Source organism: Mercurialis annua, linkage group LG1-X, assembly GCF_937616625.2.
Source record: "Mercurialis annua linkage group LG1-X, ddMerAnnu1.2, whole genome shotgun sequence".
Lineage (NCBI taxonomy): Eukaryota > Viridiplantae > Streptophyta > Magnoliopsida > Malpighiales > Euphorbiaceae > Mercurialis > Mercurialis annua.
In genome coordinates, this window is record NC_065570.1 from 1,603,808 (window position 1) to 1,732,871 (window position 129,064).

At 30.7% G+C, this 129,064-nt stretch overlaps 18 protein-coding genes and 1 long non-coding RNA gene across 22 annotated transcripts; 11 read left to right on the forward strand and 8 right to left on the reverse strand.

Annotated features, from left to right (window-relative positions):
- Positions 1-2,174: 2,174 nt before the first annotated feature.
- Positions 2,175-3,468, forward strand: LOC126665302 (uncharacterized). The gene is made up of 4 exons (XM_050358061.2): positions 2,175-2,236; positions 2,421-2,457; positions 2,547-2,681; positions 2,936-3,468. The coding sequence occupies exons 3-4, from the start codon at positions 2,573-2,575 to the stop codon at positions 3,466-3,468; spliced, it is 642 nt and encodes a 213-aa protein (XP_050214018.1). The 5' UTR covers positions 2,175-2,236; positions 2,421-2,457; positions 2,547-2,572.
- A 630-nt stretch (positions 3,469-4,098) lies between these two features.
- LOC126665051 (uncharacterized) lies at positions 4,099-6,345 on the forward strand. Its single transcript, XM_050357732.2, has 2 exons — positions 4,099-5,315; positions 5,449-6,345. Exons 1-2 carry the CDS (start codon positions 4,431-4,433, stop codon positions 6,343-6,345), a joined length of 1,782 nt encoding a protein of 593 aa, XP_050213689.1. The 5' UTR covers positions 4,099-4,430.
- Positions 6,346-8,216: 1,871 nt separating this feature from the next.
- Positions 8,217-9,319, reverse strand: LOC126665597 (cysteine-rich repeat secretory protein 38-like). The gene is made up of 2 exons (XM_050358431.1): positions 8,496-9,319; positions 8,217-8,403 (listed from the first exon to the last, which is right to left on the reverse strand). The coding sequence occupies exons 1-2, from the start codon at positions 9,235-9,237 to the stop codon at positions 8,321-8,323; spliced, it is 825 nt and encodes a 274-aa protein (XP_050214388.1). The 5' UTR covers positions 9,238-9,319; the 3' UTR covers positions 8,217-8,320.
- Positions 9,320-12,704: 3,385 nt separating this feature from the next.
- LOC126664798 (cysteine-rich repeat secretory protein 38-like) lies at positions 12,705-13,972 on the reverse strand. Of its 2 annotated transcripts, none has more exons than XM_050357353.2 (2): positions 13,146-13,972; positions 12,705-13,051 (listed from the first exon to the last, which is right to left on the reverse strand). In XM_050357353.2, the coding sequence occupies exons 1-2, from the start codon at positions 13,891-13,893 to the stop codon at positions 12,969-12,971; spliced, it is 831 nt and encodes a 276-aa protein (XP_050213310.1). In that variant the 5' UTR covers positions 13,894-13,972; the 3' UTR covers positions 12,705-12,968. The 2 variants fall into 2 exon arrangements, with proteins under 2 accessions (XP_050213310.1, XP_050213308.1); XM_050357351.2 differs by having other exon boundaries at positions 12,705-13,063; positions 13,146-13,971.
- A 15,387-nt stretch (positions 13,973-29,359) lies between these two features.
- Positions 29,360-33,122, forward strand: LOC126664439 (sulfite exporter TauE/SafE family protein 2-like). The gene is made up of 3 exons (XM_050356830.2): positions 29,360-30,143; positions 31,783-32,055; positions 32,499-33,122. The coding sequence occupies exons 1-3, from the start codon at positions 29,409-29,411 to the stop codon at positions 32,805-32,807; spliced, it is 1,317 nt and encodes a 438-aa protein (XP_050212787.1). The 5' UTR covers positions 29,360-29,408; the 3' UTR covers positions 32,808-33,122.
- LOC126664440 (transcription factor ILR3-like) lies at positions 31,506-35,395 on the reverse strand. Its single transcript, XM_050356832.2, has 5 exons — positions 35,129-35,395; positions 34,564-34,626; positions 34,035-34,275; positions 33,627-33,901; positions 31,506-32,050 (listed from the first exon to the last, which is right to left on the reverse strand). Exons 1-4 carry the CDS (start codon positions 35,212-35,214, stop codon positions 33,635-33,637), a joined length of 657 nt encoding a protein of 218 aa, XP_050212789.1. The 5' UTR covers positions 35,215-35,395; the 3' UTR covers positions 31,506-32,050; positions 33,627-33,634.
- A 571-nt stretch (positions 35,396-35,966) lies between these two features.
- Positions 35,967-37,108, forward strand: LOC126665273 (uncharacterized). The gene is made up of 2 exons (XM_050358018.2): positions 35,967-36,467; positions 36,620-37,108. The coding sequence occupies exons 1-2, from the start codon at positions 36,423-36,425 to the stop codon at positions 36,878-36,880; spliced, it is 306 nt and encodes a 101-aa protein (XP_050213975.1). The 5' UTR covers positions 35,967-36,422; the 3' UTR covers positions 36,881-37,108.
- Positions 37,109-43,109: 6,001 nt separating this feature from the next.
- On the reverse strand, positions 43,110-44,830 carry LOC126665113 (uncharacterized; the record flags this gene model as incomplete). The annotated part of the gene is made up of 4 exons (XM_050357816.1): positions 43,110-43,476; positions 43,577-43,645; positions 44,305-44,383; positions 44,682-44,830. Coding segments are annotated over 4 exons (315 nt in total), but the record flags the coding sequence as incomplete, so codon positions are not given.
- A 703-nt stretch (positions 44,831-45,533) lies between these two features.
- Positions 45,534-47,095, reverse strand: LOC126661489 (thioredoxin-like protein CXXS1). Its single transcript, XM_050355346.2, has 3 exons — positions 46,950-47,095; positions 46,606-46,728; positions 45,534-45,892 (listed from the first exon to the last, which is right to left on the reverse strand). Exons 1-3 carry the CDS (start codon positions 47,049-47,051, stop codon positions 45,740-45,742), a joined length of 378 nt encoding a protein of 125 aa, XP_050211303.1. The 5' UTR covers positions 47,052-47,095; the 3' UTR covers positions 45,534-45,739.
- Positions 47,096-48,052: 957 nt separating this feature from the next.
- Positions 48,053-53,004, reverse strand: LOC126661481 (kinesin-like protein KIN-14C). The gene is made up of 17 exons (XM_050355339.2): positions 52,805-53,004; positions 52,442-52,696; positions 52,208-52,352; positions 51,932-52,041; positions 51,724-51,843; positions 51,397-51,600; positions 51,079-51,288; positions 50,925-50,999; positions 50,656-50,802; positions 50,392-50,530; positions 50,151-50,260; positions 49,636-49,797; positions 49,357-49,556; positions 49,043-49,124; positions 48,854-48,958; positions 48,665-48,769; positions 48,053-48,542 (listed from the first exon to the last, which is right to left on the reverse strand). The coding sequence occupies exons 1-17, from the start codon at positions 52,847-52,849 to the stop codon at positions 48,357-48,359; spliced, it is 2,400 nt and encodes a 799-aa protein (XP_050211296.1). The 5' UTR covers positions 52,850-53,004; the 3' UTR covers positions 48,053-48,356.
- A 1,528-nt stretch (positions 53,005-54,532) lies between these two features.
- On the forward strand, positions 54,533-56,209 carry LOC126664988 (oxygen-evolving enhancer protein 3, chloroplastic). Its single transcript, XM_050357633.2, has 3 exons — positions 54,533-54,901; positions 55,596-55,891; positions 56,021-56,209. Exons 1-3 carry the CDS (start codon positions 54,595-54,597, stop codon positions 56,117-56,119), a joined length of 702 nt encoding a protein of 233 aa, XP_050213590.1. The 5' UTR covers positions 54,533-54,594; the 3' UTR covers positions 56,120-56,209.
- Positions 56,210-56,678: 469 nt separating this feature from the next.
- On the reverse strand, positions 56,679-57,417 carry LOC126676709 (probable histone H2A.3). Its single transcript, XM_050370977.1, has 2 exons — positions 57,142-57,417; positions 56,679-57,046 (listed from the first exon to the last, which is right to left on the reverse strand). The coding sequence occupies exons 1-2, from the start codon at positions 57,328-57,330 to the stop codon at positions 56,831-56,833; spliced, it is 405 nt and encodes a 134-aa protein (XP_050226934.1). The 5' UTR covers positions 57,331-57,417; the 3' UTR covers positions 56,679-56,830.
- Positions 57,418-58,343: 926 nt separating this feature from the next.
- Positions 58,344-60,689, reverse strand: LOC126664814 (protein DESIGUAL 2-like). The gene is made up of 3 exons (XM_050357374.2): positions 60,440-60,689; positions 59,584-59,789; positions 58,344-58,694 (listed from the first exon to the last, which is right to left on the reverse strand). Exons 1-3 carry the CDS (start codon positions 60,536-60,538, stop codon positions 58,481-58,483), a joined length of 519 nt encoding a protein of 172 aa, XP_050213331.1. The 5' UTR covers positions 60,539-60,689; the 3' UTR covers positions 58,344-58,480.
- A 1,389-nt stretch (positions 60,690-62,078) lies between these two features.
- On the forward strand, positions 62,079-65,123 carry LOC126664487 (protein HEAT-STRESS-ASSOCIATED 32). The gene is made up of 5 exons (XM_050356890.2): positions 62,079-62,346; positions 63,285-63,476; positions 63,594-63,804; positions 64,610-64,833; positions 64,909-65,123. Exons 1-5 carry the CDS (start codon positions 62,221-62,223, stop codon positions 64,996-64,998), a joined length of 843 nt encoding a protein of 280 aa, XP_050212847.1. The 5' UTR covers positions 62,079-62,220; the 3' UTR covers positions 64,999-65,123.
- Positions 65,124-66,333: 1,210 nt separating this feature from the next.
- On the forward strand, positions 66,334-68,390 carry LOC126677183 (uncharacterized). The gene is made up of 2 exons (XM_050371674.2): positions 66,334-67,081; positions 67,768-68,390. The coding sequence occupies exons 1-2, from the start codon at positions 66,460-66,462 to the stop codon at positions 68,352-68,354; spliced, it is 1,209 nt and encodes a 402-aa protein (XP_050227631.1). The 5' UTR covers positions 66,334-66,459; the 3' UTR covers positions 68,355-68,390.
- Positions 68,391-79,210: 10,820 nt separating this feature from the next.
- LOC126679453 (alpha-farnesene synthase-like) lies at positions 79,211-88,891 on the forward strand. The gene is made up of 7 exons (XM_050374491.2): positions 79,211-79,442; positions 79,930-80,197; positions 80,937-81,309; positions 86,216-86,434; positions 86,536-86,683; positions 88,094-88,345; positions 88,452-88,891. The coding sequence occupies exons 1-7, from the start codon at positions 79,305-79,307 to the stop codon at positions 88,749-88,751; spliced, it is 1,698 nt and encodes a 565-aa protein (XP_050230448.1). The 5' UTR covers positions 79,211-79,304; the 3' UTR covers positions 88,752-88,891.
- Positions 88,892-89,354: 463 nt separating this feature from the next.
- LOC126680596 (uncharacterized) lies at positions 89,355-92,673 on the forward strand. Of its 3 annotated transcripts, XR_007641243.2 has the most exons (5): positions 89,355-89,807; positions 90,918-91,026; positions 91,103-92,010; positions 92,087-92,179; positions 92,243-92,673. It is a non-coding gene; the product is annotated as an uncharacterized LOC126680596 (long non-coding RNA). The 3 variants fall into 3 exon arrangements; XR_007641245.2 differs by lacking the exon at positions 90,918-91,026 and having other exon boundaries at positions 89,356-89,807; XR_007641244.2 differs by lacking the exons at positions 90,918-91,026; positions 91,103-92,010 and having other exon boundaries at positions 89,367-89,807.
- A 19,322-nt stretch (positions 92,674-111,995) lies between these two features.
- On the forward strand, positions 111,996-115,825 carry LOC126656606 (uncharacterized). Its single transcript, XM_050351211.2, has 6 exons — positions 111,996-112,292; positions 112,475-113,450; positions 113,536-113,723; positions 114,743-114,779; positions 114,899-114,963; positions 115,069-115,825. Exons 1-6 carry the CDS (start codon positions 112,192-112,194, stop codon positions 115,568-115,570), a joined length of 1,869 nt encoding a protein of 622 aa, XP_050207168.1. The 5' UTR covers positions 111,996-112,191; the 3' UTR covers positions 115,571-115,825.
- A 797-nt stretch (positions 115,826-116,622) lies between these two features.
- Positions 116,623-118,799, forward strand: LOC126658451 (BTB/POZ domain-containing protein At3g22104-like). The gene is made up of 2 exons (XM_050352660.2): positions 116,623-117,022; positions 117,310-118,799. The coding sequence occupies exons 1-2, from the start codon at positions 116,960-116,962 to the stop codon at positions 118,651-118,653; spliced, it is 1,407 nt and encodes a 468-aa protein (XP_050208617.1). The 5' UTR covers positions 116,623-116,959; the 3' UTR covers positions 118,654-118,799.
- Positions 118,800-129,064: the final 10,265 nt, after the last annotated feature.

Genomic DNA, 129,064 nt, shown 5'->3' on the forward strand with positions numbered 1-129,064 from the left:
GTGGAACTCCTCTATTATCAGGTAATATCTATATCACTTTAGTCGTTACCAATAGTAAGTAATTTCTATTTTAAGTTTTATAGTTATATGTTGCTACCGTTCGTTTAGCAAATTACTCACGTATTAGTATTTAATTTGTTAAACGAATGTGTATGTGGGATGGCTCAATTAATAGCCGCGAAGTTCACTTTTATTTTTTCTGCTTAAGAATGATTCATCATTTTCAGAAGGTGGCCTTTCTTTTTATATATTTATATATTGTTATTTCTAGCAAAAAAAATTGAAAAAGAAAGCACAAAAACCTATGGGTTTGGGCTTGTTCTAAATGGAATAGAAGCCCATAATAGTATAAAATGGACTGTGTAGCGCAAAAGAACCTTCTGGACCTATAAAACTAGTACTCGGCCTATGCCCCACACCTTACTCCCTCATGGTTTACTTAAAACAATTTTGAAAAACGGTTTCTGAAAAACTATTGTCCGATCGTCCTAAAATATTTTCAAAAAAAAATTAAATTATTTTCAAAGGCTTCTAAAAATATTTTCCCGCAGTTTTGAGAAATAACTTTTAAAATAGTTTTTAATAACTCTGAAAGAAACAAATTACAAAAAAAATGTTGAATACGTTTAATATGTTTCAGCGACTGCATAATTAAAGATTTAACAAAACAAAGATGGAGGAAACACAAAGAAAAAAGAGAGAATAAATATTTAAAATAAATTTTTTAAAAAATGAGAAAAAATGATATGTCCGTCAAAAAAGAGTATATTTATTTTGAGAAATTCGGAAGAGAATCGTAGATAAAAAGGAAAAACAATAATTTGGAGACCAAAAAAAAAGAGAGAGAAATTAGAATCAGCATATAACATAGACTAAAAATATAAATTTTAGAAAACTAAAATAGAGTATTTAACAAAATAATAAATAAAAAATATGAAATTTTAAAATTATAGTATATTTTACAAATTAAATTATTAAGAAAGTGTTATTTTAAAATATTTCATATTTTTTCTTCTCTTTTTTTTATCATTTACATTAGAATCATTATATTATTTTTGCTGTGTGATTTTCTAAAAAAATATAAAAAATTCATTAAGTCATAATATAAATAGTTAACAATTAAATGCAATTCTGCTGATTTAAAATAGCACATTATTAGTAGGCTAGTAGCAGACTGTCTAATAAATTATTATTATTTTTGAACGTAAGACTGTAATAAATTTAAAATTAAGTAACATACTTGTTTTGTTATAATATTTTAATTGATCTCTTTTGAATTTTCAAAAAAAAAAAACAAATGAATTTCCATAAAGAAAAATAAAATTACTCTTTCAAATATTAAATAGGTCCATCTTTGTTGGTTTAATGTCATCTTTGTTTTTTAAAGATCTGTCTTTATTATTGAAATGTTAGATTTATTCTTTCAACTTATTGTTGTAGTTTGTCATTTTAAATTCATATATAAAACTATATTATCTGTATGTAATTTTATTTAAATAGATATGAAATTTATTTTGTCATTTTAGCATTTCATGACCCAAAAATGGTAGAAAATGTTTGTTTAATATACTTTTTAAAAGTTATAATATTATAAAAAGATCTACTTGCTAAAATAGTGGATTCAAATAAGTAAGTTTGCAATTATTGTAATTTTTCTATAAATATATGACACACATTTCAATTGTTTCTTAATTGCTAGAATATATGAAACACTTACTCTAAATCAGGAACCCATACATATGCATCCAATTTCAGTTATCCATCAACTTTTCAGTTATAAACATTTGATCTAAAATTTCTCTGTTTGTGAAAAATAAAATTTATAGATGAAAAGTATTGTTATTTCTAATTCAAGAGTGGAAAATATATTTTTTTTTCTTATTATTTTGTTTAATAGTCATTAATGATAAGTTTCCTTTAGAAAGCAAAGGTTTCCCTCTAAAGCAGGCTAATAATCATGGATGGTCCTCGACCTTTGCACTAAGCTTCCCGAAACCCCCTCACCTTTCAAAAGCTTCACTAAACCCCCTGACCTTTATGGCGGCGCCATTCACGGCCCTTCTGAAAAAAAAAAACACAAAATCGCGGCGCCGCCAACGATTTAATCGTTTGCATGCGTTTTCCTCGCCACCTGTCGACCCACGTGACCTGTCCTCTGTCAGTTGCAACAGTCTCTCTCTCTGACATGCCGGTTGACTTTTCAAATTTTAAAATCAAAAAAAAAATTAACCGCTCGGTAACTTTTATCTCTCTTTCATCTTCTTTCTGACATACTCTTTCATCCTTCTCTTCTCTTCCCTTTTTTCTTCTGAAACTCATTCTCTTCCCTTTTTTCTTCTGAAACTCTCATTTTCACACCGTCATTGTCTCTTCGATTGCCTGTTCATCTTCCGTGCTTTCTGTGTTTTTGCATTGTGAAGAAGAAAAAATAACGAAGGAACAAAACATAAATTTAGAGTGAGAAAGATTGATTTTTACTCTTGTTATCTGGTTCATGTGGTCTAGGGTTTGATTAACGTGGTGTATTTACGCTCTCTGTGTCACAGGTTTTTATAGTGAAAGAATTACAAAAATGAGAAAGAAAGGAAAAGGAAAATCAAAGGAAAGAGAACGAACGGGACCACCTGGAACTGCTGGATGGGGTTTAATGGATGAGAGCGATAGTGACGAAGTGGTGGAAGGTATGTAGGACCACATAGTACTTTGGTTTCTGTAAATGTTTGTTATTCTATGCTTTGATTTATTAGCCGCTTTTGGACATAGGACTACAAGTTGCTTTATGTTTGTTTACTGCTGTAGGACCACTAGTTGGTTTGATTTGTTTAATCTTTGTACGAGTTGTTTATTGTTTTCACGTTTCTGTTGGTTGGCATTTACTATTATTTTTGTGTTGCTTGATGGTTGTTGGTGTGTTTAAATATTTGTCTGTTTGCAGTGTCACCAGGTTTTGAATTTTTTCAAATCAACCTTCACATTAATGGGGCATTGGGGGAATGGGGTTACCATGATGGGGAAGTGTCCACCGGCGTTTATTCTGTGTCTGGTATGACTATGAAGAAATTAGATAGATGGGTGAAAAGAGAAAAAGTTGAGGGCTTAGTTGATTATTACTGGAAAGAAAAAGACAAGGAATTTCATGATTGGATTAGACCGATAAATCACGACGATGATGTTATGGAAATGGCAAGTGCTGGGAAGAGGGATGGAGAAGTGGATGTCTATGTTAGGAAACTGACCGTTAAAGACATTGAGGCTTTAGTCCCTCCGCCCCCCTCGCCCCCACATGTTGTAATTGAGGAGATACCAAATCCCAAAGATTTAGCTTATGTGTATCCCACTCCCGTGAAAAAAGTAAGGGGTAAACCATTGGCTACCAAGGCTGGTGGGAGTAAACCACTGGGTACCAAGGCTGTTGGTGAAGGTCCTTCAGAAAGTGGGGGGGTCATGGATGAGTCCATATGTAAGTGAATATGTAAGTGAAGGGGCTTCTATGGTCCAGGGAAATACGCAGGCTCAGGGGAATGAAGGGGCAGATTTTTTGGGACAAACTGACACTGGGAATGATGAGGTTGCTGGTGAGCGGGCAAATGAAGAGGCAAGCGTTCAGATGGCTGATGAAGATTGCCATGATAAGGGGGATGGGGCTGCTGAAGATTGCCAACTTAATGGGGCTGAGGCTGGGGCTGTGGATGGGGCTGAAGCTGAGGCTGGGGCTATGGATGGGGCTGAGGCTGAGGCTATGGATGGGGCTGAGGCTGAGGCTATGGATGTGGCTATGGATTTGGCTGAGGCTGAGGCTGGGGCTGTTGAAGATTGGCAAGTGAATGGGGTTGAGGCTGGGGCTAGTGAACAGCATGGGCCACAAGAGGAAGAAGTTCCAATTCAGGGGCCACATGAGGAAGCTCAGGATTTGGGGGCTGACGATGGGCCGCACATGGATGAGGTAGAGGGGCTGCATGATAAGGGTCCTACTCAACAAACTCAAGATGTGGACTTCGACAATTTCTTCCAGACCCAACATCAGCCCCCTTTTGAGGGTTTATTTGAGGACCAGAACAGGGAACTACCGCAAAGGCAAAGTGAAGACCAACCACCGATGCCCACTGAAGAAGAGCTTCATCATTCACATGAATGGGTTGAAGTTGAAGATTGGGATGATGATCTAGATGAGTACATTGTGGATCCTGATTATGACATCTTGGATGGTGATGAAGATTTGACTACCGAGTTGAGGTCAAACGGTCAGTTGCCTGAAGAGAATGAAGAGAATGAAGAGAATGAACAGGATGAAGAGAACGAAGAGAATATTGGTGCTTCGCAGAACAGGGCTGGTGGGAGACCCAAAGGTAAAGCCCAATTTGAGTCTGGTGGTGTTGACAGAACAATTCACCAGGACACTGTGGGTGGTGATTCAGAGTACGTAGAGTCTGATGGTAATAGATCTATTTCAGATTCAGAAGAAGAGGGGGGGGGAGGATTTTAATGTGTTTGATGAAGACCACGACCATGAGGGTCCAACTTTCTCTATTGGGATGTTGTTCACTGACAGGGAGCAGTTTAAGAAGGCCTGCCGTGAGTGGGGGATACACCACAGGTACCAACTGCACTTCCCTGTAAATGAGATAACAAGGGTGAGGGCAAAGTGCTACTCAAAGAGCAAATGTAAGTTCTACGTGTTTGCCTCAAAGCTGCACCTCAAAGATCCCAATGACAACACATTCCGAGTGAAGACCCTTGATCTGCGCCATACATGTCCTAAAGTGAGCAAAAACTTCCACCTGACTAGTGCAGTCCTCGCCGACAAGTACTTAGAAGAATTTAGAAACGATCCTGAATATAAGTCTGAAGTGTTTGTGAAGAAGATTCAGACGGACCTAAAACAATCAATAAGCATTCAGCAGGCAAGAAGAGCAAGAAGGGCAGCATTGGACAAATTGGAGGGTGATGAAGACCGGCAATATGAGAAGCTGTATGACTATAAGAGGGAGGTTTTGAGAACCAACCCAGGCAGCACGGTGGAGTTTAAAGAAGCAAGGGGGAAGTTCCAGGGAATGTATGTATGTTTTGATGGGTTGAAGCAGGCTTTCGTGAATGGGATGAGACAGATTGTCTGTCTGGATGGGTGCTGGTTGAAGGGTAAATACGGGGGTCAACTTCTTTCTGCAACAGGGATTGATCCAAACGACTGTATGTACCCCTTAGCATATGCCTGGGTTAAAACGGAGAACACGGAGACCTGGATGTGGTTTATTGGGCTACTATCAGTTGATCTGCACCTTACGAATGCCGCTGTTTTCATGTCCGATAAACAAAAGGTACAATCCTATCTTGATTAATGTGCTGTATTAGATTTTTTACATTAAGATCAGGGTCCTTTGGTGAATAATGTACAAACTATAGGGTGTGTTATTGATTGCATGGGTGATTATATTTCGTGCGCTTGTGCAGGGTTTGTTGAATGCTGTGAAGGAGTTGTTCCCATATTCAGAGCATCGATTTTGCTGGAGGCATTTGTGGGCCAATTTCAGGAGCACATTTCACACGCAACACATGAAGCCCTTCATCTGGAACATTGGAACAGCAACATACAAAGCAGCCATGGATAGAGCAATGAAAGCTCTGGAAGACAAACATGACGCTGGCTACAAATGGATCAAAGAGAGGGACAGGAAACACTGGTGTAGAGCGCTGTTCAAAGAGGAAGTTAAGTGTGATATCCTCCTAAACAACCTGGCTGAAGCATTCAACAAGTACATACTTGCTGCAAGAGAGAAGCCAGTGTTGACAATGTTCGAAATGATAAGGACGCAGCTTATGAAGAGGATTAATGACAAGCAGAAGTTTGGGGGAAACATGGAGGGTGAGCTGTGCCCAAAGATCAGAAAGAAGCTTGCTAAAATCATTGATTATGGTTGGAAGTTCACCGCAGATCCTGGTGGTAGCCCTCAGTGGCAGGTAGAGGGCCCAGGGGGCCAGTTCGTGGTTGATTTGGCTAACAGAACATGCACATGTCGAAGGTGGCAGCTTAGTGGAATCCCATGTTCGCACGCTACACCATGCATATATGGAAATAATCAACGGCCTGAAGAGTTTGTGGATGATTGCTACAGTGTAGCTACGTATCAGAGGGTATACAGCTATGTAATCAACCCTATGAATGGGCCAGACATGTGGGAAACAGACCCTGAGCCGGCTAATATCATACTCCCACCATCCCCAGTACATAAGAAGAAGAGGGGCAGAATACCAACGGCCAGGAAAAAAGAGGCGGAGGAACTAGAGAAACAAAGGGTTGAAAAAGCCAAGGAAGCCGCTGCAGGTAGGGAAAAGTTGCCAAGGAAATGAAATATGAGAATGACGTGCAGTTTATGTGGTCAATATGGACACAATAAGAGGGGTTGCCTAAAGAGGAGTGGGGGTCAGTCAACTCATGAGGTTGGTGGTCCGTCAGCTGAAAGAGTGCCTGGTGGTCAGTCTGCTGAAAGAGAGCCTGGTGGTCAGTCTGCTGAACGAGAACCTGTACGTCAATTAATTCACATTTAGTTATATTGTCTAATTAAAAAATATTCTTCAGTCTTAGGCTAATTGTTTTGATGAAAACACATCTTATTGGAATAAGGGAAAGTCCATGTGGTTAAATATGATGATGTAAATGTATTTATATCCAAGCAGAAAATCTTTATATATACTTTATAAAAAAAATATACAGTCGATCCTCTAATAATTAATACACATGGTGGATCAAAAATTTATTAATTATTAGAATTATTAATTTATTGAATTTATATAAAAAAAATTATAAAAAATATTTTAAAGCATCTACATTAATATACCTAATATTAATATTATATTATAAAAAACTAACTAAATACACTTTACAATCACTCAATTTAAAAGAAATAATTTTATATTCAATTTAAAAAATATCAATTGATATCAAACTAAAAAATAATTATTAAGAAGTTGTATTCATAAATTAAAATAATTTTTTATATTTTTTATATTAGAGATACTTTACTTATTTTAATTTGTTTATCTAATAAATTCTTTTAAAATTTCTCAAAAGAATAAGAAAGTCATAATTTGATGGTATTTTAACTTCCACTTTATGAATTAAGGTTAGTATTGCCTCAAATAAATCATCAATTGTTATATATTTTTTTTAAAAAAACTCTCTAATAATTAATATTCATGTAGAATATATTTAAAATTTTATTAATTATTAAATAATAGAATTATTAATTATCCGACGTGGAACGAAGTTGGTTCTCTCAATTTTCTATTAATTATTAGAATTATTAATTTATGAAATATTAACTATTAGAGGGTTGACTGTATTACCAGGCCAAACAGAAAATACTCATTTACTCAGATAGAAAATACCTACACCTAAATAGAGAATATCAACACCCGAAAATAAAATACATATATATATTCGAACAAGGAATATATATACTCGAAGAAGAAATATAATATTCGAATAATATGTAACCAAACAATTCGAGTTATAGACCGAATATTTTTATGTTGTACTTATGAAAAATGTGCTTGCATACGTACGTGCAAGCACATTTTGCAATCACATTTTCTTAAATATAACATAAAACTATATTACATTTTTGTAAACATAATAAAATATTACACATCAAAATCAAATTAATGTAAAATATCTTATTGATGACATGACTTTATATATAAATATATGGGTTAATTCTTAAAAAATTCATGAATTTTATACGAAGTTTCATTTTAATCACAACCTTTAAAAGTTGTCATTTAAAGGCACAAACTTTCATTTTATTTCAAATCTATCACAAAAGTAAAATTCGGTGTATTTTATCTGAGTAAAAATTCCTAATCCTAGATACTCTAACCGAAAGATAATAAGATTTGATGTTGATTAATAATTTGGGTCTTTCATTAATGATTTAGTGAAGAATTTAATTAAAATACACTAAAATTATGAATTTGAAACAATATGAAAGTTCGTGCCTTTAAATTGTAACTTTTAAAGATTATGATTAAAATAAAACTTCGTGTAAAGTTCGTGATTTTTTTAGAAATTAACTTTAAATATATTTGTGGATAACCCCCTTAAACACCAACATGGTGCTCGATGATTTATCAATATTATTATAATATTCATTAGAAAATGATAAAATGAAGTACAAAAATCACCTGATTCGCACAATTCAAAAATAGCAGAATTATAGAAATGTCACTATCCAAATTTCCGATTCATTTTTTTCATAATTCCAGATCCGCAAACTCTGTTTTTTTTCAAAAATTCTAAATTCACATCCACGCCCGCATCAAATGACTAGAAAACTAACACGAACATTAGCACCGAAACAATCATGCCGATTGAAAACCGTTCATGTGACAAATTGACAGCTGCGCCACCTGTATTTTCCCCAATGAAAACTTCAGTTAGCATAAAAAGAAAAACTCGAAACAAACCGAAACAAAATAGCTGAAACAATTCAACAACTCACCGTTATGCGTAGGCAATATTGTGTAGTTGAAATAGAATTGAGAATCACCATACCACACAATACAACCATATCCAAAAGCCTGCCATTCTTTAAGATTATCAATCGCTTCTACAGAACTCACCAACTCCAACTTATTATCAAAGCATTTTCCACAGTCTTTTTTGCTTAAATCTCGAGTGCACTGAGCCAATCCGTACCTCTTTCCGTACTTTCCGACATCCAAAACCTGAGTCTGAAACATAAATTGCTGCTCCGGAGCTGTCGAAACAATATCATTCATAAATTTCAGAGGACTAGAATGTGAGCGATAATCTTCGAGATTTGTGCGGTTGGCTATCACCTGTGCAGATGGAATATATTTCCCGAAAAATCTTTCGTTTGAGTATCGAAGATGGCACCATTTGTACCATTTCGATACACTCTTCCTATCTGTATAGTAGCCGCGGTCTACGGTAGCGTTCTTGATGCAAGCCGCGCAGTTTGCTGAAGAAAGATCGGCTCTACATTGTGTAAGACCGTAAATTTTGTCGGAATTTTTTCTGAATTCGGCTTTGTAGAATCCATTGTTGGAAGGGGCATTTGTTGCTAGTGAATCCATTAGATTCTTGAAATTGATTTTGTAATCATTCGTCAGGTTAGCTTTAATATCGTCTGAAGATTCTCCAAGAATCTCGTTAGTGTCGGAACACGAAGAAGAGCTGAATAGCAACAAAAAAGTTGATAAAAGAATTAAAATCTCCATTTTTTTGGTTCAGACAGAGATAGAGATTATGAATTGAGCTAAAAACTATCAAATCTGGGCATATTTTAAAAGGCCGAGTCAACTCTTTATTGCTTGGATTGTAAATATTCATCAAAAAAAAAATTAGTCTAGTGCACATGGAATGTTTCAATTTTAAATTTTAAACAACTGGTATGTATTGAACTTAAGCATCCCTAATGGTATTCTTTAAAATAAAGAGCATCTTTTGTAAAATAAAAAACATCTTAAAAATAAAGAGTGATATTTAAAATTTTACTCCAATTGACTCTTTCATATCAGTTTTTATTGTATATAATTTTAATAATTAATAATAAAATAAAAATATTAAATAATAATAATATTAAATTAATTGCCTCTCTAATATTTAATTTTTTTTATTTTTTTTCCTAAAAAATATTAATAAAATATTAAATATTAATAAAATAATTTTTTTTATTTAATTTTTTATTCATTTATTTATTCAGTTTTTTACTAAAAGTAAAAATATAATATTTAAAAGTAAAAATAACCACCTTATTTTTTAAAATTTAAAATTTTACTATTTGAAAAATGAAGTAGAGAGTGAAAATGGCTCTCTACATGTGGAGAGCCATTTTCACTCTCTACTCTAAATATAAAGAATAGAGAGTCCATTGGACTCCTAATTTATTGTCAAACTCTTTAATTTAAAGAGTTTGACAATTTTAGAGAGTTCATTGGGGATGCTCTTACGAACCAATGAGCTTTAGCTCAAATGGTATAAGCGATTAAGCGCTGAGCAGCAAACTGTTAGATCGTGGGTTCGATTTCTCTCACAAGCGCTCTTCCCTCCCCAAATTATCAAAAAAAAAAAACTTCCGACCTCATTTAAATTAAGATAATGTCTTGCAGACTCACATGGGGTTATTTCTCAGATTGTGTTTTATTGGAGAAATATTTCCCATTTTGTACCGTATTTTTCGATAATTCCCATTTTGTGCTGTATTTGGACCTGCTCGCCAAGTCACTTGGCGAGCAGGTACAAAATTTTAATCTTTGGCGAGCAACACTTAATCAGCCTTAAACGCTGATTAAGTGCAATTAGATGGCGAGCAGCTTTAATTATGTTGACCAGCTTTAATGCTGGTTGCTGAACCAGCATTAAAGCTGGTCAAGATTCCCTGCCAAAAGTGGCAGGGAATCTATGCTATAAATGGGGTGAGAATTTGAATTCTCACCCATCTGAATTCACCCCATCAGCATAAAAAAATATTGTCTCTCCCTCTTTACAATTTCTTTCTAAATTATATATATAAAGGTAAATTTTATTAATATTTATAATATTATTTAATAATTGTTAATTTAATTTTTTACTAATTTTTTTTATTAGGGCCTTACATATTGGTGTAGCGGAAACAAGTCGAAATATTATTTTAACGGTGGAAGTTGCTGAAGCGTTTGAAATTTTTATTATTAATATTTATCGGAAAGCACGTAATTTTCAAGAGGTAAGTTATAATTTTTAATTTAATTTTACAGTTTTTTATTAGTGCATTTAGATGAGTAAATATCTATAGATTAGTGTATTTAGATGAGTAAATATCGATACAATTTAGTCGGAATATTTTTGCATGTTATATTTTTAGTGTAAATTTATTTTTATTTTGGATTAAATGTTAGATTTTGGTGTTTATAATTTTATTATCTATATAATGAGAATGAGGATGTCGACCCTACTACTGGTGCTCAGGTGGGACATGATCCGGCATTTCATACCATTAACACTGCACGGCGCCAACAACGGCATGAATTTGGAGGGCGCGTGCATATTAGCAGGCCTTCACGTTATACTCCAGGATCTTGAAAAATTTTATATTTTTTACAAGACATATCTTTTTAATTAATATTTGTGACTGAACTAAAATTTAGAAGTTACAAATTAATGGTTAAATTTTTAAGTTAAATTTTTTAAATGTTAGAATTTTTAGAGGTTAAAATTAAGGGTTAAAATTTTAGGGGTTAGAGTTTTAGGTGTTATAATATATTATATAAATAATACTCCCTCCGTCCCGTTTAAGAAGTCCCATATTCTATTTTGGGATGTCCATTTAAAAAGTCCCATTACTATTTTTAAAATATTTTTGCATTGAATACCCTATTTTACCCTTATTTTAGTTATCTTAAAAGAACTCTATGGAAAATTCCACTATCATTAATAGGGGCAAAACATGAAAAAACATAAAAAAGACAAAAATAATTAATGTTTTCTTAATCTGTGTGTAAAGTCAAATGGGACTTCTAAAGTGAGACGGAGGGAGTAAAATATTTATGATTGGTTTGATGATTTCCAATCATTAGCTAATGATTTATTCTCAAATCATTAGCTAATGATTGGAAATCAAACCAATCATTGGCTTTTTTCTTTAATTAAGGCTGCTAGCCAAAAGCATTTGGCTAGCAGCCTTAATTATCTATTAATCAGCACAATTGTGCTGATTAACTATTGCTCGCCAACTCAGTTGGCGAGCAGAATTAAATTTTGCACCTGCTCGCCAAGTTATTTGGCGAGCAGGTCAAAATTAGGCACAAAATGGGAATTATCAAAAAATACGGTATAAAATGGGAAATACACTCTCAATAAAGCATAATCTGAGAAATAACCCGACTCACATGTATTGAAAATAATTGTAATTATCTTTTGATGGAGTATTATTTGCACTGCGATTAAAATCAACTAAATTATATCTAAATTTGTACTTTGTATATATCTTACTAAATAAAATATTCATAAAAATTTATTTTGCATCTTAAATATTTACTCTTCAATATTTATTTTATTAATATAAAATGTATGTTAGGATTTTGTTTTTACTAATAGAATTGTTATATTAATGATTTATTTGATAAAAAAATTAATTACCAATGCAATGAAATAAAAAAAAGTTAGTATTGTATGAAAAATCTCAACTCCTAATTTTAAAAATATTATTTTAATGATTGGTGGATAGAAAATGTAAACTTCTATCTTATTTTATCATGTATGTAAAAATTCAACTTTTTATGTATTTGAGTAAAATGTTATTTAAATCTAATATGTTTGTAAATTTCCCGTAATATTTTGAGAATTTTTATAAAAATACCAAAAATTGTAATATTTTGAGAATTTTTATAAAAATACCAAAAAATGTAATATTTTTATCTTATATCCTCCATCCTTTTACTTGTTGGTATCTACTCTAGTGTGTCTGATTTTAAGATTTTAAAATAAGCTAAATTCATTAAAACAAATTGTAATGTTACTTTAAAATATGGACCTAAAATGTGAAAAAAAAAGTTCCTCTCAAAATTTTCGAGCTAATTACAAGTTGACCTTAGCTGAATAACAGAGCTATATTACATTCTCTACAATAAATAGCAGACAGATACTTATATTCTTACATATTGTTCAGTAGATGCCCAATTACATACAATGATGGTGTAGCAGAAACTTAAATAATTCTATCGAAATAGTTCATATATAATATAGGAATTACAAATATATTGATTCGAGGAATATTAGGTAATTAGATGTTCAATGATTCGTTGATTCGAAGAATTTCGGAGTTTGAAAAGGAACGAAAAAAACATTCAAATCCAACTTAATTAAGTAAAAGACGTACAGAAATCACCTAATTCGCACACTTCATAAATTTCAAATCCGCAAATTCTATTTTCAAAAATTCTAAATTCACATCCACACCCGCATCAAATGACTAGAGAACTAACAGGAACATTAGCACCGGAACAATCATGCCAATCGAAAACCGTTCAGGTGACGAATTTACGGTGCCACCGCCTGTATTTTCCCCTATGAAAACTTAAGTTAGCATCAAAAGAAAAAGAATCGGTACAAATAAAAAAAAACTTGCTGAAACAATTCAACAACTTACCTTTATTTGTTGGTAAATCTTTAGGGAATGTGTAGTTGAAATAAAATTGAGAATCACCATACCACATGCTACAACCATGCCCATGAGCCTCCCATTCTTTTTTATTCCCAATTCTTGATCTAAAAATCACCAATTGATCATCAAAGCATTTTCCACAATCTTGTCTGCTTATATCTCGAGTGCACTGAGCCAATGCGTACCTCTTTTCGTATTTTCCGACATCCAAAACCTTAGTTTGAAACATCAATGGCTGGTCCGGAGCTGTAGAAACAAGATCATTCATAAAGTTTAGAGTCTTAGAAACCACGTTTGGATCTTCGAGATTAGTGTCGTTAGCTATCGCCATTGCAGATCGATCCCACACCCCGAAAAATCTTTGGTTAGAGTATCGAAGAAAACACCATCTATACCATTTAGTTACGCTCTTACTATCTGTATAGCATCCGCGGTTTAATGTAGCGTTCTTGATGCAAGCCGCGCAGTTTGCTGAAGAAAGATCGGCTCTACATTGTGTAAGACCGTAAATTTTGTCGGAATTTTTTCCTGATTCGGCTTTGTAGAATCCGTTGTTGGAAGGGGCGTTTGTTGCGAGTGAATCCATTAGATTCTTGAAATTTATTTGGTAATCATTCGTTAGGTTCGCTTTAATATCGGCTGAACATTCCGCTCCAAGAATCTGGTTAGTGTCGGAACAAGAAGAATAGCTGAGTAGAGCCAGTAAAGTTGTTAAAAGAATTAAAATCTCCATTATTTTTGGGTTCAGACAGCGATAGAGATTATGAATTGAGCTAGAAACTATCAAATCTGGGCATATTTTGAAAGGTCAAGTCAACTGTTTATTGCTTGGATTGCAAGTATCGTTTGATTGAATATGGTTAGCACCAAAGATTAAAGTCAACTAAATTATATCTTACTAGTACATTCACCCTCGCTTTGCTTCGGGAGTATTGTAGTTAGACAATATTGATTGGACAATAAAATCCTAAATGAAAAGATTGATATATACATTTATGTGAATGAGTTTTAGAAAGGTAAAAATAATTCAAGATAAAAAAATTCAATTACAGACGAAAAAAATTGAAGTATAATAAAATAATCTTTTTTAACGCCCTTATCAGAAATAAATAAAACATGCTTGGACATAATTGTATTTAAAATTAATTTTAAGATTATTTATCTGTTCATGTATGTAAAAAATATTAATTCTAATACTGTAAATCCGTCTAATATCAAATACGTGTTTTTAATTTTATTAAAAACACATTGTTGAAACTTAAAAACACTATATTAATTATTTACCATGTAAAACCATTACCGTGACTCATACGAAGCAACTAATACCCGCTAATAACTATTAAAATTAAATATAACCGGTTCTTTTATTCACATCTTTTTAAGAATATTTTTAAATACTACAAAACTCAAAAAATGATAAGCGACTAAAATGCATGTCTATTTATTAATAGCAATAATAAAAAGTATTTTTTTCTCTATTTAAATATCATTTAGTTAAATTGAAAAAAAAATTACATGCTAAATTTATTCTAAAACAATTGTACTGTGCAAAATTAAACTTAGAAAAATGGTGTTTTTTTATAGACTCCAGTTATTTCCATGATTATAGCCCTCTACCAACTCTTAAGAAATTAAATTAATGGGCCAATTAATGGTTGGAGTGTTTTGTCCAATACTAATTTTTAATTATACTTGATGATTAATAATTTTAAAATTAGGCCACCTCCTCTCCGATATTTGGAATCCAGTCAATTAAGGGCAGAATGGATTCAAGGTCATCAGCTCAACGTGCTGTCAAAGGCTGCGTTTACGGGTTAAACGTAGCATTATTTAGTTAATTAGCACCACTTAAATTGTAGCGTTCATTTTATCGGCTATTCACATTCGTTTGATTTGACAGCCGTGTCTCTAACCCTAAACGAACATCACATTAAACAAAGTTCATTTTCATCATCTTCAGCCGTCTAATGTTGTCTCAAATTCAAAAAGAAACTTTAAAAGTCATTGCAATAGCCACTATCAAGAGAAAACGGTGAGAGTCATCTGGATACACACGGAACAGAGAAAAGAAGCAGACTTCCGATAAGGAAAAAGATCCATCGCATAGAGTAACATTGAAACTGCATACACTGCTTTTACGTTTTCAATTCTAAATTTATGTATATGCGAGGTGAAACGCAACAATCAAGGACACATGCAAGACCGATAGAAAGACCAACAGTGAATTACTGATAAGTTGAATTGAATAACCTGGATCTCCTGCTTTCTGTCTCTAATACCAAGAGATGAACAGAGTTAGTAGTAAAATCGACAGTAAAGAGCTCACTTGTAGGTAATATAAGCAATACAAATTATCTAATTCATTATTTGTGCATGAATAGCTTGTGTAACTGGACTTGTAATTCTGAAACAAATTAAAGAAGCTCAATTAGCAAACAATTAATCGGTACTGCAACTAATTGCTAACCTAATGAAGAAGATGGAAAATGAAAGTTGGTAGTCTTCTTCAAACACTGAGTTATATATTGGTTTAATATTGAGGTAAAGATTGAAGGATATAAACAGAAAGTGTGGACAGGAAGCTGCCACATGAGACAACTTAACAGCTGTAACCATTTGGATAAGCTCACAAAGAAATATAACTTCTCCAAGAAGGTGCTTCTTCAAGAAGTTGCGCACTATTTACCGTAAAGGACATCCATTTTCAATTTAATAACAGCATGTGGCTTGTTGTAATAAGTAAAAGGCGTAAATACCCTGTTATTAATGTGTGATTGTGTTCTATTCCAAGGACTGAATAGTAAAAAAGGAATGAAATTACATAATTAGACAGCTAATAAGGCACTATTTCAACAAAACCAGTTTTCATATCTATTGAAGTAAAGGCGGTGCGAAGGTTAAAAAAGAGAGAAGCATAACACTGTTCAATGAACAGTGATTTTTGCTTCTCTTTTATAAGTTAGTATATTGATTTGAATCCCACTTGCTTAAGTTATGCTTAAGATGAGGTTACCGACATAAACATCCACAGAGTTGAATTAGGATTGAAAATTCCACACCATTTTGACATTTTAAAACTTAACTAAAAATTTAGTTTTTTTAATTTTAGTCCTATTTTTAATTTTGATAGTAATTGTAACCCAGTTTAAAAAATATCTTAATTACTATGTGATATGTTATACATTAAAAATTTGATTTTTAAAAGTTATGTGTATAAAATAAAAATAAAGTGAAACTTAAAAGACTATTTAAAAATGTTTCATTTAAAAAGAAAGCACAAAAATCTATGGATTTGGGCTTGTTTTAAATGGACAGAAGCCCATAAAAGTAAAACAAATGGGCTGTATAGCGCACAAGAACAATCTAGGCCTATAAAACAAGTACACAGGCCTATGCTTCAAACTTAAATTTCTTAATTATTTTTTTGAGTTTTACCAAAAGAATAATATTTTGATGCAAACAAGGTTGCAGGAACTCCAACAAAGAGGTGCCATGGTGGTCCAAGAGACTGCCACATCAAATAGTATTTTCTCTCTATAAAATGGCTAATTAACTATTCAATTTTTGGTTAGTTAACCAATTCTGTCCAAATACTGAACTACTTAATTAACCATATTTTTATGCAAACTTAAAATGACACAGGAACATCTAATAGAAAGATCTTAAAAAAATTAAAACTGACCCAAATATATGTATGTGTGTGTATTTAATAAATTTATAGTTTATAATTTATTTAAAAAAAATCAAGCGAAAGACGTTATTTGAATAGTTTATTACTTCTTGAAAGATAATGAAAAATTTAGCGCATACTGATTGTTATAATCAAAATTAATTTTCATATATTAGACTTTTCAAGATTAAATTATTTTGTTATTTTGTTTTTTATTCATACTGTATTTTTTTGTAGATGCGATTATAGATTTCAAATAGAATAAGATTGAATGAATGAATGCAATGACAGTATGTGCGAGAAATGGACAAATTCAAATTATTATGTGTTGTTGTATGATTTTTGAGTTTGTATAAAAATCTGGTTAACTAATAATTTTCAGTATTTGTACTGAAATGATCAATTAACAAAAACTGACAGGTTAATTAACTATTTTTTTGAAGAAAAAAAAACATAAAGTTTGATATGGCAGTCTCCTAGACAGCCACCGCACCTATTTGTAAGAGTTCCGGCAACTTTATTTGAGAAAAATTTAAAATTTGAAAGATAATATGTTTAAATTTTGTTATACAATTTTTATCACCTTATAATTTTTTCGCTACCTATCTAATTTCCAGTTTGGAAAAAAAACTTGAAATAAAATGTGAATATAAACAACATTATTCGCAGACGACCCAACAAATTTTAAAATTAAATTCATAAATAACTCCGATATTAAATAACTCCATTTTTGTTGGTTAAACATAAACCTTTAATGTTTAGATATTCATCTTTATTGTTAAAATGTTCGATCGAATTTTTAAATTTGTTGGTATTGATCTATTTAGCACGGAAACGGAAACGGGAAACGGAAACGATACGAAACGGACACGGGGAAACGAAAGTTTTTCAAAATGAAGGACACGAAACGTGGGGGAAACGTGCAAATAACAAAAATATAGGGATATATTTATAAAAATATTATCTAAATATTTATGATAATTAACAAAATAATTCATTTTAATATACTAATATTTAAAATTTTATAAATATATAAAAAAATATAATATAATTCAACACAAATAAGTATATTGATGTATTGTGGGCAATGCAAATGTAACATTTATGGGTAACTAGTTAGATTTTTTTATTTGTGGGTAATAATTTTAATTTTTTTACAAATTTTTAATTTTTATTATTTACGGAAACGGCCCTAAAACGTTTCGTACGGGTGTCCAAAAGTTTCCGGTTTCCGAAACGGGAAACGTAACTTTATCGAAGTTTCCGTGCTTCTTAGGTATTGATTTGTCATGTTAATTCTCTCTCCAAATATATCTATATATATAATTTGTATATACTATTATTACTATTTTTTGTCAGTACGACAATAAAATTTAAATAAATATGAAATTTATTTTGTCTTTTTAGCATTTTGTGACCAAATAGTCGTAGAAAATATTTATTTAATATATTTTAAAAAATAAAAATCAACATAATAAAATAGTAGATTCAGATAAGTTCGTTTGCAATTTTTGTAATTTTTCTATAAATATATGACACTGACATTTTACTTGTTTATTAATTGCTACAAGGATATGAAACACTCTACATGCATCCAATTTCAGTTATCCGTCAATTTTTCAGTCATGAAGATTTAATATGAAATTTCTCTCTTGGTGAAAAATAAAATTTCCAGATGAAAAGTATTGTTGTTTCTAATTCAAGAGTGGAAATGATTTTCTTTTCCTAATTACTTTGTTTAATAGTCTTTAATTATAAGTTTCTTTCTGAAAGGAAGAGTTTCCCCCTCAAGCAAAAAGTTTCTTTTGATGGAAGAGAGCTCAAAAAAAATGTTTGATTTGCATTACTTGAAATTTACAACAACAAAAAAAATCTTTGATGAATGATGATCATAGTCTTTGAACTTGTACGTTAATTACGATTAGTTAAAATAATACTTTTTACCGACCATGATAACTCGATTTGAGAGTTAATTTTTTTTAAGTATAAAGTTGAAGTCGAGAAATTAAATTTCTCGCTACCAAATATTATTAATAACAAAACGTTTGAATACAAAATTAAACTAAACAATTCAACAATTGATTTAAGATGTATTACTAAAATGTGGGTTAATTTAATTTGGCGTATAAGTTCAGAAACTGACAGATTCTTTAGTTTACATTAGTTGTGGTATTAAACATCAACTCAAAATCTAATAAAAATATCTCGAATGGTGCTCTTTATTTTAGAGAGTATAATTGTTAAAATAAAGAGTGTTTTTAATATAAAGAGTAATATATTTAAATTTACTCCAATAAACTCTCTAATATTTACCTTTTATTTTATTTTTATAAAATATATTAAAAAATAAAAAATATTAATAATATTGATTTATTTATTCAGTTTTTAAATTTAAAAATTCAAAATAATATATTTAAAATGAAAAATAACCACTTATTTTAAAATTTGAAATTTTGTGTTTTTAAAAATGAAGTAGAGAGTGAAAATGACTCTCACTCTAAAATTAAATGTTAGAGAGTCCATTATACTTTAATTTATTAACAAAACTCTTTAAATTAGAGAGTTTGTCAGTTTTAAAGAGGCCATTGAAGATGCTCTAACTTGGTTTCACAATCAACAATCATCAAAGTTAAAATAGAAGCTAATTATATATAATGAATAACAAAACTAATCGATAATCACAAGAATGGCGGAAAGCATTTGATGAAAGGGTAATTAATATTGCCTTCATGAGTTTTGGTCCAAAATACTATTTTTCCATGAGTTTTAAAAATCAACTATTTTCCTTTGAATTTTATGTTTCATTTAACTAACACCCTCTTATAGAGGGGGGGTATTTGTTAAGAAGATACAAATATCAAGGAATAAACAGTTGGCTTTTTAAAACTCACAATGAAAGTAGTATTTTGGATCAAAACTCATGGGGATAATAATATTTAACCCTTGATAAAATTCGAGGGTGGAATAAAATATTTGAAATCAATGTGTCTCCAAAACAAAGTTGAGATCAGATCGAAAGAAGATGAAAAATGCTGTAAAACTTATCCCATCGAGACATAAATTTGATTTAGTATTTGTTTGAATATTTATGTTTATTTTATAAAATTAGTTAATATTTGATTTGTTAATTATTTTAGGATTATGATTTGATGAAAAAACACGTCTTAGAAATAAGGGTGCAATCTCTTAAAGCCTATGCGATTAAATATGACGCCGTGCGTGTGTTCATATCCAAGCAAAAAAATCTATACTCAACCAAAAAAAATATATTACCCAACCCAAACATAAAATACTTACATATATTACCCAAATAGAAAATACCTACACCTAAATAGAAAATATATAATACCCAAAAAGAAAATACATATATTTGAACAAAGGACATTTATAGTCGAGTAAGGGATGTTTATATAATGCGTGAATATATCCAAATAAAGGGATCTCCAATAGTAGAGACAAAATGATGTGAATTTTACAATATAACTATACTTGTTTCATCTAATAGTTGATTCTATTTTTTAGACATTAAAAGAATATTTTCAATATATTTTTATCTAATAAATTATTTAAACATTTTACACTTACACCCATAAATTATTTAACACTTACAAAGTACATTCATATATATATTTATAATAAAATTTATTATTAATTTTAATAATAAATTTTCTAACTATGTTCATACAATTTTAAATATATAAAATAATTATATTTATTAAAAAAATTCATTAAATAATAAAATATACTCTATTTATAGATTTTGAACTAATTAATGCAAATCCATTTTATTTAATGTTATCTATACTATATATAAAAGCACGGATGGGGGGGCAGGCAAATTTACTGAATAATCCTTTTCAGTTTACTACTAAATAAAGGTTTTATAGTCATTAACTAATTAGTTATTTATTTAATCACTATTGTAATTAAAGTCCTAAATAGAATAGGTAGCTAAATTATCTCCAATTTAATTTTTAGTATGTAAAAAATAGCTAAATTGTCTCCAAATTAGTAGGAATACATATCTTTTAGTTTGATAAAACTAAAAAATTAAAATATTATATTTGGTCAATATATTATTATTTAAATTCTATCTTATTATTTTTAAAGATATTATTAATAAAATTAAGTTAATTATTGAACTATGGTTATTATAAAACCAAAAGAAAAAAATTTAATAACCGAATATATTATAAATTTTTTTTAATTGTTAAATTACAATTAGAATTTGATTTGAATAAGGGATTCATGTCTTAATTCGTAATCCGAATTCTAATTGTAGAAGATTATACAATTGAAATCAGGAAACAATGAGTTTGGTTTGAATAAGATATCAAAAAATTTAATCTATTAAACTAATTTTACATCTACGACTATAGAGCTATATATAAATACTTACCAACATACTTACCAACATATTACATATATGCATAGCCTATTAATTACCTATATAACTTGTGTAAGTTAGTTTCTTGCGAACACCTTTTTCATGCTTAATGTCTTTTAGTGGTACTTTAAAATTATTACTTGATACTATAAATTTAATAAATTACTATTATATCTATACTAATATATATAATTACGGATGAAACAATATACACATTTATAATAATATCTATAATAATAAATAAATAATTATTTTAGTGTTTTTTATTATTTATTGGTATATGGTTAAAATAGTATATGCTTTCATAAGATATTTTTTATTGCAATAAAAACTCTAACTAATTTAATTTAACATTGATAATAATTTTTATATATTTCAGTTTAATTATAATGAATTCAATTATATAACATACAATTACTACTATTTAAAATATTAGTATAATTAACAGTTTTAATCAAACTCATAAAGATATTTTACAATTGAATAAAACTCTAACTAATTTAATATTAATAATATAAAAAATATAATAATTAAATTAAAATTAATTATCAACAAATTGAAGTATTATAATTATTTATAATAAAATTTCTAACTGATTTAATATTAATTTTAAATAAAATATATTGGTATAATTATGATGAAATTATTTAATATTTAAATTGAAGAGTCACATTACGAGTCACGTGCGTAGCACGTAATGCGAAACTAGTATATTAAAATTTCCGATTAAATTGGACATGCATATTTGGACTATACTATAGTAAAAACTAATAAATATTTATAATAAAATTTATAATAAAATAAAAAATAAAAATAAAATAGGGTTACTCTATTTATATCTCCAATAGTATTCTATTTTAATACACACTATTATAGAGTGACTCTATATATAGAGTAAAAAGATAATACATTATAATATAGTTGAATTTGGAGTACTATTGGAGAGGATTTATATTCTAAAATGGTAAAATAAGGAACTATTAGAGACGACCTAATATGTGAATATACACCCATAATGTGTCAATATACACCCGAGTAATTCGAGTTATAGACGGAACAATATTCTTATGTTGTACTTAAGAAAAATGTGATTGCACACGTACGTGCAAGCACATTTTGCAGGCACATATTTCTTAAGTACAACACAAAAAATATATCTATAATTTTTGTAAACATAATAAAAAAATAGCACTTCAAAATCAAATTATTAAATAAAATCTTATCGATGACATGATTTTATATATAAATATATTTGTGGACAATCACCTTAAACAACATGGTGCTCGATGATTTGTCAAGATTATTATGATATTCATTAGAGAATGATAAGATCTAATTGATTCATTATCTATCATAGACTCATAGTGGCAGAGCCACTTGAACAATAACAGGGACAGCTCTCTTTTAATTTAAATAAAATAATTATAATAATTTATAAATTTTAAATTTTAGTTGTTATATAGAAATATAATATAAATTTTCTATAAATTTTAATTTTTTATAATATATAGAAAAACATCATAATTTATTAGAATAGTATATTTTTGCCTCTTTTAATTTTTAATTCATCGCTACGTTAATGCTCTTTTCTCCAATATTATCCTGCTGCCTGCACCTAGACAACTTTGTGCTATAGGTAACAACATCATTTTTGTAACAGAAAAAGTTTAATAATCAGATTGTGACTTACGAGTTGATCTTTTGTTCTATTGCTTATTCAAGAGGATAATTGTAAAATAATTTAATAGTCAAATAAATTAAAGGAAGTTGTTGATTTTCTATTAAATAGTTTGGCAAATGGCTACTAAAACCAACCATTTCGTCTTTCATCTTCACTAGTAAATTCTGATTATTAAATAGGATCAATTGTATCCTTAAAAAAAATAGGCTTAACTGTAAAAAAATCATAAATATTTGCATGTTTTGCGATCATAACACAAATTTTAAGATTTGATAGAATTATTCGTCAATTTGTATTTATGGCAAATTGAAATACCTACTTATTTTCATTAAAAAAATACTAATGTGTCTGTTGAACAACGTATATTTTAATGTCCACATCGGTAATTTTTTCATTAGAAAATAGTTCGGTGTTTCGATTTGTCAAAATATAAAAGTTGGTGATTGATTTTATTAAGTTTAAAGTTCATATATAATTTACAAATTATGTAAGTCGTAATTTAATTTACATTTAATCATATTAAAAAGGAAAAAAGGTCATTCATACCCCAATGATTTGAAATTAGGATCAAGTGAGCTTTTAACGTTCGGAAAGATTCAACTGTGCCCCCAACTTTGAACAAGTAGGCCTCCAGATTAATACCGTCACTGACTCTGTTACCTCAATTCTACGTGTCTATTTTTGTACTGTTGCCATTAATGACATCCATTAAGGGAAAGGGAAAAGGTCATCCATGTCATAAAGTTTGGGGCCAGTACTAAGTGAGCACTCAACCAAAAAAGTTCAACTGAGCCTCTAACGTGTGAAATTTTGAAAAAGCAAACCTTCCAGTTTGGCGCCGTACTAATAGAATACTAATAGAATAGAAAATACTAATAGAATAGAAAAGAACTGTTTGTAATTCCTTTACATCAATTCTACGTGGCTATTTTTGCAACCAAAAATTAATTAAGAAAAATATCTTATCTTATAATTTTGGTAGCTATAGGACCTCAATCCATAGTTTCTTTCGGTCGAAGCTGTATACCTTGGGGCAATACGATTTTCAGAGCATTTACACCACCTGCTGCAACCTTCATAAGTGTATTAGACATTGTTATTTCTTTATGCTGGAATATACGGGAATTAAATAGAATCGTTTTAGACATACCTTTTATCGATTTTACAAATTTAATTGATTATTGCACCAAATCTCAAGTATTTTTATAATAAAAAATACTTATAATTCACAATGTATTCCTTAATTATATATATTTCGATTGAGAATTGAGTAATCATTAATTTAGTTAATTATGTATCTCCAAAGTAAATAAAGTGTTCCATGAACAAGTATAACTCTTTATGAAGTTATTAATTTTCATGGAGTTGTAACCTTTTATGAAAGGTATTGCACCCTTTCTATTCCATATACATAGTCAAGTGGATTCGGGTCAAACCGTTATGGACGACTTGATCCAAATACCAACACTTAGTGTACTCCTTGCTAAAGAAAATGATGATGAGGGCGAATTACGACTCAATTTTCTTTTTAGAGTTTGTGCAGTTTGAGATTTAGGAATTGGCTGGGAATTTGGGCTTGGATTAGAAGAAGATGGCTTTTATAAAAGTCATGTCACTAATTAAAAATCATGCCATTAATAACAACGGAAAACAAATAGCCACATAGGATTGAAGTATCGACATCGGAGACTGTTACTTGGAGGGGGGGTTCAAAACATTAAACGTTAGGGGCACAATTGAATATTAGGTCTCACTTAATCCTGATCCCAAACCACGGGGCATGGTCCTTTTCAGTTAAGGGAAAGTCATGTCATTAATGGCAACGGTAAAAAAAATAGCCACGTATAACTGAAGTAGCGGAGTCAGAGACGGTGTCAGACTGAGGGGTCTACTTGTTCAAAATTTCAAATATTGGTTGCACAGTTAAACTCTTTCTGACATTAAGAGTTCACTTGATCTGCCCAAACTATATAAGTATAGATGACTCTTTTTCTTATTAAATACAGTAACCTCCACATAAGAAAAAATGTATATGCTGCCCGCATGAGTTTGTTCTAATGGTCTAAATCTCAGATATCTGGGCGCCAAGGGTCGCGAGTTCGAACCTCAGCTACGCCCTTTTTTAATATGGAGTGGTTGACGTTGAGTTACTGGCCATTATAATCCGAAATTACCAGATATGTGAACTTGCAAGCGGTTCACATTCCGGAATTTGACAATAATATTGAGTTTCGGTTAAGTAGAGTGAGTTCTCGTCACAGACAAAAATGCATATGAATTCATTGGTTCAAGAAAATGAAAAATAAGATATGAACAATGGTTAATTCGCTCTCAATATATACATTCAATTCAAGTTTATTTTTTTGCAATCCGTCTCATTACTTCGTGTTTAAGAAAGAATATAGGTTGCACATACTTTCATTAGTTAGTTGAAAATAAATTGAAATGAGTTAATTTCATGATTAAATCAGCACTTATGGCATTCTAGGTTGGAAAGTAGAAAACAAAAACAAAATTAAATTAGTAATATTTGAACTTATTTAATCTATTGTTTAAGTATATATATATAACAAGTGTTTTTTAGCTGTTTTTTTTATTAAGGGATTATTATATTTTTAGTGTTTCAACTTTTTACAAAATAACGATATGGTGTTTGAACTTTATTTTATATCAAACTGGTGTTACAACTTGTTGAATAATTACGAAGCAGTGTATTTGCCAGTTTCTGACTTTAACCAGTTTTCAAATTTTTTAGCTATTTCAGTTTTAGTCCTTCATCTTTAAAAACGTTCAAATAAACTTTAAAGAAAAAGTTAATTTAATAAAAAATTAATGAATCATTTTTTAAATTTTTTAATCCTTTTTAAATAAAAAATTAAAATACAGAGTCAAGATTTCGGACCCTCGAAGACCCGCCGAAAAAGGAGCAGCAACTCCTTCTCCGGTGAGAAAGAGAAGTTTGCTCCTTCTTTGAGAAGAAGCAAGAGCGTCGCTTCTTCTCATGTTGAGAAGGAGCAGCTCTCGCTCCTACTCATTTGAGAAGGGGCAGCTGCTCCTTCTCAAAATGGGAAGGTGCTCCTTCTCAAAATGAGAAGGAGTTGCTCCTTCTCACCACCGGAGAAGGACCTCTCATGAGAGCTCCTTCTCCGGTGGGTCTAGCGGTTCCAAATTTCGGATCCATCCGTAATTCGGATGGTCGGAGGGTCCGTAATTCAGCTTTTAATATTTTTATTATAAATTGATAAAAATAATTTTTATTTATTTTTCGCGGTGTATCTGTAAATCGGATAATGATGGATCCGTGAAACGGTAGACGATGTTGGGTCGTATTGAATATTTTTAATTCTAGTAATTAATATAAATTAAATAAAAAAATATTTAATTGTTTAATTTTGTGATGAAAATGGTGTTTTTATACAATTAATAGCATAAATATCTAATTTGTATATGGGATAAAAATAAATGATTATTTTGAACTATTTTTCAAATGGAAAAAATGTCAATTTAATACATTAGGGTAACATGTAACTTGTTGGTGACCTGCTAAAAACACCAATTTGTAATTTTCTAACAAGTTCACACACCGATTAATTCGTGATAAAGTTTTATTCAAAAATTAATTTGTTTATTTTTTAAAAAGTTTACACACCAAAAATATAGTAATCCCTTTTATTAATATTGTGCTAAAAAGATAAAAACACATTTTTATATTTAGTCATTTTTCTCTATCATATTAACAGAAATAATGATAATTTGTACAAATAATATACCAGCATATTTAAAATTAAAATGGCAAATTTCAAATAAACTAATTTAAGATTATTTTTTTCATTTGTTTTTTTTTTTTGGATAATTTGTTTTATTTGTTAATGTTTTGAAATTGGAAAAATGGCTAAAAGAACATAATGATACCAAAGTCCGTTTCTCGTTGTCTAGTAATGTCATCTTCCTCGTCCTTTTCTCTTCCATTTTCTTGATTTCTGTTTGAACTCGTAACCTGTTTTTTTTAGAACTATTAGAACCTGTTGAAAAATGAAACTTCCTCAAGAATTTTCATTTTTAGAATTATCAACATTCCAATTTGTTATAAATGATAGCTTATTAATCAAAATGTAAGAATTTGCGGGTAATTGATCTTGTGGGTATTCAGACTATCGATTTTTTTTTTTGTTATCAAATTTTGAATCTTTCATTTAACTACTAAACATTGTTCTTATTTCAAATGAGATTTTTTTTGTTCAAAATGCATATGTCGCAAACGGATTTTGGCACGTGATGGCCGGATTTTGCATATTTCAGTACAGTTTTACCTACTTTATAGAATATTTTATGAGTTCGCCATGTCAGTGATCCCATATGCACAAGGTCAAAATAAAATTTTGTTAATTAAAATTATAATTTATTAACTAAATAAAAAAAGATTGAAATTTACTCACTAAAATCAAAGAACTAATAATTTGGATACTCCACATGATTAATTCTCTATAAATTCACTAGTAAGACGGAACTTTCTTTGATTTTTTTCAGTTTTGATTTCGGTTTCTTCAGCACATAAGAACCCTACATAAGAAATTTTATTCAATTTGAAGAGTTATTTAGAAATGAAATATACTTAAGCTTTTCGTATTCGATGATAGACAGTTTGTTCAGTATATTAACTGAAGAACAAAAAAAGATATAAACAAAACTTTCGTTAATTCTTTAGTATTTTGATTTAATATCTTGTGCACATGTGAACCATATATACTTTATAATAAATTTTATTTAGTTTGAAGAGTCATTTAAAAATGACATATAGATAAGCTTTTCGTATTCGATAATAGACAATTTGATCAATACTTTAACAACTAGAGAACAAAGAAATGGATAAAGGTGAGTAATTAAAATATTATTGCATCTCTATGGATCAATTATTTACAAAAGATTATTCAAGAGTAAATCCGTTGATAATCTTAAACTTTAGGCCAAATGTTGTAAAAAGGCCAAACCTTTCACAAAAATTTCACAAAAGTCCTGACCTTTCAATTTTGTCGATTTTGGCCAAAAACTGATTATTTGGTTTCACAAAAGTCCCGACTTTTCAATTTTGTCGATTTTGGCCAAAAATGGATTATTTGGTTTCACAAAAGTTTCAATATTTGGCATGCCACATAGGCGTCACATAGGCAAATTGAAATCAAATTGAGAGTTGGCCACAATTGAAACCAAATAATTTATTTTTGGCCAAAATCGACAAAATTGAAAGGTCAAGAGTTTTGTGAAACTTTTATGAAAGGTTTGGCCTTTTTAAAACATTTGGCCTAAACTTTATAGAAACATACTTAAAAATTTAACTGACAATTAAAAATAAGAAAAATAAACTTATTTATCCAATTTTAATACTTTTACCAAGCATTATCACAATCTTTAAATTTTATCGGTTTGATCCTTCATCTTTTAAATCTTGTCAATATATCTACGACTCATTTAGAGCTGACATTCCGCGAGATTATATACGTCACGTTGGATAAATTGTGTACATGTAGAAGAACAACATTGTATCATATCAGTTTAAAATGAGTCATGGGGATACTTGATAAAGATCGAAAAGATAATGGACTAAACTGGCAATATTTAAAAATTATGGTATATTTGCCAAAAACACTAAATTTATAGATAGATAAACCCATTTAGTCTTAAAAGTAAGTGTAACCATCTAAGAATATATCACCTTTTGACTTTTTCCGTTTATGGCTTCACCTTTAAAAAAATCTCAATTTTAACTCATTTTTCAATTTACAATTTCAATTACGGTAATTTATTTCAACTGGAGTGAGAATAGATCATATTGCTTCATGTTTGACAAATTTTATTATAAAAATACAAATTGGAACAATATAAACGACATATTTGATTTTTTTTACCCCACCTTGAACAATTGGTAATTACTGAAACTGAAAATTGAATAATATTTAAAATTAAAAATTTTAAAAAGTTTAGTTATAAAATATTATTTTCGAATGATACCAGTAAAAACTAGATAGAGTTCATTCAATGATATTAAGGATTCTAGCTTTTAGCTCAAAAATCATTTAAATATACAAATCTAATTACTTATTCACTATTCTCTCCGGTTCATAATATTTGTCACATTTGACTTTAACACAAGAATTAAAAAAACAATCAACATGTCTTAATTTATAATCACTTTTACTAAGTTAACCCTATATTAAATTTTATTTATATTTATGACCACTATTTTTATTTATTTATTATATTCTTTCAATAAATTAATGGAGGATAAACATAAAAAATAATAATTAGTGCTCTCTTAATATAAAGTGACAAATATTATGAACTAAAAAAAAATTCCAAATGCACAAATATTACGAACGGAAAAGAGTAATTATTTATTTCTTGTCTTTTTGTTCTTTACAACCATGCAAGGCCAAATCATTCTTCTGCCTATAAAAACACTTGTATATTCCATTTTCGACACACTACACCACCATCACCAAAACCTTCAACCAAATGGCAGCTCTAAATTTCATAAAAATATCTCTCATCCTCACCATTTTAATCTCATTTCATCACTCCAATGCAAAACAAACCCTACCTTTTTCATCAAGCAACCTCAAAAACTATCTAACTCAATCCCAAGAGCCACTACTCAAACTAACCTCCCCCATGTTTCTCGCCGGAGTTCTCTGCTTTGCCGCCGCATCCATATCCAGCGCCGGCGGTGGCGGTTTATTCATTCCGATATTAACTATATTAGCCGGTCTAGACTTAAAAACAGCTTCAAGTTTTTCTGCTTTTATGGTCACCGGTGGATCTTTAGCTAATGTGATGTGCCATTCATTTAGTTATAAATTTGGTGGGAAAGGCTTGATTGATTACGATATTGCCCTTTTATCAGAGCCTTGTATGTTGTTAGGAGTTAGTATTGGGGTGATTTGTAATTTAGTTTTTCCTGAGTGGCTTATTACAATTTTGTTTGTGGTGTTCTTGGTTTGGTCTACTTTTAAGACTTGTAAGAATGGGGTTGTGCATTGGAATTTAGAGTCTGAGGTGAAGAGAATTGGTTATGAAAATGTTGAATTTGGTAAGGGAATTAGTGAGGAGATTAAGGTTATAAATGAGCCACTTTTGAAGAGGGAATTGGAGAATAAATTGAGTTTTAGTTGGGAGAAATTGGTGATTTTGGTTTTGATTTGGCTTTCTTTTTCTTTTGTGTATCTTCTTAGAGGCAATCGTTATGGAGAGGTATGTCTAAATTCTTTAATTTACAGTTTTTTAAATTAAGTTTAAATTATTTCAAAAAAATAAGTTTAAATTAGAGATGAATAAATTGAGATTAGTGAGTCATATTCTTATGTTTCTTGGGATTTAAGTTGAATATTTATGTTGATTAGCTTAAAAGTTTAAGTAGGTGAGACTTGGACTAGGAATGTTCAAATTTGTGTTATATGATATTATAATTATACTATTGATAATTTGAAGGCTTAATCATTGAAAAATAATTCTCCTTTTTGAGTTTTCTGTTTATGGCTCAAAATGTCAAAATAGTCAATTTTAATTTATTTCTCAATTTTTGATATCATATATTGTTTTGTTTGTTCAAATTGGAATGGAAAAAAGTTCAAATATATCCTTTATATATTGCTTCGTATTATTTCAATTTACCATTTTATCATCACAAATTTCAAATATGAAGGATATGCTGAAATCTTTCTCCTCTCAAATTTAAATAATTAACTACATTTGAAACAGAAAATTGACAAATGGACTAAAATTGACGATTTTGAAAGTTCGGCTCATAAATGAAAAAATAAAAAAAATCAATGATTAAGCCTAATTTGAAATATTGACCTTTTAACAGTTCATAATTCAAGTAAATCAAATTTGAACATTCCTAGCTGCGATTATGATTTTATTATAATAGAGATTTTGATATTAAGTTGAATAATCAATTCATCTAAAATATCAAGTTGTTAGATGAGACTTTTTCAAAAAAAAAGAAAAATAGACGGGACTACAACTCTGATTTTATCACTATTCCTAACAAGTTAGTGCCTAATTCCTGCAATTAATGAAATTAAAACTGTTCACAGTATTCATGAAATAAAAAAGCTGAAAATAACTTTAAAATTCCCATTGTATTCAGTGTTTTAAAAACCGAACCGGTGGCCGAACCGGTGAGGCCTCCGGTTTCCGGTTCAACCGGTTGAACCCGTTTAATGACCGGTTCAACCGGTTTGATAAATTTAAAAAAATTTAAAAAATTCTGATTCACCGGTTTTTTACCGGTTCAATCCGGTCCGATCCGATTCAATATCCGGTTTTTTACCGGTTCAACCGGTCCAACCCGGTCCAACCAAAAAGATCCGATTTTTCGCAGTTTCAGACCGGACCACTGGCCGGTTTGCGGTTCAACCGGTCCGGTTTTTAAAACACTGATTGTATTATTAGAATGGTTTCAGAGTTGCTTTTGTATTGGAATTGGGTAGGGGCGGAACCAGCCTTGAGGAAGCGACCGCCCCTGTAAAAAAAATTTTAATAAAAACACCCTTGAACTTTTTTTTTTAAAAAAAATATAGTAATTTTTATGTATTTCGCCCCTCAAAATAAAATTTGTATGATTTCGTCCCCCCATTTCACAAAAGCTAGTTCCGCCCCCTGAATTGGACCACATGAAAGAATTTAGGGTTTACAAAAGTAGAAATGGTCCTTCACATATTCTGCAGTACCACTTCCTAAATATTCTAGCATTTAAAAAGCTGAGATGCCTCCCACATGAACAAAGCCAAGAAAAAAATACAATATTTAGATATGTTACTGCATAAAAAAACAAATTATTCACATGCAAAATTGACAATCATTGCAAAATTATGGAAAACTGCAGGGCATTGTAGCATTAAAGCCATGTGGAGTAGGCTATTGGGTGGTCTCATCACTTCAAATTCCTCTTGCAATAATCTTCACAGCATGGATCCTATTCAAGAAAAGCAACTACCAGAATCAAACTGCAAATCTGCAGGGCATGGATGAGTCTGCACAAAGCAAGCTCATGTTCCCAATGATGGCACTTTTAGCAGGAATGTTAGGTGGGGTTTTTGGGATTGGAGGTGGCATGCTTATCAGCCCACTTCTTCTTCATGTAGGAATACACCCTGAGGTGAAATCTCTTGTCGAGTTAAAAAAGTTTACGATTATCAAATTATAGTGTTTTTACAAAACGGTTCTCGACTTTCACATTCTTATATTTTAGTAACCAAGCATTGATTTCACCACCAACGGCAGGTAACTAGATGAATTCTGGCAAAAAAAAATTAATGTGGGCGACGAAACAGTGCACAGCTTTGTGATGTTTTTTGAAGTCAATTCCATTTTGAAATAAAGTAAATAAAATATAACCAACATTCTATCTTTGTTGCCCACATAAGCAGAAATTCACCGAAAATCATTTAGTGACTTGCCGTTAGTAAACTTAATGTATGGTTACTAAAATGTAAAAATTTGAAAGCCGGTAACAATATTTAACCCTAATTTTTCTCACATTGTACCATCTTGGTGATCTAAAAAATTTTTGAAGGCAAATGGTTTATCTTATTGCTTCAGGTAACTGCAGCAACATGTTCTTTCATGGTTCTGTTTTCATCAACCATGTCAGCATTTCAGTATTTACTAGCAGGAATGGAGCACATAGACACAGCTCTTATTTTTGCAGTCATATGTTTTGTTGCATCACTTGTTGGATTACTGGTAGTGCAGAAAAGTATACAAAAAAATGGCAGGGCATCTATAATTGTGTTCTCTGTTAGTGTTGTGATGGGTTTAAGCACAATTCTAATTACTAGCTTTGGAGCTATTGATGTTTGGAGAGATTTTGAATCTGGGACTAATATGAGCTTTAAACTCCCATGTTGAACCAAAAACGAGACGGTATCGGTTAAAGAATGAAGCATAACAGCAAGTTTCCGACTTCGCTCTGAGTTCCTCAGTCGGACGATTGGTTAAAAGAAGATTATCAAAATGCCTAGGAGATTCGTTATTCAAAGAATTGTATGTGTGACCTTTTTGTATTTGAGCGTGTCAGAGGTTATACCTCGATTTTGGTAATTTTGGATGATAATCAAGCAACTGTGACGATTTTAAAAGAATCTAAAAATGCTATTAGGTTCTTAAAGACAGTTTTTGTAATTGATATTGAAATAATGGAATTTGCATCTAAAAATTATGAAATTGCTAGTTCTCTTCAAGCTATGTTTTGTGTTTTTGGTTGAATTATTCGGGGTTGGCAATCGTCGTCGTTTTCTGCTTTAACTTAGATTTTCCAACTTCCAACTTCTTTTTTCTCTACGCATTCAAGAATTGTCACTTCAATACAAAGTGCTACATGAACAATTATTGAGTTTCTACGCTTTTTAGATCTATTGGACTCCTAAACTTCTAGAGTTTTAATTTCAATGTAAAAAATATTATTAACTAAATTTTCAATTTACGTTTTTCTGATATCTGCATTTTCATCAAAAATTGAAATCGTAAACACAAATCAAGAGCGAAATAGTATATATTTCATCTCAAGCCGGTAAGCAGACATAAACAGTCAAATATAAACCTCAATCACAACAAACTTAAGGCAAAAACCCTAGAATATTAGAAAAACGCCGAGAAAATATATAAACTAAGGTCAAAACGACTTTTGCTGCTGAGAGAAGGCAGATACAAAATTCAGACATTACTCACCGACTTAATTAAGCAGCTGGAGAGCGTAGAAGAGGATCCTGTGTAGTATCAACAGTAGCAGGAGGCATAAACTGCCACATGGGACCTCCAGGATAGCCAACAAAAGGTACCAACTTGCTACCGGCAACTTGGTTCGGAAAAGAAAATGAGGCTGGGATAGTCGGAGGAATGGGCAAGAAGCCGACAGGAGCACTCGATGCTTTTAATTGGCATTCAATACTCTCTTTCTCCGTCTTTAACCTCTGCTTCTCCTCACGAAGCTCATTTTTCTCAGCCTACACATTAAAAAGATCAGGCAGCATTTACAAATTAATCTAACATGACATATAACATAAATGCAATTCGCTTCAGACAACAACCTTTTACGCATTGTTAATAACAATCCCGTGCATAAAATTTCAAGGATACCTTTAATTCAATGACCTTCTCCTGCAAACTCTCATTAGACTCCTTCAGCTTCTGAGCATCATCCCTTAACTGATTAACCATTTTAACAGCATCAGCCAGAATAACAGATTTATCCATTTTCGGAGGTCTCCCAGGATCCAGAAAGGCAGCCAATTCCATAAACCTGTCATTTAGCCTATCCCTCCGCATTTTCTCTTTACATGCTTTCGAACCAACTGCATTGCATAATTCAGGCCTCGCCCTGTGATGTAATATCAGTCCGATACAAAAGTGATGAGATAAACGAAGAACAACTTTTTATTTCGTTTAGTTCTACTCTAGCATCCATTTCATTTGCAAAGAAAATCATTTATTACTTATCGATTCTACAAAATTATTACTAAATGAATCTCTAAGCAAACCAAATACAGCTATTTTCATTTATAAATGAATTTCGTGAAACTTTGTGAAATTTTTTTGCGTTCAATAACTTTGTGGAATTCATTTGAACGAAATGCACAATTAGTAGATTCAAGAAACCAAAGATTACCGTTTTCGAGATCCACTTTCTTTAAGAGCATCAGAATTCCCAAGTGAACCATCAAATTCCAAGCTAAAAAAATTAAACAGGACAAACATGTCAAACAAACAATATAGTTGATTCATTTACATCAAATGACATTAAAAAAACAAAAACTTGACCTTTAAAACAATGACGGACTTAGGAAGAACTTATGATGGGCAGTTGCCCATCTTATTATTTCGAAGCTTAGAAAAAAATTGAACATAGAGTTTAATAGCATAATTTTTCCGCCTTAAAATTTATAGCATTGTCCACCTTAAAATTTCTAGTTTGTAAATTTTGCCTATCTTTTAAACTTTCAGTACAGTTTTGCCCACCATATAAAAAAATATTTTGGTTCCGCCGCTGCCTATAAACATCACAAACTAGAGCTATCAAATTCTGATTACATTGAGCTAAAATTGAGCTATCAAATTTTGATTACATGCTAAAATTGAGCTATCAAATTCTGATTACATAGTTGAATTAAAAGGGTAAAACAAACAATGCAACTCAATAAAGGAATTAAAAAGGAGCTGAAAGCTGAGCAAACCAGAATGGGTCAAGAACAGGGACAGAGATGTCTTCAATAAATCCATAATCAAATACCCAATCGGCGGTATCATTTGGTGACGTCATCACCGGAGTTTAATAGCCGGAATTTTGCTCCGTGGCTATGGAAGAAAATGTAGGTGAATCGGGTTCGGTGGGTTAAGATATGAAAATAAAAAGGAAAAAGAATTGAAGGGAGGAAGAGAATCATCGTAATGAGAGCAGCACCACAAGAAATTGAAAAAGGGGACATCGGAACGGAAAGCAACACCCACGAAATTAAATTTTTAAAAAAAAAAAAAAAAAAACTTGTGAACTAATTGGGTTTTTAGCCTTCTATTTGCTTGGGCCACTTATCCAAAACTGAAACTAATTTTTTAAAAATATTGTAACAAACATATATACAAATTAAACTATAAGAAAGCGAAAATAACTATTTAATTCAGTCGATTATTTCAATTGACTAAATTTCATGAGAAAATCACATTTTTACCACATTAATTAATCAGTATTTCACAAATTACCACCTAACTCTCCTATTTTACAGTACTACCAAAAACAATCAAAACTTTTCACCACCACCATCCCTATCATATGATGCCACATGTAATAGATATCTCATTACTGTTAGTGAGAATCTACCACGGGATCCGCGCCTTATTTGTTGTTGCATTCTCTTAAAACACGGGTTTCTTTCCTAACTGATTCAAATAACACTTGATTTTTTCCTTTTTAAAAGATATCAAATCAAAAACAGATCACAAATACACAAAATATACCATCGTCTTCTTTCTCAAAAATAGCATCGTCTTCTTCCTCAAATTTTTTCTCTCAAATATTGTATCATCATGGAATCTATTCCAGTGATGATACAACACAAAGGGAAATCGATTTTACTGTGTATCCTCTCTGCATAGTAGTTATCAGTGATACTAACCAGATACAAACAATTCTTCCAGATGCATCATCAAGTGTTTCAACAGCTATTTCACAATCAAAGATAGATCAAGATACCGTATCGATACATGATTGATACATGTCTGATACAATCGTCGAAATAGGTCAGTATACAAAACTTCTTGCAATTGATACAATAGACTGTAACAATGATCAAATCAAGAATCAGTATCAGATCCACTACAAGATATAGATCTGACAGTTGGACAATCTTTCAAAGATAAAGCAACTCTTCAAGCATGCTTACGACTTCATGCAATTAATAATCACTACCAGCAAAAGACAGTTAAATCATGTCAAAAGAACATTTTTGTAAAATGTATCGATGATACATGTAAATGGTATCTGAAAGCGTCAATTACATTAATTCACTGAAACTACAGGTATGTAAATCTCATATTATAAAGTACAAACACTATTTTGTGTTGTATGTATATTTTATATATCTGACTTGCTGTGAACTTCATAAAATTGTCTCTTCTATGTATCAAATATGTATATAAACGGTATCTTGATATTGTTTTTATTATACTAGGTGAAACCATCTTCAGATGATATCATAACAGTTCTCGAAAATGGTAAAGAATACACAGTCAATATGGTCAAGAGAACATGTACATGCAAAAAGTTTGATATCGATGAAATTCCTTGTAAACATGACGTAGCATTTCTAGCCGACAAGAAGATTGAACCTTATGCGTACTGTTCAAGATACTATACAAATGCAGCTATGTTAGCGACATATTCTGAAACCGTATATCCATTGGAGAAGGAAGAAGAATGGATTATTCCATAACATATCAAGAACATGATTGTCTTACCACCCCAACATAGAACAAGAACTGGAAGGCCTAAAAAGAGTAGGTACACATCAAAGTGGGAAAATCCGAAAAAAGGGAAATGTGGAAAATGCGGGCAAGCTGGACATAATAGGAAAACATGCCGAAACATGCCTAAAGCTACCTAGATTATCATTTCTTTCAGTATTTTTTATTCTATTATAAATTTCCAAGTATTATATACAATTCTGATACATTAAAGAGTGTTGTATGTCAATTTCTAATTGCACAGAACATACATATCTGATATAATATTAATTGCAGATACATATATTATACAAGTCTGATACATAAATGATACACAAGTATTACATTCAGTATCACAAGAACATTTATATATGCATATCCGGTAACATGTTAAGTTTAGATACATTTATTATATATGTAAGATACATACATTATACAACATAATAACTTTCAATATCAGAATAACATACATTATACATACATTATACAACATAATAAATTACAGCCAATTTAACCGCGTCTTCATCCAACTTGAAAACTTTGTTCAAAAATATGACACCCAATCCATCTCGAGTAACTTCACTATTTGGGAAATAGGTATCAATCAACCGATTCTGTAATGGAGCAAAAGAAACAGGATTGAAATCACCAACACAGTATATAATATTTAAAAAAAAAACAGATCTTAGAACCTACAAATGTAAACTTAAAATGAAAACAACTGTAAGATACATATAATATACATAAATGATACATGTATTAAAAAAGCTTATTTCATAAACTAATTTTAAAACCGAACATGACCTAAGATATCAAAAATGTAAACTTAAAATGAAAACAACTGTAAGATACATATAATATACATAAATAATACATGTATGAAAAAAGCTTATTTAATAAACTAATTTTAAAACAAAACATGACCTAACATATCAAAATACATCTGTTATACATGAAAAATACACATATAAAAAAAATACCTGAACGAAACGAGTTGGTTCTTCAATATGCAAGGATTTCTCAACTTTCTTAGGATCAAGTACAGCATCAAAAGCCAAACGCCTTCTTTTCAAACCAGTGTCATCCACCTTCTTTCCCTTTGCTTTAACATTCTCAGAGGCAGAAGCAACAACACTTCCTTCAACATCTTTTTGCGCTTTTTTTACTAATTTCCGCTTCATTTTGACAGGAGCAACAGAATCAATTTTTTCTTTTGAATGATTTGATCTTGTAGACATAACCATGGTGATATTTATAGAGGTAATAGTTAATAACAAATGTGGAGCCCTAAAAATTAAATTCACGTTAGACACTACACTGATAATGGCTAAAAAGTAGGAAGGAACAAGAAAACTGTAAATGGAGAAGCAGAAACGATTGAAATTAGAGAGATCGTGTGAGAGAGGGAAGAAGAAATGAGAGAAATCAGGGAAAATTTGAAAAAACGGTAAAAAAAAATCAATAAAGAAGGAAAGAACATGAAAATTAGAAGGGCGACACATGTGAGAATTGTATACACGTGTTGGCTAGGGAAGAAGGTGGTGTTGGTTGAAAACTAAGAATGGGAGCTGGTATTTGATGAAAGAATAATTGCAAGGAAGTAAACAAATAAATTGAAATGGTAAATTGTGAAAAAGTGGGTGATTATTCTGGCTTTTCTGTTATTTTCTCAAATTTCATTAACATTAATTGATAAAAATTAAATTTTGTGTTAATTATTCAAATATGTAATTTTTTTAATATTCGGTTAATTTTAAAATTTCATCAAACTCTTAAAATTGTTAACCATAAAGGAATAAAATTAACTAAAAATCAAACTAAATTATAGTTTTAGTTTAATTCAGTTGATTAATTTGTTTATACTCAAATGGTACATACCCATACCTATATGTCAACCTAATCGACACATTTTTTCTAATACTTTTTTTTATTTAAAATAATTATTGACGGTATCTGATTATTTATTCTGTCTTCCTACACGGTACCTGTTATTTCAATTCTTAATTAAAAAATAATAGGATTTAAATTTATTAAATTCTTCTAAGTCCCATAAAGACAAAAGAATTATACTATACATTAAAACGGAAGAAAAACGACATAAAATATAAAGTAACGACAAATATTACGGTAGTCGTTTAGAATAAAAAGACTGCCTCTTACCATGTAAGTGACATCTGTTAGTAATGAAAAATATGTTCAGCTAACTAAAACACGTGTAAGGATAAGAAGAAAACATTACAGATATCTAAATTTTTTTTTGAAATCGTAACTATTTAAATTAGTGTGCTACTGTACTGCATGTTCTTTAATTTCTCATCAAAGGATTTCTCTCTCTTTTTTGGGTTTCCTTTTTTCTTGTTTTCTCAAATTGTTTCTCTTTAATTCTCATTTCTTAGGGTTCTATTTTATCTTAAAGTTATGAATATGTAAAGTGACATCAATTGTTATTTTATATAGTTCTGGATGGTTTTTTTTAACTGTATGATCTATAATTTTATTAACAGGGGCGGACCTAAAAAGAGCGTATGGTGGGCAACTGCCCACTTTGTAATTTTGAGTCTCTTTAAAAAACGTTGATATGAAATTGAAAAATATGATTTTATCATCTTATATTATATACTTTGCCTACCTTAAAATTTATTTGTTGTCAATTTTATTCATCTTATAAAATTTAAATATAATTTTGACCACCTTATAAAATATTTGTGAGTCTGCCACTGTTTGTTAATATTTCTTTTGGTAGCAATTGATCGTGCTGAAAGGATTTTCGACTACTGTTATTGACATTGTTAGATAGTTTTAAGGGCACGATGGTGTCTTATTTGCAAGTTAATTTGACATTGAAAGATTGTAAATTCTAAATCAGCAATAGGGGTTAAACTGTCTTCATTTGCTAATTACTAATTAATCGTTGGCTTGAACTGTATGTTTATGTTTTTCACTTATAATTTTACTTTTTTAAATATCGTTTAATTTTAAGTCGGTAAAAGCTTTTTTTAAAAGCAATAAAAAAATTATAGAATTTAATTTAACAGTGTTCATAAGTCGTAAATAATTACACTCAATGGGAAGCAAGAAAAATGAGAAGCAAGAAATATACAAATGGAGGATATTTAAGAGAAAATCTTAGGGGTATGTTATTTTTTTAGTTAATCATTTAATTTTCTTTTCGAGAGCGCATAATTAATATAGCCAGAAAAAAATCTAAGTGAATGTAGTGTTTGATAGGAGTAGAATACTCCTAGTATTTAGATAGTTTTTGCATCGTTTTATTGTGTGTTAACATGTGTTTTTAGGTGTTTCGATACCTTATTACGTGTGTTGGCATTTCAGGTGATTCGAAGCGTTTTTTGAGCCATTTTGGAACAAGAAAGGGAGGTGCTAAAGATTTTGTAGAAAAGAAGAAGTAGCTCAAGCAAGCGATAGGAAAAATGAAGTCTGAGATTCCATAAGTTCTCGATCGAGAAGGCTCATCTTCAAGCTTCTCGATCGAGACAGGAAATGAAGAAATGCGCGGTATAAATTTCAAGAGCTTCTCGATCGAGAAGGCTATTTTTCAAGCTTCTCGATCGAGAAGAGCCATGACTCAGCAATTCAAATCAGTTTTGGATCTTGTGCTATTTTGGCCCACTTCCACTTTTGGACAAACAGACTTTTAATAGTGTGGATTTTATTTCCTCTTTGGGTTGTACTATAAAAGGCACATTATGTCAAATTTTAGGTTAAGCCTCCTTTTTGTAGAAACAATTTAATTCTCTAGCAAACATTCTCTTTTATCTTCTTGCTTGTTTTTTGATATTCTTACATTGTTGAAGGCTTCAAGCTTTTATTTTCAGATTTTGGGGTTTAAGATCATTTTTAATACAAGCTTAGTTATTGAATCTTCATTATATTGTTCATGATTTATTGCTCCTTATTATTAATCAAGGTAATCATTCTCACTTTTATTACGTTAATTAATTATTTCTTAGTTGTTGTTTTAACTTTAATCATGAGTAGCTAAACTCCTAGTCTAAGGGTTGTTATGATTGCTATGTTTAATTGCTAGATGATTGGTTAGGGTAATATGGGTTACGGTTTTGTTGTGTTTATTAGACTTAATGCTTAGAATAAATTGGCCTCTTAATCTTTGCTTAGTGTTTGATTAGTGAGGACGAGAGTTAAACTAATCAAATGGACCTAGTTAAGCATAAGCTTAAAACCTAGATGTACGAGAGTAATTTAGGAATTTAGCGGTTGTTTGAGTTTGCGGATTAATCGGATTGATTGGTGTAGTCGACATTCAATTGCACGAGAGTGAGTTAGATTTCGACTTATTAATCAATCGTCGGTTTTTCGACTTCCGGCTCGAGAGAGCGGATTTAGATACCTTATAATGACTTGACCTGAACCAATACCCGTATACCCAACCTATCTATCTAGGAATTGCTTAGGCATGATTACCAACCCTTAGGCGCTTTTAATTATCGTTTTTAATCCGTCAATCAATTAGTTGTTACATTGTTGTTGCTTTTCCTTAGTTGTTTAGTGATTAGTTGTTTAAGTTTAAATTGTAGTGTGAACTTTCTAAAAAATACGAACTCTTTCCTTGCTAAACGAATTGGATAGCAACTAATTCTCCTTCTCATCAATAATCGCTTTGAGTTCGCTCCTTGTGGGTACGATAACCCGGACTTAAGGTCCGCTTTATTACGAGTTGGTAATTTATATCAACAGTGTTCTATTTTATACAAAACTTTCTTAAATGAATTTTAGGAATACTATACCAATGAGCTAAAATCAGATAAGTTGGACAGAAAAACTGCTATGTCGTGGGTTTTAGATTTTTTCCACAAGTGCTCTATTTTTCCAATTAGAAATATTACAAAAGAACGTTAATAAAATAGAGAGGAAAAAAGGTGCAAAAAACAATCCTAATGTGGTCCACATGAAATGTGAGAAAATAACAAAACTATACAAAAAGAGGAAAAAAATAACAACAATGCTAAATTTGCTGAAATATTATATGAGCACCTCAAAAAAATAAGACTTTACATCTAATACCTTCCCAATAAGGATGCAACACATGGCACACTCAAAACAAATGAAAAGGGTCAAAAACACGTCAGAATATGTCAAAAACGCGTCAGAAACGCGTCTGACACGCGCGTCATAACCGTGCGTCAGTCACGCGTCAGTTCGTCAAACTATTCAGACATGTATCGTTTATGTATCTGTTATGTACCGGATATGTATCAAAGGACATATCTGATTATTATTTTTTCATATTTCTAAAATAAAAATAAATAAATAAATATAAATATATTATTAATATGTATTATTTATGTGTTTTTAAAGTGTATGTATAATATATTTTAAATTAAAAGATATATGTATCACGTGCTTTAATTAAAATTCACGCATCAAATAATATCAATAACATTTTGATATGTTACGATTCACTATAAATTGAAGCATAAAAGTAATAAGTTATGAGGTGTATGTATGTATAATATCAAAATTTTATTAATATTATTCGATATATTATTGTATTTGAGGTGTATATATAATATATTTTAATTTAAAGATACATGTATCACATACTTTAATTGAAATTCACGCATCAATAACATCTTTATATGTTACTCGATATAAATATCTTTAGTTTACATGATATATACACACAAAAAATAACTAATAACAATATTATCCACTTCATTAGCATGAAAATATATTCTCTTTATTTGCAACAATTTCTTATTATGCGCCTAAACTATTTTTGATATGTATAAGAAATGTATCATATATGTGTAGTATTTGTATGTGAGTTGTATATTTAATGCATTGAATATATAATTTACGGGTAGTTAAAATGTATTTATAACATATATTAAAATAAAAATATGCCATTTGTAAATTGTATAAAAAAATTATCAATGATACGTATTACGAATATATTTATCATGTTTTAATTGTATATGAAAGATGTATCTAACAAATACATCTAAACGGTATATATATATATATATATATATATATATATATATATATATATATAAAATGAACGTATTTGAGTTGTTTCTGACATGTATTTGATATTTATCTGATATGTATTTGAGATGTATAACGGTATTCTAAACTTCTCGCTATAGACATTGTTGAAATCTTAAATTACAATTAAAAAACAAATGAGAGACGTTAGCAAACAATATTATAATAGTTATCACATAATGCACGAAAAATAAAAAACAATACATCTTTTAAATATTATAAATACATAATAAATCTCAAATATATAAATAATACATGACATATTATTAATCAAAATACACAAAATTAACATTTTATTTTATTTTCATTTCCCTCCTTATCTCTTTTCTTTCACACATAGGAACCACCCCGTTTAATGCTTGTCCCGCTTAATTACTTTTTTTCGGTTAGTCCCACTTAATTTTTCTCCCTACATTAAACGGTTAAACGGTTAAGACCTTTATTTTTCTCGTCGACTTGGAATCCAAACCGTCCATTTTCCCAACTCACTACCACTGGTACTCATCGGAATTCGCTGATCCCCTCCAATTTGATTATATCATTTAGTTGTCCTTTCCTGTTTTTTCAATCAATTAGTTTGATTTCTAACATTTAGAAGGTTGTCAGGTGTAAGCAAGAAAGGATACCAACATAAAAAGTGATCCGACCATTCTTACCTCTAGAGACTCAGAATTGTAGAAGAAATGCCATGTGCAGGCGCAAAATGCTCCACCAAGCAGAGGTACCTAATTTGGTTGATATGAAATAAGAATGAGAAAGATTTTGCTGGAAATAATAGAACATTCTGAGTAATTCAAACCAACTGGACAATGCATAATGTAAAGTGGCTTTTATGACTCTAGTTGGATTAAAACGGTATTGAAATCAAGAGGATCTTCCCAATATTGCACAGAAGTTCCTACTAATTTTAACATTTATCTTCTTCCCAGGAAAAGCCAGCAAACCCATGTCAACGGGGGAAAGTTACACTAGCATTCAGGTAGCAGATAGAGTCAAGTCTAAGAAACAATTTATACGGTTATAAGTAACTGTTTTCATAACCCTTTAATTAGCGTTTCCTTTTCTGTACAACATAGGTGTCCGTAGGCTCAAAATTGCAGAGTTTATAGACTAAATCATTCTACTATAATCTAACTATATGCCTCAAAGTAGAAACTTGTTATATAGTAACAATGCACAAATTATACTTAGTAAATTGAAATAACATCGGCAGAAATAGTTTTATCAGTAATGCATACAGTGACCGTACGAATAGCTTTGGAACAAATCAAATAAGAATTATCAGAAACTAAATTTTTCACTAAGTCTTAAAAAATTATTTGAGAATTTAAACTATCTAAACAACAAAATTGAACTCCCAATGATAGCAAATAAAATAACTCACCATGCCCCAAGAGAGTCCCTTCCAAGATTCAAGCTCAGATTTCTCCCCATATTGCCACACCAACGCTATAGCAGTTATCCTGTTTCCAGTACATACATTCTTCATTGACGTTCAATTCACCGATACACACATTACAACAAAATCCCCAAATTTATTGAATTTGAAAAGGCAAATTAGCATAAATTTAAAGCATCAAATTACTCTGTAGTTTTAATGTTTTCACAAACCAAAATAAACATTAACAAGATCAACTAATCAACTAAAAACTAGCCACAATTTTCAAATTTCAGTTAGACTAGAAATTAGCATAAATTATGCAACTTTAACAAGAATCAAAATTAGAATAAACAATTAAGAACAACCGAACACGAACTCACCACTCAACAACACTAGAAACATGAATAGCCCAGGTGGGCAAAGACAGTGCATTGGATGGTTCATTAAGCTGACCCAGAAACGGTAAACCGACAGCTGAGGCAGGACTCGCTGCGGTTACGGCCAAACTAGCTCCGAGAAGAGATGGAGGTTAGTCAGAGAAAGGAAATACAAAAATTAGCATGAGATGTAATATTTTACAGTTTAATGATGTTAAATGTAAAGAAAAAGTTAGCATAGCTGAAAGATTTTGACAGCCTTAGCAAAAATGTAAAAAAGGCCCGCTATTAGCCCATTTGTGTAATTTTCTCATGAAATGTTGGCATCTCATGTATTTTAAATCTAAAAAACGACCCTAACATTTTAAAAAAATATCAAAAATGACCCTTCTGTTAATATTTTCGTTTAGTTCCGTGCACGTTTTTTTTGTTTAATGCCGTCTATTTGTTATTATTTTTTGATATCTTTTTAAAATATTAGAATTATATTTGAAATCGAAATATATGAGATGCTAATAAAAACACGGGATATACATGAAGATTATTTTTGCACCTTTTTTTCAAATAAATATAAGATCAAAATCTTAACTTCCTTTTCATTTCTGTTTGGCAGTATTAGATTTTAATTAATTATATTTTAAATTTTGCCCATAAAAGTGTTGCACAATTTCTTACATTTAGAAAAGCCGCAACGTAGTGCGGCTTATATGCTAGAATTAATTAAATTGAAATTGAAGTAGTCGTGGATTGCCGCAAACAAAGGCTTTCGCTGCAGAGCACATTAAAAAAATTAACACAGAATTTGGTATTTAAAATTGTTTCTAAAATTTATAATTGTGTGTAATACACTCCAACTAAAATAAGAATTATCTAAATAAAATAAGTTAGAAGTGAATGACAAATTTGGATCCAGGAAGTAAAACAGGATATATAAACATTTGCATTATTAAATGCAGAACTCACTCACAAACCATGAACACCAATGACCAAATCTGTTTAAAGTGTTGCTCCACAACGGATAGTAAACACATAATTTACAATTTCAGGATGTTCATATAAAACTAGGCTACATATGCACGAAAGGACTGGACGAAACTATCGATCCTTTTCCTTATCTCCTCCGGATTGGCCCCCACTACCTTGTCTACTTGAGCACCATTTTTCATCAGCACAAATGTCGGCATCGCCTTCACTTCCATTTTACCAGCTATAGCCTACGAGCGCATAATACAATGAGAATTATACAAAACAGCTGGTTATTAAAGTTGTTCCAAAGCAATATGTCATCCAAAAATGTCGAATCATCAAGTTGTTCCAAATGATCAAAATGGCTGGTTATTAAAGGAATGATCCACATGTGCAAATAAATATCTAGTATCTCGACCACTAGCATACAAATACATTTATATTAGCGTAAACGATTTAAAATGCAGTTGACGGGTCGAAACCTGCTCTCATTTCGCATCGACTTTCAATCCTTAATCAAAGTATTTTCTCATCTAATCAACAAGGTGAAAAGCAAGCACCGTGAAAGTTCAAACTTCAGACCTATCAAACACGAGTGCAAGAAAATTGATGAATGAATTACTAAAACTACATAAGATTCCAAGTGTTGTAGACCATGAATGGCTATATGATTGACCTCACAAAAGGTAATTTAACTAGCACATAAGATTAAAGAACAAGTCAACGGATCGACGCCCTTGCAAAGTTATTTCTTTCTCGTAAGAATTCCACTCCATAGCAACTTCAAAACATGAAATGCCAACAAGGTCCAACTTCTAAAATACAGATGCAACATACATATACATATATATCAAGATTCAAGATTAAAATCATTGCAATATACAAAAGAATGAAGTCAAGTAATCCTTAAATTATCATCTTAGCAGTTCATATCTAGTCCGAAAACAGCAACAAGAATTACCTTAACATCATCAACGTCGACAGTCAGAAACAAGGCATCTGGATAAGCCGAAGCTATTTCCTCGAAAATCGGGTTCATTGCCACGGAGGGCATACACCATGAAGCAGTAAAGTGCACAACAATCTACCAAAAAATCTAAACAAAATCAGCATCAACCAACCAAATTTTACACAAACAAGATTTCTATTACACCTCAATTACTGTTTAGATTACTACTGAATTAACAGTGATGGTTTGAGCTGATAAAAGATTTTGAAATTCAAATTGAGCCCATCAATCAACGAACAAAACCCACCAATACCCTAATCATAATTGCAAAATTAATGATAAAAAATCGAGCTTACAGGACAGCCTTGATCGGTTGCTTGAGTGACATAGAAACCCCATGATTCTACTGAATCAACCTTCACAACTCTTGACTTGGGTTGCTGTTCTTGGCTCTCCATTTCTCTAGGATTTGAAATAATCAGAGTCAATCTAGTAGATTAGCTGAAATATGAATGGGTTTACATAGTTGGACCCCTCTTCGTCCCCAATGTCGTTTTGTTGGACCCCTCTTCGTCACCAATGTCGTTTTGTTGGACCCGTCTACCGGTGTCGTTTTCTTGGGGCCCTCCTTATCTTGTTTTAGCATGACCCACTCTTTTATATGGAACATTCGATAGGTATGAATATTGTTAAGCTGGCAATATTTTATTTTTTAATTTATCTAAAAAAAACAACTGTTTGGAAAAAAATCTAGGGAGAAAATAAATGGAAGGACTGAAAATACGAAAAACTTTAAAAAATTAGTTAATGACAAAAATAAAATTTTATTGTGTTTTATAATTTTAATGCAAACTTTTAATTTTAGCAAATATAAAATACAAATCACTAATTTTTTTTTTTCACGCAACAATTTTCAAATAAAAAATATTATGTGGACGTAGGAATACATGTTACTATGACATTATTTCTGTATTTCGCATCCTCGTCTTTCTTTCTATCAAACAAATATTTGATATCATGCATTGCAAAAATTGATCATTTACATTAAAATTGAAAAATCCGCTAAGTTTTTCTTGTAGTTACTCCTTTAAGGATTAAGTAACTGTTTAAAAAATCAGTTCAATAACAGCTACAAAAATTTAAAATTCAGTTAACCGCATTATCAAATATATTATATATTTTTGAATATTCTTAATGTATTTATTGAATGAAATGAATTAACCAACAAATTTAGTGACTCAGTGTTGTATTTTTTAAATTTAGTTAATTCAGTTTTTCGTAAATTAATTGATTCGATTAAATTAATAAAATAATTCAATTTTAGCTAAATCGGTCGGTCTGTAACTGAACCGACCATTTTGATCACGGCAGCTATCTCCACTTCCTATTCAACAAAATAATCCTGAAGAATATAAAGTTGATTTACCAATTATAATGATCAAGAGCTTTACACATCAAATAAAAAACATAATCAACAGCCAATACTATTATTTCAGATTGCAGTAAGAAAATCTCACACACCATCGGAATTAAAGTTACAGCTAATAAAAAAACTACTACTTTTTTTTTCTGTAGTTCACCAATTGGTGAACATTCAGCTGTTAAATCAAGATCCTAATCTAAGCAAATAATTCAGACAAATACAGATTAGTAAAACTTCATTCTACAAACAACTTCATCTCACTGCACTTCATTCTCATTTTACAAACCCGAGGCTAGTTGCTCTGTAACAAATTAACTGTGTCAAGAAAATATATCACAATTCAGCCGCAGCTCAATCGCGAATCCCCAAGTAATCGTACTGCTGTCGTCTGTCGTCGAGGAATTCCGATCTCACAGGCATTGACTCGCGCAGCAAATCGAAGCGAACACAGGGATTCGCCAACCGAAGTGGGGTCCGGTGAAATATTTACAAACATCAAGGTTTTTGAATCTCCACCTAGACAAGGCTGCTCACAGAATGAACCAAAATTAGAAAGAGAATGGTTTGAATTTCATCTAATTAAACTAAAGAAAAGGAAAAAAAATGTTCTGGTTTTCTTTTCATCATTGTTACTGAACCAGTTTTTACCTGGAGAAGATATGTCAACTTGGAGTTCCTGAAGGGAACATGATCTTCCTTCTTTGCCAAGGCAAAAATTACATCACTTAAGCACGACAAACTTTTATTGATGGCCTGTTTATATAGAAAATTTAGACCAACTGCAATAACAAAAGCCGCTTTATATCCTTTCTAATAGAGATCTTTGAAGACAATTACCTGAGTTTCTTTCAACCTATCACCTGTTGCTCCACTCCTCGAGAGTCGCTCACTTCCAGCAAGGTCAATAAGATTTAACACGCCTTGCACTTGTTGTTCAGTATTCTATTGAATATAAGAAAGAGAACAAACATGTAAGTGGAGCAGTCACAAAAACAAGCACAACAACAAGAATAGGACATAACGAACCTCATTCACCCCAGAGATTCGTAATGTAAACACGAAATGACTTCTGGATGACTGCTCATTCATTTGTGTCTTACCTACAGACCTGAAGAGTATTGCAACAAATTAACCTCAAGAACTGCTTTATCTAAATAAAATAAATCCACAACCTTTATATTGATCTAATATAGAGCAACTAAGCCCACATATCAATTAAAAATTATAATGAAAAGAAAATGAGAGTATAAGAATCCAAATGTACATCAAAACGTAGTAAAATATAAGATACAGCAAGTGAAATCACATGAAATTGATTAGAGTGCATATAATTGTATTACCTGCTTTGTGCAGCTTGTCGTAGAAGAGAGGAAATCTCTTGGATGCTACAGACATCAACAACTGTCAAGTCAGTGACAGTCGTATTGCCATTGGCATCGTGTTTAATGGTATACTGCTTCCCCGCATTTTCTGTACCAGTTGATCTATTTGTTGATAATAGATCACGAAGGTTCTCATTGTATATTTCCAACATTGAAGCCTATCATTATTTAAAAAAAACCCACAATTAATCATTCATCTCGGTAATAAGGGAAAAACCCAAATTTTATTTAGATTACCTGCATTTTAAACTTCCAACCCTGTGCTAAAAGTGACTGGCTAGCTTGAAAAATCTGTTCAAGGGAGCGAGGTATAAGCCCTTTCTGTTCTGCAGCCTCTGTCTTACCCATCATTGTGTAAGTTTTCCCTGAACCAGTCTGACCATAAGCAAAAATGCATACCTACAAAGTCCAGCACAGTAGCAACAGTCAGGCACAGCCATACTAAGGCAAGAAAGCACAAAACAAACTTCTGTTCATATGCACTCCCAAAAAAGACTATTACTTCTCAAAACAGACTACGACATTAAGATTACATCTTAGCATGCATGCTGACAATCAAAAGATATGGCGTCGTTCTCATCGTAACATCATTTCTTTACATTTGCTGGTGGAAGTAAACTTATATTTAACTGCTGAACATAATGAGACTGTAATGTAGAAATACGTGCTCAGTTGAGGACTGGGTCACTATTTAACCAGTTGTAAAAATTAGGCAGGGGTAGGACGAAAAGCTACAGGCAGCATAGACTGACCTTGTAGCCATCAAGAGCACTTTGTACCAACTGCGATATTTCAACAAAAACATCTTGTTGGCAAGCATCATGACTAAACACCTTGTCAAATGTGAAAGGATAACTCTGCCCTGTTTAGAATAGAATAGCACTACATAAGAAACTGATAAAATTTTGCTCGTGCAATTAGGAACAAGAAATTCTCCTATGCAATAAATTCAAATCAGATTAGAAACAGTCGCAAGGAAATAAATTATTATACCGCTTTGTATCAAGTCAATGCCCCGACCAAGACTTTCTAATGAAGTAGGATAGGAAACTACCGGGGCTTCTGTTACAACACCATCATCAGGTAACAAGGGTCGCACTCTACAAAATACACGAATATTACCCTTTAATTCCTGCAATAGAGCACAGCAATTTTTATTAGATTGAGAATTTCATATTACTCACCTTCTATGATATTATTAGTACTTATGAAGCCACAAACTTACATATTATAAAGCTAAGGGAAAAGGATAATTACCAAAATAGTGTTATGCAACTTTTTCCTCAATCTCTCTCCTTCAGTTAATTGATGTTCTGCGTCTGCCAGGCGCTCTTGTAGCCCTTGTACTATTCTTCTCTGTTCTTCAAATTCTGTCCTAGTTTCTGAAGCAGATAAACTGGTCATCTAAGGAAAAGAAATAAAGAGTAGTTCATTAGCATAACCCAGAAACTTTAAAATGATGCCTTGTGACTTTAATATGAGATGAAAATCAAAACTTAACCCGATCAATCACATAAATACATTACCTTTAACTTTTCATTTGCAGCAGTTAGTTTCTGCTCTAACAAATGTATATGTTCTCTTTGGGCAGAGCATGTTTCCTGCAACAGAAAATCACAACCTCAGAAAATTGCCCAATTTTCATGTGAATATTGACTTTACGAAGTGATTTGAACAGACCTCCAAAGATTTTGATTTTGCAATCAAATTATCTATCTCGGCAACTGATTTTCCTGAACTTTCTTTAAACTTCGCTACTTCAGCAGTTAAGTCTTGCACCTGTGCTAGTTGGCGATCACGATCTTCTCTCACTTGCTGCAGTTCACCTCGAAGGCATTTTACTTCATTGAGTAATGTTTCCTTCTGATTCAAGGCCTCATCCTGGGAAGCCTGAGAAGTAGGGAGAAGAAGGAATACAACAATAAGATGACACGCAAAATTATCACAAAAAAAGTTCCATTTTAGGCTATTCGCAAATTTCTTCATCATAAAACTTACTCTAGATGAAGATAATTGATCTTGGAGTGAGCTATAGTGGCCCCTTAATGTACTAAGGTTCTCCAATATAGTCGACTTCTCTTTCTCAACCCGTTTGAGAGACTCACGAGCAGCTTCAAGCTCACCATGTAATTTACCATTGTACTGTTGCAAGCTTAGGTTGTATTCTTGCAATCGCTTGTACATATCATCAAGAGAAGTAGCCTGCAGATTTCAGCTAATTAATAAGTCATGAAGTTGGGAAAGATATGGATAAGTAGCAAGCTTAGAATCAACCAAAATTTGGGGAAAACAAGATGCAAAAGCTCTAGATAAGTTAGATATTACCCTCTGATTAGCTACTACTATATCTTGTTGAGCCTTTTCAAGCTCTTTCGAGAGAGAAGCCTGTAAAGTCTCTACAGAAATACGAGCTTCCTTCTCTCTTTTGTGACATTCAATTGCATCCTGGTTGTCGAAACATAAAATCGGAATCAACAGAGACATTAATATTCTAAATCTTGTAAATCATATGGAGCAATGGAAGCACTCTTACCAATTTCTCCGACTCTTCCTTCTTTAAATTCTCCTGCAAAGAACTATTCTCACGCCTCAATTCTAAAACAATAGCATTATATTTCTCCTCCTTTTCTTTCATCTCCACCTCTAGAATCACGCAAACGAATTTCAATTACTACCATCATAAAAATATCTCAAATCACTCATAATGAACACTAATTGACAGCATATCATAACCATATATAAGGCAAAAATCATATCTTTAAGAGCCAACTAATTATAATCATCTCAATTAACGAAATAAAAACAATACCCGTATCAGCACATTTCTTCTCAGAAGCTTCAAGAGCAATTTGAAGCTTCCCTTGATTATCAAGATTAACTTCATCCCTTTTTTGAAACCATCTAATACAACTCTTAAGCCTACTATTAACTCCACTCACTAATTCCAAATTTCCCTGCCAAAATACACAAAATTTCACAAAATTAAAAAAAAATCACAAAAATTCCACAAAAACACTAAAATCAAAACGAATTTACAAACAACCTTATGGTCAAACTTTTTCATTTTAGTCCTCTCGCTAACCAAAGCTTGAATTTCTTCTTTAGTAAAATCAACTGCCGGTTCACACTCTGAACCGTCAGTACTACCAATATCACCACTGCCACCAACATCCTGCCGTTTATTAACCGAACCAAACGGTTTACGGTCGACAGCACCGATTCTTCCTGCGCCAATCCGTCGTCGTTTATCCAACTGCGTGCCAGCAAACCCACCGCCGCCAGTACCGCCGCCATCCTTCTGCAAAACCATCGGAAAATAATTACTCAGTTAATTAAATGAAAAGAGTACGGTTTATAGATCCCAACAAATAGAGTTAAATTGAAAAGGGAAATCAGTGGGGCTTACGTTGGAAGGACTTCGGGGCGGTCGATTTTGGTTACGTGATGACATTTGAATTTGAATTCAAACGGAAGCTAAACCCTAAATCTATAACGGGAAGTGATTGAAGAGTTGGAGAGAGCGTAGTGACGAAGTGAGTTTGGGCGGAGAGTGAAATTTGAATTAATTTGAATTGGGGAATGTTAGATTCGGCGCTCTGTCGTTATTTTCTAATAATTTGGGCCCCTCGTATCGATATGTTAACGTTGGAGTTTTACACAATCCAGAGGCCCAACTATTTTTTATAGGCCCTTAATTTTGAATTCTTTGTCTAGACTTGTTCATAAGTCGGGCTCGGGCCGAATATATGCCGGATTTTAGTATTTTTACGTAAGTCCAAGTCAGATCTAAACTCGACCTTTACATCCTATATATGATCTGAGATTTTTCGAATTTACATGAAAAATTATATAAAATAAAATAAAAGTCTGAGACCGTCCATAAACTAATGGGCTTTTTTTGGATTCGGACTCGAATCGAATGGACAAAAATTTATTGTCCAAATTCAACATGAGACAAACGGATTCGGATGCGCCGGAAAGATATTCACACTCATAAACAGGTCTAGTCTTTACTTAAATCATAGTCATTTATTTCTTAACTTCTATAATTTTGTAGGAATTACCTTCAATTTCTAAAACTTGAAAATATTGATATAGAATTTATGTTCTATTCGGTGAGAATTAGTAAAATAAATATATTTTGTGATAATCAATAGAGACTCTCATTTGAAGGTAAATTGGACATAACTCAAGCAATTATTCCAATATCTGATAAATATAAAAGTATTATGATTAGTACATGTTATAATTTAGCACTTTGGTTTAAACAATTGGAAGAAAATGTTAAAATTGATGTTAATTTGAGTCAATTTTGGTATTCCTACTTCATTAATCCTTAAACCAACATTTAAAAATAGGCCTGATATCTCAAAAGACCCCGACCTTTTAGTCCCTTTTCAATTTTACCCGAACGTTAAAAACTTGTCAATTTTATTCTATTTCGTATTTTCTCGTTTCAATTGTACTCTAAGTTTTTAATTTTTCATAATTTTTTTATTTAAATGATAAAATCATTTAATTAACTAAGTTTAAAGATGAAATTAAATTTATTTTCATTCAAAAAAGTACAAATAAGTCTTTTATTTTTAAAAATTAACTAAAAATCATAATTAAATTAAAACAAATTTAAATTCTTAATTAATTTCATTAAATCTAAATAAATTTTCAACATATACAATTAATATATGTTAGATATGGAGATCGTATTTTAATTTTTTTCAAACGAAAAAAAGGTCAATTTAATATTTCAGGGTACAATTGAAATATAAAAATGTGAAATAGGATAAAATTAAAAAAAAAAACTAAAAGATCGAAATTTTTTGAGGCATTACGCCTTAAAAATATAACAAGCTGCATATGCATGTTCAAATAATAAACAAAAAACAATGAAATTTGCTAAGCCCCCAGTTATAGTGATCGGACAACTATTAATCTCCACGAACTCCACGTGTCAACTGTCTACACGTTCCCACAAGAACTCAAGCCAGCATGTCCAATAGAAGAACACATGTCAACCAACAATTGGTGAATATCATATCCAGCTTATCCAACTAGAAAAATAGGCAGATAAGGTGATTGGTAAGTGAGAACCAATCTACATCACAAATTAAACAAAATAATGTCTAAAAATAAAAATCCAATCATAAAAATATAATTCCACAAAACCATTCTTATAATTCCATCACTTGAAACAACATGGCGCAGGCAATGGCATCAATGGCTGGTCTACGTGGCAATTCTCAGGCAGTTCTTGAAGGCAGCCTCCATGTCAGCGGCTCAACTCGGTTGAACTCGGCCACCACCACACGAGTTGCTATGGGTAAGGGTAGTTTCAGTGTTAGAGCCCAGCAAAAACAAGTGTCTGGTGATGCTGAAACTAGCCGCCGGGCAGTTCTTGGTCTTGTTGCCGGCGGTTTGGCTTCGGGCTCGTTCGTTCAGGCTGTTCTTGCTGAAGCTAGCTCTATCAAAGTCGGACCGCCTCCCCCTCCGTCTGGTGGATTGAGTAAGTTCATTGTTGTTTCATTTTTATCATGCACGGACATTTATTTGAGTAAAGGCAAATGCAGCCTTTGAACTTGTGATTCACTATTAAATAATTCAATTTTAACTATTTTGATTAATTAAAAACAATACCTTCTCCTTTTAAGGTCAATTAAGAATAATATTGGGTTATTTCAATTCCTGAATTTATTCATGTTATAGATTTAAAATATAAAGTGTTCATTAATTGATCAAAATAACTAAAACTACCGAGTTATTTGACATTTAATTACAAGTTGAATGAATGGATTGACTCTTTACTCTTATTCGTTATGTACATTTTTATAAAAGGCTCGATGAATTATAAAATTCAAACTTAATATTTTACCTTTTGCAATTTTAGTTAAAATGTTTACATCAATTATATCCAGTTCAATTTAAATCTATGATTAGAATCACGAAAATTCGAAACATGTCCAAAATACCAAGCATGCCTGTTTTTTTATCATATAGAGGTCTCAAGGGATTGGAAACAAATTTTTAAATAAATGGATTGGACGAATTGACTAAATTGTTGCAGATGTTTGAAATCAGATTAAAATTACTAAATTTTCTATGTTTTTCATTAGAATTGCAAAAAGTCTTTTATGGTCCATTACGTCTATTACATTTTTACCACAATGAAAAATTTATGAGTCTCTCACTAATTTTTGCAGCCGGGACTAAGAATTCTGATGAGGCAAGAGACTTGGATATTCCATTGAAGGAAAGGTTTTACCTGCAACCACAAGACCCAGTTTCAGCAGTGGCAAGAGCCAAGGAATCAGCAAAGGAAATTCTTGGTGTTAAGCAGTACATCGACAAGAAAGCTTGGCCATATGTCATTAATGATCTTCGCACCAAATCTAATTATCTTCGCTACGATCTCAAAACCATTATTTCCGCTAAACCCAAAGATCAGAAGCAATCTCTCAAACAACTTACGGACAAGCTCTTCACCACCATTAGCGAGGTAATTAAATCATCTGTTCGTAAATAAGGGTTTAAACGAGTTGGGCTACTCACGAGTAACTCAATATATAATTGGATATTTTGTTATGTTTTTTATTAATGAAAACTGTGTTGTTTTTGTTTGTGTCAGCTTGATCATGCAGCCAAAGTGAAGAGCCCGACGGAGGCAGAGAAATATTATGCTGAAACTGTAACAGCTCTGAATGAAGTTCTTGCTAAAATTGGTTAAGAATCTGATTTGATTTGCTTGTAATTTGATGTAAGATTTGATGTCAATTAAAGCACTTGTAGTTAAGGGAGAAAAATAATTGCCTTCTTATCTTCTATGCTATGCTTAATCATTTGAAAAATACCTTATATTTTTTCTTTCATTTTAAGCCCGAACTTTTCAAATCATCAATTTTAGTTGATTTTTCAATTTTTAATTTTAATTATAGCTATTTGTTTAAATTGAACTAAGAAAATTCAAATATGCACCTTATATTCAAAATTTTGATGGTAAAAGACACACTAGAATAGTATGAAAGACATTTAAACTTTTTTTCACTTTAATTCAAACAAATAACTTCCATTGAATCTAAAAATTGAAAAATGAACATAATTTGATAACTTTAAATGTTGAGGGGCAAATTTTAAAAATATTAAAAAAGAGCAGTACTTTTATATGATTATTTCTGATAAATTCTTCAAGAAATATGAAATCACAAAAATTATTACTAAGAAGAATAAATTACTTATTCAAGGCCACTCTGCCAAAAATAAAAACTTGGTTATTGAAGGCAAATGAGTAGCAAAATGTTAAATTGCATTTCTAAAATTGTTCAATTACAAGGAGAACAGAACTACAAAAGAAAATTAAATCCTACAAACTAACACAAAAGTCAAATTAAAAAAAAACCCAAATCACAATACAATTTTCTAAATTATGTACTTGATTTCTTCAGTTATCATCACCAGCGTCGCCTTTGGTAAGATTAGCAGGTCTCTTAGGAAGCAACACGCCATTAATATTGGGCAAAACACCGCCGCTAGCAATAGTAACAGTACCCAGCAATTTGCTGAACTCCTCGTCGTTCTTAATAGCCAACTGAATATGCCTCGGCACTAATCTGTTCTTCTTGTTGTCTCTCGCTGCATTTCCCGCTAATTCCAAAACCTAAAAAATTCAAAACTAAAATTAACATTTTGAACAACTAATCATTAAGAAAAACAAGATTAATTAGGATATTATGATAATCATAATAAAATTACCTCGGCGGCGAGATATTCAAGAACAGCAGCGAGATAAACGGGGGCTCCACCGCCGACACGGTCGGCGTATTTTCCCGATTTCAAGAAGCGGGCAATACGGCCGACGGGAAACTGGAGACCGGCTTTGCTGCTTCTTGATGTACCCTTCTTTTTTGCGGCGGATGCCAAAAATTTTCCTCGTCCTGCCATTGCTGATTGAAATACAGAGTTTGAAGAGAAATTTACTAATGAAGATTAATGAAAACTGATTGTTCTGTAGATTTGGAGTGATGAATTTGAAATAAGATGGGGGTTTATTTATATATATTGTGGGCGGGAGAAGAGATTTTATAATCCAATAAGCTTGAGTCACGCGGATCGTGATGTTTGACCGTTGGATTATGTCTATGCGGACGGATGGATTGCCTTTAATAGATAAGTTGGATTTTGACGAAGTTACCTTCTTTTTTGGGAGAAAAGAATCAAAAGATACAGAAAAGACCCTAATGTATAACTGAATTATGGACAAGCCACTTAATATTTATTAGATTTCAATTATGTCTATAATGATATAAAAAATAACAAAGTAAACACAAAACTCTCATATTAAGGACATATTCTTATAATAAACTGTATTTATATAAAATAAAGAGGAATTTAAACATAAAAGATAAGTTTTAAATTTTATTTAAAAATCTCTCTAATTTATAGTCCTTTTTTTTCTCACAATAACTGAATAAAATTATTATATAAATATAAAAATACAATGTTAATTTTTATTTTTATTTTATAAATATACTCTTATTTTTTATATTTTTTCAAAAATACAGATATATACCTCTCTTAAACTAACTTTACCAATATTAAAACAAACAAATCATATTCTCTTTTTCAATGTTTTCATCATCTCAATAGGTTAGAAATATATATTTTGTATCTTATCTTTTAATTTAGTTATAAATTGTATTTCTAATTACTCTAGTTTTTTTAATAACAATAATAAAATTGTTGAATACGTAATCAATATAATAATAATTTTAAAAACTGAAAATTTAATGAGTCACTATCTAAATTGAAGGTATTAACTTTTATTTTTAAGCATACATAAATATAGTTACACAGTTATAGCTCCACGTTATACAATTCCCGATAAAAGAGAGAAAACGAGAAAAAGACAAATGTTATCTTCTTTGTAATAATAAAAAATAAATTAGATGAGTGTGTGTGGGTAAATATGTTTTGAAAGATTACAAATTGATCCAATGCACAACACAAATTAAAATACATTTCAAGTTTTTCTAAATACAAGAATTTGCAACAGATAAAATTACAAAAAAATGAGTAGTGAATTGAAATTTGGTTAAGCAGGAGGAGCTCTTTGTGCAATTAAAATATCTTCTTTTTCAGATGCTTTGGCGGAGACATAATAGGCAACTATAAATAGGGCATGAATGAAACATAAAATGCCTCCGATAGACAATACTCTATGATGTGAAATTCCACATGATTTTCTTGATCTTGAGTTTGCCAATGTTCCGATCATTAGCATTGAGAATCCAATAGCCAATATAATCCTTAGTTGCCATAAAAAGAAAAAACAGTTATTAGAATGTTTACGTTGTACAGAAACTTCGCTATTTATACGTTTTTGCATTTCGTTCCCATTTTAAAAACGACAGGATGCTTAAACCTTCTAAATTTTAAAAATCTATACTTACAAAACTAAGAGTGTTTTTCGTTTTTTATTTTGGAATTTTATATTCAAGCCATAGATGCTATATAAAAATATCTACTATCTGCATTTTTGTCACTAATCGATCCGTGAGATTCAGCCGTATATATATAGAAGTATAGATAAATCAGTTCAATCACTATATCAAGTGGGACTGAATTAACTAAAATTAAATTTTTATTCTAACCGTAGCTAAAAATATATACGAACGATTTATAACCGGGCTGAAATGTATTTTTTTAATTTCGGTTATTTTGATTAATCGAATAACCAAATTTCATTAACATTAATTATTAAAACAATTGCATTAACTGCTCATTACATATAAAATTAAGGGCCAAGTGATATTTAAGTCCTTTAAAAATTATAAAAAAATTACATTAGATTTATGAAAAATTATAAAAATAATATTGTGTATATGTATAATTGGTTAATTCGGTCGGTTCAATAATTTAGAAATGTCTATAGCTCAAATGGTATAAGCGCTGGCAGCAAATGCCAAGGTCGTGGGTTCAAATCCTCCCACAAGTGCTCCCCCCTCCCCAATTATCAAAAAAAAAAAAAATGAAATGAACCAAATTAAATTAAGCAAGATTTTTAAAATTCTTAGTTGTAATTGAACCAAAATAATCAAAAATCAAACCAATTTTAATTTTGATTTGATTTTATCGGTTAATTCGGTTATATCCAAATATGGCAAAATCATAATTAAATGCAACAAGAAAGGTTACCATGAAAAGATTAGGGAGGTAACAGCTAATTGTTTATTAGCAGAAGCCTTGGAGAAATCTTCCTTAGACCACATGCAAATGCAGCCACCAATAAAATTAGCAAGAACATGAGCAAGAACCAACAGTATTGCTGCTGCTAATCCAAGCTTGAAAGCTTCATAACTTGGATCTCTACACTCAAAAATCCACATCCTTAAATGCTTCACCTGTTCATCAATTTATTCCCCCAATTCATCGATGCACATTACCAAAAAAAAAAATTGTTACTTTCAATTTACCGTATTATTTCATTTTTGGTGATCAAACTTTGATTCGTTTTATTTTGGTTATTAAATTCAGTCACATTTCAATTAAAGGTTTTTCAGAATATATATATATATTGATATCGGATTTTGCTCATTTTTGCCACATATGTATAATTTGGTCTAAAAACTTCCGCTGAAATGAAATAACCTATATGAAACAGATTGCATACAAAAATAGGAAAACTTTTTTCTTGATAAAATGATAAAAATAAGAAAACTTAGAGTTGTTTTATTTTAATTAATAAATTTCATTTCATTTTAATAGTCTTTGAGCCAAAATAGCAAATGCAGCGACCGATTTTTGCTTATTTTGTCACGTACGCATAATTTGGTCTTATATGAAAAAAAAATTATTCATATGCAACAAATTCATGCAAAAACAACCAAAACCCTATTGCTACATGATGAAAATAAGTAAAAACCAATTATCATATGTATTTTTCATATTCGTTGGTAAACGAATTAAAAATATTTAATCACAAAATTGAAATAAAGTGAAAATTTGAGCTTTCTGATAATTAATTTATTCATCAATTCAGTATACAACTTACTTTGTTCTGAGCTATTTCAGCTTCAATCCCGAGTATGCCGGCTATAATATCCATGATCATCATCAATAAGCAAAACAAAACACGAACATCTTTCGCCATGTTTTTTGCTTCGCAGCGATGAAGACGAACAGATTAAATTAGAGATCTTATATAGCTATAAGAATTAAGTTTTAAACAAGTGAAAAAGTTTAGAAATGCATGAAGAGGAGAATAGGAATAAAGTGAAAGAAATAGACAGATTAGTAAGAGATTAGCTGTGAATTATAAGTAGAAAAACTTCTTTATTTCTTCTAAATATTTACTTTATTCGTTCTGTTTCTTTCAAAAATTCTTATTCCTTTCATGGGAAACAAGAAAAGAAGAGTATCACTAGCACGATGGTTATATTACAGTCATGTGTATGGCCAACTAAGCAGAGATCACATATACACTCATTCTGCAATCTCCATTTTCATTTTGTTGGTCACTTTAAAGTTTTTGATGTGATAAACCTTAAACAATCACGAATTTTGTGTTTTTTTTTCGATCTGCTTGATTGTAAAATATATCAAAATTTTGCGTATTTTTACAATTTAAATTTAATTTTTTATAATAATGTTTCGATTTTATCATTTCACTGCATTCTAGATAAATTTTTTCTAATCAATTTAATTGTCTCAATTTTCAGTTGAAGTTATATATTAAGTACGTAATTAGAAAATCCAAATTTTTAGAATTTTAAAAGTTAACTTATAATGTAAAAAAATCGAAAATAACATTAAAGTCTGATTTTAAATATTATATCTTTCGGTGGTTAATGCAAAAAACATTGAAGCTAAAATGATCATAAAATCAAACCAAACAAATATGTGAGGTGAAAGACTGAAAAAAATAGTTAGAGTTACAAAAAAATGATGAAATTGGAACATTATTATAAAAAATTTTAAAAAATTAATTTAAATTGCAACTATACCTAAAGATTTGGATTTTTTTGTTAGACCTTTTCAATTTTAGCATAGCTTTAATTTGTGAAATTTAAAATATAAATTTTCATTTCCTTACAATCTAAAACACTAAGTAATTTTTTAATAAAAAATATTAATAATAATATCGGGATTCATATTGTTCTGACGTTTATATTGATATATTTTTTTATCAAAATGTTACTCGGTTCTGAATAGAAAAATTGATGAATTAATGATGATGTATAATATTGAAATGAAAAAAAATTCAAAACATTTTTTATCAAAATGTTACTCGGTTCAGAATAGAAAAATTGATGATTTTTTTTCATTTGATAGTTAACTAACTATCAATTTTTAAAATTTTTACAATTACATCTAATTTTTTTGTAATTGTAATTAAAATTTTAAATTTTATTTTTAAATTTTTAAATATTTGAATTTTTTTTATTAATTACTATTTGTCTAACTTTTAAAGAGTTAATATAAACGTCTGGTCGCAAACTGCAATCGATAAAAAACACTAAGTGGTAATTTTGAAACTATAAGGATTAATTACATATTTGTCTCGTCCTGAGTGCCTGGCTTTATCGTAACAAAACGACACTGTTTTGACATGGCATAGCAAGAGAAGCTCCACGTTTCAGTGTGGGGACAGACATAAAAAAAAATTCTTATTTCTCATTTGAAGAAGATGATGGCGAATTCTAGAAACAACTCAATACTTCTCCAAACCATTATCCAGTGACCAAAATAACAAAATCAAACAGATGATCATTGACATTTAAGAACTCGCATTTCCTCTTAGCTTGCTCCACACACTAAAAACCAGACGCAACGATGTCGTTTTATTATCAATGGAAGACATTCGAGGAGGACGACGATCGGCCGGAGAAGCCTCGAAGCTATGGAGTAACGGAGATGCGAGGTCCTCAGTATACTGTCTTAAGCCAGAATATGCTTCAAGTACGTCGTCTCCAAGCAATTCATTACTGTTCTGTTAATTTTTACTTACAAATTGTAGTTTTAATTAAGTTATGCAGCTTAATTTGGATAGTTATTGAAGAATTTTCTGCATTTCTGTGTATAAACTAATGTTGATATGATTTATGGTCACGGAAACGGGAATGCGGAAATTACAGTAATGAAGGACACGAAACGGAGGAAAAATGTAAATAATAAAAATATAGAGATGTATTTATAATATTAGAAATTATACAATGTTATACAAATTAAATTTTGTTTATACATTTATGCCAATTCATAAAATAAATCAAACATAATTAAACACAATGAAGATAAGATTTATTATAGATATGTGAATAATAAAAATTGTCGGTACTTGATTAAAGAAATCATTTATTGAGAGATTTGTATGTTTTTTTAACAATTGTCTAATGTTTTTTATTTGTCAAAACGGCCCGAAACATTTACTATGAGTTTCCCGTTTCTGAAACGTTTCCGAAACAGGACACACAATTTCGTCGAAGTTTCCGTGCTTCTTGGATGTTCAATTGAATTGAAATTCGGCATAATGCATATCTGGATCTCTATACTATCACACTTTTAACAATTGAGTCCCCGTACTAAAATTGGATTCATACACTATCAATTGCAAATGCATTGAGTCGTTCCGTCCATTTCCATTTGAGAAGAATTCAATGTGCTTGCATGGATGAAAATGGATTGAAGGACTTATGTTGGATGAAAGTGATAGTGTAGGGATCGAGTGCGAATGTTTTTTTAGTACATAGAAAATGTGATAGAAATGTAAACTATGGAGTCTGTGGCTGTAATTTATGATTAAAGGATTTACGTTTCTGTATCTTAGGTATTTGAATGTGACTTATGGTGAATGATGTTCTTTACTGAATCTGACTGCTGTCTATATTATTTTTTGGCAGGATATTTTTGAATCCATGGGACAATTTGTTGATGGTTTGAAGTTCTCTGGCGGTTCCCACAGTCTCATGCCAAAGTCCTTTGTTAAAGAGGTGATCGACATGGCTCACCAGCATGATGTGTATGTTAGCACTGGTGATTGGGCTGAACACTTGCTTCGTAAAGGTCCATCCGCTTTCAAAGAGTATGTCGAGGTGAGGCTTATATATATGATTATAATATCAGAGAGTCTCTATATGCTGCTTTGTATATAGGTTTAGTTGTAATGAGTGGGAGTGCTAATTTAGTTTTGGGATTGTTGTACTTGTTAGGAGTGTAAAAGTATGGGATTTGACACGATAGAGCTGAATGTGGCTTCCCTTGGAGTTCCGGAAGAGACACTTTTGAGATACGTACGCTTGATTAAGAGCGGTGGTTTGAAAGCAAAGCCTCAATTTGCATCCAAGTTCAACAAATCTGATATCCCCATCAGTGGTAATAGAGCATGTGGGGCTTATATCCCACCAGCACCTCGAAGCTCTGGTAAGGAATCAGAACCATCGCACCAGATTATTTAGTAAATTAGTAATTACAAAATTATGTAATATCTGCTATGATAAGTTCTGTATTTGCTGTAGCATTCTAATTCTTGTCTGAAAAAAGTAGCTGAGCATACTGGCTGCTGAAATTGTCAAACCTAAGGAATTTGAACTTCAATGTATAACCATTTTCAACCATGGAAAATCAAAAGAGTTCAATTGGCATAGTAATATTCTTATAGTTTTCTCATTGAACTCTTATGATTTTCAGTGGTTGAGAAAAGGTTATATGCTGTTTAGGGATTATTATACATGTTAGTTTAAAAAAGTAAAAATAACAAAACGAAGGAACTTGATTTGTGTTTTACAACAACTTCGTATGCATTTTCTTTTAAAATTTCAACTTTGTCCTGATCCTCGAAGATAATATTCCATGTATCAATCTTAGCTACACCGATCAGTTTCGTTTTCTATGGTTTGCCTCTATTGATCGGCATTCATGTCACTTATGTTTTTGCAAGTAGTCTTCATGAAAATGCGAAGTATTTGCCTTACTTTTTTTTAAGCCCTACAGCTGCTCTCTAAAAAGTTTTCTTTCTTTCATTGAGTGGGTGCCGTAAAAATTCATATGGTGGAGAAAAATGTTTAGTGCTCGTCTGTTAGAAAGCTAGCAGATATCTAAATAAACAGAGCCATCTATGTTTTTGACGGCAGTTGATCAGTTATTAGTACCTACTGCTCAGTAGTGGTAAAAATGAGCAGGGCAATTCCATCTGTGCTTATGACAATAATCTGCCAATGTTTAACAGAACTCATTGAAGATGTTGATCTCTTGATTAGAAGGGCAGAGAGATGCTTGGAGGCTGGGGCGGATACGATCATGATTGATGCTGATGGTATCTGCAAAGATGCCGAATCTCTAAGGACAGACATAATTGCAAAAGTCATCGGGCGTCTAGGTCTTGAGAAAACCATGTTTGAAGCATCCAATGCCAAAACTCTGGAGTGGTTTATCAAACGCTATGGTCCAAAGGTATTCCTAATCTTCCAAAACTTTTAGTATTTTCATTTGCATTTCTAACACATCGTCATATTTTATTTTTCTCAGGTGAACCTCTTCGTGGATCATTCTCAAGTAATCGGCCTAGAGTGTCTCCGGGGACGCAAATTGGGTAAAAATAATGCTTTATTCCGTTGATCATCATATTTGTTGGCATGTACTGTTGTTCGGAGTGATTACAAACGTACTGTTGCATTCTTGTGTGTGAGACTAATATTGCTATTACTCTAATATATATGTATGTGTACTCGGTGTTCCTCATATATATATATATATATATATATTGTATGTCAGATGTTTTTACTTGTCATACTAAATAAATGAACTGTATATTAATATAATAAGTAAAAATCGTCGAAGACGAAAATGCGTTTCCCCCCCCCCCCCCCCCCCCCCCCGGAACTGATAGAATACATGTAAGTTATGTTCTTAGAGAGATGGACATGTGCATGGACCATTCTGTAACGTGAGGAATTGGTTGGACAAATAATTGGCATATAGGTGGGGATCATAATAGTGCAATTAAATTTTAAAAACTATGAAAATGGTCTCTGGACGTGACTTATAGTGTTATAAACTTAATGAGGATTGAGCTATGTCTTAATCAGTGCCGTTTATCACGCTTTATAAAAGACTTACAAAAGCATAATAGTCTAATAAATTTATGGCATTTTTGATTTTGGTAGGAAAAATCACATCTTCAAAGTCAATGAACCAACTAACTTCTCGAGGTTGAATGTTATTTTGTTATTGATATTGTATTTTATTCATATGGAATTTGTGTTAATTTGTGGTATTGAAATTAATATCCGATATTCTCAAAAAAAAAAAATTAATATCCGAAAATCAGACTGGTTGCTTACACCGGTCTAACTGAAAATTGATTCAAACCAAGGGAGTAAAGAATTGAAAATTTCATAAGATTGAATTTGATCAAATCTTTTTATTGGTTTGCTCCGACCATAACATAATCGATAGATCCAAAATATTGTTTCGATTGGCAAGCCCCGGATCAGTGAGTAAAAAACTGAATCGGCTACAATTGCAAAAAATAATTGGATTAGGAGAAGGCAAATTGAAATTCCTTTTGATGAAATAGACATTCTTGGAGATTGAAAAAAGAAGAGGGATCTTTTTAAGAAGTTCAAAGAAAATCATCTCAAATAAGACTGAGTTGACTAAGGAATAAGGATCAATACTCTTTGATTATAACATAAATGGAAACAAAAATAAAATATAAATAAATCATGTCGGGGTTGAAGTTTACCAATTTACTGTTAAAAAATACCCTTTTCACCAAAAGGCATGACAAATTTGTTTTATTTCAAAGCCGTACACTTCTGTTTAACCCCATTTTGATGTAAAATCTTCTAAATTATAAATGACAATTTGGAACATTGGGATTCTTGATTCCATTCTTTTTGCTTAAAAGTTAAAACCCATTATTAAAATAAAAAAAGCCAAAACAATTATTTAACTCAAAAAATCCCAAGAAAATTAACATAACCGTGAAAAAGGGACACATAAAAGTGGACCAAAACAGAAACTACATAACTACGAAACTCTTGACTTCAAAATCTTCCTGTCTTAGAAATATCAATGCCTGCATTTTGGTTTTCTTTGAAGAGATCATTACAATGCAAATCACAGCCATCTGATGTTCATAATCCAAGGGCCAGAAACAATCTTGGAAACATTATTCAGACAAAAAAACCTTGTGGTTTTATATGTTCAAGATCAGTTTCAAATCTTAGAGATGTTTTTAGTGGCAGCAAGAGACATACAGACAAACTTCCGGTGAGTTTCAGTCCGAGATCTTTAGGTAGCAGCGACTTTCTGAACCCTATTACACATGAAGTAGTCCTTAGTGATTCCACATGTGAGTTCAAGATTACCGGGTTTAGTAGCGACGGCGACCGGGGCGGTGAGAAAGGTGTTTCTTCAACATTTGTTGGTACTCTTAAGCCCGGAACGCCTGGTCCGGGCGGTCAAGAAATGGCGTATCGTCCGGAATACTATCCGGCCACAGCGAGAAGGTCACTTAGCGTTTCGAGGAAGATACATGGTGATTCTCCTGTTTTTGGTGCATCTAATTTCAAGCCTAGAAATTCTCTTGATGTTTCAAAATCTGGTGATTCTTTAAGCTTAAATTGCAAGAAATGTTATGAGAAGTTTAAAACTCTTGATGCTGTTGAAGAACATCACCTCTCCAAACATGCTGGTAAGATTCTTGAATTCATTACTCATAATTTTCGTTTGTTTTTAATTTAGTATTAAGAAATCAAGATTAATCTTAAGTTCAAAATCTTGAAAACTTTGAGCAATGAATAAGTCATAATTATGATGCTTAGTCCTTCTATGCAATTTAATTAACTTTTAATCAATAAAAGTTTATTTGGCCCCTCTAACTTGAAGAAAATATCAAAAGAATCTAAATTTGTCGTTTTAGATAAAATATCGATAACTTGCCAGTTTTGGGTCATTTTACATCAAATTGACGTCGACTTATGGTGTAAAATGTCCTAAAATCGATAAACTGAAAGTTTTTTTGTCTAAAACTACGAATTTGAACTCTTTTAATCTTTTATTAGACTTTGACTTAATGCTAAATTATTGAATTCTGGAGATTAAACTAGTTAGGTTCCCAAAATTTGCTCTATGGGCAATAAAAACCAAAAAATTGACTCTAAAATAATTGATCATTATGTCTAATTTTGTGATTCATGAAATTTCTAACCTATGAATAGTCACTGCCATGCACTGTTATGATTGCTGCAGATAATTGTCGTTTCCTTTAATATACATTATCATTAATTTGTTTTATAGCCATATAATAATAATATTTATTTCCTTCAATTTGAACTTATATAGTTTCCATTTGTCTCACATGTCATTTTCTTTGTACAGTTACTGAACTTACAGAAGGTGACTCATCTAGAAAAATAGTTGAAATAATATGCAGAGCAAATTGGCTAAAATCCGAGGCTAATTTTGTCAATATAGAAAAAATATTTAAAATCCATAACATGCAAACAAAAATTGCTCAATTTGAAGAATATAGAGAATTGGTAAAAAGAAAAGCTAGCAATTTAGCTACAAGACATTCGCGTTGCCTCGCTGACGGTAACGAGCTATTAAGATTTCACGGCACGACTGTTTCGTGTTGTCTCGGTATGAATGGATCGTCGTGTTGCACATTGGAGACGTGTGGTGTTTGTCGGATTTTGAGACACGGGTTTTCGAACAATGACATGATTTTTACTGCTTCGACGAGCGGAAGAGCATTAGGGTCTATTGAGATTACTTCTTGTGCAAGAAAGGTTTTATTAGTATGCAGGGTGATTGCAGGAAGAGTTTGTAAACCATTGGAGAATTTTCAAGAATTTTCAGGATTTGATTCATTAGCTGGGAAAATTGGGCAGCATTCTAATATTGAAGAACTTTATGTAGTGAATTGTAAAGCTCTCCTACCTTGTTTTGTAGTTATTTATTAACCATGTAATAAATGTTTCGAAGATGATTAATTTTTATTTGATTTGTCACATCTTTTAAAGCATAAACTAAAATAATACTAGTACTATTAATTTAAGTAAACTTAAGATAACTATAACATAAGATTTTAAACATTAAACTAATTGTGAAATAAAAAGTTAATTTTTTAATAATTTTGATCTATTTTAGTTTGTTTTTAAAAATTTCCCGAGGGTGACAGAGTAACAACCCACATGGAAAAAACTAATATTTTTATTTTGATAAAATCATTTTCTAGATGAAAATGAATTTCATTTCTTTCTTTTTAATAAAAGAGAAAATAATATCAACAAAAGGTACTCTGCGCCTATCAATTATAGACGAAATTTTTTTAGGTAAGCCGAGTCTACTACGTCATCCGTAGATTAAATCTGATAATAAAATTTTAATAAATGTGTAATAAATGTCTTTAGATTTTAATTAAGATATTACAATTTTGCTAACATTTTAATGAGATGTTATTTTACGGTTGACTTAGTTTACAGGAGAAATTTTTAGGTAGACTCAGTTCACCACGTCATCCGTAAACTAATCTATCACATTTTGACACGTCATTAAAATAATGGCACTATCGTTATATTAATATCCAAAGGTGTAAACAAATAGGAACAAAATTACGATAGTGCCATTATTTTAATGACGTGTCAAAATGTGATAGGTTAGTCTACGGATGACGTGGTAGACTGAATCTACCTAAAAATCTCTCTAGTTTACAGATGACATGATAGACTCGATGTATCTAAAATTTTCCAAATAGACATGTTCATGTGCATAAATACTCGTCCAAATTTGTCCGTCTTGGATTGGGATTAAATGGTTTTTTTTAAGGAAACTACGTCTCATATGTTTTTTTTTTTGAATTTTCTTGCAACAATACACTCTAAATTTTTGTTGTTCCAATGCACCTTTTTTTTTTTTACAATTATACGCCATCTACAGAAAATCTACCTAAATAATCTACCAAAGGAGTGTATTTTTGCAAAAAAGAAAAATTGAATGTATTTTTACAAACATTTAAACAAAATCCATAATTTTTTTAATTTTAAGCTCGTCTTAAGTTTTAGTGAGCCAATTTTTTTATGGGCAAACTTGTATAACTGTGTAAAGGGTTAATGTCAATAAAACAATTACGAACTTTATATATTTTTTTATTTTAATCACACATTTTAAAATTTGTCATTTTCATGCACAAACTACTAATTTTTTTTGTAAATTAGTACACGGCGCTAAGGTGACACTCATTTATTGGTGTAAAATGACCACACCTCAGCAAATTATACTAATAGTGTCGTGACGCCTCAGCACCGTGTATGAATTTGAAAAAAATGATAGTTCCTGCATAAAATGACAAAATTTAAACTACATAATTGAAATAAAAAAATATGAAAAATTCGTGATTTTGTTTTAATACTATCCCTGGTATAAATGTTAGTATAGGCTCTCTGGAATCTGACCAGAGTCCCGATTTTCTATGGTCGGGCTTTTCTGAACTGTATAACTTATAACATAAGCTCAAAAAAGCTTGACTTGAACCATTAATAAGTCCAATTATTTTTATCGACCGGCCTGTATAATCGTATAGATTATGATATAAATTCAAAGTCCGGGCCAAACTCGTACAGTGGCTGAAGTTTTAGGTAGTAGATATATGAGGCCTAATCCAAATTAGATTTAACTAAAATTACTATAAAAAATTCACTTAATTTATAAAAACTAGTATCGTTTACGTGTTTCACACGTGACTCGTAGTGTGACTCGTCAAATTATTAAATTATATTTAAAATAATAATTAATTAAGAATAGTTTATTTTATTTAATATTTTAAATAATTTACTAGTTTAACATTTTTAATTGCTATCTAAATTTTATATTTATAGAAAATTTAAATATAAAATATAAAATAATAATTAATATAATAATTAAAATATTTTATCTTATTTCAAATTCTATTAAAAAGTTAAAATAGTAAATATTAAATATTTTAAATAGTCTATCTTAATTAGTACTCTAGACAATAATTTTAATGTAGTAGTTTATTTTATCACTACTCTAATTTTAGTATTTATCTTAACATAATAGTTTATTTTAATTGATACTCTAATTTTAATAGTTTTTAATTTATAATTAATATTTTATAAAATAAAAAAGATATTAATATAAATGAGTCTGTCTACCTCTCCATCTATACTTTTACATATAGTATATATAAATTAGTTGTGCATTTGGTGGCTAATAACGTGACGCATTAATATTTATATTAAAAAAATTAAATGTGTAGATTTATTTTCGAAAAAAGTGTGTAAATTTATGAGTCATATATTTGTATGCATATTATAAAAAAAAATGGGTCAATTCACCCTTAAACTTGGCACGAAATATTAAAAAAGTCACTTTGAAAATTTTAGAGTCAAACAGATCTGCAACTATGTCAAAGCACATCAAATCAACCCCTCCTCGCTCTCACCCCCGCAAGTGAGTTGCACTTTCCAACAATATTGTCAGGTCTAGTTTTTAGCAAATGTAACATGAACTTTTAATTTTAGCAGTGTTAGACACTAACTTCTAATTTTTGCAATTTGAAACACAGAGTAATTTTTCGCTAAAAATTATTGACGTGGATGCCAGAATTGTCTATATTTCGGTGTCTACATCATCATTTTTTAATAAAAATTGTTTGGTGTAGAATTGGCAAAAAAATGGCTGTTCGGATATTAAATTACCAAAATTAAAAATTGTGAAATTATAGGACACACTAAAATTTGTGTTTTTAAAACAACCAAACCTTTAATTTAGCCCATTTTAAATAGTTTATTTGTCATTTAATTAAACTATAATAAAATAAAACAGTCGATACACTCAAATAATTTACTTGTCATTTTTTTGCCTTTGTGACATGTCACACTAAATTTCTCACTGAGTCAAACTGTTATTTTATATTAAATTCCAGGGTGATATTGCTATATAGGAAAAATTAAAATAATTTTATTTTTAAAAAAATTGGATGTAGTTACAATGAAAAAAATATAATTGGAATAGTCTCATGAAAAATTAAAAAATTTATTTTAAATTGAAAAATCACACAAATATCTAGATTTTTAGCACATTAAATCTAATTTTATCATATTTAAGAACCACTTCTATTCTCGGAGATGAGGTATATGAAGAATGAATTTTTGGTCCCTTTCGTCTAATGCTTAAGACATCGTCTTTTCATGTCGAAGACACGGATTCGATTTCCTTAAAAGATAGGTACTCATTCTCGCCGCCCAACTTATATGTATAAGTACTTTTTTAGATATGTAGACATGAAAAAATTGAACCGAATTATTTATTTGTGTTTAAATTAGTTAGTTTGGTCAGTTTTTAATTTGACTTGAATATTTCAATTTGATTTATATCAAATTATAATTAACTAAATTAATTTTTCAATTTTGGTAGGCTTTTTAGACATTCTAAATTTCAATTCCATCAGTATCCAATAATATAGAACCATAAATTTATTATCGGACACAAAGACTCATTAAATTGTTAAGGTTTTTATGCATTCATTCATGATAAGTCACGTATTATCAAGGCTAAACCTATTTTGAAGTTTCTAAATTATAGTATATTTTTAAATCATTAGATTTCTTTTTTTTTTTTCGATTTTTTCGGGTTTTTAAACTTTCATTTTTTTAGTTCATCAGGTTTTTCAACTTTTATTTATCTTTCTCAAATTTCTAATTATTTATTTTTTGGTTCATTAGATCCTTAAATGGATCTTCATTTAAGGATCTAATGAACTAAAAAAACAAAAGTTTAAGAATCTGAGAAAGTTAAATAGAAGTTGAGGGATCTGATGAATTAAAAAATAAAAGTTTAATGATTTGAAAGAGTCAAATAAAAGTTAAAAAACTTGATGAAGCAAAAAATAAAAATTTAAAGACCTCAAAATGATTTAGCCTATTATCAAACCGCCAAAATTGTGACACACACCATGAATTGTCGCTGTCTATATATAATGTTAAACATTATTTGTGAATTGGGATATTTGTGAAGGAAATGTAACACATTGTTCTTTCTTTTCGACCACTTCTTCAATGTGGCAATAAAAATCTAAAATTACATTGACACAGTTAAGTTAAAAATTAAATATTTATTTATCTATAATTTTATTTTATTTATTAAATATATCATAATTTTTAGATATTTTTATATAGATTATTATCTTTTCAACTTTTGCTAAATATACTCAAAATTAATTGGAGTTGATATGGCATTATGTTATGTACGTCATATGAAATTGTTTGATACGTACATACTGTGCTGCAATAATTTTCAATGAGTTGTTAGTATATTTGACAAAAATTAAAAAGATGATGGTATATATGATAACATTGAAAGGATATATATTAAAATTTGGAACGGACAAATTTATTTTGCTTTAAATTAATTATGTAAAATTAAATAATTTTTTATTAAAATTATCAAATTAAAATAGATTTATAATTTTAAATTTTTAAATATATTCATAAAAGGTCGATAGAGACTCATAAAAGGTGAAGTAGATTATATAACATCACCCATGAAGTAAGATGGTCTGGAACAAAATTTATTTTTATGTAAATGTGACACGCTTTCACTTTTCAAGATCTATCAAAAATCAACTAAATGATTTTATCAAAAACAAAAATAACTATTAAGAAATAGCTAGATCATTCAACATGTGACCTATTTATAATTTTATCCACCATTAGAAAATTTAAGAATAACATTAGAAAATTTAAGAATAACTTTTCATGTGCCTTGCAATCCATTTGAAGACCCTGAAAAACATTAGAAAATTTTGTTCCCAAAACAATTTAAGTTGTTCTTTGAAAATAAGTCATTTTAGGATAAAGTCTTTTTCACAAATAAGACGTGTTCAATTCTTTGAAATATTAGGTATTCATCATCACTAAATAGTTTAGGACCATCAGTTTATTTTAATAAAAAAAATTAATATAAAGAGTATAGATAGTTTATCTAGAAGAAAAGCTAAACCTACAATTAAATCCTTTAACTATACATTTTTTATTAACTGATTTTTAAAACCTATTTTTACTTTTTTTGTTCCCTAAACTAAGAAAAAAAAGATATCTTAAGTCCTTTGTTGGATGTCCGTTAGGAGCGTAATTACATGTACGCTCCAAAATTGACGAACGATAAAGATTAAATGTTTTTTAGGTTCATGTACAATATATAATTTGATTATCTTGTCTTTAATATAAAATATATTTTTTGACAAAGTAAATATACAAATATTTTTTATATGATTTAGTTTAAAATTTTACATTTAGGCTATTTCACGTATTGTACATCAATTTGGACTACTCGTAAATTATTCAAAGATAATTCAGAAAGTTTTAAAAAATTCTAAACGAGTGTCTTATATCCACAATAATTTATTTTTATATGATATTATTTTTTTTATTTTTTTTATTTAAATATATATTATTTTAATTGTTTAAATTTCATATCTAAAAAAATACATTTAATATCATGGTCTTTTTAATAATTATTTTTTATTTTCTATTGAAATCAGATATATTCGAATAAAATTAGATAGTTTGAATTTCTTTTGAGTTTTAACTCAAACTTAATGATATTTATCAATTTGTAAAAAAAAAAAATTATAATTTGTTTATTTGGCAGTATCATTTTTATGAGATCGATAAATTCTATCATAAAAAATAGAGAGAAAATTAGAGACAGTTAATAATGGTCTGTTCTTTTTACACGTGAAACTAATTGTGTGATTTTATGTTAGTGAACATGTTGAACGGATGGATAACTAATAGTTTAGGGATTAGAAAAAATAAAATTGAGGGTTATATTAGGGACCTTAAAACATATTTTTTCACCCCAATAATTTTGCCTGCATGCAAATTCATTTTTAAAATTTTCCTTTCAGATATTGGAGTGTGAGAGTACACTCTTGACTGTCATGCAATGAGGGACTTAAATTAACGTTTTTTCTTAGTTAAGGGCCAGAAAAAATAAAAATACAATTGAGCGACCATTTAATTAAAATGAATATAGTTAAAAGACCTAATTATGAATTTAGCCTAAATGAAAAAAGATAACATTTCATTCAAATAGGATATGCATGATCAATGCCAAATCTATCGAGAAATTTACATTCAATACGAAGACTCAATTCAAAATAAGTAATATAAAAATACAATTTTTTTTAATTTCAGTTATAATAACGGTGCGTTGAGTACATCCACTTTATTTGTGTTGTGTGACAGAAAAAATCTAATGTATATAAAATTATAAGTATACAAATTTAATGTTGAAAAAGTCAAAGAATCCAATCCAAAAAATTAGTACTGCAAAATTCCAAGTATGTATTTTCCTTTTTTTCTTTTTAAGAAACGGTATGATCATTACCAAAAATGTGATAGGACCAATAAATAGTCGGTCTCTATAATGAATGTGGAATAGATAAGGGCTTTTTATATAAAATACTGATTTTGGCAGCCCATTTATTTTTATACAGGACAAGTTAAATCTTTACTTTATCTACTTCATTTTCTTACTTTGATAACTTGTACTTTAAATTTTTTTCTTTTATATGATTTTTCTTATTTCTCTCAATCATTCTTTTTCTCCACGATTTCTTTTGAGCTGTGAAAGAAAATTTTAAAGATTTCTGCTCCTTCGCTTCCGCCGTTCCGCCTCCTCCGTTCCGCCGTTCTGCCTTCGCCGTTCTGCCTTCGCCGTTCCGCCGTTCTGCCTTCACCGTTCTGCCTTCGCCGTTCCGCCGTTCTGCCTTCGCCGTTCTGCCTTCGCCGTTCCGCCTTCGCCGTTCCGCCTCCGCCGTTTCGCCTCCATCGTTCCGCCTTTGTCTCGCCGCGTCATTTTTCTTTTATCTTTTTAATTTTAGATCTGAAATTTTTTGTTTTTTTTATTTTCAGATCTGTAATTTGTTTATTTTTTACTGTTGATTCACCATTAAACATGTATAAAGAGTATCTTTAAAAAATGGCCAAATGTCTTAAAAAGGCCAAACCTTTTATAAAAGTTTCACAAAAGTCCTGACCTTTCAATTTTGTCGATTTTGGCCAAAAACAAATTATTTGGTTTCAATTGTGGCCAACTTTCAATTTGATTTCAATTTGCCTATGTGGAGCCTATGTGACGCATATGTGGCATGCCAAATATTGAAAGGTCAGGACTTTTGTGAAACCAAATAATCCATTTTTGGCCAAAATCGACAAAATTAAAAAGTCAGAACTTTTGTGAAACCAAATAAACAGTTTTTGGCCAAAATCGATAAAATTGAAAGGTCAGGACTTTTGTGAAATTTTTGTCAAAGGTTTGGCCTTTTTACAACATTTGGCCTTAAAAAATCTAATACTTATTTCATGTTATATAGAATAATTTTGTGATTTTATATAATAAAATTCTGTTATTTCTGCATTTTTTTTGTGTTTTGTTGTATTTCTGCGTTTTTTTTATTCTGCAGAATGATTTGTTGATGATGATTGATTGCTGAATTATTGTAATGTTACAGTGTTGTTGATTTTATGTTGACTTTATGTTGATATTATGTTGATATCTACTGATTATTTTTATTTTAACATTGACAAATAAGATAATATTGTCTGTGAAATAAACTTTCGTTAGATGAAATGAAACTGTATCATAACCGTTTTTGTCGAAATTTAGTTAGGTATGAGAGGTGGAACGCAAAATAGTTATACAAGTGATTTTGAAGAAACTGTATAGCTGCAAAGAGAATTGAGGAAAAAAAATATTTTGAAATAAATTTCTTTAATTTGTGAACTGTTGTGTTGGTGTATATTTAATATATTTTTATTTTTATATGTAAGAATAATTTTATTTTTTCATTTGAATTATTGTTGTTGTTTTTTCATATTGTTTTGATTACTTACTATGTTAATATCTTTATCTGATTCATTTATTTTAAACATTTTGTACCTTTGTTGTTTTTTAGTAGAATTACTACTATCATAGTAACAAATTATCAACATAATGTCAACATGATATCAACAATTAATGCTAATTTAATTGTAAAATGAGAACATCGATTGATTTAAGCAAAAAACAATCAACATATTATCAAAAACATGTCAACAGGTCATCAATACAGCAATTTAACACTAACTTTACTTTTCTTCTAATGATTGAAAAATCAACATGTTATCAACAGTATATCAACAACATGTCAACATAAAATTAAAAATCAAAAAAAGTAGAAATACTTATCAACATAATGTCAACAATTAATTAACAACGAATCAACAATTAATGCTAATTTAGTCAAGATGTTTGTAAAATGAGAATATTGATTGATTTAAGTCAAAAACAATCAACATATTATTAAAAACATATCAATAGTTCATTAATACATCAATTTAAGACTAAATTTATTTTTCTTTCAATGATTGAAAAATCAACATGTTATCAACAGTATATCAACAACATGTTCAAAAAAAGTTGAAATACATATCAACATAATGTCAACAATAAATCAACAACGAATCAACATAAGGAATAAAATAAAACATAATTTTTTGAAAAATTGTGACAATCTATAAAATATCAACAAGAAATCAACAACATGTCAACATGATAATGCTAACATATCCTTATCTAATATCATTTAAATTTTGTTTTTTTAGTTTATTTCACGCACAAAATTATCTAATTTGCTAATGTTTTTTTTAGAATAAATTTTTTCAATGTTAAAATTAAGGAAATACCAACTGATTATCAACACAAAATCAACATAAAATCAACAACACTGTAATACTATAATATTTCAGCAATCAACCATCATCAATAAATCGAACTGCAGAATAAAAAAAACACAGAAATACAACCAAACACAAAAAATGCAGAAATAACAAAAATTTATTCTATATTACCATAAATTTATATTACATAACATGAAATTAGCATTATATTCTTAAAATATAATCTCTATATATGTTTAATGGTGAATAACAGTAAAAAATTGTATATCTGAAAATAAAAAAGAAGAAGAAGAAGAACAATAAATAAATTATAGATCTGAAATCAAATAGATGACGACGATGAGCAGAGGAGATGATGGCGTTAACAAAGATGACAACGGAGGCGATGATGAGAACGATGACGGAGGAGCGGAGGAACAGAGGACGGCTCAGCAGAAGACGGCGAACGGTAAAAAAAAGAGGAAGATGAACTGAGAGGAAGAGAGAATTGAATGATGAGAAGAGAGAAAATAAATGAAATTATAATTTGTATGCTGTTAGGGTTTAATGTATAGAGTCCGTATAAAAGTAATAAAATAGGCCGCACATGGTAGTTTAGAAAAGGCAAATTTGGACCCGTATAAAAAATAAAAAATTGGCAAAATAGGTTGTTTGTGTAAAAAGCCCAATAAATAAGCGAACGTGAAATTTCAAAAACTTGTTAATAACATACAGTACGAAACAAAGTACTCTATTTTCAGAGAGATTCTTAGGTAGAATCAGTCTACCACGTCATCCGTGAACTAACCTATCACATTATGACACGTCATTAAAATAAGGCTTAATGGCGTAAAAAATCATAAACTTTAGCGTGTTTTGCAAATTTAACATAAACTTTCAATTTTGGCAAATTAATACACAAACTTTAGATTTTTTGCAATTTTAGCACCGATCAATTTTCCTTCAAATAAATAGAGAAAAATGCTGATGTGGACGCCGGAACAGTGGTTATTCCGGTGTACACATCAGCATTTTTTTCACGAAAAATTGATCGTTGCTAAAATTGCGAAAAATCAAAAGTTTGTGTATTAGTTTGCCAAAATTGAAAGTTTATGTTAAATTTGCAAAACACGCTAAAGTTTGTGATTTTTTATGCAATCAATCCTTAAAATAATGGTAATATCGTAATTTTATTTATTATTTATTTACACTTTTAAATAGAAATATTACGATAGTGCCATTATTTTAATGACGTATCATAATGTGATAGGTTTAGTTCACGGATAACGTGGTAGACTGAGACTATCTAAAAATTTCTCCTATTTCCATAATAATTCGTTCTTTGCCACATATTAAAAACTAACTAAAAAATCCGACGGGGAACCGTAGAAGGAATAATTATGAAATATGCCACCTCACACGCAATCTCATTTGCAATTCAGCATCCTTTCCAAAATAAAATATTAGTTTGCTAAATTTCTAAATGTATACTTAAATTTATTATTATATGAAGTAAACAATTAATGAAATTTTTATTATGCAATACTGAATAATTTATTGAATCAATTAATTGACTATGTCATGCATTAAAAATTAATATTAACCAATATTGAATGGAATCTGCAATAATTAATTGACATTAAATTATTATTATTATGTTTTTTTTGGTAATTTTAATTGCTTATATATTGAGTAATTGAAAAAAATGTTGGATTTTTTTAATATAAAGTCTTATAAATTTTATAAAAAAATCACTATATTATATATTTTATTTTAAAATAAAGGTTGATGACATAATATTTCCCAAATTTTCAAATTTTTTACATCTATATCTCATGAATTATTTTTGTACAAAAATCTATAAAAAAATATATCATAAGTTACATTTATATCTTACGAACCAACATTAGGTTATGCGAGACCACAAATTATCAAAAATCAACAAGACAATGTGATGGATGTCCTATAGTATATAGACTTGTCACAATCTTGACATTAATTTTTAAAAGTTTCATTGCCTATAAAATCCCTTGCTAGAAGGGAGATATAGTCATTCCAATTAATCTGTTTCAGCTGAAAAAATTCTAAAATTCTTTTTTTTTTTGGTCAATCACCAAAAGGAGCAATTAAATTCTTCGTTTTCGCCTAATTTCTATTTCTTCAATATTCTCTATTTTCAATCACATAATGGAAAATAAACAACAATTTGTACAATGCCACTCCATTTCTGAAGCATTGGGAATTTCACAAGAAAGACGGTCTGCCAATTATAAGCCTAACATTTGGAAATATGATTTTTTGCAATCACTTTCTACCACATTTGATGTAAGTACTTCTTTAATATGACAATTAGTCCTTTTCTTAAGGCTTAATTTTTTAACCTTTTAAACTTTACAATTTAGTCAAATTTTAAACGTTTGCGGCGCTTTTAATTTATTCGTCCCAATCGGTTTAATAGCGCATGCACAACCTCCTTTAACCTTACACGGCAAGCTTTAATGGACTAGAAATTTCAAATTTTTCTGACGTTTAGCGATTTTAACCAAAACTTTAATTTAATTATAATTTTAGAGGCATGGTTTATTGACAGCATGGAGGTCACACTAGATTAGACACACGCTATTAATTTAATTGGAGCGAATTAGTTAAAATTGCTCCCAACGTTTAAAATTTAACTAAAATCATAAAATTTTAAAGCTTATGTTAGAATTATAAAAAATCTAAAAATGTTTTAATTCTCTCATAAAATGAAAGGAAAAGTGGTCATTAGAGCTTCAGAATGTGATGATATATAACATATTTATTTTTGCAGGAAGAGAAGTTCAAAACTGAAGCTGATTATCTAAAAGAAGAAGCTAAACATTTTTTTGTCGAAACAGTAGATTTACAAGCTAAATTACAGCTTATTGATTGCATAATTAAGGTAGGTTTAGCCAGCTTCTTCGAAGATGAAATCAAGAATGCTTTAGATGCAATAGCTTCATCTCTCAAGAACAACAAATTTGATGTGAAAGAAAATCTGTACGTTACTGCATTACGCTTTAGGCTTCTCAGACAACATGGTTACTTAGTTTCACAAGGTAATTACAAATCTATCTTAAAAAAATTGCATTATTGAACTATAGACTTTTTACAGACGTTTACCATCATTTTTTTTAGTTACATTTTGATGATTAAACTTTTATTTTTACATCAACGGAAAGTTATATATTATGGCATTTCAGATTAAAAATTGCTTATGTGAGAACGAAAATTTATATGGTAATCCAACAAGTATGTTGTCACATAAGCATTTTTTTTACTTGAATGACTATAGTCATCGGCCTGTTGATATAAATATAAAAATTAAGTTACCAAAATATAACAAATAAAGCGATAGTAACTATATTAGGCAAAATGTTTATAATTAACTAAAAAATTTGCATGTTGGTCAAATATTATCATATCGTGCCATATTTACCATCATCTTTTTGTACCTTTGCTATATATACCTACAATCAGTTTGGATCTGATGGGGCGTGATGTTATAGGTACGTTTATGTGTATAGAATTAATTTTACATGACGTATGTAATATCACGTCACATCAACTCCAAATCAATTGAGGTTATATAGCAATGGTCGAAACTCGAAAGGATGATAATGTATATAACATGACTGATACGTTTGATAAACTGGCTAAAGTTGTAGTTATATATAAATATCTTGCCTAACTATTATGTAAAATATCTATAGTTGAGTATCCGGAGAAAATTTTAAGCCTTAAAATATGAACTGACCATGGATTTTTGAATGGTGCATGCAAAACGTACATGCCCAGATATTTTCAGTGATTTTTTGAACGAGTCGGGTAATTTCTTGAGAGGGACATGCTCAGACAACAATGGAGTTTTAGAGGTTTACGAGGCTTCGTACGTAGGGTTAGAAGGTGAAAATATAATGGAAGATGCCAAGGTTTTCTCAACCACAATTCTTAAGAATATCAAACCGTCTGACACCAACCTTTATAAGCACGTGATCCATGCTCTGGAGGTCCCATCTCATCGGAGAGTTCTGTGGTTTGACGTCAAATGGCAAATCAATATGTTTGAGCTGGAAGACAACAACGTTAACAAAATTATACTTGAGTTGGCTAGAATTAACTTCAATTTGTCCCAAGCTACACTCCAAAAAGACCTTAAAGATATTTCCAGGTACGTATGCATATTTATAATTAACTATATTATAGTCTATTATGATATAACTAGTCTATTAATAAATTTAATGAGTTATAAAAATAATATTACTCACTAATGAATAAATTATAGCTAGTTAATCCTTTTTTAAATCATGTAAACTTTGCTTTGATAATTTTTAGTTCTGTTGTAAAAATAAGTTAAATGGCTAAATTTTATTTTATTTTACTAATTAGATCAACTAACAAATAAATATATTTGACAAAACTCACATAGATATTGGACCAAAACGACAAAAAATATAGTATAGATATCATCCATTATTGTTAAAAATAGGCCTAACACCGTGCAAGAGAATAATTTAAGAGAAAATTAGGATAAATACTCTATTTTTAAAAATAATTTGATTTCCTACCTCAACAAGAAAAAGATATAAAAAATACCTCACAATTTTAATGTTTTTATTTTTTTACTCTAGAACATATTTATATTATAATTATACCTACTATTTATTATTTTTTTACTTCAAGTATATTTTTCCTACTCCTATCATGTTACAGTTGGCTTTTTTTTATCTTTGTCTTTCCTTTTCTCTCTCATCTCTCCTCATCCTTTTATTCTTCTTCTTCTTCTTCTTCTTCTTCTTCTTCTTCTTCTTCTTATTCTCTGGTTCTTTTTTCTTCTTTTTTATTTCTTCTTTCTTTCTTTATTTTTTTCTTTACTCTACCGCCGTCCTTCATCGCTCCGCCGCTGTTCCTTCGTCGCTCCGCCGCCGTTCTTTCATTGCTCCGCCGCCGTTCTTTCATTGCTCCGCCGTTTTTTATATTTAATTTTGGAAATTTTTTCTCAACTCGTGGTGATTAATACGATTTATTTTAATTTTCAGATCTAAAAGAATTACTCTTGAATTTTCTCATTTTTAGATCTAAACATTTGCATTAAAAACAATTTTATACACAAAAATTGATTTTCCGCAAAAAAAAAAACAGATTCTGATTATCATATGAGTATCATCACTGCATTATCATGTAAGTATCATAACATTGCAGAAAAAATTGATTTTTTTATTAAAAACAACCTCTGATTATCATGTTATTATCATGTTATTATCAATATATTATCATTTCGTTATCATAACACTGCAGGAAAAAAACCCTCTGGTTATCATGTTATTATCATATAACACTGCAGTATGATAACTAGATGATAATGAAATATGATAAGATTATGATAATTGGATGATAATGTACGTGAAAATATAATTATAAAAAGATTCATGATACCAGTGATAACCAGATGATAATTAAATAATAAAGTAATGGTAATAGTATGATAATATGATACCTATATAGAAAAAAATGCATAAAAATTATGATAACGAGATGATAATGTGAAGATAGAGTAGGATGATAATTGGATGATAATGTACGTGAAAATATAATTACAAAAAGATTCATGATACCAGTGATAACCAGATGATAATTAAATAATAAAGTTGTGATAATAGTATGATAATATGATAATATAGTGATAATAACATGATTATCATGTTATTATCACTATATTATCATTTTGTTATCATAACACTGCATGAAAAAAAAAACATCTGATTATCATGTTATTATCATAATATTATCATATAACACTGCAGTATGATAACTAGATTATAATGAAATACGATAATTGGATGATAATGTACGTGAAAATATAATTACTAAAAGATTCATGATACCAGTGATAACCAGATAATAATTAAATAATAAAGTTATGATAATAGTATGATAATATGATACCTATATGGAAAACAATGCATAAAAAATATGATAACGAGATGATAATGTGAAGATAGAGTAGTATGATAAGGTTCTTATTGATAATAAAATGATAATGGTATGATAATATGATACCTATATAAAAACAAATTACAGAAAAATTATGATAACGAGATGATAATAATCTGCTACATACAATACTAATAATGACATGATAATAAAATGACAATGCAATATGATATATTGATAATTATATGATAAGGTGAAACTGTGATAATCATATGATAATATAATATTGTGATAATCACATGATAATATGATTTTGTCTAATATTATCCAGCAGTATCATCACATTATCATATAATAATCTGTTACATACGATACTGATAATAATATGATAATAAGATGACAATACGATAGGATACACTGATAATTACATGCTAAGATGAAACTGTGATAATCATATGATAAAGTGATACAGTGATAATCATATGATAATGTGATACTGTGATTTTTTATTTAATTCAAATAATTTTTGAATATGCTATTAATATAATAAAATATTTAAATAGTAGTATATATTTATAAATTATAAAATATTTGATAATACTGAAATAAATGAAAAGAAAATGTTTTATTTATTGGTAATTTATAATAGCAAATTTGTTAATTTAAAGTATGAAGAAATAAAAAATAGGGCTTTTTATATGTTTTACGGGATTTCTTAGCCCAATAACTTTTATACGGGCCAAAATTTTTCTTTACTTTTCATACAGTCTTTTATTACTTTCTTAACCTAATTTTTTTAGTTATTCTCTTTTTTACGAACTTCTTTCTTAGCTCTGGTATTGGCGGTTTCTTCTTCGTTTTTCTCTGAAATTAACGGTTTCTTTTCTTCTTCTTCTCACGATTTCTTCTTCAGATAGTCGTCGCCCTTCATCAAGTCTCAGTCCCGCTCCACTGTCGCCTTCGTTATGCCACCGCCGTTCTCTTATTTTTGTGTTTTCTTTTTCAGATCTGAATCGGAGTTTATTGTCGGAAGGAAGAATAGATATCAAAAGTTTTTAACGATTTTAAAAAAAAATTAAAGGCATATGATCAGATTTTGAGACAAAAAGATTCACCGTTCTTCTTCTTCTTCTTCTTCTTTTTTATTTTCAGATCTAGAAATTGTTTTATTAACTGTTTTTAAGTCCCAATAATTTTTTTACCATTAAACATGTGTAAAGATTATTTTTAAGGAATGTAATACTAATTTTCATGTACATAAAATAATTTTATGATTCTATGGAATGAAAATATGTTATTTCTGCAGTTTTACTATGTTTGGTTATATTTCTGCGTTTTTTTAATTCTGCAGCACGATTTGTTGATGATGGTAGATTGATAAAATTATTGTAATGTTTCAGTGTTGGTGATTTTATGTTAATTTTATGTTGATAATCAGTTGATATTTATTGATTTTAACATTGACAAATAAGATAATGATGTCCGTGAAATAAACTAAAAAAATAAAAAATTAACTGAGACTAGATAATGATATGTTAGCATTGGGGAAGAAGACAAATAAAGATGTTGAATTATTGTAATGTTAAAATGTTGAAATTATGTTGATTTTCGGTTAATATTTGTTGATTTTAACATTGGTAAAAAAGACAATAATGATATTGAATTATTATAATGTTACAATGTTGATCTTGTGTTGATATTGTGTTGATGTTATGTTGATATCAACATATGTAATAAACTAACTGATTTAAATTTTTTCAATCTTTTTTATACTAATTTTTATTTTTTCAACATTTTTTCAATTTAATTTCAATTTTTTTATTTTATTTTCACATATAATGTGTTTTTTTCGTTAATGATAAAATCAACTAAATATCAACATAATATTAACGCAATATCAACATATGATCAACATTGTAACACTATAGTAATTTAACATCATTATTTTCTTTTTCACAAATGCTAAAATCAACAAAATATCAACCGAAAATTAACACAATGTCAACACTATATCATTACAATAATTCAACTTCATTATTTGTCTTCTTCCATGATGCTACCATATCATTATCTAGTCTCAAACTAATTTAATGTAATTTTTTAGTTTATTTCACATATAATATTATTTTATTTGCCAATGTTAAAATAAAAAAAATCAGTTGATATCAACATAATATCAACATAAAATCAACAACAGTGTGATATTACAATAATTCAGCAATCAGTCATCATCAACAAATCGTTCTGCAGAATTAAAAAAAAAAGCAGAATCACAAGAAAAATGCAGAAATAACAGAATTTTATTCCATAAAATTAAAAAATTATTCTACATAACATGAAATGAGTATTAGATTCTCTAAAGATACTCTTTTATACATGTTTAATGGTTAAAAAACAATAAAAAATTAACAAATTACAGATCTGAAAATAAAAAAAAGAACAAAAAAATTCAGATCTGAAATCAAAACGATAAAAGAAAGATGACGGCGAGACAAAGACGGAACGGCGGAGGTGGAACGATGGAGGTGGAACAATGGAAGAGAAACGATGAAAATGGAACGGCGGAGGCGGATTGGTGCGAAGAACAAAAGGTGAGTTGAGAGAGAGAAAGGAGAGAGAAATTTAAGGAGAGAGAAAATTATTTGGTTTATGAGAGTTTGACTTGGAGTAGTATATATATTTGCTCCGTATAAAAGTAATAATTTCTAGCGTGGATGGTAGTTTTCATATTGAAAACTCTTACCCGTATAAAAGATATAATTTTACCAATGTTAGATGTTTATGTAAAAAGCCCTAAAAAATATCTAATTTAAAAAAGTTTGAAAAAAGTTTGAAACAAGTAAACAAAATAAAAGTTTGAAAAAAAGAAAGAAAGAGACGTCAGGTATGAAAAGAGAGAGAGAAAGAAAGAGAAAGAAAAAAGAGAGTGTGTCAGAGAAGCCTATTATAAAGGCAGAGTAAAATTCTAATAAGTTAGACATGGAGAGTAAAAATATCAAAGTGGCCAAATCATGGAGTATTTTTGTTGACTTTTCCGTGTTGAGGTAGAAATTCAAATTATTTTCTTTTTTTAGGTAAATCCATAAATCTCTCATAATTTAATAGTTTGTTATCTCATTGGTTAATTTTTCTGTTTCTCACAGGTGGTGGAGAAATTTGGGGCTGATTGAAAATTTAAAGTTTTCGAGGGATCGATTAGTTGAAAGTTTTTTATGCACCGTAGGGCTTGTATTTGAGCCTAAGTACAGCTCCTTTAGAAGATGGCTGACCAAAGTGATTATTATGGTATTAATCATTGATGATGTTTATGACATTTATGGTTCGTTGGAAGAACTACAACATTTCACTAAAGCTATTAATGGGTTAGTATAAAGTAATTAGTGAAATTTTTAATATATATTTCATACAAAGTTGGCAAAATTTAACCAAAGTTGGGTGTTTTTGTATTTTTGTTTTAATTCAGGGGTGATATTAAAGAAATAGAAAAACTTCCGGAATGTATGAAATTATGCTTCGATGCACTTCAAAGCATCACTCATGAAACTGCCTATGAGATGCAGACAGAAATGGGATGGGACCAAACACAAACACAAACTCACCTGAAACAAGTGGTATTAAAGCTAACTAGCCCCTTAGATTTTTCTTTGATGAAAGGATCATTTCAGTCCTTTAATTTACGAGACGTCCACCATTCAGTTAAAATTTCATGCTATAAGAAACAGCCTAATGTTTTAAAAAATTCAAACCTTTTCAACTTTTTACAAATCTAACGCTTCTATCCCTAAAAAAAAAAACTAACGCTTCTAGTTTCATTATTTCTATCCCAACTTTAGAGCTTCACAACAATTTTAGCCAATTTCAATAAGTATACAATTAGATATGCAATTTTAGTGTTTGTTAAAGATAATCCCACATTGATTAAGAGAACAAATATAAATGAGTTTATAAGTGTGAATGTTCAACCACCTATAAACTAGTTCTAGTTATTTTGGTTATTGTTGAACCTAAACACTCTCATAAGCATGTGGGTAGATTGTCACATTCTCATCAATTTATAATTAATTACTCCCACCGATTTATCAAAAATAATATTTCTAATATGGTATCAGAGCAGGTTTGGCCCGGAATCTTAATCACCCGGTTGTCCGTCTGGATGTCCAGTCCCAGCGGCCCGGTCCGGTGTTGACGCTGTGTATCACATCACATTTACAATTTCAGGGGGAGTCAATTTCAAGTGACAACCGGATGTCCAATCCCGGTTGCACTTGAGGGGGAGTGTTAAAGATAATCCCACATTGATTAAGAGAACAAATATAAATGAGTTTATAAGTGTGAATGTTCAACCACCTATAAACTAGTTCTAGTTATTTTGGTTATTGTTGAACCTAAACACTCTGATAAGCATGTGGATAGATTGTCACATTCTCATCAATTTATAATTAATTACTCCCACCGATTTATCAAAAATAATATTTCTAATAGTGTTTTAAATGATGAATTAAGAAAATACAGATGTAATTTTTTAAAACACTTTAGTTTGGTATTTATATTTAGATATATTAAAATTTTAAAGCATTATAATTTTACGTATTAATTAAGTATATTTTGAAATTGAACTTACATCGTTGTCAAATCTTTCACATTTCTAACATAAATTTGTGACAAAGACTCCGTTACAAATTCAGCACTGATCACAAGTTGATAGTTTTTTATTTTCACTTTGACATATTCAGTATGAAAAAGCAATCACAAAAATATTAATTTTAAATTTAAGTTCTTATACCAATTCTAATATATTTATATTTAAACTTCACATTTGTTTTTTACGTGCTCTAAATATATGTGATTGAACTTATTTTGAAGAATTTTAATTTAACTTACTAAAATATGCCAAATTTGACTTGCATAAGTGTGGTGAGATGTTGAAGGACTAAAATGACCCTTTTATCATTTTTCTTCCCTCTTTATTAATCCTAAATGTTTCTAATTCAATTACTTTGTGCTTGAATTTGATTTCTCAGTGGGCAGATTTCTGTGAAGCATTATTTGTGGAGGCAAAATGGTATAATAAAGGGCACACACCATCCTTGCAAGAATATATGAATAATGCTTGTATTTCATCGTCAGGCAGTATCCTTAGTGTTCATTCATTTTTCGCAATTATGAATCAAGAATCAACACACGACATGCTACATTATCTCAAGACTAATCAAGATTTGTTTCACAATATATCCGTAGTCATCCGGCTCTGTAACGATTTAGGCACTTCAGTGGTACGTAACTAAAGTTTTGTGATCGAACTGAAATAATATAAAAGTTTAGTGGTAAAAATAGTTAATAATCGTCGAGATCATAATTTTACGGGCATTGCATGAACAGGCCGAGCAAGAAAGAGGAGACGCCGCGTCATCGATAGTATGCAATATGCGAGAAAAAAATATTTCAGAGGAAGAATCAAGAAATCACATCAAGAAAATGATAGAAAATTCATGGAAGAAATTAAATGGAAAATTCTTTGTTCAATCACCTAATTATGAGCTGCAATTATTCGTGAATGTGAACATTAATATGGCTCGAGTGGCGCATAATTTGTATCAAAATAGAGATGGATTTGGGGTTCAAGATCGTCAAAATAAGAAGCAACTTTTTTCCCTCCTCGTCGATCCACTCAAACTATAAGTATGGTTTATTAGGGTTAGATGCATTGTGGACATATATGTAGTACAATTAAAGTTTGATATGTTTAATGTATGATCGGTCAATTTACATATTGATGTTGTAAGTTTTACCAATTAATATTATCAAGTCAAATTCCACTTTGCCCATGAAATATTTGTAAACATTAATAATGGATTGTGTTTTTTGGATCCATTTTTTTTATGTAAGATTATTAATGGGCTTTCCACATAAATCCTCTAAATGGCACTTCTATATTATTCTTACCTCACAAATTTGAAATGTGTAGAAATCACTCAAAAAAATAAGAAAAATTTACCTAAATCTCTCATAAAATTTGGACAACATTTAACTTTCTATATATTTACATATTATCAATCTAACAAAATGCAAGCGGACAGTCTTTTCCACCTTACAGCTCCATGGCGACGGATGTGCTCTCTCCTTTCTGATTAAACTAATATTAGTGCATCGAGTGGTTCTTGAAGATGCACTACAACAAAATAGAGATACAGGGGCGGTTTCGTAGGGGCGGTCATTTGAAAGGCCCTTATGATTTATCATTTAAAACTTAAAGTGTTTTATAGGGGCGGCATTTGAATTCGCCTCTATTATTGTGTATTATAGGGGCAGTTGTATAAACCTAGGGGCGGTTCTTTTAAAAAAAACTAACCCTAGCAAAATCAATTTCTTTTTTCCATTCTTCTTCTCGTCGGCCTCACATCCTCTCAACTCAAACACTGTGACAATGGCGAATCTGACCTAATTCACTCCACTCCACTTCACTAACAATGTCGAATCTGACCTAATTCACTCCACTCCACTTCACTAACAATGGCGAATCTGACCTAGCCGCTGATTCACTCCACTCCACTTCACTAACAATGGCGAATCTGACCTAGCAGCTGATTCACTCCACTCTACTTCACTAACATTGACGAAGCGGTTTTTATTAGCAACTGAATCGCTCACTTCACTTAGGTTCATTTCACTCCATTAGCAGCTGAATCGCTCTCTCATCCTCACGAGCACTAGCAGCAAATCTCATATCAATGAGAGGTCAGATTTGGTTTTCAACTTTATTTTTGAAATTCATGCCGTAACTATTGTGATTATGACAAATTGTTTGTTGTAACTATTGTGATTATGACAAATTATTGGGGATTTAGGTTATTTTTAGGAGTTTATGAATTTGCATTAAGGGCAATAACTTAATGTGGTCCAGTAACATTGCATTATTATTGTGTTTGATTAAGGATATCATATGTTTGCTAATGTTTTTCAGTGTTGATTTTTAGGAGTTTATGAATTCGCATGATCAACCTTAACAAAATATATCATAGGCTTGATCAACCTTATTATTATGCAAGTAAGCAGCAATCATAGTATTCCAAGACACTAAATTTCTGCTAGGCATTTTACCAAATAGATTGTGTGCATCTATAACCCTGCCATTTTTTGCATAGGCAGATATCATTGAATTGTACGCGACAGTGTTCTTTTTGGACATTCCTAGGAAAATTTTGAAAATTTGGTGATTACAAAATAGTCTATGTCATAGAATATTTTATAGATTTTTTTGACGTTTTCGTGCTATATAGTGGGATAATTTGCTTTAATTGTAAATTTATCTCAATTTGAGTTATAAAAATTTATAGAAGCCACTTTGGCCAAACTTAGCATTAGTTGAGTCGAGTATGGTTTAATATAAATATTTGTGGTGTATTATTTATTTAATTATTTGCGGTGGAATGTCAATAATATCATCTAGCAAAGTCTAAATATTTGATAAACATTGACATGAAACATAAGGAATCTGACCTTTATCAGAACACATTTCATTCTTTAATAATAAAATTTTGAGCTGCATTATATTAGCATTTTGATAATGGATGATCAGGCCATTATTATCTTTGCATTGTTTACATAAGGAGAAATGAGAGGTCTTAGTAAGATAATGAGTGGCCTGATAATGATCAATCAAATAGATCACTTTTCAGATGGCCAAGTAGGCAGACAAATATGAATACATAATCTGAACTAGATTATGCTACGACATTGCGACCAACTCATACAATATCGCCAGTAAGTTTAGCTTTAACATGATGTTACGAATTATCATGATGAGTTTAGTCTTAATATCATGAATTTGTTTTTTTATACATGTAGAGAGTTTATTGATATCGAGAAACGAAAACGGCGTAGACAGAATCGTCTAAATCCAAATGACCTGGAAGTACTGATAAATGAAAATTTTCATGTTTGGCTCCACAGCAAGGTTGGTGTAATAGTTCACTGTGTTTGTAGTTTTAACTTTTAGAGTTTACACTTATTTTATTCTTATAATCTTATAGGTTATAGGTCTAGCGCGTGACTCGAATATCTCTGTTGAAATTATGGCCCTAGGTAGGGGTCCTAACAAGGTAGCAAGAAGATTTTCTGGTTTCATTATTAATGGAATTAGATTTCATACCAAGACCCGTGAAGAGCAAAGACTGACCCAAAATAGCGGTGTAGTTAACAAATCAGAAGGAGGGGGTGTGGAATACTTTGGAAAACTAAGAGATATTATTGAACTAAATTACTATGGGAGTTTCAAGATTGTGTTATTTAAACGTGATTGGATTGATGTTCATCGTAGTGCTGGAATGAAAAAAGATGAATATGGGTATACATTAGTTAACTTCTCTCGGTTAATTCATACGGGTGACAATGTAACTGATGATCCGTATATTTTTTCTTCTCAAGCTGATCAAGTGTTCTATGTGGAAGATCCAAGTAATCTAAACTGGCATGTGGTTATCAAAATTAAACCCAGAGATGCATTTGATATGGGCCATGAAGAAGAAGATGATCATTCTTTTACTTCTGTTAGTAGGCAGATTTTATGTGAAAAGTGCTCAATATTGATCACTTATTAGACGCATCCACAACTATATGGAATATGGAAAAGGGTGAAAAGATATTTGTAGAGGCGGATGGATTTGGAGTTCCGTGCTCTAGAGAAGGTGCAACACTTGGATCCTTCTTGGGAACTATTGCAGTGAATGGGAAATATGCACCATTGGATATGCCGAGATGGGACAACAAAGATTATAAGTCATTTCGTGATGATATTTTGACTTTAGTGCAATTTGATCTGAAATTACAGTATTACAGCTGAGATAAATCTAAGGAACAAGTCAAAACAGATGTTCCAAAAGGGATTGAAATAACTCAATGGCGTATTTTGGTCAATGGATGGTATACTGAGAGAAGTCAGGTTAGTATTTAGCCATATGTGATTTGATTGTTTATTCTAAATAATAATTTGTATAACTGATTTTTTTGTTTTGTAGAGATTGAGCCAGATAAATACTGCCAATGCAAATAAGAAGAAAAACAAGCAAACTACTGGAAGAAAAAGCTATGCAAGACTTCGAAAAGAAATGGTAATTATGTATTTACACCGATAAAATTTAATTTAATTCTCTAACAAAATTTTGTATTTTTAGGACATACAAAGTGGGGTGGCCCCTGACCGACTTACTTTTTTTGACACGACCCATAGAAAGAAGTTAACCGCCCCTACGTACTTGTATCTATTAGGGGCGGAATATAGGGGCAGTTATAAACGCCGTTTTTCCGAGCGCCACTACTGTACAGAGGCGGCTTTTGCAACTGCCGGGGTAACTTTTATATCTAGGGGCGGAATATAAGGGCGGTTATAACCGCCTCGGGTTTATATTAGTAGGGGCATCATTCCATCACCAAGCAATGTGCTTCCTTTTGCAGGATGTTTTTGAAGTCCACTGATTACAATGTTTAGAATCATTTATGGAATTTTGGTTATTAGTTTTACTGAAAGGCATACTATTGGATGATTGTTTAGAATGATTTATGAAAATTTGATTATTAATTTCAATGAAAAGCATTTTATGTGTAATCAGATTTATGTGTTTATTCAAGCAGTTGGTGTAATCAGAACTATTGGATATTGAAATACAATTTATATAAAAACAAAAAAAAATGTTTGGGGCGGTTATAAATGCCCCTAAGTATATGATATATAAATATTGAAAAATAGTTTGGGGCGGTTCAAAAACTGCCCCTAAAAGATACAAGTACGTAGGGGCGGTTATATATTCCGCCCCTAGATATAAAAGTTACCCCGGCAGTTGCAAAAGCCGCCTCTGTACAGTAGTGGCGCCCGGAAAAACGGCGTTTTAAGGGTGGAATTTGAAACGGACCTATAACCTGTAGGGGCGGTTATAACCGCCCCTAGATGCAAAAAAAATCGCCCCAGTAGAGCAGTTTTGTTGTAGTGACGACACGTTAATGATTTCTTGTTCTTGCTACTGTTGTTGCCTCCTATCCTTAACGTCATAGCACTTGCACCATCGTCGTTGCTTCTTTTTAGTTCCTCCGATCAATTGTCGACAAGATAAACTAGTCGTCCTTGTTCGAGTAACAATCGTCGTTGGCGCCGTTAATATAAAGTTGGCATCTCTTCTTCTATGGCTTAATACATAGTTTGACCCCTGAACTTGTACCCTTTTACCCATCTAACCCCCAAACTTGACGTCTCACCTATCGAACCCCTGAACTTGTTAAATAACCCGATTTGACCCCCGAACTTGATAAATACGTAAACATTGAACCCCTCCGTACACAATTTTTTCTAGAATGTTTCAAGTGACAGGTGGACACGAAGGGTTCAATATTTACATATTTATCAAGTTCAGGGGTCAAATCGGGTTATTTAACAAGTTCAGAGGTTCGATAGGTGAGACGTTAAGTTTAGAGGTTAGATGGGTAAAAGGGTACAAGTTCAGGGGTCAAACTATGTATTAAGCCCTTCTTCTATTGGTGGGCATTATACATGTATGTTATATTTTTGGTTTTTGAGTATTGTTTTATATTATAACTTATGAATTCATGATTTAAATTGTTGAGAATTGCTTGATTGAGTTAGAATGTTACAAGAGATTTGCATAAATGATTGAGTTTTTATGTGTTGTATTGTGAGTATTGTTTGTATAATTAATTTGAATGAAAAAAGTGCATATAACTTAACACACAATCACTCTTTGTGAGATTTTGAGTCTAAGAGCATCCATCATTATATGCTCTATATTTTTTTTTTGATTTTATAATGTCATGTATAAATTGATTTTTTCTAAAATTTTGCTTTGTTATGCATATTGAATTCGTATCAATAGATTAAATGCATTAAAATGATAAGGGCAATTATGAATAACCAATTTAAACGTCTAAAAAGACCATCTTAATTTTACCTATAGTGAACCAATTTTGAGATTTAAACCTTTTTTTTACTAACACTCGTGTTACACATTATAGCCTTTTCTTTCATTTTACCTCTTTTGTAACTTAAGTTGAAGGATTTTGTAAAATTATTTCATGCATGAAACTTTTGGATGTCTGTTAGAATTTCAAGTTGCCATTACTTTGTGTTATTTCTCAAGTGATGGAAGAAATTAAATAAAGTCTCCTTCAAGGATGTCAAATAAAATATTTTTTCAAAAAAAAATATAAAAAAGAAAGAAAGAAAAGGAACTCCATAAACGCAAGCCATACAATCGTGGACACGTTCAATAAACCATAAGACACTCAACTACCACATGTCAAATAAAGAGAATCAAAAATTCAAACTGATATTCGCTAGAAGAGAAAACGATTCGCCTCAAATAAAACTAAAACTTACAAGACATAAATATCAAGGCTTTAGCTTGCTTGCGGGAGGCTAATGATGAAAACCGAAATCCAGCATAACTATAATGGAACCGAGTCATATAAGATCTCCCCCTCTGGAAGAATCCTAGGACTCACCTGAAGGTGAAAGTTTAAAACTGACGACCATTTTTGTTCGATTTTTCTCTAAAACAAAAAACATGGTTCAATTTATTTGGATCGAAACTATTCTAAAGATAAAAAACATTCAAATGGTTATATTAAAATTATTTTTAGAAGTACTATATTTTTTTTTTTGAAAATAGAAGTACTACATGATTATTATGGGAGAATGCTAATAATTTATTGTTATATTATTTATATTATAAATAAGATTACCAATGAAGTTACTATACGACAATTTCGTAAAATAAAAAGTTATTAATTTATATTTTTCTTAATTGGAAGGATTTTTGTTTATTTGGATCTTCTGAAAAAAAAATTATGCCTCAGTTACTAACATGGATAAAGTACGGAATTAGAAAAATAAACACCAAATCTAAAGAGTCGCCAAAAATAATTCCAATAATATTAGTGAAGATGCCACGTGAGCATCTCCACCTCTATATATACTAATTCAAGCACTTACCCATTCACACATCAGAAAGGAAAACACACAACTGGACTTGTTCATGGGTTTGGGTATCCATCCAGGCCGCCCAGGCCCGGTCTTTAGGATCAGGTTTAGACAATTTTTTTTGTCCTAAACCCGGCCTGAATCCGAGTCTGAAAAAAGTTTGCTATTTTATGAGCGGGTTTGGATTTTCATTTTTATAAAATTTATATGTAAGCCCGTCTAAGATCGGCCCGAACCTGTAAAAATAAAGTGTTAGGGTCCGAGTTTGGGTAGGAAATGTAAAATCCGAGCTCGACTCAGGTTGAGCTTGGACTTGTATAAAAATCAAAAAGCCCGCCCGGCCCCGACCATGAACAGGTCAACACACAACTAATTTTTGTTGATAAATAACACAAAATTAATTCACTAACCCTTTCTTATACCATAACATTCAAAATGGTTGCTTAGCCCGAGACGGTGACAGTGAGAGAATACAATGAAGAGAGAGATAAGGCGGCAGTAAAGGAGTTGGAGAAAAAAATGCAAAATTGGACTGGAAAAAAAAATTTGTATTGCAATTGAGCTTTTGGGTGACCCAAATATGGTGCATTCGTCATTTTTCATCTCATGTTATGATGCTATTCCTTAAATATCACATACGTAGATTTTTTCGAATAATATATTCTGACACAAGAAATTTGACCTATTAAGATGAAAAACTCTGTCACCTTAGAGTCAATTTTTTATAGCTATCCTATTGTGATAATTATGTTAGTCATTAAATTTGTTAAAAAAACATCTCAATAGCGTTATTATGATAAAATACTGATCTACCACCATAAATTTTAGGGTAGCAATTATTACGCTCCACCTCTTTATTTCTACACTCCATAATCTATTAGATTGACCATGGTATCCTAAACCATTTAAGCATATACATTAAAATAAAAATATAGATGCATGTATTATTTACTTCGCTATTCTAAGAATATTTTTATACATCTAGTTTGATAGGCACCATATATATAAGAGGATATCATAATTTACTATGATACAAAAAATGCAATTTTTCTTACTTTTATTTGTTTTAGAAGTTTTTAGTTTAATATTTATATTCTCGTGCTGTAAATTTATATATTTTACGAGATAGATCTTGATATATATAGTTTGCAGATAGCAGAAGATAGAGAAAAAAATACCATAGTTGGGATAATTAGAGTATGTATTAAAACTATGACAAGTGAAAATTTATTAGATTATGTGAAATTGGGTTACATTCTGGGTTTATGGGTCTCTCCAACTCACAAATTATTATTATTATTATTATTATTATTATTATTGCTTTGATATTTTATTTAGTTTTTTAGTTACTTTTGTCTTACCATTGTATTTTATTTTAATTCTTAATTATATTTGTTGATTATATTGTGATGCACATAAATTAATTATAACTAATTATATTTAATATGGTATTGAGATTTGTCAGGGAGCACCTTCTATTAGTCACTTATTTTTCACCGACGATTGTTTTTTATTTTTTTTAGAGCTTTGATCGTGGAAATGGAGGTAGTGAAGGAGGTTATGGATCAATACGAAGGCTTGTCTGGTTAAAAAGTTAATTTTCATAAATCAAACATTCAGTTCAGTGGGATGTTCTCGAAACCGAGAGAAATGATATTTGTACAGTGATGAATGTATCAAGTTCGGGTAGCCATGGCAACTATCTGGGGCTGCCGTCCCTTGTTTGGAAAAATAAAAGCAAAATTTTGGCTAATAATCACCGACGGTCCTCGACTTTTACCCCAACCTTCCCTAAACCCCCTATACTTTCAAAAGCTTCCCTAAACCCCCCAACCTTTATGGCGGCGCTCATTCATGGTCCTTATGGACGAAAATACCCCTCAGCGCCGTCATTTTTTGGCGGCTGTCATTTCAAAAAAAAAAAAAATTGACGGCGCCATGTCAGCTGACACGTCACCAAAATACCCTAAAAAATTTGAAAACCCAAAATACCCTCAAAATAATATTTGAAAAGAATCTAACCAAACCTAAACCATCTATTCGAACCCAAACCACCACCCGACCTAACCCACCCGACCCAAACTGACCCATCTCCTCCGGTCGTCTTCTCAGGTGAGAAGACGACCCAGCTCTGGGTCGTCTTCTCAGGTGAGAAGACGACCAGATCCGGTCGTCTTTCTCACCTGAGAAGACGACCCAGCCGGTCGTCTTCTCGCCTGAGAAGACGACCCATCCGGTCGTCTTCTCAAAAAATTCTGTTCTCACGAACAGATTTCCAAATCTGTTGGCAATCTGTTCCAAGAACAGATATGGCCGAAGGACGGCGATGTTGGTGGCGGAGAACGGCATCGGCAGCGGCGGGCGGCGGCAGGCGGTGGTGATAGGTTGACCGGATGGTTGGGTTTGATTTAATGTGGTTGGGTTTGATTTAGTGTGGTTTGATTAAAATATTTGAGGGGTATTTTGGGTGATTTAATTATTTTTAGATATTTAGTGTCAGTCGACACCTGGCGCCGCCAATTTTTTGTTTTTTATATAATTACAGCCGCCAAATTTTTAAGGGGTATTTTCGACCATAAGGGCCGTCAATGGCGCCGCCATAAAGGTTGAGGGGTTTAGGGAACCTTTTGAAAGTATAAGGGGTTTAGGGAAGTTTGGGGTAAAAGTCGAGGACCGTCGGTGATTATTAGCTCAAAATTTTTGGTTGCATCAAGGAACGTGTGTGTAATAAAATAAAAAACTGGAATTCCAAATTCTTTTCTCGATGAGGGAAGGAAATGTTGATTAAAATAGTCGCTCACTCTATGCAATTACGTGATGAACATATTTCTTAATCCGCATAAACTGTGTGATGAGCTTGAAAGAATGATGAACTCCTTCGGATGGGGAAGAGATCAAGTAGCAAAAAAAGGGATTAATTGGTCAAGGTGGGATAAATTGTAGGTTCCGAAAAAGTTCGAAGGGAATGTGGTTTAAAAAGGTGTAGGACTTCAATGTTGTTATGCTAGAACTCTGAAAATATAAAGGTGACTATACAAACACAAACTCACTTGAAACAATGGTACTAAATCTAACTAGTCCCTTAGAATTTTCTTTGAAGAAAGGGTCATTTTATAATACCCCGTAAGTCCAGGTTATTTGATTGGACCACGTGCCAGGTTTTGAGTCGCTAGAGTGGCGACATCGGAAAGATTTCTGGGAAAGTTAAAGTGGACAAGACCCTAGTAGGTCGATTTTAAGAATTTTAATACGAAAAGTATGATGTTAGAACTTAAACTAAAGATATAATTGTGACTAAGGAAAATAGTAAGAAAAGTCATAAAAATAAAGTTTAGGTCCATAAATAATAGGGTTAATGTCATAAAAATTCACAAACTTTACACGTTTTCTCATTTTAATCACGCAGTTTAAATCTTTTCATTTTCATGCACGAACTACCACTTTTCCTCAAATTTATGCACGGTGCTGAGGTGTCACGGCTCCATTGGTGTAATCCGCTGAGGTGGAGGTCATTTTACACCAATAAATGAATGCCACCTCAGCACTGTGCATGAATTTGAGACAAAGTGGTAGTTCGTGCATGAAAATGAGAAAATTTAAACTGCGTGATTAAAATGAGAAAATGTGTAATGTTCGTGATTTATTTTGACATTAACCCTAAATAATATATTAATTAACGGAAATTACAAATAAAGGATTATCGATGGAAAATATTAGTTATGGATTAGTATTATTTATTTGGATATAAATAATACGTACGTATTTGAGTTAAAGTAAACAATTGACCGTTTGATTAAAAGATAAGTTAAAAAGAAAGATTTGTATTAAATAAAGAGATGAAGGACTATATAGCACCAATGACCATCATATAAGTATAAATGAATATGAATCATAAGGATTCATAAGAAGAATCCAGAGAGAACAAGAACGAAGAAGAAAATATGGCGATCGTGAGGGTTCTGCCGTTCGACGTCTGAATCACGCGTTTTTTTTACCGATCTTCTCAGAAACTCGATCCCTATCATCTCTAGACTCTATAACAAGGTAAGAACAAGTTATTGAAATGAAGAATTGTAAATTATATGACTATTTTGGTTAAATTAAGATATATTCGAATCGAACTCATGAAACTCGTGTTGTTTTTGACGTTTCCGACTAGTTTTGAGATGAGTTTTAAGTGGTAATCATTGGCTAGCATGTCGGGATGAAGTCATGACATTTTTGAGATCGGAATAGCCGTTACACCTGCTGGAAACGAGTCCAGCAGGTGCCTCGCGATGTGCTAGGCATCAGCACGACCCGACAAGGCCAAACTTGGCCTGTCTCGTCGCGCCGAGCCCCAGTGCGACGCCAGGGGTTGAAACCAGCCCTGGCGCGATGCGCCAAGGCATGTCGCGTCGCGCCTCTCCCCTATTCAGCTAGGGGAGAGCACGACGTAAGGAAGGGGCAAGGCCACCCCTTCCCACGCACTTAGGGCTTGATACACCTTACTCCGAAACGGCTTTTCCAAGGTCCGAGTTAATTTGGTCGGACACTTAAAACATGATTTAAAAACGATAAAAGAACGGGGAGGAACATTATAGAAAATATAATGAGAATTAACGTAAGCATAGTACGTTTAAAATAAGGTAAATATATCGTTTGGATAAGAGTTTAACTAAGACTTTAATAGAAGCAAGAAATCGAATATGATATACAAATATTTTAACCTAAGTCTCTAGTTTAGGACTTTTGATATTAGGTTCACGTTTACATATTAAACGTGTATTTGGTTTAAACATGTAGCAGACATAGCGGCAAGGTTCGAGATCGACATTCTTGGATTACCGGGGTTTGACTTGCATATCGATAGCATATTTAATTGGATAGCGGTTCAAGTGAGTTGCATTTTACTTTCGTGTATTATTCGCAAAAATTATTAGATATATTATATGTATTATTATTAAATGCATCGCATCCTATATGATTTGATAATATGGTATATTGTTTTATCGAATGCTTTACATATAAGAATCCAGTGTGCGATCCGAAGAAACTAACTACCTACTGGGTAACAATAAGCTGTGTGATCACCAGTAATCAAGTCAGTCTAGCGTGTCTAGATTTCTAATGATATGATGAATGCGCATGTTATCGAAAATGAAAGTTGGACTATGAATAATAGATATGAGGTTGAACTCGGGTGAACTATCTCGGGACCCGTATCTAGTGGGTTGAACTCGATTGAACTATCCCGGAACCCATAACTTGAGATTTCTTGATGGTGCACATTGATGATTTCTTGTACTTGCTAGTATTGTTGCCTCCTATCCTTAACGTCATAGCACTTGCACCATCATCGTTGCTTCTTTTTAGTTCCGATCAATTGTCGACAATATGAACTAGTCGTCCCTGTTCGAGTGCAATCGTTGTTGGTGCCGCTAATATAAAATTGGCATCTCTAATTGTATAGGCGGACATTATACATGCATGTTAATATTTTTAGTTTTTGAGTTTTGTTTTATGTTATGACTTGTGAATCCATGATTTAAATTGTTGAGAATTGTTTGATTGAATTAGAATGTTATAAGATTTTTGCATAAATAATTGAGTTTTTATGTGTTGCATTGTGAGTATTGTTTGTATAATTGATTTGAATGAAAAAACGTGCATAGAACTTAACACACAATCACTTTTGTGAGGTTTTAATCCTTAGAGCATCCATCATTATATGCTCTATATTTTCTTTTGATTGTGTGATGTAATGTGTAAATTGATTTTTTCTATAACTTACTTTGTTTTGCATATTAAAGTCACATTAATGGATTGAATGCATTAAAATGATAAGGGCAATTAAAGATAACCAACTTGAACATCTAAAACGACCACCTTGATTCTACCTATAGTGAACCAATTAAACCTTTTCTTTATTAACCCACATGTAACCCATCATAGCCTTTTCTTTTATTTTACCTCTTTTATAACTTAAGTTGAAGGATTTTATGAAATTATTACATGCATTAAACTTTTGAATATTTATTAGAACTTCAAATGGCAATTACTTTGCGATATTTTTCAAGTTGTGGAAGAAATTAAATAAAGTCTCCTTCAAAGATGTAAAAAAAAATTAAAAAAATATAAGAAAAAAATAATGAAAAAAAGGAAATCCCTATCTAAGCGTGTCGCCCAAGCACGTCACCAGAGATCTACTTATATAGGAATAATATCTAAAAGACCGAATATATAAGATTACATTTCTATCCAGAGACAACCTCATATCTAGGAAGACAAGTTTGTTTAGAAAGATATTTCTAAATAAGACTTCCTATGAATCAGAAATCTCTTTCCTATTCAATCACAAAATTACTGAGTAGGAATCACTTTCCTACTTGAACTCCATTAGGTATTTTCTTAACCACTATATAAAAAAATTGAGGTATGCTTAAAAATGCAATTACATTCAATATGCTAAAATGCTTCTCAAAACTCAATACTGACTTTAGTATTAGAGAGTTAATCGGACAACCACCGTCGATTAGCTATCTATCCTATTCTGCAGGTTTAATCATTGGATCAGAAGACAAGTTTCATCAAATATTATTTCACAAATTTTGTATTTAAATGAGTATATATAATTAAATAATATATTAAATTTTTAATATACCATTTATTTTAATTATATCTTAATAAATTTATAATAAAAAAATTATCAACCATTTAACATATGTTGTAAATACATATAAATAAAAAATTTAATTACTCGTAATATTTTTATCTATGCATAGCGGTGGCCACGATTCATAACCTGACAGTTCCGATTTGTAACCGCCGGGTCGCGGTTCAAGAAAAAATAAAACCGGCCCGGAACCGTCAAAGTGACGATTTTATGCCGGTTCGAAAAAAAAACAAAATTATAATCTAAGTCTTAACTATAACTTAAAAATAAAATAGCACGTGGAGATATAATGACATAAAACAAATTTCTTAAATATTATGTTAACCAACAAATTAACTAAAACTAGTTTTAATTATATGACACTAAAATAATTCATATATATTAATTTTATATAACGGTAAGAATTATTTAAAGAAGAGCGGTTGTAAATATAATAAAGCATAATTTAATTGAAAATCTATAACAACTACATTATCATTGTGTGAAAAAATAAAACTCTAATTTTTATAACATATTGACATCAATAAATACATAATATAATACAATAATATATATATATATATATATATATATATATATATATATATATATATATTATATTATATTATATATATATATATATATTAAAATTAAAATTAAATAAATTTTCTTGACGGGTTTAACCCTTGAATCGCCAGTTTTGACCCGGAACTGCTAGTTCACAGTCTAAAAAATTTGGAACCGGCCTGGAACCAGTCTTTCTACGGTTCCAGGTTTGTTTTGATCCAGTTATGGATTTTACCAGTTCCGGGCCGGATTTGACAGGCCAGTTACATGTCAGTTCACGGGCTGATCCGACCCATGGTCAACTCTATCTATGCATTCCACCTATTAAGTATTAGATTGTGTTTTTGTAAGTGAGCATTTCTTTCATGATCCAAGCATCTCTCACACTTTTCTGATATATTTTTTAATAATATAATTTAACAAATATTACCCAACTGCACTTCCTCATTTTGTTGTAAATGAAGAAATGAAATGGTGAATTGGAAATGACCCTGAATCGGTCGAGAATTGTTCGAATATGTTGTGTCAATTAAGGTGGTTGGTGGTTGCTGGTTAGTAATGGGAGCTAGAAGAAGAGATAATTGTGGTTTCACAAATCTTGAATATAAGATTGTACATTAGCCAATATAAGACTTAAATTGTGAGTAAGGAATACTTGCATATCAAGAATCTAAATGTCCAACTTTTGCTTCGTGTCGCCTTATACCTAGGGCGTCTACTATACTTGCGAAAGAGTAAAGGAAATTTGATTAACTGAGAGAAAAAGATGGAAAAACATAAATCTAAACTTTGGAGGTCAACCTCGCAACTACAAAATAAAATATTAGATAAAACCATAGCTAACCGAATAAATATTTGACAGGTTGATTTAATTATACAACATCATCTAGAAATATGTGATTTTTAATTGTTTTAATATGAAATTAAAAATCATTCAAGATATTTTTATAATTTTAGTTAACTTTTTGTATTAAACTAGTTATTTGACTTGTATTAATGGTAAATTAACCAGATTTTTAAGAAAAATAAAAAGGGATTGACATGTCAGCCTGTGGGGTTGCCACAATTGAATTTGTAAAAATTCCTGCGATTTTTGAGTCATTATCAGTTCTCTATTCAGGATAGTGAAAATGTTTATTATAAATAAATAAAATATAACCGAACAAGAAATTAGATTTAATATGGAAATAAAAAAAGTTCATGTGTTGATGTAGATTTGGGGCATGTTGTTTGGATTTGATGTATGCTTTGATGGTGCTCTTGGTTTCTGCTAATAAACAACCAGTCCAGTTAATTTGAGTTGAAAAAGATAGGCTGGAGTTTTAAAGAAAATAAAGTTGTTTTATTTGTATGAAAAATGATAAAAAAAAATGCCAGCTACATCACTCAATAACCGATTATAGCAATATAATATAACCAATGGTATACATGAATTAGTGGTACCATAGAACAAGCCAACATCAATATACTCATAATTTAAAGTCCCTCACTTTATATATTATTAATTATTTAAGTTAATAGTACTATATACCAGTTAATTTTCCCTAAAGTGTAAACTCTCATTCATCCAGGTTCCACAAAGTATATGCAAAGTTATCACCTATGTAATCTGTTTTTCCCATCTAGCATTCTGGTGGTGGATCACCAAAAATGTCAAGTTCAATAATTGGAGATGCTGTTTGATTAAACCTAAAATCCACGTCATACTCATTAAGCATATCAGTGTGACTAAGTACAGTGTGAGCTTCTAGATTTTCAAGAATGTCAAGCTGACAGATTGCCATTGATTACGTCACTTGCTCCACTTTTTGAGGTCCACTCGTTTCAATATTCTTTTGTAGAGCTTCTCTTTGCACTTTTTGCCAATAATTCTTGATTGCATTATCAGTTCATGGGCTTGAGTGCCCGACTCATCTGCCAAGGCCCATCTCCTTAGGGCCGAGCTTGGATACAAATTTTTGTCCAAAGCCTGGCCCGAGCCCAAAAAAGTCATTTTTTATGCGCGGGCTTGGACTTTCGATATTGTAAAAAATCAACGTAGGCCCGTCCAAGCATGGCCCGGGACCGTAAAAATAGTGCATTGTAGGTAATATATTTGAAGTACGAACCGGGCTCGGAGCGGACTTGGGGTTGACTTTTTTAAGCGGGCTATGAACAAGTCTAGTTTGTGCCATTTGGCATTCCGGTGCTAGATCACCAAAAATGCGAAGTTCAGCAATTGGAGCTGGTGTTTGATTGAACCCGAAATCAACGTCATACCCATTAAGCACATTAGTGTAACTAAGTACAGTGCGAGCTTCTAGATTTACAAGAATGTCAAGTTGACAGATTGCCATGGATTATGTCACTTGCTCCACTTTTTGAAGCCCACTCGCTTCAATATTCTTTTATAGAGCTTCTCTTCGCACTTTTTGACAGTAATTCTTTCAGTTTTTTCCGATAGATGCTTTACAATTCTTGACCACCTAACAATTCAAAACAAATTAACTAACATGATATGTAGCTGCACAAACATTAATTTTTTTTATAAAAACCGATATTTGTTACCAAACTCATACTGCAATTTTAAGTATATCAGGTCATGTTCTTGTGAAGTAATCTTTCCATGCTTAATTCCGGGTTTAAGAGAATTCAGCCATTGGAATCTTCAAATCGTCCCGGTTTTATTCAATTCTTAAAGAGAAAGTAAAAGATGTCAACACGCATTGCATTTGCGTCAGTTAATTTTATATATATAGTGTATAACATACTTGTAGATTTTGCTAAACTAACCCATTGTCATTCGCTCCGCTGGGCGATGCACCGAACGAGTAATGCATCTTTTTCTACAGTCCATCGCCTTCTCTTATATCATTCCCCTTTTCCCCCATACATGCAGATTTGTAATACTATTATCTCATTTTTGGGAGTAATGTTTTCCTTACTTTTATAGAGAAAATGACAACCATATTAATTGTTACGGGCCACAAATTCTAAAGGCTCCCATATTTTTATGGGGTCCATTAAAAGAAAAGGTATTATATCATTCTCAACAAAACTAAAAAAATCACATCCAGTTTAAATTTAAAGAAATCACATTCAGTTTAAGTTTCTACAATACCAATCCCAACTAATAGTAATCACTCAAATTCAATTTTCCACTTTTTTTAGATAAATGCTTAATCTATAGTATTAAAAAAAACCAACAAGTTTAAGATATAATAAAAGAAAATTTTTTAATAGTGATAAATACGAACCCAATTTACATTTGAACAAATTCATACTTCCCTCTATATTCTAGGAAATATTATCTTTAACAAAAGTGCTATACTAAAGGGGAAAATATTGAGCTTTCCATATACATTTAAAATATTAGGCAATACCATCATTGATATTTGCTTATTTGATACTCCGTCCCATTAGAATTGTCCACTTTAAAAAGAAAAAATTGTCTCAAAATTCTTGTCCACTTTCAAAAAATAACTAACTTTTACACTCATTTATCCTACATTATTCTTATTTTAAAATCCACTAATAAATAAATTGAAAGTAAGTTGCAAATAGACTCTATATTAAATAGGGATATGATAAGAAAAGTAAATTTTTTTTTACAAAATCTATAAATAATAATTGTTTTTTTAAACTGTGTGATAAAGACAAGTTGGATAATTCTATTAAGACGGAAAAAATATTTATTTATTTTAATTCTACACAGGCCCAATCCTAAGGCCAGTCCACTAAAACCTAGGCCTAGGGCCTAACAATCATAAGGGCTCCTTACAACTTATGATCACTATTTATATTTCTAGTTTAGCAAAATTATTGAGAAAATTACACCAAATCACCCAAAAACTCAAAAGTTTGTATAAATCACCCAACTTTTTTTTTTTTGCAAAAATCCCTCAATTTTAAAAGATTCTTTTCATCCCTACCTTTTAATAGTTGTGATTACTATTTTATCCCTATAGTGTATTTTACCTATTGTGTTTTCATTACACCTAATAATTTCTCCTCATTTTACATAAACCGGCCAATTCTAACCGAACCACCACCGGTCAGACCATTATTGGTCGGTCAACGGCCGAACCACTGCGGTCAACGGCCGGACCACCGCGGTCAACGCCGGTCAACGGCCGGACCACCGCGGTCAACGCCGGTCAACGACCGGACCACCGCGCCACCAATGGTTGGTGGTCTGACCATTTTTAATTGTTGGACCAATACTTGTTTAATAATTAAAAATTAAATAAAACATCATATTGGGGTTAAGGGGATTTGAACCCTTGACCTCTTACAAGAATGACCAAGTGCTATGCCATTAAGGCAAAGGCTTATTGCTGTCAACATTTGCTCTATAATGTATATATATATTATATAAATTTATTAGAATGAAATTATTTTTATAGTATAAATTAAATATAAATTAAATATCAGTTTAAATTAAAGTTACTATTAAATAAGTCTAATTTAATTTATTTAATAAATATTTACACAGTAAAAATATAAAATATACATATATTTATATTTTACACTCTTTATTAATACATGAGTAAGACTAGTAAGATATTTCACTTGTTAAAATTAAAAAATATAATGGTTTATTGGTCAAACCCGAGGTGGTCGTGGTCGAATACGTGGTGGTGGGACCCGCCATGGTGGGCAAAAATTCAATATAAACCTAATAACGACTTAATGTCAACTCAATGACAACTTAATGTTAACTTTATTATTTATACTATTAAAAATAATTTATAAAATGACAAATAAAGTAATAGTAATTTAAAAACAAACTATCTAAGATTTTATTGACATGAGTCGAAAGTAAATTTAAAATAAATGAACTGAATATAAACTTAATATGAACTCAATGTCAACTTAATATAAACTCAAAGTAAACTTAATGTGAACTTAATATAAATTTATGTCAACTTAATGTAAATTTAATGTTCACTAAATATCAACTCAAAGTAAATATTTTGATAAATAATTATAAATTTTAAATGAAATTTTTTTTTATTATAATAGTAAATTATTTTTTTATAATTCATATTTTTAAAAATAAACTAATTGTAGAATGAAAATATATTATTTAAGATTTTTCGCAATGATTTATGTAAATTTAATGTAAACTCAACGTCGAATCAATGTAAACTCAATGATGACTCAGTGTCAACCCAGTATAAACCTAATGTCAACTCAACGTCGAATCAATGTAAACTCAATGATGACTCAATGTCAACTCAATATAAACTTAATATGAACTTAATGTCAACTCAATATAAACTCAAAGGAAACTTAATGTGAACTTAATATAAATTTATGTCAACTTAATGTAAATTTAATGTTCACTAAATATCAACTCAAAGTAAATATTTTGATAAATAATTATAAATTTTAAATGATATTATTTTTTATTATAATAGTAAAATTATTTTTTTATAATTCATACTTTTAAAAATAAACTAATTGTATATTGAAAGTAAATTATTTAAGATTTTTTGCAATTATTTTTGTAAATTAATGTCAACTTAACGTCAAATCAATGTAAATTCAATGATGATTTAGTGTCAACCCAATATAAATCTAATGTTAACTCAACGTCGAATCAATGTGAACTCAATGATGACTCAATGTCAACTCAATATAAACCTAATATCAACTAAATGTAAACTTAATATAAATTAAACTTAATATCAACTCGATGTCGACTCAATGGCAAGTAAATGTAAATCTAATATCAACTCAATGTAAAATTGATGTAAACTACATGTCAATTCAAAGTAAATGTTTTAATAAATTATTATAATTTTAAAAATTAACTTAATATCAACTCAACGTCGACTTAATATCAACTCAATGTCAACTCAATGTAAACGTAATGTCAATTCAATGTAATCCTAATGTCAACTCAGTGTAAATATCATGTCAATGCAATGCAAATCTAATGTCAACTCAATATAAATTTAATGTCAATCTGAAAAAGTAAATTATTTTAATTTTGAAATGTAACTTAATATCAACTCAATGTAAACTCAATGTGAACCTAATGTCAACTCGATGTGAACCTAATGTCAACTCAATGTAAACTTGATGAAGGTTACATATCAATTTGAAGCAATTTTTTTAGTAATTTATTATAATTTTAAAAACTAACTTAATATCAACTAAATTAACTTATATAATTTATTTTGAGTTTATATCGACTTGACATTAAGTTAATTGTGTTTTTAATACATTAATTTATAAATTTATTTTAACTTAATTTACTTTAAGTTAATATTTAATTTACACTAGTATTAATTTAATTAGAATAAATTAATTTAAATTTTAACAAGCGTAATATTTTATTAGTATTTTATAATAATATATTATTTATAATCAACCATTTTAATATGTTTATATTTAGTTTAAATGCTTTCTTATACATTATTAAAGAGTATATGTATATATATAAAAGAGTAAATAAAGACAAGAAACATGTCTTGCCTTGATGGTTAGACACATGGACAAAGAGTGAGAGGTCATGGGTTCTATTCCTACTAATAACAAATTTGTATTTTATTTAATTCTTTTAAAATCTCACCACTATAGTTGATTGCCGTTGACCGTTGGTTGACCGGCGTTGACTGCGGTGGTCCGGCCGTTGACCGGCGTTGACCGCGGTGGTCCGGCCGTTGACCGGCGTTGACCGCAGTGGTCCGACCGGTCGGACCGAAAATTGATCGGTGGCGGTTGGTTAGTTTGTCTAACCAAATCCACATTTGCCATGTGTCATCATTTGATTGATTCAAACATAGACCAATGAAATGTTGACAAATATCAAGGACAATATTGTCTCATTTTTTTTTTATTTTGGGTTATGAGGGATTTTTGTAAACTTTTTATTTTTTTTGAGAGATTTTTGCCAAAATCAAAATGGTGAGGGAAAAGTGAAACACCATAGCATTTTTAGGGGATTTATGTAAAAAACCCAAAATTATTTATACCCTCAAAGGTTATTACTGCAGCGGCGACAAATGAACGAGCCCAAAATATTTTGACAAATTTTATAGGCTTATCTAAAATGTTATAACTTTTTGAATCAAATGGAAATCTGTAAATTACCACAAGTTTTGCCAAATATTATATGCTTACCTAAGTATTAACAAAATTTGAGCCAAATAAATTACACAAAATTTGCAATTTTATGATGGAATTGTTTGACAAATCAAACAAAAATTACCTTATTAAAATTTTGTGTTTCTTTAAATTTCTTATATATATATATATATATTGGTACAAAGAAGGAGGCTATTTTTTAAAAATTTATATTTTTTCTCCAACGCTAATATCTCTTTCCAACAATTACTTCTAATTTATCATTATATTTCTTCTTCTTAATCATCAATTTACTTTAATATAAACTTTTTTAATCAATTAAATTAATAAAATTTCAAAAAAAGAGGTAATTATTTATTTTTTTATTGTTATTTTTGGTTTCTTTATATTATTTTTTGTTATATTAAATATTTGATTGTTATTAGTTTTATAGTCAATAATGATGGCATTATAATTTCATCACAAGTTGTTTTTGTAATCATGTGATGTTTTTTTATTTGTTATGTTATCTTATTTTAGTTTATTTGATAAAAAAATATATAAAAGAAAATATAAATCTGAATATGAAAAACGAAAAACAAAACCGCCTATACGCGATACAATATAACACCAACACACAAACTATTCATATCCTAAATCAAAATATTTTCTCTAAACATTCATTCAAATACAATTAGCTAGCTGAATTATATTATTCCATCTAATTTGGCCTATGAAATAATTACTTTTCAATAACAAAGAAAAATTAAACAATTTATAAATTGTGAAAATATTTAAAAGTGTAAGGATTTTAATTTTAATAAAAATATGAATTAAATAGTAATTTAGTTTCAATTAGATAATACATATTTAGTAAGTAATTACCTTTAATTTAAAAGTTAAGAAATATGAATAATTTATACAAAAAATATAATTTGAAAAATCAAATTTGTTTTGCATTATGATGCAAAGTCATTTTAATTATTAAAAAAAATGTGCGCTTGCTTCTTAGCATAAGAAGTGCAATTTCAATAATTTTATACAAAACTAAATAGTGATAAAAAAAAATGCTATAACTATAAAAAAAAAAACTAATGTTGAAATTACTATTTATAATAACAAAATAAATTAATTATACATCGGAACAAGAAACAAAAGCCTAATGTAGGGAAATTGTAGGTTAAACCAATTACTTGGAATAGATTTATCTTCGAACCAAGATTCTTGAGGTTACAGTGATTGAGCGTATTTCTGAATGATTGCATTTTACTCTCTTATCTGCGCCTACCTCCAACTCGCTCTGCTTGCCACACGATTTCGTTGAAATCCCCTCCGACTATCAAGGTATCATGACTCTCATTATAGAGCTGAGATAGTAAAAGAAAAAAATAACGAAGAAAAAGATTATTTATACAAAGAGTAAGAAATCTTTAATAAAATCTTATAAAAATTTCTTTCATTGCATTACATGTTACCCTAAACAAAACTAAAAAAAAATCACTTCCATTTTAAATTTAAAAAAATCACATTCAAATCCCAAGTCACAAGTAAGTTGGTAAGATGCTCTCTTTTCTTAAGTAAGATCGCAAGTTCGAAACGTATTCATGTATGCATTTAAAACTTGGGGCCAAAAATTTTACTCCCACAAAAGACTCATTCTTTTCATTTTATTCTCATTAGTTCCCCAGATAGATGACTTATGGGAAAGGATCCCCCAAACATGCTTGGAGATATCTGCAATATTCAAGTTTTTTAAAGAGTTGATACCCAAATCTCCCTGCTTTTTGTCACAGTACACCTCTTCCTATCTAACCAAACCTCTCTTCTTGATAGAGCTAGCATCATGCCAAAGATAATTCCCGCAAGTATTCTCTACTACATTAATGACAACTTTAGAAATGATAAACATAAAACACCAATACACACATTCATGCTCCAAAGATGTTGTCAACAATGCTTCTTCCAGGCACAAAAGCAGACTGGTTCTGGCTAATAATACCACTGATAACACTGGCAATTCTCCTAGTCAAGATTTTAGAAATGACTTTATAGAGGACATTGCAGCAAGCTACTGGCTTGTAGTCTCCAATATCAGAAGGGGTATCTCTTTTAGGAATCAGAATAATGTTGGTGGAGTTAAACTGCTTCAACATTTTGCCATTACTCATAAAATTCTTGACAGCAATACAAATGTCCTTCCCCACAATATTCCAACTCTTTAAAAAAAAAACTACTGCTATAACCATCTGGCCCAAGAGTTTTCTCATCTTTAATAGAGAACAGAACTTGCTTGATATCATCATCATCAGTAGTAGCACAAATCAGATTATTACAAGCATCCACACTCAATATATTGCCATATCTCAGAGTATCAAAATCCACAGAGTTCCTAGCTAAATTAGCACAGCCAAGGAAATTCTTGTAATTATGCACGTATTTTAGACTTAAACATTTTATCCTTTTATAAATTAAACCTACAAATTTAAATTCAGATCCCGAATTTTATTTTTTTATATTTCTTTAACCCAACCACAAGAGCCCAACACCTGAACCCAACCCAACCACAAGAGCCCAACACCTGAACCCAACCCAACCACAAGAGCCCAACACCTGAACCCAACCCAACCACAAGAGCCCAACAGAAACCCCATAGGTCCTATATTAACCCAACATTACATACGTGTATTATAACACCACAGTTTCGAACAAGTTGATCTGGTCCGTGACTAAGAAGCCTCCCGTAGCACCGTAAAGCTTTTCCCTTCCCCTTCGCCAGACTTCGCAATTTCGCGCAGAACATCTCAGATTTAGTGCATAGCTTTTAATTTCGTACAGAGGGACAGGGAGAGGGAGAGGAGAGGGAGAGATCTACTGTAATAATGTCGAAGAAGAAAGCTTCCGCCGGTAATACCATGACTCTCAAGGATTTCCACGGCGGTTCTATCCCTTCCGATCTCCCTCTTCCTTCTGCTCCTGGCGTGTAAGTTTCCAGTTTTCCTTTGTGCCCTTTGATTTCTTTAGCTAATCCTAGATCTGGGTTCTACTTAGTTTATGAAAAAGATGGTTTATTTAGTTCTTCCTGAGTGTTGGGAACCATGTGTGGTAGGGTTTAGATCTGTGTTTTGCAGTGTCTGATTGTTTTTTTTTGTTTTGTTTGTTTAGGATTCTTAGGGCCTCTGAGTGGTCTGGTGGTTATGACCGACCTAACTCGTGGGGCGGTCCGATGGCGGGTCGGGGTGATCACCATCGGCCGCGCCCTAATTCGTCTCCCGGAGCTAGGCATTTTGATGATAAGACCCCGTTCCTCAGCCATACATCTCATATTGGCCGTCATTTTGATGAAGACGAACGGAAGCCGTTGGATGGTGTTTCTGCCCCGCGTCGGACTGTTAGCGATGAGAGCTTTCGGAGCGTTGGTTCGAGTAGGGTGGAGATGAAGCCGGAGCCTGTTTCGAGTGGGAGAGTGTTTGGTTCTGCTATAGGGTCGCAGGTTGGGAGTTCCTATTCTGGGAGGATTGGTGACGGTGCTCATGTGGGGTCAGTTTCGCGCAATATCGGAGGTAATAATGGACAGAGTGGAGGCTCTCACTCTCACCCCAATGTATGGGCAGCTAGGAAGGAGTCAGCAGCGGGTGTTAATGAGCCTGTACAAGCGGTCTGGTCAGGAGCGAGTGCTGTTTCAAAGTTAGCTCATGCAAGTGCACTCGAAAAAGTGTCTTCCGGTAGATGGCAGACAAAGCATTCTACTCAGCATCAAGCTGATGTTGAGGTCATCGAACATTTCGAAACAGACAAGGGTGCTTATTTTGGAGGACATGATCGTTATGCATACAATAGGATAGGTGCCGAGGGTGGGAGAGAGTATTCTGATGCAGCATTTGCAAGGCACGTGGAAAGGAGTTTGGTTATCGAGGATGGGTTCCAAAATAATAGGAAGGAATATGTTGACCATGAAAGGACCAGGAATGTATCAGTGGTAGGCGACAGGGATTATCTACAACGTAACGTTATCAGATCTAGTGGGCCTGAACTGATACCCCCTATGCAATTGGAATCATCAGAACGGCCTAAGGTGAATTTGCTTCCTAGAACAAAGCCATTGGAAAATGTGGAAAGCCCTACTGGTGATTATAAGCAGGTAGCAATCTAAATGTCCTCCGAGGAATTATTTGATGTCTGCTTTGGCACAAGCACTTGACTGTTGTCATTTTTTTTGAGTGCAGGGATACCAACACCTGAGTAACTCTTCTAATGGTCACATTCAAAAGAGTGAACCACCTACGCATTTTAATGTCGGTAAATCTGGTTTACTTGGTGAGAGTGACAATCAGGTGATGGAGAGACCGAAATTGAATTTGAAGCCACGTTCACATCCTCTTGAAAAATCAGAAGAAACCCTAGAAAGAGAAAGGTTGGTATTAAATATTGTTTTGCTACTTTTAATTGTTTTATTTATAAGACGTACAAGCTTAGCCTAAGGGTTAATTGAATAAAATACAAAATTGGTCCATGTCAATTCAGAATTACTTGCAATTAGTTTCCTATGGTCTGTCTTACTGGATAAGATGTCTTATTGTCGTTTTTGTAATATTGTCTATTGTATCTATCTGTGCTTGAAATTGTGGTTATCTGACTGAAGTGCGTTCTGCTTTATGTAAGACAGCAAGTGAGAATAAGAATTTTTGAGCTGCTGAACTTTAGCAATTGTCTGATTGTTCAGTGTCTGTTTGGTTATAAAACTGTCTTCTCCTTTTTCATCAGTGGTAAATGCTCACCGAGAAAGTTCTGTTTTCTCATCAAGTTGGTCTCATGTTTGGAACATGTGTCAACTAAGCAACAACAAACACTGTTCTTAACAAGATTGCTAAGTTTTGAATCAAATGACTGCTCAGTCTTCACACCTTTAAAACTATTCAATTTTCAATCTTGAAATGAGTACTTATTCAATGACTTCGAATAAACTTGATTTCTTTTTGTTTAAACAAGTTTTGAGCAATTAGGTGCAACTAAACTTTAGCAGTGATCAGTCTTTTGCAACAGTAACAAGTCGAAAACTTGGTGGGCGTTGGTCTGAAGGGGATTTTTTTGTTGTGAAGACGATAACTTGGATGAAACTCACACCAGAAAATAGAAGAGATGCCAATTATATATCGTGTTAGATAATTTTAAGATATCTTCAGCTTAACAACTCGGTAGTCAGTAATATTATTCAACTGATTGAGAGTTAAATATTGAATTCTTTTTTCGGCTTTACTCCAACATAATCCAATCTTGGAAAATAACTTCACATGACCCAGCTAGATATAGATGATTAACAGTTTTATTAATGTCTTTGCCAGGCTGCTCTTTTGTTGATTTATATGCTCTATCGTATGATATGCTTGTTCTTGGTATTTATAAATAATTGCTTATATTCTTTAATTGATGCAGAGTGGCATTATTTGGTGGTGCACGCCCGCGCGAACTAGTAAGTAGATTGTTCATTTATTCTATACTTGAATGTCATGGGATAATTTAGTTATTGATTTAAAATTGCTAATGAATATGTTTACATGTCGGTAACTTTTGCATCTATCCACTGTTTAGGTTTTGAAAGCGCGGGGAGTGGATGATGTTGTAAACAATCATGACATGGGTCAGGATCCTGATAGGTAGGCGCTTGGTCTAGTTTTTGGTGTTATTTAATTTCTTCTATCACATTTTTTTGTGGAATGTCAATAAAATCATAACTATTTCTCACCTTTTCTTTCATCAAGGGTCAAGCATAATGTTCCCAAGGTTGAAAAAGTTTCTGAGCATACTTTTACAAATGCTCGTGTTGAAAGAACCGACAATAATGCCCATGTGGATCAGAGGACGTTAAAAAATTTCGAGAGGAAGGATCAGAGAGTAGATGCTGAGAGAGTTGATAAGCAGAAGAGAATTTGGCGGAACGAGAACTGGAGGAATGGCAGGGACTCTGAGAGGCAGCAGCACCAGCATCAGCACCAGCCACAAGTACAGCAGGAGAGACCTCCTTCACCAGAGACGTGGCGCAAGCCTATTGAGCAACCAAAATCTGCCTCCCACGACAGTGCTGGTCTGCGCTATGGCAAAACAGCATCAGCCATGGAGCTTGCTCAAGCATTTTCTAAATCATTATCACATTCAAAACCGGCTGATCGAAGTTCTAGCCAAAGGAGCCTCCCGGGCAAGACTCAGGTACCCTTTTCACGGTTGACGGGCTCAACATCAAGGCCGCAATTAAATGGCTACTAAAATATTGATTGATATCGGGTATCTGGTCGGAAGAAGATCATGTTGCTGATTTTTCAGGCTATTATTATTATTCTTATCATATAGGAAAATTGATGGCCATCTGATTGATTGACCTTTCTGTTTGGTGCCATCTTTTACTTTATAACCCCATATCACAATTTTTATTCTTTTTATTTTCTCAGTTAAGAAATTGGCCCTTGATTACTGTAACCTCATTTTTTAGAAGAGAAAGTGATTTATTTGTGTTTCTTTATATATCCTTTTAGCTCTACATTTTCTCGATTTTGACCGTTTAGGTTCGCTTTAAGTTTGATGCAATGGAGTCTATTTGGTTCGGCATCGACATGTTATATTTTTAATTTTTTTAAAATAGAAATTCAGATTTAGCAGTTGTCATTGGTATAATCTTCAAGTCACGCCGGTCATCGAATTGGTTTCAATTTTTTTTCCGGTTGGTTTAGACCGTTGAATCACATTTTTGGGTTTTAAGAGGATTCAAAATCGGGTGGCTCTTGGTTCGTGATTGAATTAGTTGAACCGGCCGATCAGATTCTTATGATCAGCTTCTCTCAAGTTGTTCTTTTGAGTGGGATACAGAACTCTATTCCACTAAACTATTACACTTTCGAGTCAAGACTACGAAAATTTGTGGCATAAGTGACGGAAAAGGCAAAGATTTGTGGTCTAAGTGCAATTATCACAATCTTAAATAAAAAAAACACAAATATGACCGTAAGAAAGTCAAGATTTGAGAAACATTATTGGAGTTTGTGCTTCAAGTTCTTGGGCAACCAACAAAACTGAAATTTGGAATAGTTTGTGAACTAATAAATTTGTCGTAGTCTGCATTTAATGCAAGACTCTAAACACAATGTTTCGAGATCTTTGTCAATTTAATTTGTGTAGTTGTTCTTTTCATTTTAAATTATCCATTTTCTATTTTTTTTGTTTTATTACGAGCTACTCTTAAACGGATTCTAACTATAAAACCACATCCTCAAACCTTCCATATTTATATTAATCTCTACTCGAGCTGGACATGTTTCTTGCGGGAGGCGAAACTGTAGTTCTAATTTTTAAACGAAAGTAAACAAGTGTACGGTTTAAACCCGTAAATTCACTTAAGCCAGAAAAACGCCCTCATTACTCGTGCATTTTGGAATACCATTGTCTCATTATTACATATAAAAAGTACAGCTCTCTGTGTACATTGACCAAGCAACAATATATATTCAGAGATTAAAACTTTTTCACCTTTCTCTGTGACATATCTCTGTGAACCCTGTTTAGGTAAAGCTAAAAAGTTATCATCTTTAACCAAAAAGTTGCCTAATCCACTGATTTGAGGTGTTGTTTTTTGCTTGTTATTGGCATTTGCTTACTTGAAAAATGGAAGTTGGCTGTGAGCTTGAAGTTGATGTCAATGGTGAAGAGACTTTCATGGTGGACAAGGTATTAAAACTCATGCTCTTCAATTAGGCAGCACGAACACTTCATTCAGTTTACGTTTTCTGTTCCAAAAACGTGTCGGAAATTTGGCGTTCCGGCTCATTTTTAACATAGAAAACTTTAAAATAATATTGTTTTACCGTGTCTGTGTTATGCTACTATGTAGTTACATTCTTATTTATTGCTGATAATAAATAGCAACTGATGTCCATTATTTATATCATTCTGTTTGATGTATTTATAGCAATTTATATGTGGTTTTTCATTATTTGTTGTTGTACCTTTTGCAGAAAATTCTTGTTTGTTTCTCGGGAAAATTCAGAAAATTATTTGCAAAATTGACTAGTAGTGGCACCAGTCACCTGAAAGTTATATTTCATAACTTTCCAGGAGGAGCAGATGGTTTTGAGCTTGTTACAAGATTCTGCTACAACAATGGTGAAATTGAGATTACACCCTCAAACATAGTCATGCTAAATTCTGCAGCTAATTTCATGGAAATGGGCATGAATTATAGCTCAGTAAAACCAAATTTAGTAGACCAAACTGAAAAATTTCTTGAAGGAATCAATTACTGGACTTGGTCTGAGTTGCTACTAGCTATAAAACAATGCCAAGATTTGTTTACTTCTGCAGAAAACTCTACATTTGTAGTATTTGAGAAAGTATTGGATTCGACAGTTGGACGCCTTGCTTTGCCGACTGTTGGAAGCCCATTCGCGCGTTCTTCGGAGAATTTCAGCTCTCAGTTTTCTTCTGAGATAAGCAGTACTTGTAGTACAACAAACTGCAGCTCTTCAACTACTTGGTGGTTTCAAGATCTTCTGTTCTTGAACCTAAATTTGTTCGAAAAAGCGACGCAGATGATGGTTTCGCAGAAATTAGACCATACGACAGTTTTCAAGTTCCTGATATTTTACACGAAATCAAGATTTTGTGCTGCCGGAGTGTTACTGTCCGAGAAACGCCAAATTCTGGAGGTTGTAATCAATCTTCTGTCGTTACTTAACAGGACTTGCATATCTTGCAAGGGCTTGTTCTATATTCTTGGAATGGTTTCGAATGTGAAGAAAATAAGCAAATTCCACAAACTCGAACTAGAGAGACTGATAGGCTCAAAGCTCGACGAAGCAACTTTGGATCATATACTAATTCGATCACCACGTAGAAACGAGTATACGTACGATGTTGATCTAGTTTTGAGGCTTGTAGAATGTTATTTTCTTGAAGATATGATAATGATTCCGAGTCGAATGAAGCATGTCAGTAGATTGATTGATTCATTTCTGATAGAAGTGGCTTCAGATACTCTTTTGAAACCCTCAAAATTCGCAGAATTAGTGATGGTGATTCCAGATTCTGCAAGAGAATGTTGTGATGTAGTTTACCAAGCTATTGAATTGTATCTTGAGGTTCATACTCGACTATGCCGCGAGGAAAAGATGAAATTGTGTTCTACACTACACTGTGATAAACTCTCAGCAGGAGCATTGAAACATTTGTCTCAAAGCTCTATGTTTCATTCAAGGCCAGCAATTCAAAACAGGTTCTACTCGTTCGAAACAGTGAATGCCATTTCGGATGAGACCAAATGCAGCAAATTTAGATCATTGCCAAAGCTGTGTTCATGTTAGGAATCAGCTCGGAAAATTGTATAACAATTGTGCATATGTAAGTAATGTTTCTTTTTGCAAGTTGAAATGGAGATTACATAGGCTATGTTTGGTTGATATATAATTGATTATATAATAGCTATTGTATTGTGGAAGTTATTATTCAATGTTTTTGCTTCATATATAAATAAGTATTATTCTTATATTTTTTGTAAAATATATAATTTTTTCAAAAGCTAAAGAATAGATGTTTAGAGCCGTCAAAATGGGTCGTAAAACGGTAATCCCATTCGCCGGATAAATAAAATTAGCATATTAGGGTTGAGCTTTACCGGATTTGCATCAAACACGTATCAATCCGTTTATGATACAAAATAAATAATTTATGTAACAAACTGCTCGTAATCCGACTCTTCCATTTAAAAATTAAAATAATTGTAGTAATATAGACATGGGAGGTTAAAATTGATAAAAATAGTTTGGACAAATCATTGAGTATGGACTAATCATAATTATACAATATGTTTTAAACATTTTACATGTTAAATGAATTGTGCTAGATTTTATGATATGTATATGATCTATTTAACAAAATGTTTTAATCATCTCGTGTTATTTATTTTAAAATTGTATCGTATAAATTTGTGATGTATTAGAGTTAAATTTTTAACACGATTAGTTAATATGAACCATATTCATGATGACACTAAATATGTTATCATGATAGATCACACAAGACGGATATAAATTATGGATATGCAAATCCAATCTAATCTCCTTAAATGTTCAATTTTATATCTATTTTTTTTGCTTGACCATGAGACGTTTTGAACAGATTTCAACTATAAAACGACACCTTTAAAACCTTTCACATTCAGATTGATCTCCACTTGAGTCGGGTAAGTCCCTTGCGGTAGGCAAAACTCTGACCCCAAATTTTAAACGGCTGCATATATGAGTACAATATTTATTTTAGGAAAAAGGGTCATTTATGCCCTTAAGGTTTCGCTTTAATATCAAGTAAGCCCTCAACGTACAAAAAGGTTCAAATATACCCCTAACGTCTTAGAAAATGAACAATCAGGCCCCCGATTTGGACAACCAGGCCCCTGATGTTTCATTTATACGTCAAAATTAGGGGCCTGGTTGTCAACATTTTAAGACGTTAGAGGCATAATTGAACCTTTCCGGACGTTGAGGGCTTAATTGATCCTGGAGATAAACCATAGGGGCATAAATGACCTTTTTCCCTTTATTTTATTATGTGAATCAAAATTCAAACATATCCATATTATAATTTGCAAAACTGTCCTTAGGACATCTGAGGAAATTAATTATACAATATAGCCATAATAATATAAAATTATCCTTACTATTGGCATTGACAATAAAGAAAATGAATAGATGTTTCTGAAGAATATTCGTACCGATGGCTGAGCCTAGTCACCGACGACTACGGCTAAGAGCACGCCCATTGCGGGGCTCATTAAATTAGCTAAATGTGTAGTTTCAGAATCCCAAGCAATTTTCACATAACTGCAAATAATGAAACAAAAATGACCCCGTACTATACTGTGAGGGAAAATTAAGCTGTTAATATGGAATTCGTAACAAATGCGCTATAGCTAAAATATTATAAATGCCGAGACGCGAACTGCGATTATCAAAAAAATATAGATGGAACTCGTACTCAATACTAAAATATGAAATTTCGTTCGAACTTAAGTAAGTTTTATTTTAGAATATTAAATCCGAGTTAATTGGCGAAAATTGAATTTTAATCCACTTGATTTGATTATCTATAATAAAAGAAATATAAAATAAGTTTTATTATAAATGTAAAGATATACATATAAAAATATAGTAACTTACTTAAAATTTGAATAGACTTGCAATTGTGTTTGATAACCATTTAGATCGAGAAGCTCAAACTCTAGTTGATATTAAATTCAATATTGATTTGAGAAGCTGAAACTCTAAATCTACTCGATTAACATCGAGTTAATTTTAAATATCTTTTTAGATCAAATCCAAATAAATCATGAGGTGATTTGATTCGGTTAAAATTTGTAAAACAGTGTAGATGTAATTTAACCATTATAACACCTTCTTTATTATCAGCTTCTATAGCTCCTTTACATAATTTGTATAGTTCAATAATTTGAAATTTTTTGAATCTAGTTGCATCAGTTAAAAATTGGGGAAACAATCCAGAGAAGTATTTATATTTACTTATTTATTTATAAATAAAATACTATAATTGTATGTTCCTTACATTAATTGTCCTGACCAACATTCTTGAAATCACCATTGCTTATTTCTAACAAAAAAGACATCTTTAATAAGTGCGAGTTTAGTAGATTTCGAGTAGTAATTCATAGGAAGCAGGGAGCATTTATGATGAGTAAAACAAACTCAAAAGTTTTGTTTGAAATTTTTGAAATAAAATGTTAAAATCATAAGAGTCTATATCTCATTCAACGATTGTACCATAATTTTACAACATGTCAATGGATATTTATAATTATTTTTTTAATTATTATTTATTTTTTATCATTAAATATTCCAACATGACAAATACTTCAGTGGTTTGTTGTACAAATAATATTACACAACCATTGTGTTGTATAATTATTTTAACATCAGGAACGGAACCGAAAGTGAGGTTTGAGAAAGATGAGTTGATCGACCTTCCTTGCCGGAAAAAGTCCAAGAATTGATGCTATATATTTATATTCAGGAGTGGAATTACTTTTGGGTTAGAGAAGAATCCAGTTTGAGTAGGAATCGATTGTTTAAAAATAAAAGTTAGCTTTTTTTTTTAAAACAATTGAGGTAGAATGTTGTTCTTGGTAGTTTTTTATTATTTTTTTAGCGAAAAATACACCATTTACCAAAAAAAATAAAAATAATTATAAAACTACATGTTGACTTTTTTCATTTATAATTTTTTTAATAATATTTACAAAAGTACAAAAAAATAAAAAAATAATATCAAACATACGGTGTATAATGTGGGTATAATGTCAGTATACTAATAAACTAACATTATATCAACATTATACCGACATTATATATACTGAGATTTTATTAATATTAAATGAAAATTTACCAAAATTACATCAAATCGTATACTAAAAATTTAATTAATAATATACCAAAACTATACCAACAATATACCAAAAGTGTACAAATCAAAATATACTGAAATTTTATTATTTCATCAATATTACAACACATCGCATACTAAATATTAACCCAACAATATACTAAAATTATACAAACAATATACAAATTCTCTAGTTCATTACCAACTATAGTGAAAAGTACATATATAAAAAAAAATATGTTATCAACTAGAAAATATATATAAAAATTTATAATCGATATACCGAAAATATACTGAAATTATACCAATAATAAACCAAATATTATTTTTAAATTATCTGATTTATAGTTTTAGTATTCTAAACTAATACCATAATTATACCGACATTATACAAATCGTATTTTTGTAATTAATTTTCATTTTTTGATACTTTTGTAATTAATTTTAAATCAGTCGTATTTTTGTAAATAAAAAAAGTTTACAGATACTTTTGTAAATATTTCTAAAATTTTAGATACTTTTGTCATCATCCCTTTTTTTATACTAGTTTCGCATTACGTGCTATGCACGTGGCTCGTAACGTAACTCAGCAATGAACATATAATAATTTTTTTATAATTATATCAATTTTTTATCTATAATTATTATAATATATTTGATTATTAATTTTTTTTTCATACTGAATTTATTCTTCTTTTGATTTTATAATAACTATAATTAAATAATTAATTTAAGTTTATTAATAATATTTTTAAATATAATAAGATAGAAATTTAAATAATAATACATTGACCAAATACAATATTTTAATTTTGTAGTTCAATCAAACTAAAAGATATGTATTCCTACTAATTTGAAGACAATTTTGTTATTTTTTACATACTAAAAACTAAATTGGAGATAATTTAGCTATCTATTCTAATTAGGACTTTAATTACAGTAGTAATTAATTAAATAACTAATTAGTTAATGACTATAAAACTTTTATTTAGTAGTAAACTGAAAAGGATTATTTAGTAAATTTGCATGTCCCCTCCCCCTCCCCCCCCATCCGTGCTTTTATATATAGTACTAGCGTTACTCCACGTGCTACGCACGTGAGCTATACTATATGACCCGTTATTTATATTAAATATTAATTAAAATATTAAATATAATTTTTTATCTAAATAAATTATTTCATTTAAATTGAAACGATATTACGGTCTTGATATTAATTGCTTTTTTAGATGAACATACAAAGCACGTTTATTATTTTTAACATATTTATACTTACAATATATGTATACATAATAAAAATTTGAACTTTTGAATTAAAAACTCAATTGGTATAGTTAGTGCAATAATAGGTACGGGCAAACAAATTAGTTTGATTTTTCATTTACCAATAAAAATATGCTATTTTATTTGGTCATGTGGTATACAGCATAAGTGATATTTATACGACCCGTTATATATTAATTTATTAATTAAATTAATAAATATGATATATAAATTATAAATTAGGTTTATTTAAACTGAAATTATATTGCATGATTGATATTTAGTCCCAAGTGTATTAATAAAATTAGAAATATCTTATATCTTTAAATATTTTATTGATTAAACCATAAATTTTATTTATATGAGCCACCATGTGATGTTTAAATGTCTGTACTTTTAACCTTTTAACCTCTATTAATATATTTAAGATGTGAATTGGACCTTTGTCCAAAATATGAAATGCCAAAAAAATTTAACATATTATTTTTATTATAAGTTCTTACAACCTAATCTCAATATTAATGCTAATTTTGATTAGTATTCTTCTATCCAAGCTACAATTCTTATAAAATTAAACTCTTATTATTTACATTTTTTTTATTAGAAGTTATATTTTATATTTCTTATTTTGTTAGAAAAATTAATATCGATATAAAGTTAAATTTAGCTCGATAAATAGCTTATGTGGAATTAAATTGTTTAAATTTCACCTTAAATTAAGAGTCCTATCATCCATCATGTTCATTTGAATATAAGGAATTTCAATCCGTTTGGGTATTAGTGTAGTTTTAATCTCTCATCAAACTTTATTTTTACTAAATAACGTCTAAGATAATTCTAATAAATAAACTTTAGTAGATATACTGTTTTGATAGTTTATTGGATATTTGGTCTAAAAAAACTCAATGCAAGTAATAGTCTTGGTAATTTCATAGCTAGAATTAATAAATAACAACTCAAAAAAACATTGTTTATATAAAAATGTTACCTCGTTATTTTCTAATTGACAATTCTTATTTGTTCAGATCAAAAACATCGGAAGGAGCATCTTTGATCTTCCACAAATAAATAAATTAGACAATCTATATCTATGAATTTCACTTTAAATATATGTTTATATATACTAGTGTTGCTTTACGTGTTTCACACGTGACTCGTGGTGTAACTCGTCAAATAATGATAATTATATTTATTAAATTAGGATAATCATATTTATGTTTAATTATAAATTGTATTTAAGTATAAAATTTTAAATAAATTTGAAATGATTAAAACATTATTATTGCTAATATGAAATAATTATATATTTGAAGTAGTTTATTTTATCTCATTATTCTAACTCTAGTAACTATTTTGATAATTTTTTGATAATTTATCAAGTATAAATTTTGAATTGATTTAATTTAATATCGATACCAAATCCTATTGCAATTACCTAATCTAATCCTATTCCAATGGAGTTTAATTTGCTTCATTCCTTCTTTCCATTTACCTAATCCTATAAGTTTAGAAACTTAGTAAATTGTATTGTATAAAATCTTTGTTGTACGTAGGATTGATATTTACTTGTTTAAATTAAACTCTAACTATATTATATATGTAATTAGACAATTATCATAATTTTTTTAATTAACTAAACAATTAATAAAGTAGTATATTTTAATTAGTATTCTAGATAATTATCTCAATATAGTAGTTTATTTTAGTTAGTACTCTAATTTCTCTTAACATAGTAGTTTATTTTAGTTAGTACTCTAATTTCAATGATTATTTTAATAGTTTTTAATTACTAATTAAATTTTATAAGTGAAAAGGATATTAATGTAAATGTGCATGTCCCCCCCCATCCGTGCTTTTATATATAGTACTAGTGTTTCGCCACGTGCTACGCACGTGAGCGGCGTTCATATGACCCGTTATATATTCAAGAAAATTCAAATATTAAATGAAATAGTGTTGCTAATAAATTGTTGTGAATTACTTTTATTGATATGTGCTACGCACGCAAGTGATAATTATATGATCCGTAGCACAAATCAATAAAAATAATTCATAATAATTTATTAGCAATACTATTTCATTTAATATCTGAATTTTCTTAAATATATAACGGGTCATATGAACGCCGCTCACGTGCGTTAAACAATTTATTTGCATAATAATTGCCGGATATCATCCAAATATCATGGTTTATTATATAAATCGATTATAACAACTTTTTTGAAATTTGCATTGAACATTATTAGCATATTTTTTTATCAGAGAACATTCTTAGTATATAAATACATATAAACAACAACTTTCAAGTCAAGCTACACAATTTATCATCCAAAATGTTGTTTGTAATGCATGTCTGTTCCTTTTAATACACTTTAAAATAAAAACAAAAAATTAAATTAATTCAAAAATATCAAATGACAATAGAACCATCAATTAACGCGCTCGATTGATCTAACTAATTTATATCCTAATGCTTTAAATATAATCGAAATAAATTACCCTAATACAAATAAATTAATCTATGGCCAACTTAAAATTCTTAAATATTTCTAAAAATTGAATTGAATACACACCTTTTTGGCCCGTAGCACCACCACCATCTTTATTATAATTTGATAACTTTGCATGCATCTCCTCCATCAGTTAAATTAGGGATTGAATTAAAATATATATGTTGATAAAATTTTCATTGTAGAAAAAAATTTAAACTATAAATTTGATTGTATTTATAAAAAAATTCTCCAGGATCTCTCTCTATATATAGAGAAATATCTCTCGATAAAATTTTCTATTAAAATTTTATGCAACTTCCAATTTGTTGTGTTTAAGTAGAATTCTAACTTCTAACCTCTTATAATATCGCATTAAATGCAAACAGTAGAAAATAATTTTGGAGTACAGTTTCCTATTAGAATTCTACTTCTAGTTTGTTGTGTTTTATTCCAACTTCTAATAATTTTGCATTAATTTCTGTTACCTCAACAACTTTCTTTTACGTGAACATTTATTATAGTTACTTTGAATCCTTATTGTAATTAAACACTTTGAATTAATTCTGTAATTAAACTATTAATAAACACTAATATCGTAATTTTGCCTGTCCCCCCCTTCACACTTATAGAATAGTTATAAATAGATAGTTCTTTTTAGATATAGTATTCTATTAAAACTTTAACTTATAAATATGGTTGGATGTATAATGCATCTTTCCGGAAATATTTTTGCATTAATTTCTAATGACAAGAAATAACTTGCATTAGTTAGTTCCCATTAGCCCAACAATTCGGTTTGAATGGAAGTGTTATTATCCTCCCATCATTAGCAATACATCTTCCTTTATTTTATTTTTTCTATATTATTAACTTAACTATAATTTATCACGCTAGCTACAATTTAGTATTATAGATTTAAATAACATAAATAAAAAAACTTACATTATCTCTTTGTATACGCTTTTTTATCCAATAATTTTGTTTGTAGCTGTTAAACTCTTTAGATCCTTGTTGTAGTTAAATTCTTTTAATTTTTATTTTAATTTAACTATTAATGAAGACTATTATCGTAATTTTGCCTGTCCTCCCTTTTCCCACATATAAGATAGTTATAGATAGATAGATAGATATAGATATAGATATAGATAGATAGATATAGATAGATATGTTTATGATATATTGCATATAAAATAATAAAATTCAGTGTAAATTAAAAAATTATTTGAAAAAGCATATTTTTTTAAAAAAATGGACGGATTTGATTAGAGTATTTTATAATTTTTCCTAAGAGAGTTTTTCAAAAATACCCATACTGTGTATAAATATTCTCAAAAATACGGTTTGACCAGTTTGAGTTGATTTTTACGGTTTGACTTTTAAAATTTGCGAAATTACACTTTTTGAGTTGAAAAATACGGTTTCTTATTTTAAAAACCCAGTAAGTTTACTATCGGGTTACTAACAGTTTACCACCGGTTTACAAACAATAAATTTACTAACGGTTTACTAACAGTTTACTAACGGTTTTTATTTATAAAAATACGGTAAATCTCCTATCGGTTTACTAACAAAAAATTTACTATCAATTTACTAACTGTTTACTAAAAGTTTACTTAAAAATCAAATTTACTATTAATTTATTTTTTAACCGTATGGTTAATTCATTAATCATTTACTATCAGTTTACTAAAAAATAAGTTAATTTACCATCCGTTTACTAACAGTTTATTAGTTTTACTAAACATTATAGCTAATTTATTAAATATAAAGTATAGCTATATTTATCAACCGTTTACTAACAGTTTACTATCGTTTTACTATCAATTTACTATCAGTTTATTTATTTATAAAAAAACCATGCCCTTAATTTAAACCCACAGAACAGAGTATTCATAATAAACCATGCCCTTAATTTAATAATGAATTTAAAAGAGCCAAATTGCCTAGCATATCGATATTTTAATCAAAAACTAAACAGAGGAGAAGAGATTTTATCTCTGGTTCTATTTTCTCATTACTTCGCTAAAATAAATTTATAAAACTTTTAGTAAACTACTAATACACCGTTAGTACACTGCATGCCTACTTACTCCCAAAATTATCAATTACCTATTTTAATCAAAAATCCAGCACTGAATTCATCAGATCCACCGTTTGTCAGCAAACCACCGCAACCCATCAATTCCAACAAATCCACAAAATCTGGGAAACTCTCAGCCGCCACAACCATCGATTAACAACCCATCAATCGACGATTGTTCCATTTTCATAAGATTGAGCTGTTGTTGTAGATTTAGACATTTAAATCGACAACCCATCACCGCCGCCATCGCTGGCAACCTATGAATCGGCAACTCATCGCCGTTGTAGTCGCAAAATTAAAAGGAAAGACTGCTGCGCGAAGAAGATGAAGATCAGAAGAAAGAAGAAAAATCCATAGCCATTGTTAAATTCACCGTAAAATCAAAAAGGAAAAAGTGTAAACTTCAAACACGCTGAACTTCGACCGTATTTCTCAAGCCGGAGATGCTTAACAGTAAAACTGAGATTATTTTGGGGTTCAACAGTGTATGATCTAATTTCCTCTTTTCCTAATTGATTTTTGTATTGGGCTTCGGGTTACCAACCATATCTTACTCTAAAGAGTTAATTAGACAAAATACTACAACTTATAAACTTAATTAGATAATTACGTCCATATCTTTTGTTTTTGAAAAATACAATTTGTTCTTTTCTTTTTTGATTTCTATACTTTTGATTTTACACAAATATCAAATACTCCTCTAATCCTTTCATAACCTAATTTCTTCAAATCAAACTTAAAGCCATAACAGCAAAGAGTAAATAAGAGGGGAAGCAGAGGAAGCAACTGTTGACGTCGTTCGCCGGTGGACTTGAAGCCGCCGCCGTTCATGGGGCTCATGACGCTGATTATTTCATGTTCGATTCTTCATCTTCTAACCGGACTGATTGTCACTGCTATTGGATTAAGGTCATTGCCGTTGCCGAAAAAATCACCGATCGCCGCTGTTAGTTAAGAAGACGCATAGCCTCCACTGTCGACGATGATGATCCATGAACCTCCGCTGCCATAGAAAAAAATAAATTGCTAATCAAAGGATAAAAGTTGATTTTCAAATTTTTGGTTTTAATCTCTTTTTATTTTTTTTTCTAAACTTGTTGATATGTATAAGTTTAGATGGTGATTTGCTTAACTATCGAATTATATGTTTTTTGGTTGCTGGGTTCGATTTTTTGGTGTTGCACAGATTTGCATTCTAGGTGTTTGAAGAAATGCTTATGAGAATTGTAATATTTTTTGGGTGTTGGGTAACCAGTGGTTAATATTGGATAAATCGTTAGGTAACCTGTAATTTTTATTTGCGATATATCATTAATGAAATCGTTAGTAAACACTGTTGCTGAATTTTATGTTTCTGGTTCGATTTTTTGTGTTAAACAGCATGTTGCACTGTAGGTGTTTGAAAAAATGCTTGTGAGAATTAAGTGATATATTTGGGTGTCGGGTAATCAATGGTTAACATTAGGTAAACCGTTGGATAACTTA

Coding starts and splice junctions, on each gene's coding strand:
- LOC126665302 (XM_050358061.2), top strand. CDS start 2,573: ATGAGAAAGAAAGGAAAAGGAAAATCAAAGGAAAGAGAACGAACGGGA. Junction 2,682..2,935: donor TAGTGACGAAGTGGTGGAAG/GTATGTAGGACC, acceptor GTCTGTTTGCAG/TGTCACCAGGTTTTGAATTT.
- LOC126665051 (XM_050357732.2), top strand. CDS start 4,431: ATGGTAATAGATCTATTTCAGATTCAGAAGAAGAGGGGGGGGGAGGAT. Junction 5,316..5,448: donor TCATGTCCGATAAACAAAAG/GTACAATCCTAT, acceptor GCGCTTGTGCAG/GGTTTGTTGAATGCTGTGAA.
- LOC126665597 (XM_050358431.1), bottom strand. CDS start 9,237: ATGGAGATTTTAATTCTTTTATCAACTTTTTTGTTGCTATTCAGCTCT. Junction 8,404..8,495: donor AATATTGCCTACGCATAACG/GTGAGTTGTTGA, acceptor GGGAAAATACAG/GTGGCGCAGCTGTCAATTTG.
- LOC126664798 (XM_050357351.2), bottom strand. CDS start 13,893: ATGGAGATTTTAATTCTTTTAACAACTTTACTGGCTCTACTCAGCTAT. Junction 13,064..13,145: donor AGATTTACCAACAAATAAAG/GTAAGTTGTTGA, acceptor AAGTTTTCATAG/GGGAAAATACAGGCGGTGGC.
- LOC126664439 (XM_050356830.2), top strand. CDS start 29,409: ATGGCAGCTCTAAATTTCATAAAAATATCTCTCATCCTCACCATTTTA. Junction 30,144..31,782: donor GAGGCAATCGTTATGGAGAG/GTATGTCTAAAT, acceptor GGAAAACTGCAG/GGCATTGTAGCATTAAAGCC. Junction 32,056..32,498: donor ATGTAGGAATACACCCTGAG/GTGAAATCTCTT, acceptor TTATTGCTTCAG/GTAACTGCAGCAACATGTTC.
- LOC126664440 (XM_050356832.2), bottom strand. CDS start 35,214: ATGACGTCACCAAATGATACCGCCGATTGGGTATTTGATTATGGATTT. Junction 34,627..35,128: donor CCTGTTCTTGACCCATTCTG/GTTTGCTCAGCT, acceptor TAATTTTTTTAG/CTTGGAATTTGATGGTTCAC. Junction 33,902..34,034: donor AGAAGGTCATTGAATTAAAG/GTATCCTTGAAA, acceptor TTTAATGTGTAG/GCTGAGAAAAATGAGCTTCG.
- LOC126665273 (XM_050358018.2), top strand. CDS start 36,423: ATGGTATCTGAAAGCGTCAATTACATTAATTCACTGAAACTACAG. Junction 36,468..36,619: donor TTAATTCACTGAAACTACAG/GTATGTAAATCT, acceptor TTATTATACTAG/GTGAAACCATCTTCAGATGA.
- LOC126661489 (XM_050355346.2), bottom strand. CDS start 47,051: ATGGAGAGCCAAGAACAGCAACCCAAGTCAAGAGTTGTGAAGGTTGAT. Junction 46,729..46,949: donor CAACCGATCAAGGCTGTCCT/GTAAGCTCGATT, acceptor ATTTTTTGGTAG/ATTGTTGTGCACTTTACTGC. Junction 45,893..46,605: donor TCGACGTTGATGATGTTAAG/GTAATTCTTGTT, acceptor ATGCGCTCGTAG/GCTATAGCTGGTAAAATGGA.
- LOC126661481 (XM_050355339.2), bottom strand. CDS start 52,849: ATGTCATCACGTAACCAAAATCGACCGCCCCGAAGTCCTTCCAAC. Junction 52,697..52,804: donor CGCCCCGAAGTCCTTCCAAC/GTAAGCCCCACT, acceptor ATGGTTTTGCAG/AAGGATGGCGGCGGTACTGG. Junction 48,959..49,042: donor GAATCTCTGGGGTGAATGAG/GTTCGTTATGTC, acceptor TATATTCAATAG/AATACTGAACAACAAGTGCA.
- LOC126664988 (XM_050357633.2), top strand. CDS start 54,595: ATGGCGCAGGCAATGGCATCAATGGCTGGTCTACGTGGCAATTCTCAG. Junction 54,902..55,595: donor CCCTCCGTCTGGTGGATTGA/GTAAGTTCATTG, acceptor TAATTTTTGCAG/CCGGGACTAAGAATTCTGAT. Junction 55,892..56,020: donor TCTTCACCACCATTAGCGAG/GTAATTAAATCA, acceptor TGTTTGTGTCAG/CTTGATCATGCAGCCAAAGT.
- LOC126676709 (XM_050370977.1), bottom strand. CDS start 57,330: ATGGCAGGACGAGGAAAATTTTTGGCATCCGCCGCAAAAAAGAAGGGT. Junction 57,047..57,141: donor TTGAATATCTCGCCGCCGAG/GTAATTTTATTA, acceptor TGAATTTTTTAG/GTTTTGGAATTAGCGGGAAA.
- LOC126664814 (XM_050357374.2), bottom strand. CDS start 60,538: ATGGCGAAAGATGTTCGTGTTTTGTTTTGCTTATTGATGATGATCATG. Junction 59,790..60,439: donor CTGAAATAGCTCAGAACAAA/GTAAGTTGTATA, acceptor ATTGATGAACAG/GTGAAGCATTTAAGGATGTG. Junction 58,695..59,583: donor ACCTCCCTAATCTTTTCATG/GTAACCTTTCTT, acceptor ATGGCAACTAAG/GATTATATTGGCTATTGGAT.
- LOC126664487 (XM_050356890.2), top strand. CDS start 62,221: ATGTCGTTTTATTATCAATGGAAGACATTCGAGGAGGACGACGATCGG. Junction 63,477..63,593: donor CTTTCAAAGAGTATGTCGAG/GTGAGGCTTATA, acceptor TGTACTTGTTAG/GAGTGTAAAAGTATGGGATT. Junction 63,805..64,609: donor ACCAGCACCTCGAAGCTCTG/GTAAGGAATCAG, acceptor AATGTTTAACAG/AACTCATTGAAGATGTTGAT.
- LOC126677183 (XM_050371674.2), top strand. CDS start 66,460: ATGCCTGCATTTTGGTTTTCTTTGAAGAGATCATTACAATGCAAATCA. Junction 67,082..67,767: donor TCACCTCTCCAAACATGCTG/GTAAGATTCTTG, acceptor TTCTTTGTACAG/TTACTGAACTTACAGAAGGT.
- LOC126679453 (XM_050374491.2), top strand. CDS start 79,305: ATGGAAAATAAACAACAATTTGTACAATGCCACTCCATTTCTGAAGCA. Junction 86,684..88,093: donor AAACTCACCTGAAACAAGTG/GTATTAAAGCTA, acceptor TTGATTTCTCAG/TGGGCAGATTTCTGTGAAGC. Junction 88,346..88,451: donor ACGATTTAGGCACTTCAGTG/GTACGTAACTAA, acceptor TTGCATGAACAG/GCCGAGCAAGAAAGAGGAGA.
- LOC126656606 (XM_050351211.2), top strand. CDS start 112,192: ATGTCGAAGAAGAAAGCTTCCGCCGGTAATACCATGACTCTCAAGGAT. Junction 112,293..112,474: donor CTTCCTTCTGCTCCTGGCGT/GTAAGTTTCCAG, acceptor TTGTTTGTTTAG/GATTCTTAGGGCCTCTGAGT. Junction 114,780..114,898: donor GTGCACGCCCGCGCGAACTA/GTAAGTAGATTG, acceptor TCCACTGTTTAG/GTTTTGAAAGCGCGGGGAGT.
- LOC126658451 (XM_050352660.2), top strand. CDS start 116,960: ATGGAAGTTGGCTGTGAGCTTGAAGTTGATGTCAATGGTGAAGAGACT. Junction 117,023..117,309: donor AGACTTTCATGGTGGACAAG/GTATTAAAACTC, acceptor TACCTTTTGCAG/AAAATTCTTGTTTGTTTCTC.